Raw genomic sequence first — 144,179 nt, 5'->3', positions numbered from 1 at the left:
TAGTAAAAGAGTGCGGGTACTAGACTGGCCTGCCTGTAGTCCAGACCTGTCTCCCATTGAAAATGTGTGGCGCATTATGAAGCCTAAAATACCACAACGAGACCCCCGGACTGTTGAACAACTTAAGCTGTACATCAGGCAAGAATGGGAAAGAATTCCACCTGAAAAGCTTACAAAATTGGTCTCCTTAGTTCCCAAACGTTTACTGAGTGTTGTTAAAAGGAAAGGCCATGTAACACAGTGGTAAAAATGCCCTTGTGCCAAAGTGTTGCTGCCATGAAATTCTAAGTCAATCATTATTTGCAAAAAAAAATGAAGTTTCCCTGTTCAAACGTTAAGTGTCTTGTCTTTGCAGTCTATTTAATTGAATATAAGTTGAAAAGGATTTGCAAATCATTGTATTCTGTTTTTATTCACCATTTACACAACGTGCCAACTTCACTGGTTTTGGCTTTTGTATTTTGGTGATAGTTATAGTCACAGTAAAGGTGATATAAAAAATTCATATCGTCACATCTCTAATGGCACCTAATTCTTTTTGATGAATGGCGGGTGAGTAAACAGCATAATACTTTGTGTCGTCAAACAAGCCAACATACTTGATGCTGCCAAACATCTTCCTATAGTGTTCATTGGAGTCATGGATGCATCATCTCTTTGTCGCGGCTCCAGATTGGCCAGGCTGCTGCAAAGACATGTCGGGAGCAGCACTTACTGAGGTGAGGGAAGGAGGGGGTTGATTATAGAGGCTGGGAAATCATCTCCTTTCACACATTTTCCCAATTTCTCATCCTCGACGATCCACTTGGTCTCACAATTGACGAGGATGAGCGTGAGTTCGTGTAAAAGAAGGAGATTGATAATCCCTGTCAACTCCGTTGCATTCATCAATGGCTGACTGACGCAATTGGCCTGCAGGACGGTCATCTCTGCCAATCCTGCACCGTCCGCTGCTGGCTCTACACGTAATACAGTGCTTTTCATTTTTCCTGAACCCTGTGTGATTTTCATCAACGCCAATTTTTATGCCACGCTTTCTTCCTGTGGAGATACGAATCAGGGGCAGTGATTGAAGTCGGAACTTTACCACACTTTCATTCGCTCATGACAGCGGGAACTTATCACACCTTCATTTAAAACTAGTAAGCTAAGAAAGCAGAAATGTCCGAAACTTTTGCACTTTAGTTGCATATGTGTTGCCAGGGACGTAGTTTTTCTAAAGGCAGTTTTGGTCCCGTGCAGAGATGTGAAAAAATTCCCGATGGTTAGTATTACAGTTTCAAATTATAACGGTCATAAAAATTGTGATTAAAGGCCTACTGAAAGCCACTACTAGCGACCACGCAGTCTGATAGTTTATATATCAATGATGAAATCTTAACATTGCAACACATGCCAATACGGCTGGGTTAGCTTACTAAAGTGCAATTTTAAATTTCGCGCGAAATATCCTGCTGAAAACGTCTCGGTATGATGACGTCTGCGCGTGACGTCACGGATTGTAGAGGACATTTTGGGACAGCATGGTGGCCAGCTATTAAGTCGTCTGTTTTCATCGCAAAATTCCACAGTATTCTGGACATCTGTGTTGGTGAATCTTTTGCAATTTGTTCAATGAACAATGGAGACAGCAAAGAAGAAAGCTGTAGGTGGGAAGCGGTGTATTGCGGCCGACTGCAGCAACACAAACACAGCCGGTGTTTCATTGTTTACATTCCCGGAAGATGACAGTCAAGCTTTACCATTGGCCTGTGGAGAACTGGGACAACAGAGACTCTTACCAGGAGGACTTTGAGTTGGATGCGCAGACGCGGTACCGTGAGTACGCATGCAGCTGCGGCTTCCAAACATTTGGTCGCTTGCCCGTACGTGCGTGCCGCTATGTGCATGTCACGTACGCAACTTTGGGGAAATATATGTGCTGTATGAACTTTGGGGAGGTGAACGGTACTTTGGGCTGTGGGATTGAGTGTGTTGTGCAGGTGTTTGAGTTGTATTGGCGGGTTATATAGACGGGAGGGGGGAGGTGTTTGTTATGTGGGATCAAGTTGTGGCATATTAAATATAAGCCTGGTTGTATTGTGACTAATAGAGTATATATATGTCTTGTGTTTATTTACTGTTTTAGTCATTCCCAGCTGAATATCAGGTCCCACCCGCCTCTCACAGCATCTTCCCTATCTGAATCGCTCCCACTGCCCTCTAGTCCTTCACTCTCACTTTCCTCATCCACGAATCTTTCATCCTCGCTCAAATTAATGAGGAAATCGTGGCTTTCTCGGTCCGAATGGCTCTCGCTGCTGGTGGCCATGATTGTAAACAATGTTTGGATGTGAGGAGCTCCACAACCTGTGACGTCACGCTACTCGTCTGCTACTTCCGGTACAGGCAAGGCTTTTCTATCAGCGACCAAAAGTTGCGAACTTTATCGTCGATGTTCTCTACTAAATCCTTTCAGCAAAAATATGGCAATATCGCGAAATGATCAAGTATGACATAAAGAATGGACCTGCTATCCCCGTTTAAATAAGAAAATCTCATTTCAGTAGGCCTTTAATTAGCACTCTTTAAAAAACTCAAGGTGATGCTGCTCATTTCCTTTAGAAGCAAGCTAGCGCGCTAGAGGCTGACTAGCGTAAATGCTAACATGAATACTAGACACTAGGGTTGTACGGTATACCGGTATTGGTATAGTACCGCAATACTAATGAATCATATTCGGTACTAAACGGCCTCTAAAAAGTACCTGCAGGACGAGGAATAGCTAAACATGCTTCACTACACACCGTAGGAGGATACAACAGCTCACCGCTAACAAAAGCTAGCGTGCCTGAATGTAAACAAATGCCATTGGTGGATCTACACTTGACATCCACTGTAATGATACCAAGTACAGGAGCGTACAGGATACTACTATGATTACATCGATATTTTTTAGCATCACAAAATCTTCTTTCGTTTTTTTAACATTTATATTATGTTTATAAACTCAGGAAGTATGTCCCTGGACACATGAGGACTTTGAATATGACCAATGTATGATCCTGTAACGACTTGGTATCGGATCGATACCCAAATTTGTGGTATCATCCAAAAAGTATCAAACAACAGAAGAATAAGTGATTATTACATTTTAACAGAAGTGTAGATAGAACATGTTAAACGAGAAAGTAAGCAGATATTAACAGTAAATGAGCAATTACATTAATAATTCACTTTCTACTGCTTGTCCTTAATAATTTTGACAAATAATAGAATGATAAATGACACAGTATGTTACCGCATACGTCCATCCATCCATCCATCCATCTTCTTCCGCTTATCCGAGGTCGGGTCGCGGGGGCAGCAGCCTAAGCAGGGAAGCCCAGACTTCCCTCTCCCCAGCCACTTCGTCCAGCTTTTCCTGTGGGGCCCCGAGGCGTTCCCAGGCCAGCCGGGAGACATAGTCTTCCCAACGTGTCCTGGGTCTTCCCCGCGGCCTCCTACCGGTCGGACGTGCCCTAAACACCTCCCTAGGGAGGCGTTCGGGTGGCATCCTGACCAGATGCCCGAACCACCTCATCTGGCTCCTCTCCATGTGGAGGAGCAGCGGCTTTACTTTGAGCTCCCCCCGGATGACAGAGCTTCTCACCCTATCTCTAAGGGAGAGCCCCGCCACCCGGCGGAGGAAACTCATTTGGGCCGCTTGTACCCGTGATCTTGTCCTTTCGGTCATAACCCAAAGCTCATGACCATAGGTGAGGATGGGAACGTAGATCGACCGGTAAATTGAGAGCTTTGCCTTCCGGCTCAACTCCTTCTTCACCACAATACGCATACGTCAGCAGCTAAATTAGGAGCCTTTGTTTGTTTACTTACTAATAAAAGACAAGTTTCTAGTATGTTCACTATTTTATTTAAGGACAAACTTGCAATAACAAACATATGTTTAATGTACCCTAAGATTTGTTGTTAAAATAAAGCCAATAATGCAATTTTTTGGAATACATTTTGGTACCAGTACCAAAATATTGGTATCAGGACAACACTACTCCACACAGAAATCCCCGATCCTGGGGATCGAACCCAGGACCTTCTTATTGTGAGGCAGACACACTAACTCCTGTTTTCCACCGTGCTGCCCATGATTGGCTTTATTTTAACTATACATCGTATGATAAATTAATGTTTCTTATTGAAATCAAAGAACAATTGTGTCATTAAATAAGATAGTGAACATACTAGACAACTTTTTTTTTGAGTAGTAAGTCAGCTTTGAATATGACCAATGTATGATCCTGTAACTACTTGGTATCTGATCGATACCCAAATGTGTGGTATCATCCAAAACTAATGTTACGCATTCAAACAGAAGAATCAGTGATTATTACATTTTAAAAACAGAAGTGTAGATAGAACATGTTAAAAGAGAAAGTAAGCAGATATTAACAGTCAATGAACAAGTAGATTTATTCATTCATTTCCTACCACTTGTCTTTTATAATTTAAAAAAAATAATAGAATGGAAAATGACACAATATGTTACTGCATATGTCAGCAGACTAAATTAGTTGTTGGTTTGTTGTCTAGTATGTTCACAATTTTTTTTAAGGACAAAATTGCTATAACAAACATATGTTTAATGTAGCGCAAGATGTTTTGTTAAAATAAAGCCAATAATGCAATTTTTTGTGGTCCCCTTTATTTAGAAAATATAATCACTACACGTAGTCGCACACCACACACATTTGGATTAGTTTCACACTCTATTCTATTGTAAATATATAATACATTTGTGGCCAGAAGTCCTTTGTAAATTGTTATCATGTAGGCTGTCAATTAGAGACATTTTTATTTCCATTACCTTTTTAAAATCCGTGTGTGTGTGTGTGTTTGTGTTTGGCTCAGTAATTAGTCTTTGGAGTCCCCACCACTGAAATCAAAATGTCAACCTTATTTGTTGCATTATTAAACCCTCAAATTGTGCATGAAGACTCCAGCAATTACAAAAAATGGCATCAAATGATAACCTTGTCAGGCATATTGGATATTTGTTTTACGTTTCCTTTCCGGCAGCTTCTTTTATTTACCTTATTTTTAACCCAGCAGCTTGTCGGGGGCCTTGTTTGCCAGTAGGGATGACTACATGAAGCGCGGATCGTCACCGAGTGGCTCATATTATACCGGCCAGTGAGTCATTGTCGCTTATCATAAAGGGTTTAGTTTCTTTTTCAGACGCCGGCCCCATCCAGGTGGGATGTTGCAGCGCTCCTCTTGTCTCCTACTTACGGCCGGGAAGTACATGTATGCAGGAAGCCGACCTGATAGCAGCTTGTTTACGGACCTGCTGCATTATTTAACAGGTGGCAGCTCACAGCGGGAATTAAAAGAGCATGTAAACATCTTTGTATGGCATAGGAAGCCATGAATACCATTTGCATGCACAAACAAACCTCCTAAACCTACCGGGAGCTGCCATGCAGCCACTTTTTTCTCCGTTCTGTAGGAAGGAACATCTTTCTAAAGACGTCTTCTATTCAGTTTGTGACGAGTCGTAACCAAGGCAACAGGACATTTCCAAGTAAGGTACAGTCACATTCTTGAAAATGTATTGGATAATAGGACTAAATAAAACCAAAATATCATGGAAATACTCAACCTCCTCACATGACAGTGTGCATGCATTTTTGAGGTGAAAATGTTGCTCTTTTATCTTTTTTGTCCATTGAGTACATTCCCAAGATGGCTCAGCTGGAGACCAGCAAAAAACCTTGGGCAACAATAAGCACATGTTACGACACACAAAAGCTGGAGACGTTCACATCTGCAGCGAAGCGTGGTCTGCCAGGACCGGCCTCGAAGTCAGCGACAGGTGCGTAGATGGCTCAGGTGGGCCTTATTATCTAATCACCTGTCGCTCTGTTTAAGCAGCAGCCGGGAGAAGAGATGCTGGGGCGAGAGCGGGAGAGAGAGACACTTTATGCTGAAAAGCAAAATGATGAAAAATAAACCAGTGTTGTATCCTGAAACCCGGGCTCTCATGTCCATGCTTGTGGCAACCTCCACATCAACATCCCAGGAAAGGGTTTTCAGAGCGTCCTTTGCTGCAATGGTCTCACTGGGGTGTTTGCAGCACAGAGGGAGCGAAATTGTAGATAAGGATTGTTTGGATTAGTGCGAGCAGACACATGGTTTGTCTGCTCTAGTTGTCCGTTCTGGCCCTCGAAATGATCATATTTTCACCTTGTGGAGCGGAAAGCTTCTCCGAGATGTTATCAATTTTGCAATTCAATTCATAAATCGGGCAGCACGGTGGAAAAGGGGTTAGTGCGTCTGCCTCACAATATGAATGTCCTGAGCAGTCCTGGGTTCAATCCCAGGCTCGGGATCTTTCTGTGTGGAGTTTGCATGTTCTCCTCGTGACTGCGTGGGTTCCCTCCGGGTACTCCGGCTTCCTCCCACCTCCAAAGACATGCACCTGGGGATAGGCCCCTCCCACCTCCAAAGACATGCACCTGGGGATAGGCCCCTCCCACCTCCAAAGACATGCACCTGGGGATAGGTTGATTGGCAACACTAAATTGGCCCTAGTGGGTGAATGTGAGTGTGAATGTTGTCTGTCTATCTGTGTTGGCTCTGTGATGAGGTGGCGACTTGTCCAGGGTGTACCTCGTCTTCCGCCCGATTGTAGCTGAGATAGGCTCCAGCGCCCCCCGCGACCCTGAAAGGGACAAAGCGGTAGAAAATGGATGGATGGATGTTTCCAAGATGAACAGGGGAGTGTAAAAATAAGTTAATTACTCCATATCAAATCGTTGGTGGACTTTGAGGCGAGACAAATGTGTGCTAAATACAAAGCCAGTCATTTTTTCCAAGTCCAGTTCAAGTTTGGAGTTTTTTGTGGGGCACTTGTTACGCTGTCGTGGCATTATGATGCCGGAGGTCGTCTTTTCAAGATGCAGAGGGATGTCAGCAAGCGGCTTGCAGGTGAGAAGAAATGATTTATTCTAACTGCAGACAAAAATATGCTGCGTAGTGCCCACGGCACGGAAAACAAGAAGGAGAGGATTATCTTACTGACAGGATGCAGTGCGTCTCCCATAACAATGTGACCTCGGACTATGTTAAGGTAACGTGTGGAGTTCCCCAGGGTTCGGTTCTTGGCCCTGCACTCTTTAGTATTTACATGCTGCCGCTAGGCGACATCATACGCAAATACGGTGTTAGCTTTCATTGTTATGCTGATGACACCCAACTCTACATGCCCCTAAAACTGACCAACACGCCGGATTGTAGTCAGCTGGAGGCGTGTCTTAATGAAATTAAACAATGGATGTCCGCTAACTTCTTGCAACTCAACGCCAAGAAAACGGAAATGCTGATTATCGGTCCTGCTAGACACCGACATTTATTTAATAATACCACCTTAACATTTGACAACCAAACAATTACACAAGGCCAATCAGTAAAGAATCTGGGTATTATCTTCCACCCAACTCTCTCCTTTGAGTCACACATTAAGAGTGTTACTAAAACGGCCTTCTTCCATCTCCGTAATATCGCTAAAATTCGTTCCATTTTGTCCACTAGCGACGCTGAGATCATTATTCATGCGTTCGTTACGTCTCGTCTCGATTACTGTAACGTATTATTTTTGGGTCTCCCTATGTCTAGCATTAAAAGATTACAGTTGGTACAAAATGCGGCTGCTTGACTTTTGAGAAAGAAAGTTTGATCATATTACGCCTATACTGGCTCACCTGCACTGGCTTCCTGTGCACTTAAGATGTGACTTTAAGGTTTTACTACTTACGTATAAAATACTACACGGTCTAGCTCCAGCCTATCTTGCTGATTGCATTGTACCATATGTCCCGGCAAGAAATCTGCGTTCAAAGAACTCCGGCTTATTAGTGATTCCCAGAGCCCAAAAAAAGTCTGCGGGCTATAGAGCGTTTTCTATTCGGGCTCCAGTACTATGGAATGCCCTCCCGGTAACAGTTAGAGATGCTACCTCAGTAGAAGCATTTAAGTCAATCAATCAATCAATGTTTATTTATATAGCCCTAAATCACAAGTGTCTCAAAGGGCTGCACAAGCCACAACGACATCCTCGGTACAAAGCCCACATAAGGGCAAGGAAAAACTCACCCCAGTGGGACGTCGATGTGAATGACTATGAGAAACCTTGGAGAGGACCGCATATGTGGGTAGCCCCCCCCCTCTAGGGGAGACCGAAAGCAATGGATGTCGAGTGGGTCTGACATAATATTGTGAGAGTCCAGTCCATAGTGGATCCAACATAATAGTAAGAGTCCAGTCCATAGTGGGGCCAGCAGGACACCAGCGGAGACGGGTCAGCAGCGCAGAGATGTTCCCAGCCGATGCACAGGCGAGCGGTCCACCCCGGGTCCCGACTCTGGACAGCCAGCACTTCATCCATGGCCACCGGACCTGTGCCCCCCCCTCCACAAGGAAGAGGGGAGCAGAGGAGAAAAGAAAAGAAACGGCAGATCAACTGGTCTAACAGGGGGGCTATTTAAGACCCATCTTAAAACTCATTTGTATACTCTAGCCTTTAAATAGCCCCCCTTTTTTAGACCCGTTGATCTGCCGTTTTTTTCCTATCATAGTCTGTTTGCGGGGGGGGGCACAGGTCCGGTGGCCATAGATGAAGTGCTGGCTGTCGGGACCCGGGGTGGACCGCTCGCCTGTGCATCGGTTGGGAACATCTCTGCGCTGCTGACCCGTCTCTGCTCGGGATGGTTTCCTGCTGGCCCCACTATGGACTGGACTCTTACTATTATGTTGGATCCACTATGGACTGGACTCTCACAATATTATGTCAGACCCACTCGACATCCATTGCATTCGGTCTCCCCTAGAGGGGGGGGGGTTACCCACATATGCGGTCCTCTCCAAGGTTTCTCATAGTCATTCACATCGACGTTCTACTGGTGTGAGTTTTTCCTTGCCCTTATGTGGGCTCTGTACCGAGGATGTCGTTGTGGCTTGTGCAGCCCTTTGAGACACTTGTGATTTAGGGCTATATAAATAAACATTGATTGATTGATTGATTGATAGCCAAAAGATGCTAGTAACAACACAGACTAGGTGCGTAAATGAGAACATAACTTGTTGCATGAGAGCAAACAAAACCACCAGACCTAGAGAGGCCAGGGCATTGACTGAATAGCTCTCTGATTAGTGCCCGGGAAACAGGTGAGCGTCCCGAACACCAACCAGAGGCAGGTGAGAGTAATCTGCCGTCATGGCAACTGAAACACACAAACTTAAAGGTGCTGAAAACACAAGTGAATCGAACACGCAAACAGACTATGATCCGGGCAGCGGATCATAACAGCACTGCCCAATCAAGTCTCCAGTCTTTCTTCCCAAGTCCAAGTCATTCTCCAGTCTCAAATGGCTGAAGCCAATGACGGCAAGTGAAAAGTCAAGTGTCACGAGAGCCTTTGGTCGAGTCTCAGATTGAAGTCCGCCGCATGCTACAGTAGATTGTTTGCACTTTCACCTCCATTAACGGATCAGTAGATACAATTACCACAAACACACTTCAAGGATCTTATAGAAACCTCCATCTCTTGACCAAGCATTTGTAATAGATGCCTTGTTATGCACGGCGTATGCTACGTTATTTGCATACGTTGATGAAACTTCAGATTTTCACCATCTTTCGGCGGCGCGGATGAACTCGGAGTCATGCGTCTTCAGTATCGACCCTACGAGGTCTATCAGACGCACAAGCGTGGGTTGGCTGTTACTCTGTAGGAGTTTCATCATCTTCATTATTGGCTATGTGGGGCAGAGTAAACAACAAAGATGACACACATGGATTTCAACTTACTTTGTCATTTGAGCATGTACATGTGACTCATCAGCGACTCAAAGCCATTACATCCAACAATAGTGACGTCCATGCTGAAATGATACTTGTACTTTGATGTAGTTGCTTTCAAACTCTTCTGTCGAGCACAGCTACTTTGCCACCTTTTCTCTAAAGTATTAAAAATCATAAATGGCTTTTGCCGGTTCTCACATCCTTGCAATATGGAAACATATATCTGCAATTTTTGAATTATGCTAATGAGTGTAACCTGGGGCTCTTCAGTTGAATGATTAATGCCTATATGGAGCATCAAAGACTAGTCAAATATACCATTCATTTAGAGATGTGTTTTTTTTGTTTTTTTGCCAAGCCTTCTTTTAAACCAGGGATTCTCAAACAGTGGTATGTGTGCCACTAGCGGGTCTGCAACTCGCGGCTCTTCCATGCCTCCACCGTGGCTCCCTTTGGCTTTGAAACCAAATGTCGACAAATAATAAAGTTAAAAGTTAAAGTGTCAATGATTGTCACACACACACTAGGTGTGGCGAAATTATTCTCGGCATTTGACCCATCACCAGTGACGTGCAGTCACTAGAGGCGGGGCCTCACCTGCCATCATGGAAAGAAAAAAAATGTAAAAAGAAAAAAAAATGATTAAATTGTTAAATGTATCCAGTGATTATACTATTAAGTTATTTTCCATTTAACTTCACCAGTTTTACATTATTTTTATTCAAAATTGCTGAATTTTCACATTTGCCGTTCAAATACTGAGAAGAGACGGTGCGGTGATCAGCAGCCAGTTGAGGCACGTCACTCAGTTGTGCCTCACCATGGATTGCGGACTCGGCTAACTGCTGGCCTGCTGTGCAGTGAGACTGTATTGCTATATGAATTATATTATACATTTCCATAGTTTAGTTAGCTGAGGTATATAATGTACAGTGTATTTTGTCACGTATTTCTTGTGCTGAGCAATCATAAAACTGCTGCGAAGACACACTGTGTGAGGCTCGCAGTAATCCCGCCTCCTGGTGGTAGAGAATGCACTCCCACCGTAGAATGCACTCCCTGACGGGAGTGTTATATCAACTAAAGCCCACACTTAAACTTTCCACGTGCAAGATTTAATCTATTTAAAAAAGTTATTTAATAAGAAGCCAAAAAGTGCAAAAACAATAATGTTCGTGTTGGAGGAGTTGTGAATGACTGCAGGGCCACAACATTAGCTACACCTGCAGACTGCAGCACGGATTTCATATTTCATTCATTCACAACTCCTCCAACACCAACATTATTGTTTTTGCACTTTTTGGCTTCTTATTGAGCTGCTGCATTTTGTGGTTGGGTTGTTTATTTCTATTGAGTAACTTCTACATTTCTAAAAGGGGAGGAATGTAATAGAGTGATCTATGTTTATCTGTTGCCATCTCCTGGTTAATGTTGGCTATAGCGTACTGTGGTTACTTTTCGGTTGGCCAACGGTTTACGTGGTGTTGCGCACCTGACGTCAAGTGTGTTGAGTCTGTTCTGAAGTCTACAGTAAAGAGACGTACTTCATCACCTCACCTGGTTATTGCCTCCAACCCAATATATTACATAAAGGTAAGACCATAATAACGTTTTTTTTTTTATTAAATGTGCTTTTTTGTGTGCTACAGTTTGTATGTGTAAAGTTAAAGTTAAGTTAAAGTAGCAATGATTGTCACACACACACTAGGTGTGGTGAAATTTGTCCTCTGCATTTGACCCATCCCCTTGATCACCCCCTGGGAGGTGAGGGGAGCAGTGGGCAGCAGCGGCGCCGCGCCTAGGAATAATTTTTGGTGATTTAACCCCCAATTCCAAGCCTTGATGCTGAGTGCCAAGCAGGGAAGAATGCTGGTATGAGCTTTTAAACATAACCCGTTAACTGCTGCCAATCAAATGGTGAATAAGAAAGTCTTTAGGGTTCATATGTTTGTAAATCTGACTGTGATAAAGTCAGTGCCTCACCAGCCATCAACCTCACCGCACGTCACTGCCCATCACCCTTGATCACCCCCTGGGAGGTGAGGGGAGCAGTGGGCAGCAGCGGTGGCCGCGCCCAGGAATCATTTTGGTGATTTAACCCCCAATTCCAACCCTTGATGCTGAGTGCCAATGGCAACTTAATGTATTCAATTTTAGTTAGTTAATACGACCCCGAAGGGAATAAGCGGTAGAAAATGGATGGATCATTTGAATTCAACAGTTGTTATTTCGGACAGTTCTGGGGTCATGTCATATGAAAATAAAACTTATTTTAATTTATTGTCGATCAAATTGTACGTCACAGTGTCATGTCTGTTTTGGTTATGTTCGGTTTGGTTTTTGGACCCTTAGTGCACTCTTGTTTGTTTTGTTTCCATGACAACCCATTAGTTTTCACCTGTTCTCATGTCACGCACCTGTCTCCCGCTTTGCACTCGCGCACCTGTCACTAATCATGTCACTGCTATTTAAACCTGTCTTTTTCTGTTTATCGTCCTGGTGACATTATCCTTACTACCTCTGCTACCTTTCATTCCAAGCCATTGTTCCCTGCACGTTTTTTCAGGCCACAGTAAGTGTTGTATATTTCATGTTTATAGTTTTTGCCTTTGTGCAAGTTTTTGTTTCATTAGCCAAGTTTTTGTACTTCCGCCTTGTGCGCACTTTTCGTTTGTTCTTTTTGTTAGTGTAAAAATAAACATGTCCTTACCTTCACGCCTTGCCTGTGCCAACTTTCCTTTGCATTCCAGGAAAACACAACACCCCAAGGTCCACGTTTTGACACACAGCCCCTATGCGTCATCTCTTGCTACCAAGCAATTGTATTGTTTTTAGCGGTAAACATCCAGATAAAAAAAGAGAATTTTTTTGTTTATGTGCTTCATTGATTACGAGGTTGTTGTTTCCCCTTTTTAGTCAAATTAAATATGCCGCTTGTATGCCTTCAGAATATTGTAGCAAGTTGATGTTTTTTAAATTTATTAATAAAGGAAGGAATGGTGTATTTTTTTTTTATGTCCAAATTACTTTGGAAATTTGCTTTGTTATACCCAGAAATAAAATGTGAGTCGTGTTTTTGTCAAGTGTTTGATTTCATAAAGCACAAGTCTAACAAAACTGTAAGTGGTGTTATCTTCATTTTAGGAACCGAACAGAGTTTGTGGCTCTTGTGGGTTTTATTTGGGGGGAAATGGGCTCAAATGGCTCTTTGCCAACCCCTTATCTAGTGGTATGCCAAAGAATCACTGGATTAAAGTACTGTGGTTTTTTTGCTATATTAAAACACAGTGTTACTGTTCAAACTGTGTGTACCGTATTTCCTCGAACTAGCGCCCGGGCGGTAATTAATTTAAAACCTCTTCTCACTCCGGCGCTTACCAAAGGCATGCGGTAAATTTAGGCATGCGCTTATAAATTTGAGTGTGATGTAAGGATACCATCATGACATCGCTTAATGCCGCAATAAAATTTAAAGCACAAAAAAATGTTCAATGAGGCATGATTACCTGTTCCCAGATAAGAAAAAGTAATTGATGTCACCGCCCGGGCGCACTCCAGTGCGCATTCATTTGTGTGGTGCGCTGCGCGCGCCTGAGCACACCTCTCCAGCTGCAGCAGACGGCTGCATTCAATCGCCAATCAGTCAGCCCTCAACACACCTGCCGCTGATGAGTTCCCTGGGCTTTTTAAACTAGTTCAAACCTGCGTTCCGGGCCAGAACGTAGCAAACTGTTCCAGTACAGTAAGCCGTCTTATCTAGCTCTATGCACACTCTTTCTCTCTGTGTTTTTCCCCCTCCGTGTTCATTTGCCTTGTGTACCTTGTAGTTCCAGCAGCTTTTCCTCCGTTCCCTGATTACGAGCTGTGTGTCTCGTCTCCTCGTATCCCCTTTGGTTCCCTGGCTGCCCCTTTTGGATCTCGACCTCCCGCCTGGACACAGACTTTTGACCACTCGCTATTGCCCCCGACTTCCTGTCTGTCTCTGGACCTTCGAGCTTGCCTTGCCCCTCTTGGACTTCCGCACCTCGCTCAACACTCCTGGTAACACTCAACATTTAATCCCTACACATAGTCGCACGCATACAAATTTTGGATTAGTTTTCATACTGCATATTATATATTAATAAATAGAGCTAACTACGGCCCTGCATTCTGTGCCGTCTTCTTCCCCCCTTGTACCGTAACAACTGAACCAACATTGAGACGTCACTGGGATCAACCTTGATGTCTGTCATTGAAAAGAACATTGAAAGTGCTTTCTATGATCAACATTGAAATAACATTGAATTTTCCAATATGAAATATATTCTATAAGACATACCAGTTTGTTTCACACAGAATGCCACTTTTTTTCACTTTCCCGCCACATCTTGAAGTCACTTCTACTTCTTATTCGAGCTTAATAGCGGGCTTCAAACTCGCTTCCCACGAGATCTTGCTGGTCTCGTCAGCTGCCTGCTCAATATGGCCCCTCCCACTCCTCCGTCAGCATCATTGAAACGATGTCAGTTCAGTGGAGGGCATTTCAACATTGAAAAATCATCATCTATAAAATATTGATTCAACAACACTCTGTGAGGGGCGTGGCCTGCGGACCTGCAGCAAAACGGGATGTGCCAGGAACGGCTTCGATATTAGCAACAGGTGCGTAGATGACACAGCTGAGAGTGTTTGTTTGATCACCTGTCACTCTGTTAAAGGCAGCAGTCGGGAAGGAGAAGGGGGTTGTTGATGGTTGTTGAGGGTAGCGTGTTGGCAGCCGGAGCACGAGCGAGAGACTGAAGAAAAACAATTTGTGTGCTCACTGGCGAGATTGACAGACATTTGCTGAAAAGCATACAGAAACATTTATTGCAAAATAAATCATTTTTCGCAAATATGACCGAAGCTGTCATGTCCGTCTTTGGTGATCCAAGTAACCCTGGGGAGCAAGACCTCCACACACTCTTTCAATCATTTAAATGGTACCTGTAATTAAACATTGAATCAACATAGATTTTTCAAACTCAACCTAAATTAACAAAAAATACCCAATCTGAGCAAATCAAACGCTTCTTTTCTCCTGCCAACGGTAAACATTCCCTGAACTCGTTGTAAGCAAACATGGCGCCAATCGTGCAGGATTTTGTCTCTGTTTCAGTGGAGGACTTTTCGTGTGCTGGTTGCACAAAATATTCTGCAAACATTCCGCGAGGACGGGGGGAAAAAAAACATCAAACGTTATCATTTCTAAAGCCACAAAAAAAGGCCCGGGGGCTTGTCTTATGGCCGCGGCATTTGTAAAGTGCAAAAAGTTTGTCAGAGACGACCGGAGGACTAAAGTGATCAATGATTTCATCATAAAAATCCTGAAAAAGGATAAATAGTCATGTTGAAAACCAACATAGGGACATTTAAATCCCTGAATGAGACCCCTGGAGAACACCCAAACATGCAGCGTTTCCCTGTGGTTCAGTCGCATTTAAAACCAAAGCCTCTCCTGCGGATCCTATCAGTGCTGGTGAGGTTTTGCAGACAACAGATGAAGTGCGGAGCATAATTAAAAAGCAGCTCCACAGGGTGCCAGTCAAAATAACACCTATATTTTAGTGATAAGGCTGCAATTGTGTCATTTCAGGCCGCATTCACATTGTTTTGATTGTCTTTCAGCAGCAGTTCTTCCACATTGAACAGCTCATCTATTATTTTCAAGTGTTGTTTTTTTGGAGTTAGAGTGAGATTTGAGTGCAGGGAGGAATTAATAGAAACAACACAAAGAGAGAAGAGCACTTGACCATTCAGTTCAATCTTTGCTGGCATCACTTTTTTTTGTTGTCCTGTCCAGCCACTCAGGCTTTTCCTTTTGTTGATGTAATTGATTTTATATAAATGATAAATGGGTTGTACGTGTATAGCGCTTTTCTACCTTCAAGGTACTCAAAGCGCTTTGACACTACTTCCACATTTACCCATTCACACACACATTCACACACTGATGGAGGGAGCTGCCATGCAAGGCGCTAACCAGCACCCATCAGGAGCAAGGGTGAAGTGTCTTGCTCAGGACACAACGGACATGACGAGGTTGGTACTAGGTGGGGATTGAACCAGGGACCCTCGGGTTGCCCACTGCGCCACGCCGTCCATATCAGCTGTACAGATTAACTTTACAAAAGAGAAGTGTGTGATACTTCTCTTGTTGCCTTATTTGTATTTGACTTTATTATAAGGATTTATATTCATGTTTGGCACATTAACATAAAGAGCAGGAGGATAGAAAGGGGGAAAAAAGGAAGACAGAGGGAAATTGCAGGGACAAGAGGGGGATAAGACAGACAGGCAACAACAATAATAACATCAGCAGCAGCAATTACGATATGTACAAATATGATAGTAAAGGTGACAGCAAAGAAGCAGTTAGCGAAGTAAATATTAATAACACCAATAGAAATAGCACTATTGATAATGAATATTTAATAATTACCTCTATTATCAACAATACAATTGTTTCAAATGCAACAAAACAAATATGTAATGTTACTTTATTTACAAAAGAAAGCATTTAAATGGATGGGAAGAAAGAGAAGCAAGCGTTTTTAACCTTGTAGATTGTTATAGTAACAATAGGTTGCATCCATCTGTTTTCTACCGCTTGTCCCTTTCGAGGTCGCGGGGGGTGCTGGAACCTATCTCAGCTGCATTCGGGTAGAAGGACAAGTCGCCCCATCATCACAGGGCCAAAATAGATAGACAGACAGCATTCACACTCACATTCACACACTAGTGTTGCCAATCAACCTATCCCCAGGTTTAGCTTTGCAATTTTTACTCGCCGTTTTACACTGCAAAACAGAGCTGACAAAATATGAGATAAAAGATTTTCTGAAAAAAATACTAAAATCTAGTGAAATTATCTGTAGCTCGTTAATTTTACTTGATAAGAAATCCTAAATTAAGATTTGCATATCAAGTAATTAGCAGGACCTTTAAGATAAAAACGGTATATTATTCTGAAAACAAACTTGCAATTCTTAAAGGAGCCTTATGCAATAATTTCATGTCAAGTCATCATTAAATGTCCCAGATATGTCAAAAGGCATTAATAAATCATCCTGTTTCCCAATACCTTTATATCTGATAACAGTAGTTTAGTCGGGATATGCTCATTTCAAAATTAGATTTACAGCCCCGAAATCTTGTTATTGTTTTCATTTCTATGCCCCGCCCTCCACCGTTTGACCAATTAGAAAGTCTGTGAGTGTGTCACATCCAGGTTGCCAGTTACACACCGCCATCTTCGTCTAGCTACTGCCACCGGTGAAGTTACTAAACATGTCAGACCTTAGTAAATCTAAAAGATACCATTCTCAACTTATTCATGACAAAGCCAGGAACAAAACCAGGATTTGTATCAGGGATGCCTGTGAAAGATGGAGACCATTGAAGGTGGAGACACATTTTTTTAATCTGACGCCAAATTTGCTAATTTTCTCCTTGATAGGTAAGTTGGCCATTTACATTTTCTTATTACTTGTAATAAATGGAAATGGACATTTGGTATGTAAACTATATTGTCCAATACAGTTTATGATATTGTCTAACAAAGCTAGTATGTTCCTGCAACAAATGCTTAGGGGCGAAGCACCATCACACTAGTGTAGCTTAGCATGCTCGCCTGGTCAATGACACATCCACATATAGGCCTACGGGGGAAATATCTGCCTGTTAGCCTGTATGTCGATGTGTCATTCAACTGACAGGGCAAAATGTTTTTTGGACAAATAAAACCTACTTGGATATGGGTAGTGTCAGTGCCTATTTCCTTCTCAATATGCTGATACGCTGAGGAAATGTGTTCCAACATTAGCACGGCTATTTGCGCTTTCTGGTACTGTACGTGCATCAGACACATATCGGGTGGTATTTGCTTGGCACAATATAATGCATTAAATGTAATGATTTGTGTATTGACATGGTAGTAGGCTATATGATTTATGCGTAACCTGTTTTTTTTGTGTAAGGTGGGTTGGCTCATAGAATAGCACTCTGCAGTGAAAGATGGTGATGTGCGTACATGGAAGAGAATGCAGTGCGTCAGGTTGGATGCAACATGGAATTATGCTGAACGAAATGTGGCTGTCATTTTATTGTTGGCCTTGGCTTGCCATCAAAGTAGGCCTATGCCATATACTGTATATTATATATCATTATTTGGATGGTGGTCCGTGTGGTCAAACTAGACATTTTAGCAGGGTAATGCCAACAATCTGACGAAAATATTGCTGCGTTACTTTACAAATACATTTGGATAATGGACATCAGTAAAATGTGGCATAATTACTTAGTAAACCATCTTGCAGGAAACATAAACAAGAGAAACCTACAGCGTAGAACTCGTCGATTGCCATTTCAATCCTTAGTGTAGGATTCGGCTATGTATCTGGCAACCTCAGTTATGAAGAGTGGGAGGGGACTACAGAATTTTGACCGTGATTGCAGTACCATTTCGGGCATCCTCAGGATTTTGGAAAATCTTTTGACACAATTTTCTGTGTGTGGTAAACAAAAATATCTTATTTGAATAGTTCTTTTTTTTTTTTTTAAACTAGAAATAGACACCAAAAAAGTGTTCATGCTAAAATTAGGATTATGGTGTGAAGTCATTGAGACAAAAAATAAGTAAATAGCTCTGAAAACTTGGGAAATTTAAGTATGTTTCACCATCATTCATTTACGGGATCCGCGAAAACCCGTAAAAGTCTGCGCTATTTCGCTGCACGACGGAGCCACAACAAAACGGCGGTGGCGATTGCCAAACGGCAGATGGCAGCGATCTCCCGCGGCCGTTCCGCATTCAGTGGAAATTCGGGGTCAGTATTGTACTTAATACGCACCAGCTGTTTGATTGTAACGTGCATATTAGTTGTAGTTTTCATCAACAAATTTAGAGATGTTGAAATCGCCATGTAAAATTGCTAATGCTAGTCAGTAGCATGTCAATAGCAAAGCCAATGTATATTAGCATCAAGCTAGCACATTTTTAGAGACTTAACTTAAGTTTCGTTTTTTTGAGTCAATTTCTTTGTTGGCATTGAAAATTGCAACATTTCCTAGAGGTAATTTGGCTGAGTCTGTCGGGGCTGCCTGTTATGTTTGCGGGGGGAGTGTAGATGGCACAGACCACAAGGGGGCGTGGTTACTCTCTATGTTTTATTTATATATATATATATATATATATATATATATATATATCATATATATAAATAAATAACAAAACAACAATATTAATTAAACAACAAGGGAATGGAGTGTGATGAAATTCAAGAGTGTGTATGGTGTGTGGGTAAGTGTGGAATTAACTGTTGAGTGTTACCGTGAGTGTTGAGCGAATTTTTCGTCAGACCAGAGGGGCAAGGCAAGAAGGCAGTCTGTCGGCAAGCAAGCGGTCGGGGTCTGGAGAGAAGCAATAAGATCCATGTCCTAGCAGGGGTCGAGGATCAAGGGAGGCAGTTCGTAATCCAACAGGAAAGTTGAGGCACACAGCTCGATGACAGGAGACACGGGAAGTACTGCAGGAAACACAAGGGACATAAGACACGGGAACTGGGAAGACATAGAGAGAGAGCAAGTACGTGGGAGGGGAGCCAGAGACGCGATAGCTTACTGAATACAGAGAACTGATGATTATGTTCCGGCGCAGGATCTTCAGGTCCGCTGGTCATTATACTGCTCGCCTTCATCAGTCCCAGGTGCGCTGATTGCTGATCGCCTGCAGCCTTGCCGGCGCGTGGCCACATCCGGCCAGAGCAAGCAGGGGCGTGTCCTGGTGCGCTGTCAGCGGAGGCGCCGGCAGAGCTTGCAGCAGAGGGCATGCGGGATTGCGCATGCGTCGTGTCACTGCCGGAGTGATTACCAAGTGTCAAAGTGTGAATAGGTAACCGGGAGTGACGTCACGGGCAACCCAGGTACCATAACATGGCACCGTTTTATTTTAAGTCAATCGGTGCCTGGTAGGACCGGCGGGATTCGGTCGGTGCCAAAAAAAAGTACTAGATGTTGGTACCTATTCCTAGTTACACCCCTAATAAACACAGACATATTTACTAAGTACAAAGTGCATTTTGGCGCACAATGAAAGCAAACTTGTCCGCTAAGATCAAGATATGAATATTTTTTAAATGATAAAATTGTATTGTTTTTCAACCTTTTATTAGCCAAGGCACATTTTTCTCATAGATAAATCCAGAGGCACACCACCAGCAGAAAGTGTTAAAAATGAAACTCAGTAGCCTATCTTGACAATATAGTCGTTCTCATCAAATACCTGACACAATAGTTCAATATGAATGTAAACTAAAAAATTAACTAATCCTCTTGTCTCAAAATAGGCCCACAAAGCACTTGCTCCCTGCTGCCACCTACTGATGTGGAAGAGTATTACATGGTTACCCGGCTGATCTCTCGACAGCACAGACACTCAACAATGGCAAATGATTTGCATGTTATAACCATTGGTTCACGCAATGTATTTTATAGACTCATTTGGTGAAATTGCATAAATGTCAGACGTGCTGAGTGGTTGAAAAACACTGTTTTACAGTCAAGATACAATCATTTAGCAAATAGAAATGTATCCACTCAATAATTTAGGAATGTTTCGTATTAAAGATCCATCAATCCTTTGTCAACCGCTTAGGGTCGCGGGGGTGCTGGACCCTCTTCCAGCTGCCCCCAAACAAAAGTGCCTCCTTGAAATGTGAACGGCCTGCTACTACAAAGCGTTTGCATGCACCGTTTGAATTCTGAGCCAATTTGTGTTACCCTCAAGCCCTCTTTACTCCGCGTTAAGCTTCCCATTGCAGCGTGTGGTAATCATCGTGACAGGATTCTGCACCACATGTGACACCCCGACAGATGTATCCTTTGAAACACGACAGTTACATCAGCAGCAAGAAGATCACTTACAAGACCAAATCACAGAGTACTACTCAACCAATCGGCGAGGGGAATTCAAGATTCTAAAAATGCAAATCAGAATGTCAAGATCACTGCGTGTTGCAATGGACAGCTTAATACAACACGATACAAATGAACAAACTTAATTTTACTTTTACAAACCCCGTTTCCATATGAGTTGGGAAATTGTGTTAGATGTAAATATAAACGGAATACAATGATTTGCAAATCATTTTCAACCCATATTCAGTTGAATATGCTACAAAGACAACATATTTGATGTTCAAACTGATAAACTTTTTTTATTTTGCAAATAATCATTAACTTTAGAATTTGATGCCAGCAACACGTGACAAAGAAGTTGAGAAAGGTGGCAATAAATACTGATAAAGTTGAGGAATGCTCATCAAACACTTATTTGGAACATCCCACAGGTGAACAGGCAAATTGGGAACAGGTGGGTGCCATGATTGGGTATAAAAGTAGATTCCATGAAATGCTCAGTCATTCACAAACAAGGATGGGGCGAGGGTCACCACTTTGTCAACAAATGTGTGAGCAAATTGTTGAACAGTTTAAGAAAAACCTTTCTCAACGAGCTATTGCAAGGAATTTAGAGATTTCACCATCTACGGTCCGTAATATCATCAAAGGGTTCAGAGAATCTGGAGAAATCACTGCACGTAAGCAGCTAAGCCCGTGACCTTCCATCCCTCAGGCTGTACTGCATTAACGAGCGACATCAGTGTGTAAAGGATATCACCACATGGGCTCAGGAACACTTCAGAAACCCACTGTCAGTAACTACAGCTGGTTGCTACATCTGTAAGTGCAAGTTAAAACTCTCCTATGCAAGGCGAAAACCGTTTATCAACAACACCCAGAAACGCCGTCGGCTTCGCTGGGCCTGAGCTCATCTAAGATGGACTGATACAAAGTGGAAAAGTGTTCTGTGGTCTGACGAGTCCACATTTTAAATTGTTTTTGGAAACTGTGGACGTCGTGTCCTCGGGACCAAAGAGGAAAAGAACCATCCGGATTGTTATAGGCGCAAAGTTGAAAAGCCAGCATGTGTGATGGTATGGGGGTGTATTAGTGCCCAAGACATGGGTAACTTACACATCTGTGAAGGCGCAATTAATGCTGAAAGGTACATACAGGTTTTGGAGCAACATATGTTGCCATTTAAGCAACGTTACCATGGACGCCCCTGCTTATTTCAGCAAGACAATGCCAAGCCACGTGTTCCATCAACGTGGCTTCATAGCAAAAGAGTGCGGGTACTAGACTGGCCTGCCTGTAGTCCAGACCTGTGTGGCGCTTTATGAAGCCTAAAATAGCACAACGGAGACCCCCGGACTGTTGAACAACTTAAGCTGTACATCAAGCAAGAATGGGAAAGAATTCCACCTGAGAAGCTTCAAAAATGTGTCTCCTCAGTTCCCAAACGTTTACTGAGTGTTGTTAAAAGGAAAGGCCATGTAACACAGCGGTGAACATGCCCTTTCCCAACTACTTTGGCATGTGTTGCAGCCATGAAATTCTAAGTTAATTATTATTTGCAAAAAAAAAATTAAGTTTATGAGTTTGAAAATCAAATATCTTGTCTTTGTAGTGCATTCAATTGAATATGGCTTGAAAAGGATTTGCAAATCATTGTATTCCGTTTATATTTACATCTAACACAATTTCCCAACTCATATGGAAACGGGGTTTGTAGTAATGAAGGTAGTGAACATTGGTTTGCATTACTGACTGTTGTAGTGATACTTTGTTTCGTCCCTAGAGGCCACCGTACTCAAGGACTTCAGAGGCTAGGCCAGGGGTCGGCAACCCAACATGTTGAAAGAGACATATTGGACCAAAAATACAAAAAACGAATCTGTCTTGAGCCACAAAAAGTTAAAAGCCTTATATAAGTGTTATAATGAAGGCAACACGTTACGTTCGTGTCTCAGAGGGTTAGATAACTCCTAGAAATGACTGGCTTAAAACTGCCAAAAGTATAGATGTGTGTGTCCAAGTTAAAGGAAAGGACAGGTTGTCTTATTCTAATGGATTTATTACAATATTTGCAAGCTGGGTAACGTTTGCTGTGGTCTGGAACAACATGGTAGCGTTTGCTGTGGTCTGGAACAACTTGGCACACAATTAGAAAGGCAGCCAATATTACGTACAGATAATGTGTCATGAGACATGTAAATATAAATTAAATACACAGAGGACATAAGTAAAAGGAAATTAAATGAACTCAAATATACCTACAAACGAGGCATAATGATGCAATATGTACACACAGCTAGTCTAAATAGCATGTTAGCATGGATTAATAGCACTCCACGCAAGTCAGTAACATCAACGAAGCTCACCTTTGTGCATTCACGCACAGCATAAAATGTTTGGTGGACAAAATGAGACAAAGAAGGAGTGGCATGAAACACATCTTTTTGTGGCAGCGACGGAGGAAGTTGTACATGTAAACCAACTATGGTGAGTTCAAGGACCGCCAAAATTAGTAGGACAAAACAGCGTTGGCCAAATATTGTCATCAGTGAAGCATAAACACAAACATATTAAACAGTGGGATTTCTAACAATTAGGAAGGTCTGTGTTATGTTTGTCCTTCTACAGAAACATTATTAAAACAACAAATATATTTTTCCCCCATCTTTTTCCATTTTTGAAAAAGCTCCAGGGAGCCAGTAGGGCGGTGCTAAAGAGCCGCATGCGGCTCGAGAGCTGTGGGTTGCTAACCCCCGGGCGAGGCTAACCATAAATATAAGCCAATACTAGAGTTTTCCAATTGTGGTTTTAAAACAATTTATATTACAAAAAAAACTTCTTCACAAGCTGTAATGATGTTTTCCTTCACAAACTATTGGGAACCCTGATGATTGAAGTTTGTTCCACAGGCAGTTGTAATGTGTTGCTAGACGGTGCTTAAATATGGAAGTAGAATTGTCTCACATCAATTTATATATATCAATATGATATTAATACATGGGCATATATTAATAAATATACAAATACAAATAAAAATGTGATATACAACTAAATAAATAATTTGTATAAATAAACATGTATTTGTAAATATATTTTTGAGATTTGAAAATATATACAAATACAATTTATAAATATAAAAATGTGACATACATATAAATCAAGAATTTGTATAAATAAATGTGTATTTGTAAATATATTTTTGAGATTTGAATATAAATATGTTTGATTTTGTATTTGTATTTGTATTGAATTTGCATATGTGGATCGCTTTTTTGCTTTTGTGTCAATGAGTAATTCCTCCCACAAACCAGGTGCACAAATAAATGTGACCTACACACTCCCCTGAACAACCAGCAGAGGGCACTGCAGCCAGAGCGGTCTGGGTCACAGAGCATTATATGCATTATATGCAAAATGCCCGGAGTTCTCTGCACAAAAACGGCCCTGAGCTAGCTAATGTTAGCGTTGTATTAACTAATGCTAATTTATCTAGTTAATCTGAAAGACCGTGCTAGCTGCTTATTTTATTGTACCAATGCCGTTTAATGACCTTGTCCCGATGTAGATACTGATCTTTTATCAGTGCAATGTGTGTCAAATCAACCCAAAAGTCATGACGTAATATGACCCTCCCTAGTGTGCCTCTGATTGGCTCACCAGTGTCTGACCATGTCTGTGACCCAGACCGCTCTGGCTGCAGTGCCCTCTGCTAGTTGTTCAGGGGAGTGTGTCAGTCACATTTATTTGTGCATCTGGTTTGTGGGAGAAATGTCTCATCGACACAAAAGCAAAAAAGCGATCCACATATGCAAATTCAATACAAATACAAATACAAAATCAAGCATATTTATATTCAAATCTCAAAAATATATTTACAAATACACGTTTATTTATACAAATTCTTGATTTATATGTGTGGAGAGGGGCGTGGTTCGCGCGTTCCCTGCGGGCGGGGTGTGTGCGGAGGCCGGCCATGAAGCAGCAGACAGGTGAGTGGATGACTCAGCTGGAACGAGTTATCTAATCTCCTGTTCCTTTATTAAGCAGCGTCTGAGACCATGAGGGCAGAGGGGACCTGGAAAGCAGCTGAAAAGCCACGGAAGAGTGCTGAAAAGCCGAAAAGAGAGACATTGTGAGGAGGAGGAGAGCTGAAAAGCCGACAGAGACTTGTGTGAGAATTGAATTAAAAGAATTGTAAAACACCGACCCAAAGTGTTGTGCCCTTTCCTGTGGTCCCAGAAGAACCCGAGACAGAGACGTCTTCACAGTGGCGCCCAACAAGACGGACCACAGAAAATGTCGACAACATCCCCGCTGGAGGCGCTGGGCCAAGTGCTGGCCGAGGTGTCAACGGCAAGCCGGCAGCAGACACAGGTGCTGCAGGCATTAATGGACAGAGCAGAGGCGGCGGGAGGAATGTCCGCCATGAAACGCATGGTGGAGGGGGAGGACCCCCAGACATTCCTCGATGTCTTTGAGGCCACGGCGACATCGTGCAGGTGGCCAGAAGAGGAATGGGGCGCGAAGCTGCTGCCGCTCCTGGTGGGGGAGGCGCAGCGGGCGGCGGTGAGTCTCCCGGCGTCCGCCCGCATGCAGTATACAAACTTGCGCTGTGCCATACTAGATCGGGTCGGCAGCAGCCCCGGAGACCATCGCCGGAAGTTCCGGGCCATGATGTACTGGCATTCCAACTCCGAGACGCAGCAACCCGTTGGCTCCAGCCAAATGGACTGGACCCAAAAATGCTGGAGGCCATCATCCCGGAGCGATTCGTGGAGGCAATCCCGGCCAGGACCTCCGCGTGGGTACGGTACCACAGCCCCCCGGACGTCAAAGCTGCGGTGAAACTGGCGGAGGAACACCTGGCAGTACAGCGGGAGACAACAACCAAAACGGCCAAGGGACCCACCCCAGCACCCCGCCGACGACTCGCCCCGCTCTGGGGGGGGGGTGGAGGGAGAGTCTCCGCAGTGGCAACCAAGCCAGCCTGAGCCACCCGGAGCCAGCGAACAGGTTCACCACACGGACATAAAAAAAGAACACGCACACACACACACCCAGAGACAGACGACAAAGGGGGGGACACGGGGTCATAAAATGTCTATGATTTGTGCATTGCAGGGTACCGACGCTGCGGGGAGAGGGCTTCCCTTGCAGATGGCACCTCAAACCCCAGGGCCGGTGTGCTGGAGGTGCGGACGGCCCGGGCACGTGCGCCGGGAGTGCTCCCTAATGGAGGTGGGGCAGGTGTTGCGGGTTGTCGGGCCTCCAGCACCCGCCCCCGATCGGGGGGGAGACGTACTGTGTCCCGGTAAGGGTACAAGGGGGTACATATCGGGCGATGGTGGATTCGAGCTGCAAACAGTCCATGATCCACCAAAACCTGGTTTGGCCCGGGGCGTTGAGGCAGGCGACACGGGTGAAATTTAGGTGTATTCATGGGGATGTGCACGAGTACCCTATGGTGCCAGTGGAAATTATATATAAGGAACAAAAGCATAAAGTTAAGGTTGTCGTAAGCGCGCAACTTACGCACCCCGTAATTCTAGGGACGAATTGGCCGAGATTTAACCATTTGGTGACACAATGTGTGGGGTTGCGTTCACGGACAGTAGGCGAGGGGAGTATCCGCGCGGTTCTCAGCGGCGACGCGGCTTCATCCGGGGCTGCCGAGTGGGAACCGGTGGGGGCTTCGCGGGAGGCCCCCCCGGTGCCCCGGTGGCAACCTACTGAGGACTTTCCCCTCGAGCAGTCCCGTGATGAAACCTTGCGCGAGGCCTGGGACCAGGTGGATTATATTGACGGTCAGCTGGTGCGCCCGGGGAAGCGCGGGTATTCCCCCATTTTTCAATTATTAGGGATAGATTATACAGAGTGGGCCGTGACACTCAAACCGGGGCGGAACACACCCAGTTGTTGGTGCCAAAACACCGCCGGGAAATGGTTTTCCAGGCGGCACATTTTAATCCCATGTCTGGCCACTTAGGGTATGATAAAACATTTAATCGGGTAATGGTCCGATTCTATTGGCCAGGCCTCCGGGCAGACGTGCGCCGTTGGTGCGCAGCCTGTCCGGACTGCCAGCTGGTGAACCCAGCGGCCACCCCAAAGGCGCCCTTGCGCCCATTACCGCTTATGGAGGTCCCGTTCGAAAGAATTGGGATGGACCTCATCGGACCATTCCACCCGAGCACACGGGGATACCGCTTTGTGTTAGTCCTGGTGGATTATGCAACGCGTTATCCCGAAGCAGTACCTTTGCGCTCCATCTCTGCCAAGAGTGTTGCGCAAGCGCTGTTTCAGGTCACCTCCCGAGTTGGAATCCCGAAAGAGATTCTGACTGACCAAGGCACGTCCTTTATGTCGCGCACGATAAAGGAACTCTACGGGTTACTGGGAATTAAAGCGATCCGCACCAGTGTATACCATCCGCAAACGGATGGGCTGGTGGAGAGATTAAATAAAACGCTGAAAACCATGATCCGTAAGTTTATGCACGAGGACAAACAGAATTGGGATAAATGGTTGGACCCCCTAATGTTTGCGATGCGGGAGGTACCCCAGGCCTCTGTTGGTTTTGCACCTTTTGAGTTGTTGTACGGCCGGAGGCCTCGCGGAGTGCTGGACGTCATTAAAGAAAGCTGGGAGGAGGGTCCAAGCTCCAGCAAGAATGAAATTCAATACGTCATGGACATGCGAGCAAAACTCCACAAGGTGGGGCACTTGTCACGTGAGAATTTGCTCCGTGCCCAAGAACGTCAGCGGCGCACGTATAACAGGGGGACCCAACTACGCAAATTCACACCGGGAGAAAAAGTACTTGTATTGCTTCCAACCTCAAACTCCAAATTACTTGCAAAGTGGCAGGGACCCTTTGAGGTCGCACGGCAAGTGGGTGATGTCGATTATGAGGTTCGGCGCTCGGACCGACGCGGAGACACTCAGATCTATCATTTGAACCTGCTGAAGGCATGGAAAGAGGCGGAGCCTCTTTCCATGGTGACAGTAGTGGAGGAGGAGGAGGAGGAGTTGGGGCCAGAGGTCCCGCGCTCTGGCCCGGCCCCCCAGCTGTCCTGTGACGACCAGCTCACATCAGCGCAGAGTGCGGATGTGGCTGAGTTACAGCGGCGCTTCTCTGACGTGTTCTCCTCGCGGCCCGGTCGCACGGATCTCATCCGACACCATATTGAGACCAGCCCGGGGGTTACGGTGCGGTCTCGGCCATATCGGCTTCCCGAACACAAACGCAAAGTAGTTCGGGAGGAATTAAAAACTATGCTTGAGTTGGGGGTGATAGAAGAATCCCACAGCGCGTGGTGCAGTCCCATTGTTCTGGTTGGGAAGAAGGATGGAACTGTGCGGTTCTGTGTGGATTACCGCAGGGTGAATGAACAATCACGGTTTGACGCGTACCCAATGCCTCGGGTCGACGAGCTCCTAGATTGGCTGGGCACTGCTCGTTTTTTCACGACGCTGGATTTGACCAAGGGCTACTGGCAGATTCCCTTGTCACCAGAGTCCCGAGAAAAAACGGCTTTCTCCACTCCGGAAGGTTTGTACCAATTTGTGACACTTCCGTTTGGCTTGTTCGGTGCGCCCGCCACGTTCCAGCGTCTCATGGACCACGTGCTGCGCCCCCACGCTGCATACGCGGCTGCCTACCTGGATGATGTCATCATCCAGAGTGGCAGCTGGGAAGAACACATGTGGCGGGTGGGGGCGGTGCTCGAGTCCCTGAGGCGGGCGGGGCTCACCGCCAACCCGGCGAAGTGCGCAGTTGGCCGGAGGGAGGTACAGTATCTGGGGTACCACTTGGGAGGGGGACAGGTGCGGCCCCAGGTAGACAAAACAGCGGCAATCGCGGCCTGTCCACCCCCCAAGACAAAAAAAGAGGTGAGGCAGTTTTTGGGACTGGCGGGCTATTACCGGCGGTTCATTCCCCGGTTCGCGGACTTAACCGGCCCACTGACTGACCTCACCCGAAAGGGTGCTCCAGAACTGGTCCAGTGGACGGAGCAGTGCCAGCGGGGGTTTGAGAAGGTAAAAACAGCACTCTGCGAGGAGCCGGTGCTGCACATGCCTAACTTTGACATCCCTTTCTGTCTGCAGGCGGACGCGTCGGGCCGGGGGCTGGGGCCGGTGCTGTCCCAGCGGGTGTGGGACGTCGACCGCCCCGTGCTGTACATCAGCCGTAAACTCTCGGACCGGGAGGCAAGGTACAGCACGGTGGAGATGGAGTGCCTTGCCATCCGGTGGGCGGTCGGGGCCCTCCGCTACTACCTGTTGGGGCGTGCCTTCAGTCTCTGCTCGGACCACAAACCGCTCCAGTGGCTCCACCGCATGAAGGACGCCAACGCGCGGATCACCCGGTGGTATCTGGCATTACAGCCCTGCAACTTCCGGGTGGTCCACAGGCCGGGTGCACAGATGGCCGTAGCCGACTTCCTCTCTCGCCCCGCTATGGGGGGGTGTGGGAGGGAGTGGGCGCGGCCGGACGGCTGCCCGGCCTGAGTCTAGCGGTGGAGGCATGTGGAGAGGGGCGTGGTTCACGCGTTCCCTGCGGGCGGGGTGTGTGCAGGGGCCAGCCATGAAGCGGCAGACAGCGTCGGAGACCATGAGGGGGTGGTGTGGGCTGGAGACGACGAGAGCGACACCACGAGAGAGACGCTGAAAAGCGGAAAGAGACTTTGGGAGAAAGAAAATAAAAGAATTGTAAACGCTGCATCGGATGGTTGTGACAGTTCCTGTGGTCCCAGACGAACCCGTACCTAAACCTTGCTACATACATCATTTGTCTTTTATATTAGATCATTTACTTTTAAAATGTGTGACTTTATGAATCATTTGTTGGGTCTCTATAATCCATTCTATTAATTGTCTTTATTACTCTGTTGTGTAATATGAATATTGTTGTGTTATTGTTTTATATGTATGTCTCCAGACCTTTATGCAATAAACAATGTATGCTTCAACGAAAGTCGGGTACAATAATTGTAGTTAATATTTGTGGGTATGTATTTTATTCTATTTATTATCACAGTCAATCAATCAATCAATCAATCAATCTTTATTTATATAGCCCTAAATCACAAGTGTCTCAAAGGGCTGCACAAGCCACAACGACATCCTCGGTACAAAGCCCACATACGGGTCAATTTTTAAAATGTTTTCTTTCTATGACTTGCATGTAGTTTTCAGCTTACTTCATCATCTAGACTAAGTCAGCCTGGAGGATGTGTGTAATGTTGAGATGTGTTGGAGATGACTTGCTTTGTTTGGATGTTGTCAACCTGTCAATTGTTCTATTTAAACATGTTGTCAGATCTCGCGAGAGAAACAAGCAACCAGCTCTATGACTTCTTCTTCTTACTGGCAGTTTGCAGCCGTGACTTGAAAGGTTTATACTGCCATCTACTGGACTGTAGAATGTAGTGTGGGCCATAGGACAGAAGGAGGAAATCCCGTTAAGAACCTGTGGAGGGCAGCAATACACCTAAGATCTTCTACTAGTCTGCTAGTAGAAGATAGAAAGAAGAAGAAGGAGGGGAAAGCAAGATGACGTTTGGGGGAGAAAGTCTAAACGTGGACATAATAGTTCTGTATCAGTACATACATGTGCACATATATGTCCTTTTATATAGGCTACCTTTTCTTTTGTTTCCCGAGTATCCTGGTTCCTTGATTTGTGTAAGTAAAAATAATCTTCACTGGATCAGTTTGAATGAGTGGATGGATAGTGGGAAAAGGAACAATATGTGACAAGGAAGGCTGTGCATGGTGCGAGTCAGACAAGATGCCAAGTGGAACAAACATTTGAACAAAGGGGTTAAGTCATGGGTGTCAAACTCTGGCCCGCGGGCCAAAATTGGCCCGCCGTGTAATTTCACTTGGCCCTTGAGGCGATATCAAATTAACACTAAAGCTGATTATATTGAGCGGTGGTGTTACCGCCGCATTCGCCGCTAATTCTCATACTTGCCAACCCTCCCGGGAGACTCTCAAATTTCAGTGCCCCTCCCAAAAATCGTCACGTCCGCTTTTCACCCAGTCCAACGAGTGCTGGTCCAGACACATAATATGTGAGGCTTCAACACGCACACACACGTGAATGCAAAGCATACTTGATCAACAGCGATACAGGTTACACTGAGGGTGCCCGTATAAATAACTCTAACACTGTTAGAAATATACGCCACACTGTGAATCCACACCAAACAAAAATGACAAACACATTTCGGGAGAACATCCGCACCGTAACACAACATAAACGCAACAGAACAAATACCCAGAACCCCTTGCAGCACTAACTCTTCCGGGCTGCAATATACACCCCCGCTACCACCAACCCCCCCCCCCCCAACCCCGCCCACCTCAACCGACGCACGGACGAGGGCGGGTTGGTGGTAGCGGGGGTCTAAGGAAGGAAGTCTATGTCTAAGTCTATATTGTGTGTCTGAAACTGTCTTGGTGTCTTGTCCAGGGTGTAGCCCGCCTTCCGCCCGAATGCAGCTGAGATATGCTCCAGCACCCCCTGCCACCCCAAAAGGGAGAAGCGGTAGGAAATGGATGGATGGATGGCTAATCAAAAAAATTAAAATATATATATATTAAAAAAATATATAAAAAATAAATATATATATATATATATCCATCCATCCATCCATCCATTTTCTACCGCTTATTCCCTTTGGGGTCGCGGGGGGCGCTGGAGCCTATCTCAGCTACAATCGGGCGGAAGGCGGGGTACACCCTGGACAAGTCGCTACCTCATCGCAGGGCCAACACAGATAGACAGACAACATTCACACTCACATCCACACACTAGGGCCAATTTAGTGTTGCCAATCAATTTATCCCCAGGTGCATGTCTTTGGAAGTGGGAGGAAGCCGGAGTACCCGGAGGGAACCCACGCAGTCACGGGGAGAACATGCAAACTCCACACAGAAAGATCCCGAGCCCGGGATTGAACCCAAGACTACTCAGGACCTTCGTATTGTGAGGTAGATGCACTAACCCCTCTGCCACCGTGAAGCCTATATATATATATATATATATATATTTGCATATATATATATACATATATAGATATTTGCATAGTGACGTGCGGTGAGGTTGATGGCTGGTGAGGCACTGACTTCATCACAGTCAGATTTACAAACATATGAACCCTAAAGAGTATCTTATTCACCATTTGATTGGCAGCAGTTAACGGGTTATGTTTAAAAGCTCATACCAGCATTCTTCCCTGCTTGGCACTCAGCATCAAGGCTTGGAATTGGGGGTTAAATCACCAAAAATTATTCCCAGGCACGGCGCCGCTGCTGCCCACTGCTCCCCTCACCTCCCAGGGGGTGATCAAGGGGATGGGTCAAATGCAGAGGACTCATTTCACCACACCTAGTGTGTGTGTGACAATCATTGGTACTTTAACTTAACTTTAACTTTACACAAACAAACTGTAGCACACAAAAAAGCACATTTAATAAAAAAAACGTTATTACGGTCTTACCTTTACTTATAAATGAAGTCCATGCGCCGCTGTTGTGCTGGATTAATGCACCCCCGCCGTAGAATGCACCTCCTGACGGGAGTGTTATATCAACTAAAGCCCTCACTTAAACTTTCCACGTGCAAGATTGAATCTATTTAAAAAAGTGTAACCGAGGGTTTATAAATGTGGCCTATACTGTATGAAACTACAAAATAACAAACACGGAGGCTCCAGTTTACACGAGGACCACTTTATTTACTTTCTTTCAAAAACCTCCGCTCCACTCCAACGTGTCATCACTTCCGCTCTTAGCGCCTTCAAAATAAGAGCTCAAGGCATATACTGTATAACAGCGCATAACAGGAACTTAACATCACAAAGAGGAAAGCCCATAAAAATAGGTTACAAAAGTTATTTAATAAGAAGCCAAAAAGTGCAAAAACAATAATGTTCGTGTTGGAGGAGTTGTGAATTAGGTACACCTGCAGTCTGCAGGTGTACCTAATGTTGTGGCCCTGCAGTCATTCACAACTCCTCCAACACGAACATTATTGTTTTTGCACTTTTTGGCTTCTAATGAAATAACTTTTTTTAAATAGATTCAATCTTGCACGTGGAAAGTTTAAGTGTGGGCTTTAGTTGATATAACAATTCTACGGCGGGGGTGCAGGAGGCGGGGCTACTGGAGCCTCAGCCAGTGCGTCTTTTGCAGCCGTTTTATGATCGCTCAGCACAAGAAATACATTACACACATACAGTTGTTGACAAAATACACTGTACATTATATACCTCAGCTAACTAAACTATGGAAATGTATAATATAATTCATATAGCAATACGGTCTCACTGCACAGCAGACCAGCAGTTAGCCGAGTCCGGAATCCATGTTGTGGCACTGAGTGACGTGCCTCAACTGGCTGCTGTTCACCGCACCGTCTCTTCTCAGTATTTGAACGGCAAATGTGAAAATTCAGTGATTTTGAATAAAAATAATCTAAAACTGGTGAATTTAAATGGAAAATAACTTTATAGTATAATCACTGGATACATATAACAATTTAATTTTTTTTCTTTCCATGATGGCAGGTGAGGCGGGGCCTCACCTGCCTCTAGTGACTGCACGTCACTGGTTAGGTCCACTATGGACTGGACTCTCACACCTCATTTATTCTGCAGACGTCCAGCGGGTGTCAGCGGGGAGTCATGAAGAGGAGTGGCACACCAGTGTGGGACAGAAGGAGCTACAGGCCCCCTCCCACATTAAAGAGGAGCAGCTTCATGATGAAGATGAAGCTCAGTCCTTCCAGCTTCATCACAGTCAAAGTGAGGAGAACAGAGGGGCGGAGCTTGTAAGTCAACACATCACAGAAGCTGATGGAGAGCATTGTGAAGATATCAAGTCAGAACCAGACAGCATCTTCATAAGTAGTTTATTTAGTTTAGTCTTTATATGATAGGACAATGCACAGAAACATTAAGTTCAAAGACAGATGTGTTCTGTACGAGATTATAGTTAAATAGCTACTTTCCATCTGCAGTCCCTGGCTATCTAAATTAAAGGGATACAAAAATCATACAATAAAATGATGACAATAAAATATTACTATAGCATGTAATCAAATTAAGAAAAGTCATAAAATGCCCTTTCATGGACACATACTTAATATACAATACAACCACACCTTATTTATAAACCTTGATCCATATGAGTTGGGAAATTGTGTTAGATGTAAATATAAACGGAATACAATGATTTGCAAATCATTTTCAAGCCATATTCAGTTGAATATGCTACAAAGACAACATATTTGATGTTCAAACTGATAAACATTTTTTTGTTGTTGCAAATAATCATTAACTTTAGAATTTGATGCCAGCAACACGTGACAAAGAAGTTGGGAAAGGTGGCAATAAATACTGATAAAGTTGAGGAATGCTCATCAAACACTTATTTGGAACATCCCACAGGTGTGCAGGCTAATTGGGAACAGGTGGGTGCCATGATTGGGTATAAAAGTAGAGTCCATGAAATGCTCAGTCATTCACAAACAAGGATGGGGCGAGGGTCACCACTTTGTCAACAAATGCGTGAGCAAATTGTTGAACAGTTTAAGAAAAACCTTTCTCAACCAGCTATTGCAAGGAATTTAGGGATTTCACCATCTACGCTCCGTAATATCATCAAAGGGTTCAGAGAATCTGGAGAAATCACTGCACGTAAGCAGCTAAGCCCGTGACCTTCCATCCCTCAGGCTGTACTGCATCAACAAGCGACATCAGTGTGTTAAGGATATCACCACATGGGCTCAGGAACACTTCAGAAACCCACTGTCAGTAACTACAGTTGGTCGCTACATCTGTAAGTGCAAGTTAAAACTCTCCTGTGCAAGGCAAAAAATGTTTATCAACAACACCCAGAAACGCCGTCGGCTTCGCTGGGCCTGAGCTCATCTAAGATGGACTGATACAAAGTGGAAAAGTGTTCTGTGGTCTGACGAGTCCACATTTCAAATTGTTTTTGGAAACTGTGGACGTCGTGTCCTCTGGACCAAAGAGGAAAAGAACCATCCGGATTGTTATAGGCGCAAAGTGTAAAAGGCAGCATGTGTGATGGTATGGGGGTGTATTAGTGGCCAAGACATGGGTAACTTACACATCTGTGAAGGCACCATTAATGCTGAAAGGTACATACAGCTTTTGGAGCAACATATGTTGCCATCCAAGCAACGTTACCATGGACGCCCCTGCTTATTTCAGCAAGACAATGCCAAGCCACGTGTTATATCAACGTGGCTTCATAGTAAAAGAGTGCGGGTACTAGACTGGCCTGCCTGTAGTCCAGACCTGTCTCCCATTGGTGCATTATGAAGCCTAAAATAGCACAACGGAGACCCCCGGACTGTTGAACAACTTAAGCTGTACATCAAGCAAGAATGGGAAAGAATTCCACCTGAGAAGCTTCAAAAATGTGTCTCCTCAGTTCCCAAATGTTTACTGAGTGTTGTTAAAAGGAAAGGCCATGTAACACAGAGGTGAACATGCCCTTTCCCAACTACTTTGGCATGTGTTGCAGCCATGAAATTCCAAGTTAAATATTATTTGAAAAAAAAAAAAAAAGTTTGAGTTTGAACATCAAATATGTTGTCTTTGTAGTGCATTCAACTGAATATTGTTACGGCTCAGGCTCCTGCCAACGCCGCTCATCCGTCTGTGCGCACGTCGGGACACGCCCACGGGTGCGCACATCCAGGGACGCGCCGCGTGCGTCCCCGCCCTGCAGCAGCCACCAGCTGCAATCACACCTGGAACTGATGAGGGCGAGCTGGTTAAAAGACCAGTGGACCCTAGGATCGGCGCGGGAACTTAGTTTTCTCATGGTGTACCGTAAGCAACAAGCTTCATGCTCTCTATTCGTGTTTTCTCTCCGTGCCTTGATTTGTCCCTTGTCTTCTCCCGTGTCCCCGCAGTACCCTTCGTCACCTGGAAAGTGAGCTGTGCGTCTCACTTTTCCCTGGATCTCCCTCTGGACTCTGACTGCCTCCTTCGTTCCTCGACCTCTTGCTCGCCCCTGGATTCTGCCGTCTCTCTCTGCCCCCGGATCATCTGCCTGCCCCCTGGACTTCCTCGTATCTCGTTCAACACGTTGGTAACACTCACTTCAGTTAAATTCTACACATAGTCTTACACCATTCCCTTTTGGATATAGTTCACACTCCATTTCCTTAGTTTATTAAATTAGTATTGTTTGTTATTATTATATATATATTGAATTATTATATTTATATAATAAATAATTGTACATACCGCCCCCTGGTGTCTGTTTGCCGTCACCTCCCCTCAGTTAACATAACAAATATGGGTTGAAAAGGATTTGCAAATCATTGTATTCCGTTTATATTTGCATCTAACACAATTTCCCAACTCGTATGGAAACAGGGTTTTTACATCATCACACAAAGACAATACATGCTCTTGTTCACATCTGTCATCATTTGTAAAAACAAGCATGATTTTAACAGCCATACCTCACAACTTACAACAAAAATGCTCTCACGGATAAATATAATACACATTGAGTTGATGTGTCGAACATAATGCCCACCTTAGTGACCGTGTGAGCAGCTTTGATTCATTCTAAGTGCAAGTCAGTCCTAGACTTCCGCATAAGCATTGTAACTTTGTTCCTCAAACTTTTAAAAAATCATACCATCCGTATTTAGACCTGTTTTAATTGCTCGTTTGATAGCTGAGTCCAGATTTTTCATTAGAATCCGAATTGTTTCATTAATCCAAGGTATTTTTATTTTAGCACTTTTCTTTCTGGGTTTTGTTTTGGTGTATTTACAGATGATCTCTTTGATTTTTGTCATCCAAATGTAATTCTAGTAGGGCTGCTTATCATTTGTGTCATGTAGAAGTTGTCTATAATATCTTTAAGTTTATTTCTACGCGACTTATTTAACCAGTCCAGATTAACGTCCCCCATAACGATCAATTCTTTCATACTGTGCTGTTTGAGGATGTCTGAAAATGAATTTGAGAAAACTGTCTTTAGCTGTGGTCGGTCGGTATGCTACAATTACCTTGAAATACATTTCTGAGGACAATGTGATTTAATTCCAACACACTCAAGATGATCTACTGGGAGGGTTATTTGTTCACTTTTAATGTTTTCCCTTACATAAATCATAACTCCTCCCCCCCTTTGTCACTTGATCTGTTTTTTTCTGTAATCTTGTACCCCGGGACATTAATTAGAACAAAAGGTGTTGTGGGTTTTAACCATGTCTCCGATAGACAAAGGTACCCAAGATTAGAGTCTGACAGTAACTGCTGGATTTGTTCAGTATGGTTCCTGTTGTAGAAAGTTTAATGATGCGGACACGTTTGTCACTGAATACTTTCTACAGACTTCTGTCTCTAAGCGACTTTGTGGAAGTAATAAGCAACTATAATTATTTGATATGCTTAAATGTGTTGTTTTAACTCAGCTGTTGTGTAGCTGCTAGCTCCTCGTAGCCTACAGCAGGAGTGTCCACATTGCAGCCCATAGCTATGTTTTGAACAGACAACCCAAACATTTGAAAATGTGGTATTTACGTGTCGGTTCAATCAGCGGCAGCTACGCCCTGTTTCATCATTCCACCTAAGTCTTTGGTTTCGTAGGCGGGACAGAGGGCAAGGGAACAATGTGGGACAGCAATTGTCCATCTTATACCATGCTAGTTGTTGTAAGGATAGTTCACATGAGCGGCCATACCTTGAGTTCCAACATATATAGGAGTCAAAGGGCTCCTATTATGAGTCGTCTAATTGGTGATCATACATTTGGCGGGTCGGGTGGCGGTAGGTACACATGGACGCAGCTCAGTCAGCCAGGGTTTTCACTGATAGGACAGTTGGAGCAGTCGTTGTCCTTCACTCGTTCCTGGGAGGAGGCGTACCCAGTAGATGTCAGCTGATGTCATGCTGTCAGGTAACACCAGGAAGGTTCCTTCTGTGGGATATTGAATGTCAGGGTACAGTTTGTAAAGCAGGTCATTACCAAACAGGCAAGGTGTGTGCAGGTCGACCACAAAGGGATGCTTCAATGAGTGTGTGGCACCATTGTCAATCATGAACTGATAACATTGTCCGTTGACACTTATGTCCAGCAGGGGTCTGTTTGTATCTCCTGCTGGACGTCCTGTTGTGGGCGTCCTTTACCACACCCGTATGATGTTCTGGCTGCAAATCGGAGCTTGTCTTGTTTTAAAGAAGTTGGCACAGTCACATGAGCAGTCACCCGGCTGCAAAACAGTTTCCACCCTGGCCTGACCTAGGATCACCGCGACCACCACCCGAGTCTGACTGTCTGCTTTCACGTTTGTTGAGGATTCTTCCCTCCATATGTTTGAGTTCAAAACACGTTCACCTACTGTTGAATATACTTTGGCTGATTTTTGACCTTTTGGTTATTTTGACATTTAGTTTCAGTGATCTGTAATTTAAGTAGTTGTTTCCTTGCTGCTCTGTCACAGCCTTGTCGTTATCCTCTTGCCTAGTCCGGTTCTGCATATCACGTTTAAAAACACAGCATTAATTGTCCAATTAAATGTTAATCAATACCCCTAATTCAAAGACTACAGTATATGTACTATCCATCCATCCATCCATTTTCTACCGCTTATTCCATTCGGGGTCGCGGGGGGCGCTGGAGCCTATCTCAGCTACAATCGGGCGGAAGGCGGGGTACACCCTGGACAAGTCGCCTCCTCATCGCAGGGCCAACACAGATAGACAGACAACATCCACACACTAGGGACCATTTAGTGTTGCCAATCAACTTATCCCCAGGTGCATGTCTTTGGAGGTGGGAGGAAGCCGGAGTACCCGGAGGGAACCCACGCAGTCACGGGGAGAACATGCAAACTCCACACGGAAAGATCCCGAGCCCGGGATTGAACCCAAGACTACTCAGGACCTTCGTATTGTGAGGCAGACGCACTAACCCCTCTTCCACCGTGCTGCCCTGTATATGTACTACTTCATGTAGTACATATACTACATGAAGTAGTAAATATACTACTTCATATACTATACATGAAGTAGTAAATGTACTACTTCATGTATATTTAAAGGGGAACATTATCATCAGACCTATGTAAGCGTCAATATATACCTTGATGTTGCAGAAAAAAGACCATATATTTTTTTAACCGATTTCCGAACTCTAACTGGGTGAATTTTGGCGAATTAAACGCCTTTCTATTATTCGCTCTCGGAGCGTGTGACGTCACATCGGGAAGCAATCTGCCATTTTCTCACTTTCGTGGGTGTGTTGTCGGAGGGTGTAACAACACCAACAGGGACGGATTCAAGTTGCACCAGTGGCCCAAAGATGCCAAAGTGGCAAGAAATTGGACGAAATTTGTTCAAAATACGAGGCTATGGGGAAAGCCGATGAAATGGTCAGTCGTTTGTTCCGCACACTTTACCCACGAAAGCTATGCTACGACAGAGATGGCAAGAATGTGTGGATATCCTGCGACACTCAAAGCAGATGCATTTCCAACCATAAAGACCCTAGCTTCCCTGGCCTGCTGACATCAACTCCAAAACTGGACAGATCAGCTTTCAGGAAAAGAGAGCGGATGAGGGTATGTCTACAGAATATATTAATTGATGAAAACTTTATTCATTACTCGCGGTTTTTACGTAAATTATCATACATAAACTGTGTTTACCAATAATTTAGCTTAAAAACATTTATTTTTTTCAATCATTCGAGTACATTCGGGTAGTCTTGTGTAATGCAGTATTTTGTGTCTATTTAGGTATGGTTAACCTGAGTGCTGAAATCGTGGAAAAATATATGTTCTTAGTGCGCCTGAAATGGGCTGTCTGCACTCTCAAAGTGCATGTTGTTGCCAAATGTATTTCATATGCTGTAAACCTAGTTCATAGTTGTTAGTTTCCTTTAATGCCAAACAAACACATACCAATCGTTGGTTAGAAGGCGATCGCCGAATTCGTCCTCGCTTTCTCCCGTGTCGCTGGCTGTCGTGTCGTTTTCGTCGGTTTCGCTTGCATACGGTTCAAACCGATATGGCTCAATAGCTTCAGTTTCTTCTTCAATTTGGTTTTCGCTACCTGCCTCCACACTACAACCATCCGTTTCAATACATGCGTAATCTGTTGAATCGCTTAAGCCGCTGAAATCCGAGTCTGAATCCGAGCTAATGTCGCTATAGCTTGCTGTTCTTTCCGCCATGTTTGTTTGTGTTGGCATCACTATGTGACGTCACAGGAAAATGGACGGGTGTTTATAACGATGGTTAAAATCAGGCACTTTGAAGCTTTTTTTAGGGATATTGCGTGATGGGTACAATTTTGAAAAAAACTTTGAAAAATAAAATAAGCCACTGGGAACTGATTTTTAATGGTTTTAACAATTCTGAAATTGTGATAATGTTCCCCTTTAAGTAACTTTTTAAATCAACTGAAGATTATCTATAAACTATCATTTGTGTCTGTCAGTTGGTTGGAGCACGCTGTCATGCTACACTTCACTTGTGCACTCTGACTTCCTGTTGTGCGTGATATTCTACAAAATAAAAGCATGCATTTATTCTCGTTCCTCCACCTGCCCATTCAACCCAGTCACAACACACACACACACACACACACACACACACACTCACACACACACACACACACACACACACACACACACACACACACACACACACACACACACAAGGCCGTGTGCCAAGTGATAAGCCGACCAACACTTGTCTCCTTTATAACACTTTACATATGGACTCTTATTATAGTTATTAATCTAGGCTTTTATTTGTAATTATTATTCAACACTATTCAAAACAAACGGTTGTAAAGGTTATAGTTACTCGCATTTTACTATCAAAAGTCTATAGCTAACTGAACGCTGTTGAGATTTGGTGTGCCTCCTAATTTATTCTATGTTATGCCATTATCCTATCTTAGCTCACCACCCAGATGTTTGGTGTACTGCAATATCTAAATAAAAATAAAATACTCCAACCCAAAAATGTTAGACTACACTTTAAAGTTAAACGACTTAAAACTTACTTTTATTATATTCATTTTCAGACCTCCACTCCCAAATGTACCACACACACACACACACACACACACACACACACACACACACACAAGGTCGTGTGTGTGCGTGAGTGCACATTCTAAATTATATGGCGAACCACAGCAGACATTTTCCTCACATCTTATCTCAATACCCCCATAAATGGTCAAACTATGGCATAAGAGGTGTTTCACAACAGTGGTTAAGTAGTTATTTAAGTAATAGATCTCAATATGTGGAAATGAATCACAGCCAAGAAGAGGAACTTGTGGGGTTCCACAAGGCTCGGTATTGGGACCTAAGTTATTTCTACTTTATTTAAGTGATATTTGTTCAGTATGTCATAAATGTAAATGTATTATGTTTGCAGATGATACAAATGTATATTGTTCAGGAGAAGACTTGAAGGAAGTGTTGAGGTTGAGTTGATTCAGCTAAAAATGGTTTGATATCAATAAGTTATCATTAAATGTTAAGAAAAGTAAATGTATGGTGTTTAGTGGTGCAAGGACAAATTGTGAAGCAAAATTAAAATTGAATCAAGTGGAAATTGATAGAGTATATGAAACTAAATTCTTGGGAATAATAATTGATCATGAATTATGTTGGAAAGCGCATATTGAATATATAAAGTCAAAAATATCCAAATCCATTGCTATTCTGTATAAAGTAAGACACATGCTGAATAAGAAATGTCTACATATGTTATATTATTCTTTTATTGGTCCATATTTAACATATTGTGTTGAAGTTTGGGGAAATGTTTATAGGACAAACATAGAGCCAATAATTCAACTTCAAAAAAGGGTCATTAGAATAATACACAAAGTGTGCTACTATGAACTTACCAATCCATTATTTATAAGTTGTAATGTGTTAAAATGTTCAGATATTGTGTTTTTAAAAACAATGGAAATGATGTTTGGAGTAAAGAACAACAGCCTTCCAGCTTGGATTCTTAGCTTGTTTCCATTATGAGAAAACTCTAATTTACAGGGGATATTGATTTTTGAAATAGGTCAAGTAAGAAGGAATATAAAATACAAATGTATTTCAGTTTTAGGAGTTAAATAGTAGAAGAAGCTCAGTGATGAGCTAAAGACATGTAGTTGTTTTGTTATGGTTTAAGAAAACCTTGAAAGGTGAAATAATTGGACATTATAAAATATAGTAACAATTACTTTCATCCCATTGATTTTTTTTGTTGAACGTTGATGTTCCAGGCAATCTAATGTTCAGTGAATGTATAGGATAGGCAAATATAAGCTTTGGCTTCACTCTATTCCTTTTTCCCTCATTCTTTTTCTTTTTGTGTGTAAATGTGTATGATTGTTAATATGTATCATCTGTACTGTTAAACTGCTCACACAAAATGGTTGATGGTTGATTATATGATGGAAATAAACTTATTTCATTCATTCATTCATTCATTATCTATCGCACTCATAGTTTATTCCATTTTGCATCGAATTATTCCTATTGATTTCTTCCCATTTCACTCAAACAAGCAAACAAACTTGCAGCGAACCACCATCAACAGCCTATGCTGACACACCAATAAGATGTTTTTCCACATGCACCTTCATTTGTCACTTTCTCATCTTTCCTTCAACTTGCTTTTTCCTTTACAAACAACATCCTGTGTCCATCTCTTCCTTTCACTTCAAAACAATGTTTCTATTTCTACTCTCCTCTCCTAGAAACCATTCACGTAAGGTTATAAACATCCATGTTCCATATTTTCACAATCCATTCTCTTCACCTTCCCTTCAAACCTCCCATGCTCTTTCTCTCTCTCTCTCTCTCTCTCTCTCTCTCTCTCTCTCTCTCTCTCTCTCTCTCTCTCTCTCTCTCTCTCTCTCAATATAAACTTACATGTAATACATCCATTTTTCTATGTATCGCCTTAAAAACACATCAATCCAAAATAAATCAGTCTTCTAAAATGCAACAGGGTCAACAACAATCCAAAGCCATATAATGTCATGCGTCTTTCTTTATCTCTTCACAGTTCTTCCTCCTTCATAGCCTGATGCTATTGCTAATCCGAGCACAGTTCATGACGTCTCGTCCTTGTAAACACTGGACAGACTGCTTATCTTACAGACATTTAGTTCCCACTTAGTTTTATTCTCTACGTGTAATTCTACATTCTCCAGTGTCACATAGAAATGTGCTTTCTTTGTTATTTATTTCAATCATTATTTCTGGTTTACTTGCTGTCTGTTTACTTAAGTTCTCATGACTTAGTATGTCCTTATGATTAGAATTTGTTTAACGCTGATCTACGTTTTGTTATTGTTGGAGCGCTGAGTGTGGCGACTTTTGTCTGTACTTCTTCCTCACTATCTTCCCTTCTGGCGTGATTAAAACAACTGCAGAGCAGCTACCTCTCTGTCACCTTTCTGAATGCGTTTAGGTTTTTTATCCTTTGCCTTGTTATTGTTTTTCAAAACTCCCATCTCTCTCTACACTCTCAAAAGTCCCGTCCACCGGCCAGGGTGACAGACAGCTTTGTGTCCGCTTGTTCCATTTCTGTGGAATATCTTTTTATTTCATGGGCTAACAGTGGTTTCAGTTTACTGAAGCCCCAACTGCTGACCAAACCTGCGACTCAGACTCCATGATTCACACAGGTGTGACTATAAACGTTGACAATATATGATTAATACCAGTTAAACAGATAAAAGTTGACCATATTTTAGAATATAAATTTCCATTTTATTTTATTGTGATTATTCTTAAAATAATTAAAATGTCAATACATTCAAATAATCAATTTACCTTTATTAAATTTAAATTCAATTTTATTGAATTTACTTATATAACTTTATTTAATGTATTTGCTATATAAATATGAATTCAAAGCTATCCAAATGTATTTATTGATATTTAAATGTTTATTTATTTATGTATCTTTTATTTGACTTATTATCAAACCCAACCTGTCAGCACTCTCTTCAGACTGAGAAAGCTGTCCACTCACATTTTGTAATGCCAAGCTAAATGCTAACCTAGCCTTACTAGGCTTCAGTAAGCTAATTTTTGCTAACCTAGCTCAAAGCTAAACTAATCCTATGCTAATCTAATTTATGCTATCCTATGCTATGCTAGCAGTGACACACCTCTCCGGCCCACGTCTAACGTGCAGCACATCACAACGACACACCTCTTATCTCAAAATGTCTCCTAACAGAGCCGCCTCTTCTTCTTACTGCGTCACACGTGCACAAAAATATCAACAACGAGCGAGCCTTTTTTGTGTAATCAAAATCTCAGACACAAAACTACAATATCACACAGTCACAATCAGACTCCCACAGACAAAACAACCTCAACAGTCAACTATTTTTCTCACCCAGAAGCACAGCTGTATTATATCAGAACCTAATAATAATAAACAACATTTAGTCTTGGGTTCAATCCCGGGCTCGGGATCTTTCTGTGTGGAGTTTGCATGTTCTCCCCGTGATTGCGTGGGTTCCCTCCGGGTACTCCGGCTTCCTCCCACCTCCAAAGACATGCACCTGGGGATAAGTTGATTGGCAACACTAAATTGGCCCTAGTGTGTGGATGTGAGTGTGAATGTTGTCTGTCTATCTCTGTTGGCCCTGTGATGAGGTGGCGACTTGTCCAGGGTGTACCCCGCCTTCCGCCCGATTGTAGCTGAGATAGGCTCCAGCGCCCCCCGCGACCCCAAAGGGAATAAGCGGTAGAAAATGGATGGATGGATTTATCATTCACTCTGAGCTGGACGAAATGGCTCGGGAGAGAGAAGTCTGGGCTTCCCTGCTTAGGCTGCTGCCCCCGCGACCCCACCTCTGATAAGCGGAAGAAGATAAATGGATGGATGGATTCACTCATATGATTTCTGAACATAAACTTTGTCTATCTTCTCATACACACACACATTTTGGACAATTTCCAAACCTTTACAGATTAGCAGGGATGTGAGGGGATGCGGGTGTGTGTGGGAGTAATGATTAACTCTTTCAAGAGAGGGAAAATGAAAAAGTCAGACCCGCAGGTGCACACACAATTCTTATTAAGTTACGCATATATAAATGTACCAACAATAAAACTGAATCACTCCACATCCAACACTTTTCAACATTCACCAACACACACACACATGAACAAAATACAACCCACCCCAATGTCCGGACAATATAAACAATTATACACGCGTGCTTTTTGTGGAACGGCCGTCTCATAACACGAACGCAGGTCACTTCTTACTCATAAAACGGCGATTAACCCGTCCAGCGGAGCAGACCCTGCGTTACCACCCTGACCAACACGGAAACCAGCCTAAAGGCGCCGTAGAATCACTGGTAATCAGCCAACAATTCTACAGCCATCATGTTTGGTCACTTCCATACAGTTTCACCAACGCCGATCTCCATCTGTTTAAACTGCAGCACACCATTCAGAACGTCGTGACAGCTCAGTCCATCTCCTTTAACGGAGTCCCTGAAAAGTCCCTAAAAATGAGGCCTTTACCGCTGCAGCTTCCACAAAGACAGATACGTCGCACATTCGCAGACTTTCAACATTTTTTTATAGTCAAATGTACCACCCGGCTAGTGAAAATGCCTTTACTTTAGCTGTATCCAAACCGCCAACCGAGTGTACTTGCAGAAGAAGTAGAAAGAGGTTAAAACATGTATTTGCCTCAAATAGTCCGTGCAACACACTCCTGAACCACCACATTTCTATTAACAGTTCCCCTTATCTTCAAACAAAAATCACACATTTTCAAACAAACACAGACAATATAATCACAACCCAATCCAACATACCCCATTCCAGGTTGTTTTTGGAGAAGCTGGCTAGACCTATCTTTTATCAAAAACAGGTTCAGCTATTAGTCTTACCAGTCCCGTTCATCTCCAGACAGACAGCGTTTACACATTAAGCAAAATTGCTTAACTTTAGATGCGCGCATGCAACTCTGTCTGCCTTGAGATTTCGGAAGTCCTGATATCGACCTGCAGCGTTCTAGACCATCCAGTTCGTGACGCCAATTTTATGTAGTGGAAGGTCCGAATCTTAAACAGCAACAAAAGTGAATTTATTACAAAAGTTTTATTTACCCATAATCAACTGGTACAAGGTTGGATTGAATTGCCAATGCAAACAGACAACATCCTCCGGAGACGTTGGATGAATGGAGAATCATGCGAATCACACATAGACTTGGTCTACTTGGCCATTTATGTGTTCCCCTCATGTGTCAAGGTCCCGTTGTTTTGGACCTGTTTATTCTGCAACCTCCTTGAATCCTTCAGCCATAATAAACAATGAAAACATTTTGTAGAATGGTCAGGCCGACCACTCGTTCAACTATAACCTACATATGCTCCTTCAATGGTTCAGAATAGAAAAAAGAAAAACGAGCAGACATTATTTATGCTTTTCGACCTCGCTCTCTTTTCGGACTGTGACAGACACAAAATATGGTACAATAGTTCAGAAATTCCACCACACTGTAACGTATTATTTTCGGGTCTCCCTATGTCTAGCATTAAAAGATTACAGTTGGTACAAAATGCGGCTGCTAGACTTTTGACAAGAACAAGAAAGTTTGATCATATTACGCCTATAATGTACAGTATATACCTTTATATATATATATATATATACAGTATATATATATACCTATACTGGCTCACCTGCACTGGTTTCCTGTGCACTTAAGATGTGACTTTAAGGTTTTACTACTTACGTATAAAATACTACACGGTCTAGCTCCGTCCTATCTTGTCGATTGCATTGTACCATATGTCCCGGCAAGAAATCTGCCTTCAAAAAACTCCGGCTTATTAGTGATTCCCAGAGCCCAAAAAAAGTCTGCGGGCTATAGAGCGTTTTCTATTGGGGCTCCAGTACTATGGAATGTTCTAGCAGTAACAGTTAGAGATGCTACCTCAGTAGACGCATTTAAGTCCCATCTTAAAACTCATTTGTATACTCTAGCCTTTAAATAGACCCCCTTTTTTAGACCAGTTGATCTTCCGTTTCTTTTCTTTTCTCCTCTGCTCCCCTCTTCCTTGTGGAGGTGGGGCACAGGTCCGGTGGCCATGGATGAAGTGCTGGCTGTCCAGAGTCGGGACCCGGGGTGGACCGCTCGCCTGTGCATCGGCTGGGGACATCTCTGTGCTGCTGACCCGTCTCCGCTCGGGATGGTTTCCTGCTGGTCCCACTATGGACTGGACTCTCACTATTATGTTAGATCCACTATGGACTGGACTCTCACTATTATGTTAGATCCACTATGGACTGGACTTTCACAATATTATGCTAGACCCACTCAACGTCCATTGCACCGGTCTCCTCTAGAGGGGGGTTGGGGGGTGGGGGGTCACCCACACTGCGGTCCTCTCTTAGGTTTCTCATTGTCATCCCACTGGGTTGAGTTTTTCCTTGCCCTGATGTGGGATCTGAACCGATGATGTCGTTGTGGCTTGTGCAGCCCTTTGAGACACTTGTGATTTAGGGCTATATAAATAAACATTGATTGATTGATTGATTGATTGATTGATTGATTGACTCTATATTCAAGGGCTGTATATCTAAGAGTATAACAGCTTTATGTAGTGTAATGAAAGATTTAAAAAATGCTCAGTTTTGTAAGTATTAAAAGGACACATTTATTAGAAAACCAAGACTTCTAGCAATATTTGCAGTTGTAGCATTTTGTTAATATGAAGGTGAAAAATGTAACAAAGACAAGCATAAGTTTAATTGAAATGTTTACAAAAGCCTATAATTCAGAAACTATTGAAAGAACTGTTTCATGCTTGTATAAGGTCTGTTGAATCTAAAATCATATTCAACTTCCATCCATCCATCTTCTTCCGCTTATCCGAGGTCGGGACGCGGGGGCAGCAGCCTAAGCAGGGAAGCCCAGAATTCCCTCTCCCCAGCCACTTCGTCCTGCTCCTTCCGGAGGATCCCGAGGCGTTCCCAGGCCAGCCGGGAGAGATAGTCTTCCCAACGTGTCCTGGGTCTTCCCCGCAGCCTCTTACCGGTCGGAAATTCCCGAAACACCTCCATAGGGAGGCGTTCGGGTGGCATCCTGATCCACAACATCCGCAGTCGAGGTCAGCAGTACCCCATCCTCACCATACACGGTATTGATAGTGCACTGCTTCACCTTCCTAAGGCGGCAGATGATGGTCCAGAAACGCTTTAAGCTGTCCGGAAGTCGTTTTCCATGGCTTCTCCAAACTCCTCCCATGTCCGAGTTTTTGCTTCCGCGACCGCTGAAGCCGCACACCGCTTGGCCTGTCGGTACCTTTCCACTGCCTCCGGAGTCCTTTGAGCCAAAAGAACCTGATAGGATTCCTTCTTCAGCTTGACAGCATCCCTCACCGCCGGTGTCCACCAACGGGTTTTGGGATTACTGCCACGACAGGCACTAACCACTTTGCGGCCACAGCTCCAATCAGCCGCCTCGACAATAGAGGCACGGAACATCGTCTACTCGGACTCAATGTCCAGCACCTCCCTCGTGACATGTTCAAAGTTCTTCTGGAGGTGGGAATTGAAACTCTCTCTGACAGGAGACTCTGCTTGACGTTCCTAGCAGACCCTCACAATGCATTTGTGCCTGCCAGGTCTGTCCGGCATCCTCCCCCACCATCGCAGCCAGCTCACCACCAGGTGGTGATCGGTAGAAAGCTCCGCCCCTCTCTTCACCCAAGTGTCCAAAACATTAGGCAGCAAATACGATGACACAACGACAAAGTCGATCATGGAACTGCGGTCTAAGGTGTCCTGGTGCCAAGTGCACATATGGACACTCTTATGTTTGAACATGGTGTTCGTTACGGACAATCTGTGACGAGCACAAAAGTCCAATAACAAAACACCACTCGGGTTCAGATCCGGGCGGCCATTCTTCCCAATCACGCCTCTCCAGGTTTCACTGTCATTGCCAACATGAGCGTTGGAGTCCCCCAGTAGGACAAGGGAATCACCCGGGGGAGCACTCTCCAGTACTCCCTCGAGTGTATCCAAAAAGGGTGGGTACTCTGAACTAACGTTTGGTGCTTAAGCACAAACAACAGTCAAGACCCGTCCCCCCACCCGAAGGCGGAGGAAAGCTGCCCTCTCGTCCACTGGGTTGAACTCCAACGTGCAAGCTTTGAGCCGAGGGGCAACAAGAATTGCTACCCTAGCTCGTCGCCTCTCACTGCGTGCAACGCCAGTGTGGAAGAGAGTCCAACCCCTCTCGAGAGAACTGGTTCCAGAGCCCTTGCTGTGCGTCGAAGTGAGTCTGACTATATCTAGCCGGAACTTCTCCACCTCGGGCACTAGCTCAGGCTCCTTTTCCCCCAGCGAGGTGACATTTTACGTCCCAAGAGCCAGCTTATGTAGCCAAGGATTGGACCGCCAAGTGCCCTGCCTTCGGCTTCCGCCCAGATCACAGCGCACCCGACCTCTATGGCCCCTGCTATGTGTGGTGAGCCCATTGGAGGGGGGGCCCACATCGCCTCTTCGGACTGTGCCCGGCCGGGCCCCATGGGGACAGGCCCGGCCACCATGTGCTCGCCATCGTGCCCTAACTCCGGGCCTGGCTTTAGAGGAGGGTCCCAGGGACCCGCATCCGGGCGAGGGAAATCGGAGTCTCTGTATTTGCATTTCCATAGAAGTCTTCGAGTAATCAAATGTTTTATTAATATCATTAATGTTTTTTATTTATTTATTTGATATTATTAGGGTTAGGGTTAGTCTCATTCGGACTGAGCAGCACTACACACAACATCAAATATACATTCATATTTAACATGCTGTGTTTTTAAACTACATTTAGCACAATCACTGTTTAAATGTTTTTATATCCCTGCAGCTTCCATGACTGTTACACACGTGTGTTTACTGACCTGATTCTTAAACCTAAACATCTTATCACACACAGTGCAACTATACGGTTTCTCTCCAGTGTGTGTTCTCATGTGTGTGGTCATGACTAGCTTGCTGGAGAAACTCTTCTTACAAACAGAGCAAGTAAAAGGTTTCTCTCCAGTGTGTGTTCTCATGTGTGTGATCATGCGTTCCTTTCTGGAGAAACTCTTCTTACAAAAAGAGCAAGTAAAAGGTTTCTCACCTGTGTGTGTTATCATGTGTAATATAATTTCCTTCTTAGTGTTGAATCTTTTAGCACAAGCTGAGCAAGCAAAAGGTTTCTCTCCAGTGTGTGTTCTCATGTGTGTGGTCATTTGTTCCTTTCTGGAGAAACTCTTCTTACAAACAGAACAAGTAAAAGGTTTCTCACCTGTGTGTGTTCTCATGTGTAATATAATTTCCCTCTTAGATTTGAATCTTTTAGCACAAGCTGAGCAAACAAAAGGTTTCTCTCCAGTGTGTGTTCTCATGTGTCTGGTCATGTGTTCCTTTCTGCAAAAACTCTTCTTACAAACAGAGCAAGCAAAAGGTTTCTCACCTGTGTGTGTTCTCATGTGTAATATAATTTCCTTCTTAGTGTTGAATCTTTTAGCACAAGCTGAGCAAGCAAGAGGTCTCTCTCCAGTGTGTGTTCTCATGTGTCTGGTCATGTGTTCCTTTCTGGAGAAACTCTTCTTACAAACGGAGCAAGTAAAAGGTTTCTCACCTGTGTGTGTTCTCACATGTAATATAAGTTCCTTCTTAGTGTTGAATCTTTTAGCACATGCTGAGCAAGCAAAAGGTTTCTCTCCAGTATGTATTCTCATGTGTGTGGTTATGTACTGTTTTGTGGAGAAACTCTTCTTACAAATGGAGCAAGTAAAAGGTTTCTCACCTGTGTGTGTTCTCACGTGTAATATAAGTTCCTTCTTAGTGTTGAATCTTTTAGCACAAGCTGAGCAAGCAAAAGGTTTCTCTCCAGTGTGTGTTCTCATGTGTGTGGTCATGTCACCCTTTCTGGAGTAACTCTTCATACAAACAGAGCAAGTAAAAGGTTTCTCACCTGTGTGTGTTCTCATGTGTGTGGTCATGACTTTCTTAGTGTTGAATCTTTTAGCACAAGCTGAGCAGGCAAAAGGTTTCTCTCCAGTGTGTGTTCTCATGTGTGTGGTCATGCGTTCCTTTCTGGAGAAACTCGTCTTACAAACAGAGCAAGTAAAAGGTTTCTCTCCAGTATGTATTCTCATGTGTTCTGCAAAATGATTCTTCTTTCTAAATGATTTCCCACATTCAGAGCAGTCAAAGTGTTTGTTGTTAGTGTGATGTCTCGTATCACCTTTAGAGTCATTTTTACTCTCCAAAGGTTTTTGGATGTGGTCACTGTGATCAGAAGAGTCTGACATCATGTGGTCCATGTCTGACAGTGGAGCAAAGATGCTGTCTGGTTCTGACTTGATATCTTCACAATGCTCTCCATCAGCTTCTGTGATGTGTTGACTTACAAGCTCCGCCCCTCTGTTCTCCTCACTTTGACTGTGATGAAGCTGTAAGGACTGAGCTTCATCTTCATCATGAAGCTGCTCCTCTTTAATGTGGGAGGGGGCCTGTAGCTCCTTCTGTCCCACACTGGTGTGCCACTCCTCTTCATGACTCCCCGCTGACACCCGCTGGACGTCTGCAGAACAAATGAGGTGTTACTGTATTGAAGTTTGCAGTATTCAAACTATTGACATGTGAGCTAGGCCAAATAGACAGTGATGGGCAAGCTCTTGCTGACCTACTGCCTTCGGTAATGGCACCATTCCCAAATTATGTCGGATCTATTGATAACCTAACTAACAACTTTGACAATGCCCTTGATAGTATAACACCGCTAAAACAAAAAAGGGCCCCTAAAAGGCGCACCCCATGGTTTACAGAAGAAACCAGAGCTCATAAATTATCATGTAGAAAGTTGGAACGCAAATGGCGCGCGACCAAGCTTGAGGTTTTCCATCAAGCATGGAGTGATAGTTTAAAGTTAAAGTTAAAGTACCAATGATTGTCACACACACACTAGGTGTGGCGAGATTATTCTCTGCATTTGACCCATCACCCTTGATCACCCCCTGGGAGGTGAGGGGAGCAGTGGGCAGCAGCGGTGGCCGCGCCCGGGAATCATTTTGGTGATTTAACCCCCAATTCCAACCCTTGATGCTGAGTGCCAAGCAGGGAGGTAATGGGTCCCATTTTTATAGTCTTTGGTATGACTCGGCCGGGGTTTGAACTCACAACCTACCGATCTCAGGGCGGACACTCTAACCACTAGGCCACTGACACTCTAACCACTAGGCCTCTTTAATATCGTATAAATGCATGCTTACCTTAGCTAAAGCTAAATACAACTCAAATCTCATCCGCCTCAACAAAAACGACCCTAAATTTTTGTTTAGTACAGTAGCATCGCTAACCCAACAAGGGACTCCTCCCAATAGCTCCACCCACTCGGCAGATGACTTTATGAATTTCTTTAATAAGAAAATTGAACTCATTAGAAAGGAGATTAAAGACAACGCATCCCAGCTACAACTGGGTTCTATTAACACAGATACAACTGTATCTACGAGGGTACTGCAATACAAAATAGTCCCTCTCTTTTTGATGAAATAACATTAGAGGAACTATTACGGCGTGTAAGTGGGATAAAACAAACAACATGTTTACTTAACCCACTTCCTGGGAAACTTATCAAGGAGCTTTTTGTATTATTAGGTCCATCAGTGCTAAATATTATAATTTTATCACTTTCCTCTGGCACTGTTCCCCTAGCATTCAAGAAAGCGGTTATTCATCCTCTGCTCAAAAGACCTAACCTTGATCCTGACCTCATGGTAAACTACCGACCGGTGTCCCACCTTCCCTTTATTTCGAAAATCCTCGAAAAAATTGTCGCACAGCAGCTAAATGAACACTTAGTGTCTAACAATCTCTGTGAACCTTTTCAATCCGGTTTCAGGGCAAATCACTCTACGGAGACAGCCCTCGCAAAAATGACTAATGATCTACTGCTAACGATGGATTCTGATGCGTCATCTATGTTGCTGCTTCTTGATCTTAGCGCTGCTTTCGATACCGTCGATCATAATATTTTATTAGAGCGTATCAAAACACGTATTGGTATGTCAGACTTAGCTTTGTCGTGGTTTAACTCTTATCTTACTGACAGGATGCAATGCGTCTCCCATAATAATGTGACCTCGGACTATGTTAAGGTAACGTGCGGAGTTCCTCAGGGTTCGGTTCTTGGCCCTGCACTCTTTAGTATTTACATGCTGCCGCTAGGCAACATCATACGCAAATACGGTGTTAGCTTTCATTGTTATGCTGATGACAGCCAACTCTACATGCCCCTAAAGCTGACCAACACGCCGGATTGTAGTCAGCTGGAGGCGTGTCTTAATGAAATTAAACAATGGATGTCCGCTAACTTCTTGCAACTCAACGCCAAGAAAACGGAAATACTGATTATCGGTCCTGCTAAACACCGACATTTATTTAATAATACCACCTTAACATTTGACAACCAAACAATTACACAAGGCGAATCAGTAAAGAATCTGGGTATTATTTTCAACCCAACTCTCTCGTTTGAGTCACACATTAAGAGTGTTACTAAAACGGCCTTCTTTCATCTCCGTAATATCGCTAAAATTCGTTCTATTTTATCCACTAGCGACGCTGAGATCATTATTCATGCGTTCGTTACGTCTCGTCTCGACTACTGTAACGTATAATTTTCGGGTCTCCCTATGTCTAGCATTAAAAGACTACAATTGGTACAAAATGCGGCTGCTAGACTTTTGACAAGAACAAGAAAGTTTGATCATATTACGCCTATACTGGCTCACCTGCACTGGCTTCCTGTGCACTTAAGATGTGACTTTAAGGTTTTACTACTTACGTATGAAATACTACACGGTCTAGCTCCGTCCTATCTTGTCGATTGCATTGTACCATATGTCCCGGCAAGAAATCTAAGTTAAAAAAACTCCGGCTTATTAGTGATTCCCAGAGCCCAAAAAAAGTCTGCGGGCTATAGAGCGTTTTCTATTCGGGCTCCAGTACTATGGAATGCCCTCCCGGTAACAATTAGAGATGCTACCTCAGTAGAAGCATTTAAGTCCCATCTTAAAACTCATTTCAAATCAAATCAAATCAACTTTATTTATAAAGCACATTTAAAATTTACCACAGGGGTAGCCAAAGTGCTGTACAATGAACAGGTTAAAAGATAAAACGAGTACCGAGCAAACACAACACAACACAAACAGAACACGATAAAAAATAAATAATTAAAATAGAATTAATAAAAACATAAAAACAGGATCACAGCAGGTGTATAATGGGGCGCCATTGCAGGATGGATATCACTCAGTGTTAAAAGCCATGGAATAAAAGTATGTTTTTAAGAGAGATTTAAAAACAGGAAGAGAGGAGGCTTGTCTAACACTCAGGGGTAGGTCGTTCCAGAGCTTGGGAGCAGCAACGGCGAAAGCTCTGTCACCTCTAAGCTTCAGCCTTGTGTCAGGGACCGTCAACAGCAGCTGATCGGCTGATCTTAAGGATCGGGTGGGGCAGTAAGGCTGAAGGAGGTCGGAGAGATAGGTTGGCGCGAAGTTGTTTAGACATTTAAAAACAAATAAAAGGAGTTTAAAATTGATTCGGTAACGCACAGGGAGCCAGTGAAGGGACGCTAAAATAGGGGTGATGTGCTCACGTCTGCGGGTCTGTGTTAGCAGACGAGCAGCAGAGTTCTGCACGAGCTGAAGGCGGGCGAGGGAGGCCTGGCTAATGCCTACATGCAGGGCATTACAATAATCAAGACGAGTCGAGATAAAGGCGTGGATTAATTTCTCAAGATCATGTCTTGATAGAAGCGGTTTCACTTTCGCTATTTGGCGTAATTGATAAAAGCTTTTTGAACGACGCTGCTGATTTGTTTTTCGAATTTAAAATCTGAGTCAAACTTTACCCCCAGGTTTGTGACAGAGTCGCTGAGATACGGGGTCAGAGTGCCGAGGTCAACGTTGGGGGAGGGAGAGCGACTTGGACCGAACAACATAACTTCTGTTTTGTCTTCATTTAGGCTCAGGAAGTTAGCTGAAAGCCAGACTTTGATGTCGTGCAGGCAGTCAATAAGACGTTGAACCGTGTTATTTTGTGCCATGGGAAAATAAATCTGGCAATCATCGGCATAAAAATGAAATGCAATACTGTACTTCCTAAAAATAGAACCAAGGGGGAGAAGGTAAAGCGCAAATAAAATTGGGGCAAGGATTGAGCCCTGGGGGACCCCATGTGGTAAAGGAGCTGTGGACGACATAAAACTGTCTACTTTTACACAAAAACTCCTGTCGGTTAGGTACGACCGGAACCAGTTGAGGGCGGCGCCCTTAATGCCCACACAGTTCTCAAGACGAGTGATTAAGGTGGCGTGGTCGACGGTGTGGAACGCAGCAGACAGATCTAAAAGCACCAGGACAACATATTTACCAGAATCAGTGGACAGGAGGATATCGTTAAAAACTTTTAGAAGCGCTGACTCTGTGCTGTGGAGGGCTTTAAAACCGGACTGGAACAGCTCAGTGATACCATTATCCTCTAAGAAGGGCAACAACTGACTGTAGACAACCTTCTCTAATATTTTGGAAATGTATGGAAGATTAGAGATAGGTCTGAAGTTAGAGAGGAGAGAGGGGTCGAGGCTGGGTTTTTTAAGTAAAGTTAAAGTTAAAGTTAGAGTACCAATGATTGTCACACACACACTAGGTGTGGCGAAATTATTCTCTGCATTTGACCCATCACCCTTGATCACCCCCTGGGAGGTGAGGGGAGCAGTGGGCAGCAGCGGTGGCTGCGCCCGGGAATCATTTTGGTGATTTAACCCCCAATTCCAACCCTTGATGCTGAGTGCCAAGCAGGGAGGTAAAGGGTCCCATTTTTATAGTCTTTGGTATGACTCGGCCGGGATTTGAACTCCCAACCTACCGATCTCAGGACGGACACTCTAACCACTAGGCCACTGAGTAGGTAAGTAGAGGTCGTACCACTGCATGTTTAAACTCTACTGGAACTATTCCAGAAGAGAGGCTACTATTGATAATGTTAAGGACACTTGATCCAATAGTAGCAAGTACCTCCTTAAACAGGCGAGGTGGGAGGGCATCTGCAGGAGAACCAGAGGGCTTCATATGACTAACTGTGTCACTTAAAAAAGAAAAGGACACGGGCTCAAACTGATGGAAAACAGAAGAGAAATGCAGGGGAACAGAAGGGTCATATGAAGGCTGAGATAGACTGGCTCTAGTTGACACAATTTTGTCAGTGAAAAAATGGAGACAATTTTCACAGAATTCAAAAGAAGCATCAAAACCAGCAGATTTGGGAGCATCAATGACAGTGTTAATAGTTTTAAACAGAACTCTGGGGTTGTTACAGTTAGAAGATATAATCTGAGATAGATATATATTCATTTCTGCTTTTACAGTCATCTGAAAGGAAAACAGGCTTTCTTTAAAAATGGCAAAGGACACATGCAGCCTGTCTTTTTTCCATTTTCTCTCTGCTCTTCTACATACGCGCCTGGCAGCCCGAGTGACGTCATTCAACCAGGGCTGAGGCGTTGCTTTAGAGCGGCGGCATTTGAAAGGCGCGATCGTGTCCAGTGTTTGTAAACAAATAGAGTTGAACCCAGAAACCAACTCTTCAGTATTCAGACACACAGATGCTGCAGAATTATCATCACAAAGAGTCGAAAAAATAGAGGAGAACCGAGCAGGAGACGAAGAATTAAACATGCGAGAGCGTTGGGGCGGTGCGCACAATTTAACTGGACACTGCGTGGCAATATCAAACAAGATCGGCATGTGATCAGAGAATACAGCGTAGCAAATGTCCAAATTAAAAACACACAAACCATACGAGAGCACTAAATCGAGTGTATGCCCGCGTTCATGTGTAGAACCACACACAGACTGTACAAAGTTAAATGAGTCGATTATATTCAGGAAGCTCCTGGAAAGCGGCTCGTCTGGACAGCAGGTGTGAATATTAAAATCACCCACAATAAGGACACGATCATATTTGGGCAGGATTTCAGCCAGAAATTCAGAAAAGTCAGTTATAAAGTCTTTGTGGTACTTGGGTGGTCGATAGATGACGGCACACAGGACGACATCAGAAAGACCCAGTTCAAACATGCACAGTTCGAAGCTTGAAAAGGAGGACTGTAGGCGGATCTGACGGCATTTAAAGTCATTTTTAAAAACGACTGCTAATCCTCCTCCTTTTCGACCGGACGGCCGTGGGGAATTAAAGTAGGAACACTCCGGAGGCAGAAGTTCATTAAGAGGGGCGGACTCACCGGCTCTCAGCCATGTCTCCGTCATACAGAGGAAGTCCAGTCCGCGGGAAGTGAAGAAATCCTTCAGGATAAAAGTTTTGTTTGTCAAAGATCTTGCGTTCACAAGACCGAACCTGGCGGGGGCCAGCACGTCCAAGGCCGCAATTAATCCGGGTGGGGCCCGACACACAGCCCGCAGGTGGCGGTGATCCACCCCGCGCCTCCGGGGGCGGGGACAGCAGGAGCGACGACGGCAAGCTTCTTCCTCCAAACCAACGATAGGAACCAGCCAGGAGCCGATGGGATCGAGCGAGCGTGGGTGCAGGAGGAGACCGGATACCGCACCATTCCTCCTTCGGGAAGCCACGGGAAGCCGGGCCAGGAGTGCCCTAACTTTCACCAGCTGGCCGCCACGTTTACCGCGGCGCCGGAGACGCTTCCGCCGGGGGAGAGGAGCCAGGGGGCGGGAAAGGAAAGCAGGAATCCGGCCAGGTGAAAAAGCTGACTGGGACGTCGAAAAACCAACGTCGAAGTTGATCATATCAGTGGGAGAGGGGCAAAGATCCAACAGTGTTTGGCGGTCATACACAAGCAGTGAGCTGACAGAGACGAAAATAGACGCAAAAAACACAAAAACGAACAGAGCTGACAGCGAGAGACGGCAGGCCAAAGCACATACTGGCGCCATCTTGCATCGGGGCGTGGTCATTTGTATACTCTAGCCTTTAAATAGCCCCCCTGTTAGACCAGTTGATCTGCCGTTTCCTTTCTTTTCTCCTCTGCTCCCCTTTTCCTTGTGGAGGGGGGGGGGGGCACAGGTCCGGTGGCCATGGATGAAGTGCTGGCTGTCCAGAGTCGGGACCCGGGGTGGACCGCTCGCCTGTGCATCGGCTGGGAACATCTCTGCGCTGCTGACCCGTCTCCGCTCGGGATGGTGTCCTGCTGGCCCCACTATGGACTGGACTCTTACTATTATGTTGGATCCACTATGGACTGGACTCTCACAATATTATGTCAGACCCACTCGACATCCATTGCTTTCGGTGGGGGGGGGGGGGGGGGGGTTACCCACATATGCGGTCCTCTCCAAGGTTTCTCATAGTCATTCACATACGTCCCACTGGGGTGAGTGTTTCCTTGCCCTTATGTGGGCTTTGTACCGAGGATGTCGTTGTGGCTTGTGCAGCCCTTTGAGACACTTGTGATTTAGGGCTATATAAATAAACATTGATTGATTGACATTGAAGCTACCTGGACAATGTAGTAAGCTAAGCTACAAGTTACTCTCAATTAAATGGAGCTAAGCTATCCTCAGAGAAATGTTGCACGCTACACTACAAGCTACACTGCAAAAGTAGCTTGCCATGTCAAAGCTACATTTAACAGAATTTATATATATATATATATATATATATATATATATATATATATATATATATATATATATATATATATATATATATATATATATATATATATATATATATATATATATATATATATATATATATAGGCCCACATGTATAATATCAATGATTATGTTGTCCATGGAAAGAAGTTAGTAAGAAGCAAAAGAAAAACAACCAACCATGGATGACAAAAGGACTGAAAAATGCTTGTCACAAAAAAAAGACATTATATGGAATATTAATGACACAGACATCTATAGAGGCAGAAAATAAGTATAGGAAATATAAAAACAAGCTAATTGGTATACTAGGAACATGTAAGAAGGAATACTACAAGACAATTATTAAAGAAGAACAGAAACAACATGAGAGCAACATGGGGCATCCTAAATAGCATCATTAAAAATGCTGCTAAGAAAGATTACCCCCAGTACTTTCTACATGGAAATACAAAAAATGACAATATGAACCAAATAGTTGAACGTTTTAATGATTACTTTGTTAATATCGAAAAAAATGTGGAACAAAGATTTCCAAATGCAGATGATGGATCAGTTGAGGACTTGAGTGAGCTCATAGACAGAAATCCCAATTCCATGTTTCTTAAGAACGTGACAAAAGAAGAAATAATCAAAATTGTAAAACATTGTAAATCCAAGACCTCAACCGACTGTCATGGAATAGATATGGTAACCATAAAAAAGGTTATAGAAGACATTTCAGAACCTCTGACATATATCAGCAACGTATCATTTCTAACCAGCAAATTCCCTGACAAAATGAAAATTGCGAAAGTCGTACCAATTTATAAGAATGGAGACATACACCAGTTTACTAACTACACACCAGAATTCACAGCAAATATCTCAACATGGATAGCATTAATCCAAATAACAGAGGAAATGAGCAATGCAATAGATGGTAAAGGATGTGCGGCCGCAGTATTCATGGACTTAACTAAAGCATTTGACACAATTAATCATGATATTTTAATAACAAAACTAGAACGATATGGCATCAGAGGTTTGGTCTTGAACTGGGTAAGAAGCTATTTAACCAACAGGAAGCAATATGTGAAGATGGGTGAAAATATGTCAACACGGCTAGATATATCTTGTGGTGTACCCCAGGGATAAATACTGGGACCAAGATTGTTTCATCTCTATATAAACCACATTTGTAAAGTTACAAAGGACTTAAAGTTAGTTTTATTTGCAGACGACACAACTGCTTTCTGTTCAGGAGAAAACACACAGAAGATAATACAAATAATAACAGAAGAAATGAACACATTAAAAAGATGCTTTGACTATCGTTGAATTTCAGTAAAAGTAAAATAATGCTATTTGGTAATAGTAGAAGAGAAAGTCAAACACAAATACAAATAGATGGAATAGACATTGAAAGGGTAAAATAAACCAGATTTTTGGGAGTATTAATAGATGATAAAATTAACTGGAAATCTCATATACAAAATATAAAACATAAGGTGGCGACTTGTCCAGGGTGTACCCCGCCTTCCGCCCGATTGTAGCTGAGATAGGCTCCAGCGCCCCCCGCGACCCCAAAGGGAATAAGCGGTAGAAAATGGATGGATGGAAGGTGGCAAAAACATTTCAATAATGAATAAAGCAAAATATGTCCCGGGCCAAAAATTACTTCATATTCTCTACTGCTCACTAGTGTTACATATCTGACTTATTGTGTAGAAATATGGGAAATAACTACAAAAGTACACTTCATTCATTAACTGTGTTACAAAAAAGATCAGTTATAATAATACATCATGTTGGATATAGACAACATACAAACTATTTATTTATTGAATCCCAAATACTGAAATTCCACCACATAGTGAATTAGCAAACAGCTAAAATGATACACAAAGCAAACTATAACCTGCTAGCCAAGAATGTACAACAATTATCAACAAAAGAGGAGAAATATAATCTTAGAGAAAAATGTAATTTAAAACATTTGTATGCACGTACAACACTTAAGACTTTCAGTATATCAGTATGTGGAATTAAATGATGGAATGGATGAAGCAAAGCAATCAAACAATGTACTAATATGATCCACTTCAAGAAACTCTTCACACATAAAGTGTTTACAAAGTACAAAGAAGAAGATAAACATTCTCAATTTATTTCATCCATCATTCATTTTCTACATCATCTTACTCATCTCACCATATGAAATATAACTTACTTCACTCATTATTATTTATTTATTTTTATTGTGATTACTTATGGAGTATATTGTGAATACATTGAGAACAGGAAGTGAACTAAAGTGTTAGCAACTGTTATGTAAAAGAAAAGGGGTAGAATTAAATAAGCTCTACTTCTTCTTACTCCTTTTCCAACATGTTGAAATGACAAACTGGAAATTGTGAAGTATCATGTTGTATACATGCATGTGTGATGTATCATGTTGTATGCATGCATGTGTGATGTATCATGTTGTATGCATGCATGTGTGATGTATCATGTTGTATGCATGCATGTGTGATGTATCATGTTGTATGCATGCATGTGTGATTTATCATGTTGTATGTATGCATGTGTGATGTATCATGTTGTATGCATGCATGTGTGATGTATCATGTTGTATGCATGCATGTGTGATGTATAATGTATTATGCATGCATGTGTGATGCATCATGTATGCATGCATGTGTGATGTTTCATGTTGTATAAATGCATGTGTGATGTATCATGTTGTATGCATGCATGTGTGATGTATCATGTTGTATGCATGCATGTGTGATGTTTCATGTTGTATGCATGCGTGTGTGATGCATCATGTTGTATGCATGCATATGTGATGCATCATGTTGTATGCATGCATGTTTGATGTATCATGTTGTATGCTTGCATGTTCCAAATAAACTCAACACAACTCAACTCAACTAACACTTGGTGGACATTCAAGCCACAAAATGCAAATGGAGTATTGTTGGTGTATTTTGGATGGTTATAGAGGACCTCCGATTGGCTCCATTGCAAGTGGACTTATTTTTACATTTATGAGTTAGAATTAGGGCTGGGTGATGTATGGAATATACTGGATATATAGTGGGTTTGTCTCTGTGCGATATAGAAAATGACTATATGGTGATATTGGAGTACCGGTATATGTTCTCACAAAGTTGCTTTTAGCTGCAGGCATTACACTACAGGCTCTTCTCACTCTTTCTTGTCTCTCCTTCTCACAGAGACATAAAACAAGCGCACCTTCTTACATACGTCACATACTGTCACGTGTGCAACGTCATACGCTCTCACGGAGCAGACAGGTAGCGGCATGGTAACGTTAGCTGTGGTGCTAGTGGTAATACGAGAGAAAGAAGGTGCCAATCTGGTAACAAATGAAGGAATAATTCATTCCCAAGACAAACAGCAGGGGGTCCATCGTCTGGCGGTGGTTTGGCTTCAAGCGAGTAGATGGTGAACAAGTATGCGGCAAAAGCGTTGCTACAAAAAGTAGCAGCACTGCTAATGTAGCATCATTTGAAAAGTCACCCGCTAGAGAATGAGGAGTGCATGAAACTCTGCATGTCAACATATTCGTTCAGTGCCACACCCACAAAATGCCCAAGCAACCATTTCCACATCAACACCGTATGAAACAAATAGTCAACAACAGAACGAGATAACGTCCGCAGGAACCTACCACATAGTGAAGGACATACACTATTTGATTTCCTATTATGCAGCTCATTTTTATTTGACACTTATTGAAATATCTTGTGTGACATCATGCACAAAATTGTACTTTATTTGTTTTGAACTATTGTAGTGGTGTTCTGTACAGAAAGTGCACTTTATTTTAGTGTTGCTTTGATATGTCATCTTAGTGACATCATGCACAAAAGTGCACTAATAGCTTGTTTTAAAATGTCTCTGACAATCTTGCACTTTCTGTTTTGAAATGACATGAATGTTTGTGCCACTGCTTAATAACTGTTTAATAAATACACTTTTGCTAAATTGACTTAGTTGTGATTTCCCTCTCTGCATGAAAGTTTAAAAGTAGCATATATTAATGCAGTATGAAGAAGAATGTTTTAATGTAGACACATAGAATCATCATACTGCTGTGATTATATGCATCAAGTGTTCATTCAAAGCTTAGGCAAAATATCCACATATATATGGTGTATCGTGACATGGACTAAAAATAGAGATATTAATAAAAGGCCATATCGCCCAGCCCTACTTAAAATGCGATTTTTATTTTTTAATATATATATATATATATCCACCATCATGTCTTTTATAAAGATTGTGAACAATAGAAAAATTCCCAAAAAGTGCAGTTCTCCTCTAAATTCCAATGATTAGATTTAAGACTTGAAGTGTATGAGCATGAAGTGATGAAGCCTACTTGGATGAGTCTTCTAAGACAAAGTGAACAGTCCAGTTGTGATGGATTGAATGCCCTGAGAATAAAATGATATGTGCTTACTTGGACTGTGATGAAGCTGTGAGGACTCAGGTGCTTTGTCTTCATGCTCTTCAGTCTTCACAGAGACAACAGTCAGTGGAAACTTGCTGACATCATCCTCCTCCTGCCCTACAACACACTCTCCCTCCTCTTCCTCTTTCATGTGTGGATCCTCCTCTTCCTCTTTTATGTGGGTGGGCTGTGGATCATCCTCTTCCTCTTTAATGTAGGTGGGCTGTGGATCATCCTCTTCATCTTTAATGTGAAGGGGCTGTTGAACGTCTGTTGGGTAAATAAGTAAATAAGATAAAGAGAGAATATAAATAGTTTTGGACTGACACTGTTAACACAATGACATTATTTGTGTTCTTTCGTGTGTTGTGTTAAAAAAAGTGTAGCAAAACAACCAATAAAAACACGGGAAATGCTTCCTTTTATCCCAGCCACTAAAATTCATTCAAAAGTACAAAAACAGACTTGGAAATTTGATGAGGAGCAAGTTTTTTTATAAGTACAAGGCAGCATTGATTGAGGCATTCTTAACTTTACACTCACTGATATAAAGTGTGTAAATATTGTATTCTGTATACGGTCTATGACACCTAAACTTTATCTCTAAAATTAACCACAATTTGTGGTGTAAAATGACGTCTGGAACTCAAGATAGTTCCACATGTCTGGGAACGCCACCGATGGATAATCCTTGATATTACTCAACAAATCTTTAGGGATCTATTCCGTTTCATAATTAGATTTTTTTCTCGTATCTGCTTTTCGCAGGAAGATCTCGGCCAGGGGTGTTTAAACTAATTTTAGATGGGGGGCCACGTGGAGGAAGATCTACTCCAAGTTGGCCGGACTGGTAAAATCACGGGAAGATAACGTAAAAAATAAAGACAATTGCAGATTTTTTTCTTTGTTTAAAAATAGAACAAACACATTCTGAAAATGTACAAATCATGTTGTTGTTTTTTTTTTTACATACAATAGTATTCTATCTTTAGTTGTCCTTTTTTACACTTTCAGAATCAATTATGTGATATAATCATCAGTCAACTCATTGGTGTTCATTTTCAATCTATCAAGATAAATAAATAATATCAAAATAAAATTACAGGATGTTATTGATGTAGTTTGCTCATTTTCCCCGACTGGTGCACTAACATCATGTGTTTTAGTTGTGTTTTACATATCTAGCATCATCTACAAAGATACAAAGAATTGCTATTGCGACATCTAGGACACATTTAGAACAGCAGTTTCTTTCATTCAAAAATTTCGACTAATTTTTGTACTTAGCCAACTCAGCCTGTCTCATTCACTCATTCACACACTAATGGCGGGATCTGCCATGCAAGGCGCTTACCACGACCCATCAGGAGCAAGGGTGAAGTGTCCTGCTCAAGGACACAACAGACGTGACTAGGTTGGTAGAAGGTGGGGATTGAACCAGGAACCCTCAGGCACGGCCACTCTACCAACCGTGCCACTAGCCTTCCACCATCAACCTGCCTCCTAGCCTTCCACTATCGACCTGCCTGCTAGCCTTCCACCATCAACCTGCCTACCAGCCTTCCACCATCGACCTGCCTCCTAGCCTTCCACCATCGACCTTCCTGCTAGCCTTCCACCATCGGCCTGCCTGCTAGCCTTCCACCGTCGACCTGCTTGCTAGCCTTCCACCGTCGACCTGCCTGCTAGCCTTCCACCGTCGACCTGCCTGCTAGCCTTCCACCATCGGCCTGCCTGCTAGCCTTCCACCATCGACCTGCCTGCTAGCCTTCCACCATCGACCTGCCTACCAGCCTTCCACCATCGACCTGCCTACTAGCCTTCCATCGACCTGCTGTTTGCCTCCAGCCATTGGCTTTGTCTACGGGCTTCCACCCGTCGGCCTTGGTTGCTAGTCTTTAGCCCTGTCTGCTAACATCTTCAAAAGTGGTAAAACGAGTGGAACTTCTCCTCTCACTATGTCACATATTATTACATTGTGTTTTATACTTTTGTGTGGTTTTACTGGTGTCCCAAATGGGTCTGGTCACCCCCACTCACGAGCTATGCTACCGGTACTTCAAGATGAACAGTTTGACATATTTGATAATTTGACAATTCATCATAGTGGTAGCTACAAAAAAACCTCGGCCTTATCTTAGTTGAAGATTTCTGTGACTTTGGACAAAACAAAATGGCTGCATACTATGGTAGAGTCCATTAATTCTTATTGTTTCCTTGTTTTGAGAGATCACGTCAACATTACTGCATCCTCCCCTATTGTGAGCACTTACTTTCACAGATTAAAGACTCAAAAGATGGTAACTTTAAGCGCAAATGTTTAGTTATATTATTGTTATTGCTCTCAGAAAATGTTGAGACTAATCCAGGCCCTGATACACCTACACAATGTTTTACACCTGCGGATTTTAAAACTAGATCTGGTCTTGGGTTTATTCATAGCAACGTTCGGAGTTTACTCCCAAAACTGGATATGATTAAGATCTGGATAAACTCAACAAATGCTGATATTGTAGTCTTATCTGAAACTTGGCTTAAACAATCTGTGCTTGATAAAGATATTTACATTCATGGCTATAATGTCTATCGTACTGACCGACAAAGAAAAGGTGGTGGAGTGGCCATATATATAAAGCAGAGGTTTGATGTTAAATTTGTGCTCTCTGAATCAGTAAGTAAAGAACTTGAACTGTTAGCACTTGAAATCGAATTAGCCAGAAATCACCACATTATGGTAGTGGGGTGTTATAGGCCTCCATCTGCCCCAACTAATTCTCTATCTACTCTTGTTAAGCTTCTGTCTCAACTGAAATACAATGAAATAGTGATTTGAACTGGGACTGGCTCACATCTGTGTCTGACTCTTTGAAAGCACAGTGTGAATCTCTAAATTCAACACAATTAATTAACTCAGCTACAAGACCTAATCCTAAATGCCCTCAAAAAGCTACACTCATTGACTTAATTCTAACAAATATGCCCTTTAAATGTGTTCCATCTGGTGTTTTCCCTAATGATGTGAGTGATCATTGTGTGATTGCAGTAGTGCGAGACACAAGGATTCCTAAAAGCAAGCCTCGTCTTCTTGAAAAACATTATATGAAATTATTTGAGACGCAAGCTTTTTTACATGACTTGCATCTTTTTAATTGGGATAGAATTGCTCTTTTTGATAATGTTGAACTGGCTTGGAAACATTTTCACGAAAACTTCTTGAGTATAGTGAACAAACATGCCCCTTTTAGAAAATGTAGGGTTAAAGGACGTGACAATCAGTGGTTTACATCGGACCTGTCAGATGTATTGCATGAGCGTAATGCTGCTTGGGCCAGGGCACGCAAGTCAAGGTTAGAAGCAGATTGGTTGAATTTTAGACAATTAAGAAATCAATTTACCTCTCTCCTTCGGAAAGTCAAATCAGAATTGTATTTCTCCACAACAACTGAAAACCTCAAACACCCAAAGAAGTTTTGGAAAATCATCAAATCTTTGTCAGCCTGCTGTAATTCAGTCAATCTCCCACCTAGTATACTTGTTGATGGTGTCAGAGTAAGTGACAGAAGAGAAATGGGTAGTCATTATAATAATCATTTTATTTCCTCTGGTTTTCTCTATAATTCTGACAACTCTACTGAAGTTCCGCTAACTCCAGAAAAAAAGAACCGTTGAAAATACCCAGGTTTTTAACTTTACGCCCTTTACCACAACAGAGGTCAAGAGGGCTCTAAAACAACTTAAACCTAGAAAGCCAGCTGGCTCAGATACATTGGAGCAGCTCTTCCTAAAGTTGGCAGCTGAAATTACAGCTGGACCACAGACTCACATTTTTAACCTTACTCTAATTTCAAATGAAATCCCCTTGGATTGGAAATCTTCCCTTGTAATCCCCTTATTAAAAGGAGGTGACCCTAGTAATCTAAATAATTACAGACCAATCTCTAAACTCTCTGTTCTAGCAAAAGTGCTTGAATCCCTTATCAGTGAACAGATAAAAGACTTTTTGGACACCAACTTTATTCTGTCACCATTTCAGTCAGGTTTTGGCAGAAATCCCAGTACTGTTACTGCTGCTATGAAGTTTATAAATGATGTAACTGAAGCTCTTGACAAGAAGCAGTGCTGTCTGTCCCTCTTTATTGACTTTTCAAAGGCATGTTATACTGTTGATCTCATTTTAATCAAACGTCTTTCAGCTATTGTTTTTTCTCAGCAAGCAGTTGGATGGTTTGCAAATGACCTCACAAGTAGAACTCAGGCTGTTCAGATAGAAGGTTCCTTCTCGGACGTACTGCAAGTGAAAAAGGGTGTCCCTCAAGGTTCTGTGTTGGGCCCATTATTAATTAATAATTAATCATCTTGGACAGAATATTCCGAACTCAACTTTCCATTCCTACGCTGATGATACTGTCATATACTGCACAGCACCCACTCCTGCTGAGGCCTTTAAATATCTACAACATGCATTTGACAGAGTACAAGAACAACTTTGCTACCTTTAACTGCTTTTAAATGCAGAGAAAACATGTTCTTTATCACATCAAAAACTGTAAGATCAGCACTGTGTGAGAACATTTGAACAAGAAATGGGCAACAAATTGTGTTAGTATCTGCTTTTAAATATTTAGGATTTTTAATTGATGACCACTTGAGTTTTAAGGAGCACATTCAGTATGTTGTAAAAAAAAACCTGACAGTTTTACTGGGATTTTATTATAGAAACAAGTCTTGCTTTTCTTTTACTGTGAAACAGAAATTGGTGGAGACAACTTTTTTACCTGTTATTGACTATGGAGATGTATTGTACATGAATGCTACTGCTGGTTGTCTCCACAAGCTGGATAGTGTGTACCACGGGGCACTGACATTCATCACCAACTAACTCACCATTGTGTGTTATACTCAATGGTTAACTTACTCACCATTGTGTGTTATACTCAATGGTTAACTTACTCACCATTGTGTGTTATACTCAATGGTAAACTTACTCACCATTGTGTGTTATACTCAACGGTTAACTTACTCACCATTGTGTGTTATACTCAAAGGTTAACTTACTCACCATTGTGTGTTATACTCAATGGTTAACTGGACATCTTTATGTGCTCGACGCCTCAATCATTGGTATGTGTTCATCTACAAAACTATTCTGGGTATCACTCCATCTTATCTGTCTTGTCTTTTAACAAAGAAACAAGGAAGTCACAATCTTCTTTCAATGAATGTTCTGCAATTTGTCGTCCCCAAAGTAAGAACTGAACTGGGCAAGAAAGCATTTAGGTTTTCAGCAGTGAAGGCTTGGAATAACCTACAATCCAATATTCAACTTCAAACCCTTGTTTCATTGAATGAGTTTAAAGCTTCTGTGAAAGGATTGCAGTCTACCTTGTCTGTATGCACATGTGTTATGTCAGCAAGTTTTAATGGTGTACATTTGATGTTTTATGTGTTGTTTACTTTTTTTAATGTAACCTTGTTGCTGCCCTCTTGGCCAGGTCTCCCTTGGAAAAGAGATCTTTGATCTCAATGGGATTTGTACCTGTTTAAATAAATAAATAAATAAAATTAAAAAAAAACACCAGCTGTTTATTTGAAGTCTTAAAGAAGTCAACTATGTGTGCAGTGCAAGGTGAAATGCAGTTATGTCATCTTCTTGTCAATAACACACACATCAACCTTTTGCGTGTTGTTGCTTCCTTATTTGTCATTATTCAAAGCTGATTTTAATGTGTAGCAGCGGCAGCTGAACTCAATGTGACAACGTGTCATAGTTACGTCAGTCATCTGGAATTAAAAATACAAATAGTTGTGTCGTTAGTCCAGAATCTTCACGGTCCTCATGGACGACATAATTAGGAACTAGTACTAAAAAAAATGGTACTTGGTATACATCCCTAATCTTCACCACTAAACCTTTGAAATATGCTGACATATGTGCTGCTAAAGGTAAATAAACAGTAGCCATATTGAATGTTTGCCTTCATTTGACCACGTGAGGTAAGGAGGACGGCCTCTAGGTCACATGGTTACACCCCAGCAATTACACTGTTGATGATTGATGAGCATTCATTTTTAAATGGTGGTGTTAAAAAGCAAGTATATCTCCATCTTTAGTCATAAATGTGGCCCCCGGATGAACATGTGTCACAAACATTGTATTAGATGATATGTGGATGTTGTGCTTACTTGGACTGTGATGAAGCCGTGAGGACTCAGGTGCTTTGTCTTCATGCTCTTCAGTCTTCACAGAGACAACAGTCAGTGGAAACTTGCTGACATCATCCTCCTCCTGCCCTACAGGACACTCTCCTTCCTCTTCCTCTTTAAAATAGGGGGGCTTCGGATCCTTCTCGTCCCCTTTCAAATGTGAGGGCTGTGGATCCTCTAAAGTGAAACTGTCCCCCTGCAGATGAGGGAGACATTCTTCTTGGTGTCCAATCAGCTGATGGATGTCTACAGGACACAAACAAAACACATTTTAACTCCTACATGCTAAATATTAAATTGTACATGAAATATAGGGCTGTGGCTATTGAAAATGTTATTAATCAAGTGTTCTACTGGAAATGTTTTCGATTAATTGAGTAACTGGATAAAACTTAGTGTTGCTTGGTTAAAGACAAATTTAAGCGACTTTAAGACATTTCACTTAATAATGAACGGCCAATTGGTTTGAGATGGTATGAGATCAAGATGTCATCTTTAGATCAGGCTTTGTTTTTTCCACAATCACTGCCACATTAAAAAGTTAAAGTACCAATGATTGTCACACACACACTAGGTGTGGCCAGATTGTTCTCTGCATTTGACCCATTAACCTTGATCACCCGCTGGGAGGTGAGGGGAGCAGTGAGAAGCAGCGGTGGTTGGCTCGGGAATCATTTTTACAGTGATTTAACCCCCAATTCCAACCCTTGATGCTGAGTGCCAAGCAGGGAGGTAATGGGTCCCATTTGTATAGTCTTTAGTATGACACAAGCTACTGATCTCAGGGTGGACACTCTAACCACTAGGCCACTGAGTAGGTGGATGTAGCAGGTGTTGTAGTAGGTTAATGGCTGCACCAATATGAAGGAAATAACAGGTCAGTATAGCTTTTACACACATAAATAACTTGTCAAACCTGCCAGCTAGCAGGCAAGGTTTACAGCGTCGTAACCGACTCTGACTTTGTCTTACCTCTCTTATTTTTGGAGGTCAAACTCTCGAGCTTTAAATACTCAGGAGTTTGCACTTAACCTGCTCTCTGGAATATTCCCCCGGTGACTGTGTGAGTTTTGTGTAAACATGTTGATACACTTTGTTACAAACTGAGAGGAACATCAACCTCTCATAAATATTGTGTGTCTGAACATCCTCACATGACAATTCATCTTCCTATAGACAATCTATTGAAGAAAAGTGTTAATAATAAATATAAAGTTAGTAAAGATGTGAGAGTAAGAAGTAAACAAACCTGTTGTGTGTAACACAACTTGATGTTTTTCATGTTGTCGCTCCTTCTCCTCTTTTGTTGGACAAAGTTCCTCCTCGTACTCTGCTATGGTTCTTTCGCACATTTTCACACAATCACAACACTTTACACTCACACTTGATCTCTGCTTAGCGATGTGTTTTCATCTCTCTTTGTTAGCAGCTAACAAGCTAAGCTAACTAGCAAGCTAAGCTAGCTCTAGAAGTGCGCTCAGACTAATATACAAACAGTTATTATGACTCTATTTAATAGAGTGTAATAAAGGACATATATGTGTACATGGACGCACAGATTAAGAACACTGAACTGTGACGACTGCAATAACGTCTTCACCGTCAGACGCCATCTTGCTTTATCCTCGCCCTGTTTGCTTCGCGCGCAGTCTTGTCAGATCTCGCGAGAGAAACAATTAACCAGCTCTTTTCCAGATCTCGCGAGAGAAACAAGTACAAACCAGCTCTTTTCCAGATCTCGCGAGAGAAACAAGTACAAACCAGCTCTATTTCAGATCTCGCGAGAGAAACAAGTAACAAGCTCTTCCCCCCCACCCCCGGTACAACTATTTCCACATTCTGAAAATAAAAATAAACTTGTACATTTTCAAAACAAAGACATACAACTTATTTTGGTAAATAAACAGTAGCTTATATGACCCCTTTAAATCCTAAGTTGCGTGATCAGAGCGAGACGAGTCGTGGCTCCTCAGCTTCATGCAGGACGGAGTGGTAGGAGGCGTGGGCGAGGTTGACTGACTGCAAAAGACCACACCATTATTTTTAAATCAATCTAAATATTGCTCTAGTTGGTATTTGTGTTTGAAATCCTGTTGTAAAGATTTGTACCTTCAACTGTAGTTGTAAATATTAAGTGGAATTGTATTATAATAACCGAATATATTCCCTTATTTTGGAATAGTTGCAATTAAAGCAATACATGAATCACAACAGCTGTAGTCTCAGCACTTTGTAGCGCCCTCTGGCGTGAGTGTAAAAGATTACAGCACCTGGTATTCCCAGGGGGTCTCCCATCCAAGTACTAACCAGGCCCGACCCTGCTTAGCTTCCGAGATCGGACGAGATCGGGCGTGTTCAGGGTAGTATGGCCGTAAGCCGAAAGACGAGGTAAAAACAACCTTTTTAAATGTAACTCTTACAGACGGGATGGGAGACAATTATTATTTATCTAAGAGCCTGGTGCGCATGCGTACACTAATGTGCTTTTTCTGGCTGTGTGATTGTCTTCCTTTGCTACGGCGGTCAAGTTGCTTTCACGGTGGATATTTGCCTCCGGAGCTCCAGCGGAAGCTCCCCCTCACTGTGCCCACACTGCTCTCTCATGCTGCGGGGAGATTGCAGGAGAGGTGCCGCTCTCAACACTACTTTATGCTTAGGGACCGTCAATAAATTACTATTGTCTTCGAAGATGTATATCTGCTACATCAAAACACTGACTCATCTAAAAGGAGGTCAAATAAATAGTCATACATTTTTAATATCGTTCCTGATTTTATCATTTAAATATATTTTAATGTAAACAATAATTATTTGTTTTAAAAGTCTCCATGTCATCATGCAACTTAGTAACCAAATTCCACTTTATATTAGTCGTGCTAACCTTTTATTTTAAATAGGATCAAAAACATTTTGATATTAAAAATGTGAAGATACACACAATTGTAACTTGTATTGTGATAATGTTCCCCTTTAAAACTTTAAATGTAACAGATTTATGAATGTACAATGCGACTCCTCCTCCTATTTTACTTGTTCTGTTTATGTATCTAATTCATAGTCATTCAGACTAAAATCAATCAATCAATCAATCAATCTTTATTTATATAGCCCTAAATCACAAGTGTCTCAAAGGGCTGCACAAGCCACAACGACATCCTCGGTACAAAGCCTACATACGGGCAAGGAAAAACTCACCCCAGTGGGACGTCGATGTGAATGACTATGAGAAACCTTGGAGAGGACCGCATATGTGGGTAACCCCCCCCCTCTAGGGGAGACCGAAAGCAATGGATGTCGAGTGGGTCTGACATAATATTGTGAGAGTCCAGTCCATAGTGGATCCAACATAATAGTAAGAGTCCAGTCCATAGTGGGGCCAGCAGGACACCATCCCGAGCGGAGAGATGTTCCCAGCCGATGCACAATACCTTTATCATTGTTGAAGCAGGTTTCAGTAATTGCAATAATGGTAAATGGATGACTAAATTCTTTCAAGTAATCCTTGATAGCCTCAAAGTTAGTGTACATGCTTCGACTATTGAAATGTATTATTGACAGACTATCTTCTGATTTTACACTGTTTTCATATTGTTCACAGGTAAAATAATTTTGCATTTATTTATTACATTTTAGTATTTTAGGTGATATATTCTGCACTTCTTTTAAGGTATATTTTACTATTGTATTGTATTCATCCTCCTGTGTTACCATGTTAATGTGACACTATGTGCACCTTATGTCTTATGTCTGTACAGCACTTTGGCCAACTGAGCTTGTTTTAAATGTCACATAGAAATAAATACACTCAACTCAACTCAACACATCATTGAGTGGCATTTACTTTTTACACTGGGGGGGACCAGACAAGCATTTACTTTTTACACTGGGGGGGACCAGACAAGCATTTACTTTTTACACTGGGGGGGACCAGACAAGCTCTGCTTCTTCCACTCATGTTGCAAGACGCTTGATCACTTGAGCAAAAGTTGTGCTTGTAAAGTTTTGACATGTTCCAAATAAATACATTGAAAGTGAACATTAATAATAACATTTTAAAGTAATTTTTGGTTGTATGCCAACTTTGCGGAGCAGCTCTTCACAGCATCACCTCGCTAGTTAGCTTAACGTTAGCATCTTCCATGTTACATCATAACGATGTTGAATAAATGTGTTTGTGTGCCTTACAGGCGGACTTGTTATTGGCTAAAATATATACACATCATTTGTGCTACATGTTTTTACTTTATTAGTACATTAACCTCCAGTCTTCACACAGTGAACGTAGAAACGAGTTTAACATTGGGGGGGACATCAATTTATATCCCAAAATAATGTTAGGACAAATAAATGATTACACAGTATCAGTATCAGTCTATGTTAAGCATTTTATGTAGCATTCCCATTTTAAACTTTTTAGTCAACTCTTGTGAAATATCCACTGTCATGTTACTCTTAATAGTTTATTAATTAGTCAATTAATAAAATATTTACTGAGTCCTGCTGCTGTTTCACTTTTATTGTGGTGTCATTTTTCTAGCTGTTAAGGGAAGTATTTGATCTTAAATATATAAATAATCCGCCATATTGGCAGCCATAGTGATTCATTTATTCAGCAGAGCATTAAAACTTGGATCTGACAAAAAGTAAACACAAATATTGTCTTCCTCGCTGATAAAACATGATAGCAACATGCATCTGCTAGCTCATGATCGCCCCCACTTCTCAGTGTGGCGAGTTGGAGTACTACAAGAAGCACTCTCATACTGTGCTTAAATCTGTATTTTTAGTCTTATTATCAAGGAATAATGAGGTCACACTTATATTAAAACATTAATGCTAACGTTTCGTCCAGTATTGGGCCGGTGATGATGATGATGATGATGATGATGATGATGATGATGATGATGATGATGAAGATGTATCTGTGCAAGTGAACAATTGGATCCACAAGGGACAACAACCCTTTCCACAGACTACACACACACATCAGAAACATAAATGTTAGAAGCCTACAACAATATATGTGAAGAAGACTTTAGGATTAAAAGTGAAGATGTGAGGTGAAATAAGTACAAATGCAGCAATAAAAACAAGCAACTCCACTCACGATGGCTCTAAAGTTCAGTGATGTGTTGCTAACTTCAGCATTTTTCTTCTTTGTTGATGTTTTGCAGTAGTTAACATCCATGATGTAACAATGCTGCTAATCTACCAGAGTCCACATTTTGTTAACCATTTTATTCATTCATACTTTGAATTGGATAATAACAAAAATAAAATGCAATGGAAAAAATGTGTGAAAAAAAACAATGAAAATAATAAGATGTCCTCTCTTCAAAGATGAGAAAATTGAATAAAAGAGTAGCTACATATATAATATTCAATACATGCACACAACTTATAAAGTAAGTACAGGACAACATATAAGACTAGAAGATGAGAAGCACTACATACAACATCAAATATACATTCTTATTAAACATGCTGTGTTTTTAAACTACATTTAGCACAATCACTGTTTAAGTGTTTTTACATCCCTGCAGCTTCCATGACTGTTACACACTTGTGTCTACTGACCTGATACTTAAACCTGAACATCTTATCACACACAGTGCAACTAAACGGTTTCTCTCCGGTGTGTGTTCTCATGTGTGTGGTCATGTGTTCCTTTCTGGAGAAACTCTTCTTACAAACAGAGCAAGTAAAAGGTTTCTCACCTGTGTGTGGTCTCATCCCATCCATCCATTTTCTACCGCTTATTCCCTTCGGGGTCGCGGGGGGCGCTGGAGCCTATCTCAGCTACAATCGGGCGGAAGGCAGGGTACACCCTGGACAAGTCGCCACCTCATCGCAGGGCCAACACAGATAGACAGACAACATTCACACTCACATTTACACACTAGGGCCAGTTTAGTGTTGCCAATCAACCTATCCCCAGGTGCATGTCTTTGGAGGTGGGAGGAAGCCGGAGTACCCGGAGGGAACCCACGCAGTCACGGGGAGAACATGCAAACTCCACACAGAAAGATCCCGAGCCCGGATTGAACTCACGACTACTCAGGACCTTCGTTTTGTGAGGGCGACGCACTAACCCCTCTGGCACCGTGCTGCCCCGTGTGTGTTCTCATGTGCAATATCATTTTCTTCTTAGTGTTGAATCTTTTAGCGCAAGCTGAGCAAGCAAAAGGTTTCTCTCCAGTGTGTGTTCTCATGTGTGTGGTCATGTGTTGCTTTATGGAGAAATTCTTCTTACAAACAGAGCAAGTAAAAGGTTTCTCACCAGTGTGTGTTCTCATGTGCAATACCATGTCATTCTTAGTGTTGAATCTTTTAGCACAAGCTGAGCAAGCAAAAGGTTTCTCTCCAGTGTGTGTTCTCATGTGTGTGGTCATGTTACACTTTTTGGAGAAACTCTTCTTACAAACGGAGCAAGTAAAAGGTTTCTCTCCAATATGTGTTCTTATGTGTCTGGTCATGTTACGCTTTGTGGAGAAACTCTTCTTACAAACAGAGCAAGTAAAAGGTTTCTCTCCAGTATGTATTCTCATGTGTACTGTAAAATGACTCTTCCATCTAAATGATTTCCCACATTCAGAGCAGTCAAAGTGTTTGTTGTTAGTGTGATGTCTCGTATCACCTTTAGAGTCATTTTTACTCTCCAAAGGTTTTTGGATGTGGTCACTGTGATCAGAGGAGTCTGACATCATGTGGTCCATGTCTGACAGTGGAGCAAAGATGCTGTCTGGTTCTGACTTGATATCTTCACAATGCTCTCCATCAGCTTCTGTGATGTGTTGACTTACAAGCTCCGCCCCTCTGTTCTCCTCACTTTGACTGTGATGAAGCTGTAAGGACTGAGCTTCATCTTCATCATGAAGCTGCTCCTCTTTAATGTGGGAGGGGGCCTGTAGCTCCTTCTGTCCCACACTGGTGTGCCACTCCTCTTCATGACTCCCCGCTGACACCCGCTGGACGTCTGCAGAACAAATGAGGTGTTACTGTATTTTACTTTGCAGCTCTTATGCCAACCATCCACATGACGTGAGGTTGGCCTAATCAAATATATGCATAAAAATTATCATATCTAAATCATTTATAGCTCTTATTACACATCTTACTGGAAGTCTTTTATAGTTGTGGACTTTTATTAAACAACAACAGGACAAACATAAAATATGGTGATGATTGAATAATAGTTAGTTAGTTAAATGGATATGCAGTCACGGGTGGCAGATGTGGGGTCCTAGTCCTTGTTTGTTTACATGGACGTCCTCGCAAGACGCAAAGTTGTATGATAAAATCCAACCTTACCTGCATGATTTATCCGTGAGAAAAGGGTAGTCATTATAATAATCATTTTATTTCCTCTGGTTTTCTCTATAATTCTGACAACTCTACTGAAGTTCCGCTAACTCCGGAAAGCACCGTTAAAAATACCCAGGTTTTTAACATTACGCCCTTAACCACAACAGAGGTCATGAGGGCTCTAAAACAACTTAAACCTAGAAAGCCAGCTGGCTCAGATAAGTTGGAGCCGCTCTTCCTAAAGTTGGCAGCTGAAATTATAGCTGGACCACTGACTCACATTTCTAACCTTACTCTAATTTCAAATGAAATCCCCTTGGATTGGAAACCTGCCCTTGTAATCCCCCTATTAAAAGGAGGTGACCCTAGTAATCTAAATGATTACAGACCGATCTCTAAACTCTCTGTTCTGGCAAAAGTGCTTGAATCCCTTATCAGTGAACAGATAAAATACTTTTTGGACACCAACTTTATTCCGTCACCATTTCAGTCAGGTTTTGGCAGAAATCCCAGTACTGTTACTGCTGCTATGAAGTTTATAAATGATGTAACTGAAGCTCTTGACAAGAAGCAGTGCTGTCTGTCCCTCTTTATTGACTTTTCAAAGGCATTTGATACTGTTGATCATGTCATTTTAATCAAACGTCTTTCAGCTATTGTTTTTTTCTCAGCAAGCAGTTGGAATGTTTGCAAATGACCTCACGAGCAGAACTCAGGCTGTTCAGATAGAAGGTTCCTTCTCGGACGTACTGCAAGTGGAAAAGGGTGTCCCTCAAGGTTCTGTGTTGGGCCCATTATTAATTAATAATTAATAATCTTGGACAGAATATTCCGAACTCAACTTTCCATTCCTACGCTGATGATACTGTCATATACTGCACAGCACCCACTCCTGCTGAGGCCTTTAAATATCTACAACATGCATTTGACAGAGTACAAGAACAACTTTGCTATCTTCAACTGCTTTTAAATGCAGAGAAAACAAAGGGTATGTTCTTTACCACACCAACAACTGTAAGATCAGCACTGTGTGAGAACATTTGAACAAGAAATGGGCAACAAATTATGTTAGTATCTTCTTTTAAATATTTAGGATTTTTAATTGATGACCACTTGAGTTTTAAAGAGCAAATTCTGTATGTTGTAAAAAAAAAAAACCTGAAACTTTTACTGGGATTTTATTATAGAAACAAGTCTTGCTTTTCTTTTACTGTGAAACAGAAATAGGTGGAAACAACCTTTTTACCTGTTATTGACTATGGAGATGTGTTGTACATGAATGCTACTGCTGGTTGTCTCCACAAGCTGGATAGTGTGTACCACGGGGCACTGAGATTTATCACCAACTTACTCACCATTGTGTGTTATACTCAATGGTTAACTTACTCACCATTGTGTGTTATACTCAATGGTTAACTTACTCACCATTGTGTGTTATACTCAATGGTTAACTGGACATCTTTATGTGCTCGACGCCTCAATCATTGGTATGTGTTCATCTACAAAACCATTCTGGGTATCACCCCATCGTATCTGTCTTGTATTTTTACAAAGAAACAAGGAAGCCACAATCTTCTTTCAATGAATGTTCTTCAATTTGTCGTCCCCAAAGTAAGAACTGAACTGGGCAAGAAAGCATTTAGGTTTTCAGCAGCGAAGGCTTGGAATAACCTACAATCCAATATTCAACTTCAAACCTTTGTTACATTGAATGAGTTTAAAGCTTCTGTGAAATGATTGCAGTCTACCTTGTCTGTATGCACATGTGTTATGTCAGCAAGTTTTAATGGTGTACATTTGATGTTTTATGTGTTGTTTACTGTTTTTAATGTAACCTTGCTGCTGCTCTCTTGGCCAGGTCTCCCTTGGAAAATAAATATTTGATCTCAATGGGATTTTACCTGTTAACTAAAGACTAAATAAAAAATAAAAAATAAAAATCACTGAATATCAAATCAAATCAAATCAACTTTATTTATAGAGCACATTTAAAATTTACCACAGGGGTAGCCAAAGTGCTGTACAATGAGCAGGTTAAAAGATAAAACGAGTACCGAGCAAACACAACACAACACAAACAGAACACGATAAAAAATAAATAATTAAAATAGAATTAATAAAAACATAAAAACATAAAAACAGGATCACAGCAGGTGTATTATGGGGCGCCATTGCAGGATGGATATCACTCAGTGTTAAAAGCCATGGAATAAAAGTATGTTTTTAAGAGAGATTTAAAAACAGGAAGAGAGGAGGCTTGTCTAACACTCAGGGGTAGGTCGTTCCAGAGCTTGGGAGCAGCAACGGCGAAAGCTCTGTCACCTCTAAGCTTCAGCCTTGTGTCAGGGACCGTCAACAGCAGCTGATCGGCTGATCTTAAGGATCGGGTGGGGCAGTAAGGCTGAAGGAGGTCGGAGAGATAGGTTGGCGCGAGGTTGTTTAGACATTTAAAAACAAATAAAAGGAGTTTAAAATGTATTCGGTAACGCACAGGGAGCCAGTGAAGGGACGCTAAAATAGGGGTGATGTGCTCACGTCTGCGGGTCTGTGTTAGCAGACGAGCAGCAGAGTTCTGCACGAGCTGCAGGCGGGCGAGGGAGGCCTGGCTAATGCCAACATACAGGGCATTACAATAATCAAGACAAGTCGAGATAAAGGCGTGGATTAATTTCTCAAGATCATGTCTTGATAGAAGCGGTTTCACTTTCGCTATTTGGCGTAATTGATAAAAGCTTTTTTGAACGACGCTGCTGATTTGTTTTTCGAATTTAAAATCTGAGTCAAACTTTACCCCCAGGTTTGTGACAGAGTCGCTGAGATACGGGGTCAGAGTGCCGAGGTCAACGTTGGGGGAGGGAGAGCGACTTGGTCCGAACAACATAACTTCTGTTTTATCTTCATTTAGGCTCAGGAAGTTAGCTGAAAGCCAGACTTTGATGTCGTGCAGGCAGTCAATAAGACGTTGAACCGTGTTATTTTGTGCCATGGGAAAATAAATCTGGCAATCATCGGCATAAAAATGAAATGCAATACTGTACTTCCTAAAAATAGAACCAAGGGGGAGAAGGTAAAGCGCAAATAAAATTGGGGCAAGGATTGAGCCCTGGGGGACCCCATGTGGTAAAGAAGCTGTGGACGACATAAAACTGTCTACTTTTACACAAAAACTCCTGTCGGTTAGGTACGACCGGAACCAGTTGAGGGCGGCGCCCTTAATGCCCACACAGTTCTCAAGACGAGTGATTAAGGTGGCGTGGTCGGCGGTGTCGAACGCAGCAGACAGATCTAAAAGCACCAGGACAACATATTTACCAGAATCAGTGGACAGGAGGATATCGTTAAAAACTTTTAGAAGCGCTGACTCTGTGCTGTGGAGGGCTTTAAAACCGGACTGGAACAGCTCAGTGATACCATTATCCTCTAAGAAGGGCAACAACTGACTGTAGACAACCTTCTCTAATATTTTGGAAATGTATGGAAGATTAGAGATAGGTCTGAAGTTAGAGAGGAGAGAGGGGTCGAGGCTGGGTTTTTTAAGTAGAGGTCGTACCACTGCATGTTTAAACTCTACTGGAACTATTCCAGAAGAGAGGCTACTATTGATAATGTTAAGGACACTTGATCCAATAGTAGCAAGTACCTCCTTAAACAGGCGAGGTGGGAGGGCATCTGCAGGAGAACCAGAGGGCTTCATATGACTAACTGTGTCACTTAAAAAAGAAAAGGACACCGGCTCAAACTGATGGAAAACAGAAGAGAAATGCAGGGGAACAGAAGGGTCATATGAAGGCTGAGATAGACTGGCTCTAGTTGACACAATTTTGTCAGTGAAAAAATGGAGACAATTTTCACAGAATTCAAAAGAAGCATCAAAACCAGCAGATTTGGGAGCATCAATGACAGTGTTAATAGTTTTAAACAGAACTCTGGGGTTGTTACAGTTAGAAGATATAATCTGAGATAGATATATATTCATTTCTGCTTTTACAGTCATCTGAAAGGAAAACAGGCTTTCTTTAAAAATGGCAAAGGACACATGCAGCCTGTCTTTTTTCCATTTTCTCTCTGCTCTTCTACATACGCGCCTGGCAGCCCGAGTGACGTCATTCAACCAGGGCTGAGGCGTAGCTTTAGCGCGGCGGAATTTGAAAGGCGCGATCGTGTCCAGTGTTTGTAAACAGATAGAGTTGAACCCAGAAACCAACTCTTCAGTATTCAGACACACAGATGCTGCAGAATTATCATCACAAAGAGTCGAAAAAATAGAGGAGAACCGAGCAGGAGACGAAGAATTAAACATGCGAGAGCGTTGGGGCGGTGCGCGCAATTTAACTGGACACTGCGTGGCAATATCAAACAGGATCGGCATGTGATCAGAGAACACAGCGTCGCAAATGTCCAAATTAAAAACACACAAACCATACGAGAGCACTAAATCGAGTGTATGCCCGCGTTCATGTGTAGAACCACACACAGACTGTACAAAGTTAAATGAGTCGATTATATTCAGGAAGCTCCTGGAAAGCGGCTTATCTGGACAGCAGGTGTGAATATTAAAATCACCCACAATAAGGACACGATCATATTTGGGCAGGATTTCAGCCAGAAATTCAGAAAAGTCAGTTATAAAGTCTTTGTGGTACTTGGGTGGTCGATAGATGACGGCACACAGGACGACATCAGAAAGACCCAGTTCAAACATGCACAGTTCGAAGCTTGAAAAGGAGGACTGTAGGCGGATCTGACGGCATTTAAAGTCATTTTTAAAAACGACTGCTAATCCTCCTCCTTTTCGACCGGACGGCCGTGGGGAATTAAAGTAGGAACACTCCGGAGGCAGAAGTTCATTAAGAGGGGCAGACTCACCGGCTCTCAGCCATGTCTCCGTCACACAGAGGAAGTCCAGTCCGCGGGAAGTGAAGAAATCCTTCAGGATAAAAGTTTTGTTTGTCAAAGATCTTGCGTTCACAAGACCGAACCTGGCGGGGGCCAGCACGTCCAAGGCCGCAATTAATCCGGGTGGGGCCCGACACACAGCCCGCAGGTGGCGGTGATCCACCCCGCGCCTCCGGGGACGGGGACAGCAGGAGCGACGACGGCAAGCTTCTTCCTCCAAACCAACGATAGGAACCAGCCAGGAGCCGATAGGATCGAGCGAGCGTGAGTGCAGGAGGAGACCACCATTCCTCCTTCGGGGAGCCACGGGAAGCCGGACCAGGAGTGCCCTAACTTTCACCAGCTGGCCGCCACGTTTACCGCGGCGCCGGAGACGCTTCCGCCGGGGGAGAGGAGCCAGGGGGCGGGAAAGGAAGGCAGGAATCCGGCCAGGTGAAAAAGCTGACTGGGACGTCGAAAAACCAACGTCGAAGTTGATCATATCAGTGGGAGAGGGGCAAAGATCCAACAGTGTTTGGCGGTCATACACAAGCAGTGAGCTGACAGAGACGAAAATAGACGCAAAAAACACAAAAACGAACAGAGCTGACAGCGAGAGACGGCAGGCCAAAGCACATACTGGCGCCATCTTGCATCGGGGCGTGGTCCAGTCAAGTCCCTTACACACTGCAAACTTCCTGAAAGCCAACAAACGAAATAAAACATCACTTACTGTACAAGGTCTGCTGTCACTATGACGCAGACTGATAGAATGTCGTTATATTTCCGTTTAGATGAAGAATGATTCATAATCGTCGCACGGAAAAGGGGGGTGACGTCAAGTGTCTTTTTGTGTCGTTCGCCATTGCTGGGTCTAAATTGGCTGTCAAACGATACCAACTTGTCAGAGTACGTCCTCATCCTTCTACTATCCAGGTGAGAGGCACGATTCATGATTTGGAATAATCTTTCACCAGCACCGAGGTGAGAAAGGAGCTCACCCACAAAATGCAAATGGAGTATTGTTGGCAGTTTTTGGATGGTAATAGAGCACCTCCCATTGGCTTATTTACATTTATGAGTTAGAATATGATTTTAAAACGATATATATCAACCATCATGTCTTTTGTAATGATTGTGAACGATAGAAAAATTCCCCCCAAAAAGTGCAGTTCCCCTCTAAATTTCAATGATTAGATTTAAGACTTGAAGTGTATGAACATGAAGTGATGAAGCCTACTTGGATGAGTCTTCTAAGACAAAGTGAACAGTCCAGTTGTGATGGATTGAATGCCCTGAGAATAAAATGATATGTGCTTACTTGGACTGTGATGAAGCTGTGAGGACTCAGGTGCTTTGTCTTCATGCTCTTCAGTCTTCACAGAGACAACAGTCAGTGGAAACTTGCTGCCCTACAACACACTCTCCCACCTCTTCCTCTTTCATATGTGGATCCTCCTCTTTCATGTGTGGATCCTCCTCTTCCTCTTTCATGTAGGTGGGCTGTGGATCATCCTCTTCCTCTTTAATATGGGTGGGCTGTGGATCCTCCTCTTCCTCTTTAATGTGAAGGGGCTGCTGGACGTCTGTTGGGTAAATAAGTAAAAAAGATAAAGAGAGAATAGAAATGGTTTTGGACTGACACTATTAACACAATGACATTATTTGTGTTCTTTCGTGTGTTGTGTTAAAAGTGTGTAGCAAAACGACCAATAAAAACTTGGGAAATACTTCCTTCCGTCCCAGCCACTATAATTAATTCAAAAGTGAGTACAAAAACAGACTTGGAAATTTGATGAGGAGCAAGCTTTTTTATAAGTACAAGGCAGCATTGATTGAGGCATTCTTAACTTTACACTAACTGATATAAAGTGTGTGAATATTGTATTCTGTATACAGTCTATGACACCTAAACTTTATCTCTAAACTTAACCATATTTTTTTGATGACATACTTATCACCATATTTTCAATATCATGGAAATAAAAAAAATCTAATTCCAAAATCATTTAAAAAAAACATTCATGGTATGTTTTTGTCATCATGCAGAATACTTTTTTGTAGTCATTTTGTTGCCTAGGCCAAAACGAACTTTTGCCAAAACATGTTTTACTATGTGCTGTTTTATGGAGTGTATCCATCAACAATTCCTCTTTAGGAATTGGAGACCATCTACGACACGCTGACAGAACGCCAGTCACCTTTATGTTCTTTTAATAATTCAAGTGTTGACTACTTTGGTTACTGAAAATAAATGTTTACTTTCACTTTGTGAAGACGTCTCTGTCTCGGGTTCTTCTGGGACCACAGGAAAGGGCACAACACTTTGGGTCGGCGTTTTACAATTCTTTTAATTATCTTCTCACACAAGTCTCTGTCGGCTTTTCAGCTCTCCTCCTCCTCACAATGTCTCTCTTTTCGGCTTTTCAGCACTCTTCCGTGGCTTTTCAGCTGCTTTCCAGGTCCCCTCTGCTCTCATGGTCTCCGACGCTGCTTAATAAAGGAACAGGTGATTAGATAACTCGTTCCAGCTGAGTCATCCACTCACCTGTCTGCTGCTTCATGGCCGGCCTCCGCACACACCCCGCCCGCAGGGAACGCGCGAACCACGCCCCTCTCCACACACTTATTGTTGCATGTAAGTCAGAATCAGGAAGTGAAATTATAACTTTAATTAGATTTGATTACAGTATAACATGTATTTGGTGAGTGTGTGAGTTTTGTGTAAACATGTTGATACAGGTTTACATCTTCTTGGGGACTGGAACAGATATGTCCCGAAAAGATACACCCATTTTTAAAACCTTCACTAAGCTGTGCCACCAACATTGTCTCACTTAGCTCATTAAGCAAACTACCAGGGTGAGTGAGTCCTTTTAAACCTTCATAGTCCTCGTTGTTACTTCTGACCAGTCTAAGATCACCACAAGTGGAACTACTGTATGCGGCTTAAGTGATCATTCCATCATTTTCTATACCCGTAAAAAAACATAGAACAAATGCTGACAGCCACAAAACAAGCGAAGCTACAATCCTTAAGACCTAGACTAGCAAGGCCTTCAATGACAAACTGGCAAATTAAGACTCACCTGGTACTTGCAAGTACACAGGTTTTTGGCTCAATTCCTAACCTCAGAAAAGTAGATAACTTCACAGTCAAAGTGGGTGACAATATTATAACAAACAAAAATGAGATACCTATCTTGGCTGCATCGCAGAGACTAATCTCTCCAGTGAAAAAATGACTACTAAGGTAGTCAAAGAATCAAACGACAAATTATGTTCTTACTAGTGTTGTTCCGATACCAATATTTTGGTACCAAAATACCTTAACATTTGACAACCAAACAATTACACAAGGCGACTCGGTAAAGAATCTGGGTATTATCTTCCACCCAACTCTCTCCTTTGAGTCACACATTAAGAGTGTTACTAAAATGGCCTTCTTTCATCTCCGTAATATCGCTAAAATTTGTTCCATTTTGTCCACTAGCGACGCTGAGATTATTATTCATGCGTTCGTTACGTCTCGTCTCAATTACTGTAACATATTATTTTCGGGTCTCCCTATGTCTAGCATTAAAAGATTACAGTTGGTACAAAATGCGGCTGCTAGACTCTTGACAAGAACAAGAAAGTTTGATCATATTACGCCTATACTGTATATACCTTTATATACATATATATATATACCTATACTGGCTCACCTGCACTGGCTTCCTGTGCACTTAAGATGCAACCTTAAGGTTTTACTACTTACGTATAAAATACTACACGGTCTAGCTCCATCCTATCTTGCCGACTGTATTGTACCATACGTCCCGGCAAGAAACCTGCGTTCAAAGAACTCCGGCTTATTAGTGATTCCCATAGCCCCAAAAAAGTCTGCGGGCTATAGAGCGTTTTCTATTCGGGCTCCAGTACTCTGGAATGCCCTCCCGGTAACAGTTGAAGATGCTACCTCAGTAGAAGCATTTAAGTCCCATCTTAAAACTCATTTGTATACTCTAGCCTTTAAATAGCCCCCCTTTTTTAGACCAGTTGATCTGCCGTTTATTTTATTTTCTCCTCTGCCTCCTCGCCGGGTTATTCCGGTTCCAGTGACCATGGATGAAGTGCTGGCTGTCCAGAGTTGGGACCCGGGGTGGACCGCTCGCTTGTGCATTGGTTGGGGACATCTCTGCGATGCTGACCCGTCTCCGCTCGGGATGGTCTTCTGCTGGTCTCCTGCTGGCCCCACTATGGACTGGACTCTCACTACTATGTTAGATCCACTAAGGACTGTACTTTCACAATATTATGTCACTCGATATCCATTGCTTTCGGTCTCCCCTAGAGAGGGGGGTTAACCACATATGCAGTCCTCTCCAAGGTTTCTCATAGTCATTCACATCGACGTCCCTTATGTGGGCTCTGTACCGAGGATGTTGTTGTGGCTTGTGCAGCCCTTTGAGACTTTTGTGATTTAGGGCTGTATGAATAAACATTGATTGATTGATTGATATTTCAGTCCAGATTGTCAACCAGACAGCGTTGGATCATTGCTTCGCGTATGCGTGTTGCTCGCGGTACAAAAGGAGTTCCGTCTCTTGCGCATTTACTTCTGCACTCGCCTTCTTTTGTTTTCCCCCATTCCTTTTGTGGTTGAGTTTTCTGTTCTTTTATTCCCTTCATGTGAGTGCACCTTTTGTTTGTATTAAACAATATTATTTTACTCAGCGTCTGCCTCCCGTCTCTGCATCCTTGGGGTCTCATCACTAAGCTGCATTCCAGCTCATGACAGAAATAACTGTATTAAATTCCTCTACTTTATTTGCTACATGCTGTGGGTCAGCATAGGTCTTACTTGCACATGTTCCACATCTACCAGCAACTCCCCAAAAAGTATTAAAAAGTATGTCCTTCTAAGATGTCATGTTTTCAAATACTTTTAAAGTTCCAAAGATATGAAGATATGACGGGGTGAGGTTGTGGATATTCAAGAAATACACGACGCACTTACCCATGTAACAAATGTTCCAAGGAGGGGAACCTTAAACGATGGGTTAGTGTGGCTGACACTGGGCTTAAGCTGAATAATTGTTTGTTTAAGGAGTTATCTGACTTAATGTAGACAGGGCATGACTTTGCCTGTGACCTTTGCTAAATTAATTTTGTCAAATCTTTTAAGGAAGTCCTGGTCTCTGACTGTTCAATGGCAGAACATATATATATATATATATATATATATATATATATATATATATATATATATATATATATATATATATATATATGCAGGGCTCAAATTTAACCATGGCAACCGCGGCATTTTCCGTGACCACCCTTGTGACTTGCCGTAATGCCCGAAAAAACGGACCGGCATTTAAGGCAAGAACATGCCGTGACCACCCTTGACTTTTTACTTGTTAATGGACTATGGATGTAACAATAAACGGTATAATGATACACAGCGGTGAAATTCCAGATGTTTAGTAACTCGTTTACATTTTTAATGACCGAAAAACCGTTATTTATCAATGCATTTTACGCAACTGCTTACTTCCTGAATACTGAAGCGCCGCAGCGTCTGCTCATGCTCACTAGAGTCGTACGGCTCGGGAGACATGGCGGTGACTTCATGCACTTTATTTTGAAAATGTTCCTTCCGAGCTAACGGAGCCGATCTCTTCGTTTCACTTCATTTCAATGGCTTCTACTTCCATGGAGTGTCGGTGTGCGATTAAGATTTTTGTCATGCCTCCTCCAAAGAAGAGCGCACAGATGGAGAATGACATAGAGGAAATACACAAGTCGCTAAACTTCATGTCAGGGGACCTGGCTAGCGTCTCCCAACAGCTAAGCAAGCTAACGGAGCTTGTAGATGAAGTGAGGAAACTCAAAGAAACAATCCGACAAAAAGACAAGACAATAACTGATCTTGAAAGGAGAGTTGAAAACTTGGAGCAGTACACAAGGATGGAAGATGTCATCATCACGGGACTAAACATCAGACCGCGCTCATATGCCCGAGCTGCTACTGCGGGCAGGAATGTTGGTGAGGACGCGGAGACAGAGGATCTGCAAACTCTGGAGGACCAAGTCTTGCACTTTTTGAAAGGAAAAGACATACACATGGATGCAAACAATATCTCAGCGTGTCATACACTGCCACGCAGAGACAAAGCAAAGCCTGCAGTCCTTGTGCGCTTTGTAAACCGGAGACACAAAACGGAACTACTGAGACAAGGAAGAAAGTTAAAGGGATCAGCGGTGTATATCAACGAGCATCTGACCAAGAAAATATCGGATATAGCACGGGAAGCACGGATCCTCAGGAAAAACAACAAGATTGGAGCCACATGGACAAGAAACTGCAAGGTTTTCATTCAGCTGAATGGATCTACGCCGGAAAAAGCTAAAGTGATACTGGTAAGAGAACTTGAAGACCTCGAACAATTCAGATAATGTCGATTGTTCCATTTTTTGGACAATCACAATTGCACTCTTGTCCAGCTCATTTTTTTGATCGTTCCTTTTTTGATGAGGACAGCTACAGTGAGATTTTTGATGAGCTTATTTTTGGAATGCTCAGACTATTTTTGTTGTTTTTTACTTTTTCTTACCTTGGATCATAAAGACATATACTCAACACCACGTATAAACACTAACTTAATACCAAATACAAACTTGTTTTCATTTGGACTGTTTTGTGACGCTCATAATAGAGTAAAAGTATTGTCAGTTGTGTGGGTGTGTTTGTGTGTGCGTGGGTGTGTGTGCGTGTTTCAGTGGAGGTGGATACAAATGTGTTATCTGTACAAAGAAAAAGAAAAAACTAAAATATAATGGAGAGTGAATTAAAAAATATCTTTACCAATGTTGGTGATAAGGAATTAGAATGTAGAAATACTGATAATAATCATAGTAGTGAACTGTATAATAATTATAATCACATCCAACTAGACTTCTACAACAATATCAATTTCAACTGCAATTCAAATGAGTTTGGCAGTGACATAGATCCCGATTGTAATCTTTACAATAATATTATCAGAAACTGTGAGTACTACACAGACGAACAATTTAAATGTGTGAATGTGGACAAATCATTTACTGTAATACATTTCGCTCCCCCCCTCACCAGGATCTTCAACCTCTCCCTGGCTCAGGCAGTCATCCCATCCTGCCTGAAGTCATCTACAATAATCCCGGTGCCGAAGAAGTCTCCCATCACCAGCCTGAATGATTACCGACCAGTGGCCCTCACTCCGGTAATCATGAAGTGCTTCGAGCGACTTGTTCTCCAGCACATCAAGGACCATATCCCTCCAGACTTCGACCCCCACCAGTTCGCATACCGGGCGAACAGGTCCACAGAGGACGCCATCGCTGTTGCTCTCCACTCTGCTCTGAACCACCTGGAGCAGCAGCAGAGCTACGTCCGGATGCTCTCTGTGGACTATAGCTCTGCCTTCAATACAATAATCCCGGACAGACTCTGCAATAAACTGGACACTCTTGGCCTCCCCCCTCTCACAAACGCCTGGATAAGGGACTTCCTAACGGACCGACCCCAGAATGTGAGACTTGGCCCGCACCTCTCATCCTCCCGCACGCTTAGCATCGGCTCCCCACAGGGCTGTGTGCTGAGCCCCCTCCTCTACTGCCTTTACACCCATGACTGCAGTCCGGCCCACAGTGACAACCTTACCGTCAAGTTCGCCGACGATACCACAGTGGTCGGGCTCATCTCCAGGGGTGACGAGGCTGCCTACAGAGAGGAGGTCCTGAAGCTGACGGCCTGGTCTTCGGAGAACAACCTCGCTCTCAACACCAGCAAGACCAGAGAGATCATCGTCGACTTCAGGAGGAGCAGCACCGACCCTGCCCCCCTCTACATCAACGGCGAGCGTGTAGAGAGGGTCCACACCTTCAGGTACCTTGGAGTCCACATCTCTAATGACTTCTCCTGGACAGTCAACACCACATCAATCATCAAGAAGGCTCAGCAGCGGCTACACTTCCTTAGAGTCCTCGGGAAGTACAACCTGAAGCCTGACCTGCTGCTGACCTTCTACCGCTCGTCCATCGAGAGCCTGCTGACCTACTGTATTACGGTATGGTACGGCAGCTGCACTGCAGCAGACAGGGAGAGGCTGCAAAGAGTGGTCAAGACGGCTCAGAAGATCATCGGCCGCCCTCTCCCCTCTCTGACGGACATCTACACCTCCCGCTGCCTCAACAGAGCCAGTGCCATCATCAAGGACAGCACCCACCCTGGCTCTGACCTGTTCCACCTGCTGCCCTCTGGGAAGCGCTACAGGTGCATTAAAACCAAAACAAACAGGCTAAAGAACAGCTTCTTCCCCAGGGCCATAACCATCCTGAACGGACTGCCCCATTGTCCCTCATAACTGCCTTCTCTTCGGTGCAATAACCTATTCCACCAACCACCCTGTTTTTTGGGGGTTTTTTTTCATGTATATATTCATTTCACACCATATTCATTGCACTTCTACATTTTTTATATTTTTATATATTTGCACATTGTTTTTCTAGCATCCACACATCGCACTGTATGGAATGGCCTCAATCTCGTTACCTTGCGTAATGACAATAAAGCTGATTCTGATTCTGATTCTGATTCTAATAGCCGAAGCTTGTATAAAAATGTTGACAATATTAGAGAATATCTGAGCCAGTTCAATAAATTTAGTATTGTTGCAGTCTCAGAGACTTGGCTTGATGAGAATAAGTGTTGTGAAATAAGATTGGATGGTTATGAATTATTCACCACAAACAGAGTTGAAAAAAGGGGAGGAGGAGGAGCACTTTTTGTAAATCAAGATTTAAAATGTTGGAAGATTGACAGCAAATCAACTGCTATAGCTGGAGTTTTTGAATGTATAACTGTAGAAATTGAAGTAGAAAAATCAAAAAAAATAAATGTCAGTTGTGTTTATAGAACACCTGGATCATGTCTAGATACATTCAATCAAAAATTGGATTATTTGTTTAGTAAATCAAACAAGATCCATATTGTGTGCGGTGATTTTAATATTAATCTTCTGAACCCCATGGACAGTACCAAAACAACCGATTTTATAACAGGACTGTACAGCAATAATTTCTTTCCCCTTATCACAAAACCAACCAGAATAACAGTAGACTTTGCCACACTGATAGATAACATTTTCACCAATCAACCGGAGAATCAAATAACAGCAGGACTACTACTCAATGACGTAAGTGATCATCTACCTGTATTCAGCATTTTCCACGATTTCTTTGATGAGAGAAGGGCCAAAAAAGCAGTTCAATATTGATTTGTTGGACACCAAACACCAGAAACTATGGCAGCATTCAAGTCTGAGTTATGTGCTCAAGACTGGGGGGAGGTTTATACCTCCACAGACCCGAATGAGGCATATGAAACATTTCTCAACATTTTCATAACACTGTATGATAAGCACTGTCCAATGACAAAACATGACATTAAGGACAGCACTGTCAAGGACAAACCGTGGATCACAAAAGGATTATTGAAGTCCTGCAAAAACAAAAATTATCTTTACAGAAGACATTTAAAGCACAGAACCAAAGAAACTGAACACAAATATAAAACGTACAAAAATAAGTTAACACAAATAATAAAGCACAGCAAAAGAACATATTACTGTAACCTATTAGAACAACATAAAAATACCATCCAGGGTACGTGGAAAGTTTTAAATGGTATCATTAAAAAAAACATGACAAATAAGGAACATCCAAGCTATTTCATAGAAAATAATCAAACTATAAATGACCCTAAGGAAATAACGGATGCTTTTAACACCTTCTTTGTGAATGTTGGACCAAATTTAGCAAATGAAATTGCACAACCTGAAAACAGTGTCAAATTTCATGAACAAACCATTGAAAGGAACTTAGAATCGTTTTTTATTTCCCCCGTTTATGAAAGTGAAATCACAGAAATTGTAAATTCTCAGAAAAACAAGAAGTCAACAGACTGCTGTGACTTGGACTTTTCTCTGATCAAAGAAATTGTTGATTTTATAGCTGTTCCCTTCACTTATATATGTAATATTTCTTTTATAAAAGGAGTTTTCCCAAAGAAAATGAAAACGGCAAAAGTTATTCCCATCTTCAAAAGTGGAGATAAGCATCAGTTCACCAACTATAGGCCTATTTCTCTACTCTCACAATTTTCAAAAGTCCTTGAAAAATTATTTGTGTCAAGATTAGACAGTTTTATTGACAAGCATCACTTGCTAAGTGAACACCAATACGGTTTTCGAGCAAACAGGTCCACTTCCATGGCAGTGATGGAACTAGTTGAGGAGGTAACCACTGCAATTGATAAGAGGGAGTTTGTTGTTGGCGTTTTTATTGACCTGAGCAAGGCCTTTGACACCATCCATCACACATTACTTTTAAACAAAATGCAGAGGTATGGTTTTAGAGGTCTTGCTCATGATTGGTTGAAAAGTTATCTTAGTGGTAGAGAACAGTATGTGCATATGAACAATGTAGATTCAGATAAAAATATTATAACACATGGAGTGCCCCAAGGTTCTGTACTGGGACCAAAATTGTTTTTATTGTATATTAATGATATCTGCAAAATCTTTAAAAAACTCAATTGTATTCTCTTTGCTGACGATACAAGTCTGTACTGTTCTGGGCAAGACCTTGGCCAACTCTTAGAGACTGTAGAGAGCGAACTCCATATACTAAAGCAATGGTTTGATGCCAATAAACTGTCAATCAACCTAAATAAAAAAATATATATAATTTTTGGAAATAGGAAAAATAACATACAATGTCATATAAGAATTGATGATATGGAGATAGAAAGGGTGTATTCAACACAATTTTTGGGAATCTATATAGATGATAAATTAAATTGGAAACTGTACATAAATATACTTAAGACAAAGATGGCAAAAAATATTGCTATGTTACATAAAATCAAAAACTACGTAAATCAAAAGGCTCTTAATATGTTATATAATTCTTTCGTACTCCCTTATCTTAATTATTGTGTTGAAATCTGGGGTAACAATTACAAAACAAACATCAACTCTATATTCTTACTTCAAAAGAAAGCGATTAGAATTGTAAATTATGCAGATTATCATGACCATACCAATGCTCTGTTTATTAAATTAAAAACCTTAAAACTGCATGATCTTGTTGACCTCAACACTGCTATTGTGACGTACAAAGCTCATAACCACATGCTGCCTGGGTGTCTACAGGAGAGGTTCAAACCCAGAGAGAATCCCTATGACCTCAGAGGTTCAGCTGTCTTCCAGAAAGCTAAGATAAGAACAAGCTTAAAAAGTAGATGTGTTTGTGTCAGGGGGGTTCAACTGTGGAACAGCTTGGATGATTCCTTCAAATGTTCCAGGTCCATTCACACATTTAAAAAACACTTTAAGACCAAAGTCTTGGAAAAATATATCACTCTTGAATCAACACAGTAGTTAATACTATGATCAATGTTAATTAAAATACTAAATGTGGGATATAAATAATAATGGAAGTATAATTTTTTGTATATAGTATATAAATTGGTACAAAGGTGTACAAGGATATTTCACATGCCTTTACTGTGTATATAATTGAACAGTGTTCATATTGTGTATAATGTGTATTTATAATATGTTGTACAAAAGACATTTCATAATTTTCGGAAGTTCATCTTGTACTTGACATTGTTTATAGGGTTAGGCGCTATAAGTGTTCAACTTCAGCCTAAACCCTTTCGGTCTGCAACATTTTCATTTTCATTTTCAATCTATGAATGTGCAACTGTTTGTTTATTTTGTTGACCATTGACCGAAGAATAATAAACTATAAGAGCACAATGCTGTTGGAGGAGAACAATATTTGATGTTGCACTTTCATTTTGAACCTGAAGCTAGCGTCCTTCCGTCAGCTGCTGGGACTGAGAGTTAGCATGCAGCAGGTGATGTGTGGGGAACCTTGTCACAACTTCTTTATAAAGTCTGTAGTTTGTTTACTGGGATGCTCACTCCTCCTTTATTTAACTGCTTTCTTTGTTAGTGTTCCAATACTAGCTCAAATGTTTTGTCATCTCATCCAATTGATCGCTGGCTGAGTTGTCGGTGAGGCACAAAGATTGTGTGTTAGATGTGAGACGCATCACTCTTTATTTTTGTTGGCTAAACTGTTGTACTGAAGTACATTGTTGTTGTTGAAGAACAAAGCTTGTTTATTAGACTTAATTTTCATTATTCAAACTGCTTTATGTTTTATACACCATGTTTTTTTTACATTACTTGTGGGGTTTTTTTTCATTTCACAAAGTAATTACTTTAATAACCATTCATGTGACACAGCATTTTGTTCATGTTATATTGTGTATAAATAATTCCTATACAACATATTTCTGCTCAGACTCTCAATGGATCTGTCCTGATACAGCATGTACATGTACACACATTAGTACATGTAAATGTACATAACTTAAGAAATACTTCTCTCTATGAAAATGTAAAACTAGAGATAAAGGCATCATGTAATAAAAAATCTGACGTGCTGATACTATTTATGAACAAAAACACAAATATTTGTCTTTAAATATATAGATCCAGAATCTACTGCATTTTTATGAGATATTACAAATGACATGATGTTCACACCAACACTGTTTTACCAAACAATGAATAATCATGATTAATAATCAAGATATTAAAATTTATAAAAATAATCTTAATTATTATTTTGCCCATAAACGTGCAGTCCTAGGTGTAAGATTAGAGCTTATACATGAACACTACTTGTATCTATATGGACAAAAAGTGCAGTTACATCTTATATCCACAAGGTGCCATCTTACAAATTGTTCACATTTATTTGTATATAGTTATATTATTATTATGTTTCTGCCATATGACTTTGTTTATAATGCTTGTGTTGCTTTCAGATGCATATTCAACTTTCTACTTGAGGTACATATATACATTTTGACACAGTTTGTGTTTAAAAAAAAAACAACTAAACCTTGGTAAAAGGATTTCAGTATAAGTAGTTTTTGAAAATGTTGAGCACATTTAAAATGACCGCGATAATAATGATAACCGTGATAATTGTGGTCACAATAACCGTGATAAATGTTCATACCGTGACATCGTTATAATGGACAATTGTAACGTAATTGTTTCCTCGAATAAATTGATAAAAACACATTTTTTCTTACATTTTCAACTGTTTAAGACATTGCATAATTAACATTAATCAGTATAAACAACATGGCACAGCCATTTTTGAAGCATGTGTCAAAGTTTAACCGACAACGAGAACAGCCGAGTTGTTGTAAGATTTTCCCAGAGATACACTAGTTGCATCAGGGTCTGGAAGGACATCAGGTGTTCCCTGAACTTAGGTCAGGCACATGCACCCTAGACCGGCCAGGTAGGCCGGCGTAATGGGACACTTTGCTCACTTATATATATATATATATATATATATATATATATGGAGCCCCTGCCTTGAAAGAACATAATGTTTGCCTTGGTGCCCTAACATATGAGCCCTCCTTTGCCTTAACCTTAAAAAGTTACAATTGGAGGCCTTTATATGTGTGTATACCAATAGTAACAAACTAGTCATTGATTTTTAGTTTTAGTTTAAGCAAGTTGCAAACAAGACACTTAAATGTTTGCGGTCATTGTGATTATATTATACATTAAATCGTCATTTGCTTGTTATTAGTCAATATAAAGTTAGTAAAGATGTGAGAGTAAGAAGTCAACAAACCTGTTCTGTGTAACACAACTTGATGTTTCTTGAAAACAGCGTCCAGTAGTCGATTGTTCTCCTCCTTTGTTCTAGAAAGTTCCGCCTCGTATTCTGCTATCGTTCTTTCTAACACTACAAATATTTCTTCAACGGCAGCAGTTAGTCGCTGATCCACCAACGCTCTCAACATGTGTAATGTAGACATTTTCACACAATCACAACACTTTACTCTCACACTTGATCTCTACTTAGCGATGTGTTGATAACTTCTGTTAGCAGCTAACAAGCTAAGCTAACTAGCGAGCTAAGCTAACTAACAAGCAAAGATAGCAGGAGATCTAGCAAAGTGCTTCTAGCACATCGAGACGCTGCTATCCTTAAATAAAGACTCAAAGATGTATTTTATACGACGTATATATTACAAACTGGAGAACAAATAATAAGACTGACTTATTAGGGTCCTTCTGGCTTCTTTCTGCGTCAATGTGCTTTCACGACAGTTGGCACGCTTGACGTTACAAGACGGTTCTGCTCTCGTCTATGACTGCTCTGCTCTCGCGAGATGTGTCATGCGCAGAAAACTCAAAGCTTTGCAGTAAATCAGGAGCGTGATCACTTTTTGATTTTCTACATTTATTTTGCATTATTGACTTTGTTAAAACTGTTGTTTGTAATCAAATGTTTAATTTTATTATTTTGTTGTAATTGTTACATGAACTAAAATGATGTATATATTGTTGTATTATTCACGAATAAAACGATACATTTTGGTCCTGTATTTTATTCTGAAGATAATGAAAAATGAGGTAAAAGGCAAAGTGAAAGTGAAACTAAGTTACTGCCTCTCGCCTACACGTCAATATATCGTGCGGTAGCCAAAAGTCACCAGTAGATGGCAGTGCAGTATTGTAAAGTCCTACATATAGTACCATTGAAATGTTGCTGCTCAAAACGCAAAATCCTTTATTTTTGACAAAATACCTCTAGTAGTGATACAAATGTGCTCTGGCAAAATAATCTTATTTCCTTTGTTTGGCTTGAAAGAAGCTATGAAAATAAACATGACAAAAAATGAGTAAATTTCCGCCATTTAAGTTTTTTTTTTTTTAATTCTCAGGAAGAAAAAAAGGTTGTAGATGATGTGAAAGGACCAAATCCTCTGTTTAATAATAATACGAATACAAATAATCAATGTTATTTATAAGGTGCCTTTCTAGAGACGATACAAACATTACAACATTGAACAATATAAAACAGAACATGTCAGTTTAGACAAGAAACTAGAAATAGCTGAAATAAAAGCGAATAAGCATTCTGGAATAAGTGTGTTCTTGATTTTCACAGATTTTGTTAAACATGCACACATCTGAATACGCGCACACAACTCTTACACACACACTAAGTTACACATACACACATCTGAATACGCGCACACAACTCTTACACACACACTAAGTTACACATGCACACATCTGAATACAAACACTCAACTCTTACACACAGATTGTGTTACACATGCACACATCTGAATACGCACACACAACTCTTACACACAGATTGTGTTACACATGCACACATCTGAATACGCACACACAACTCTTACACACAGATTGTGTTACACATGCACACATCTGAATACGCACACACAACTCTTACACACAGATTGTGTTACACATGCACACATCTGAATACGCACACACAACTCTTACACACAGATAATGTTACACATGCACACATCTGAATATGCACACACAACTCTTACACACGGATTGTGTTACACATGCACACATCTGAATACACACACACAACTCTTACACACGGATTGTGTTACACATGCACACATCTGAATACGCACACACAACTCTTACACACAGATTGCGTTACACATGCACACATCTGAATACGCACACACAACTCTTACACACAGATTGTGTTACACATGCACACATCTGAATACGCACACAACTCTTACACACAGATAATGTTACACATGCACACATCTGAATATGCACACACAACTCTTACACACGGATTGTGTTACACATGCACACATCTGAATACACACACACAACTCTTACACACGGATTGTGTTACACATGCACACATCTGAATACGCACACACAACTCTTACACACAGATTGCGTTACACATGCACACATCTGCATACGCACACACAACTCTTACACACAGATTGTGTTACACATGCACACATCTGAATACGCACACACAACTCTTATACACAGATTGTGTTACACATGCACACATCTGAATACGCACACACAACTCTTTCACAGCAGAAACCTAGCAAAATGTCACGTGTACAAAGAAAGCCAATCGAGGAAATACGGACATATTTTTTTCTAATAATAATAATAATAATGGATTAGATTTTATGTAGCGCTTTTCTATTATTAGATACTCAAAGTGCTCACAGGGAAGTGATAAGCCATCATTCATTCACACCTGGTGGTGGTAAGCTACTTTCATCATTCTTTCACACCTGGTGATGGTGGTGGTAAGCTACTTTCATCATTCATTCACACCTGGTGGTGGTGGTAAGCTACTTTCATCATTCTTTCACACCTGGTGGTGGTGGTGGTAAGCTACTTTCATCATTCATTCACACCTGGTGGTGGTGGTAAGCTACTTTCATCATTCATTCACACCTGGTGGTGGTGGTAAGCTACTTTCATCATTCATTCACACCTGGTGGTGGTAATAAGCCAAAAGGTGAACCAGGAAAAAGTGGCGAGAAAGTGATTTTCGTTCCCACGTCAGGGCACTACTCTTTTTTTGCATTTTTGCATAGACAATGTCATTGTGGACATTAGGTTAAAAGTTCTCCGCAAAATATCCTGGCGGTTTTTTTTAGAGGCATAAATGTATAAAAATAGGAATGACAAAAAAACGAAAATCTTATGCAGCTGTTTTTTCTTGTAAATGTATTTACATTCATTCTGGAAACAGAATCTCTCTAACAAATTGACATTAATACATATACCTAACATTTGAGACAAGTATTTTAGCATTGGTATACTTTCATTTGTATTGAAACCATGAAACTTACAAAAAAAATGAAAAAAACGCTTCAAAATAAGTGAATAGCAACCTGTACAATTGAACATACACATGGTACATTTTGCTAAACAATGATGTTTTATACATTCAACATTTCAGTAGATACTGTGTTATAAGAGCAAGTCAAAAATAAAATAAAATAAAGAACACTTTGGCCCACAATGGCTGACATCTATCAAAATATCGAATAATGCCGAAAAATGGAAATAAAACAAAAAAGTGCATTACAGTTTAGAATGTGTACACAATATGATACAAAACAATATTTACATGAACACAACAATGTGTTGATGTCACAGCAGGTCTTGAGGATTTTTTTAAATACATTTTTTTATTATTTTATTTAAGCCATATCTCAAGAATTATTTGATAGATTTTCCTCAAATTTGGCACAAACTCATACTATGATTATTATATTTTTTTTAGGTCAAGTGCACTGTAACCTCACATTATATTTTAAAGTATTTAACTTAAGTAACTAAAAAAAAAGAAATTGTAAAATACTCGGGAATTTTTCTCAAATGGGGCAAAAACTCAAATTGTTATTAGAGAACTAACTGATTAAGTGTGACTTTGTGTATTCGGAAGGAGGGAGACATTGTTCATCTCTTAGCTATCACTATCATCACAGCCATCTTCCCATGTGCTTTTATCCTCTGTTTCCATGGAAATATTGGCACCATTTTGGCAGCGACACAAATGAGTACAGGACAGTCTTGCAGACATACAGGAACATCTTCCTGTCTCACATTTGCTCTGCTTGCAGCTGCAGTGGACTACCTTTAACACACTATCAGGGGCAGGATTTGTAGTCATCCATGTCACTTTGAACTCAATGTGCCATCCATTGCCATTGGGTGAAGGGACAGACATTATACCTTTGAGAGAATGTCTCATGAAGCACAATGTCCTCGTCCACTCAGCAGTGAGGAACCTGTTACATGCCCAATACTTAGACCAAGACATAATGATTTGGGTGTCTGCCTCCGACCTTTAGATGCAAGAAACATAATGTCTTGACAAACAGATATCACTTTTAGGTTGACATCTTGTGGAATATGAACATAACAGGCTAATGTTGGTTCCTCTGTTGCACCTACAATCCAAGCAATAACATTGTACAGTTCAAGTGGCACAACACATTTTGCATTTAAATCATGTGATGTGGGTGGCCAGGGGCACGTCATACCGGGAGAGTCACATAGTAGCTGCTTCAATATCAGCGCTGCACTATAAAGTGTTCTCGGTAGTTTGTGTTGTTCTTGCCATGTGTTCAGTGTCACTTTCACCTTGGCTTACTTCAGTTGACTCAGTTGTGTCTGCACCTGATGGATGAGGTAGCCTGTCTTTCAGCTTATCTGCAGACAATGTCTCAACAAAAACCAGTTGGTAGATGTTGCGCTTGAAACACCAGTTGGGGAAAGTCCAGAGTCAGCCGTCTCTTTAATTGATCCTGCCTGCAACATAAGAACACAGGGAAAGAGGAGCACAAGGGTGTAAATAAAGATATATTCATAAGTATTAGTAGTTTAAATATACGATCAAAGCCTTTTTTTTAATTATGTATTATTATTTTGATATTTTCCAGCATAAAAGTGTTTTACATCGCTGCCAAAAAAGCTTCTGTTTTTACGGCGTGGCAAAGTTGGGAGAGTGGCCGTGCCAGCAATCTGAGGGTTACTGGTTCAATCTCCACTTTCTACCATCCTCGTCACGTCCGTTGTGTCCTTGAGCAAGACACTTCACCCTTGCTCCTGATGGGCCTGGTTAGCGCCGTGCATGGCAGCTCCCGCCATCAGTGTGTGAATGTGTGTGTGTGAATGGGTGAATGTGGAAATTGTCACGGCCAGGACGCATTGGAATGCACCCTCATCCTTGCTCTCTGATTGTCTCACCTCGGGACACGCCCACGGCCGCGCACATCCAGGGACGCGCCGCGCGCATCTCTGCCCTGCAGCAGCCACCAGCTGCAATCATTCACCGGCAATCAGTGCACCTGCGTGTGATGATCAAGCTGCCTTCATAAGCCTGCACAACCTGGCAGGCTGGGGCCGGAATATAGTCTTCTGTTGGCGTACAGTAAGCCACGATCCTGCTTGATGCAATCCTGCTCTCTCTGTGTTTTGCCCCTCCATGTTTTCAGTGTGTTTTCTTGTGTCGTCCCCGCAGTACCCTCCGTCGTCTTGAAAGTGAGCTGTGCGTCTCACTTTTCCCCAGATTACCCTCTGGACTCTGACTGCCTCCCTCGATCCCTGACTTCCCTGGCTTTGGACTCTGACCTGTAGACTTCTCTCTCCCCTGGACTTATTTGGTAACACACACCTCAGCTAAATACTTCACATAGTCTGTCACCCATTCCCTTTTGGATCTAGTTCACACTCCATTTCCTTAGTTATATTACTATTGTTTGATTATTATATACATAGTTAAATATATAATAAATACATAGAGCTAAATAGTCCTCTAGTGTCTGTTGCCGTCACCTTCCCCTGCAAACCATAACAGAAATAGTGTCAAAGCGCTTTGAGTTCCTTAAAAAAAAAAAGGTAGAAAAGCCCTATACAAGTACAACCCATTTACCATTTACCTGTAGTTTGAAGCATCACAATCTTCATGTTTTTGCACCGTATTTAAAACATTTGTCGTAGCTGCTTCATTCTCAGCACCTCCTGATTAACAATTATCCTTTGGCGGATCATCCTCTCGCAGAATATGTTGTAGCTGCCATAAAAGGTTGCTTCACTTCTGAAAAGAAACACACACACACACACACACGCACACGCACTCACACACACACACACACACACACACACACACACACACACACACACACACACACACACACACACACACACACACACACACACACACACACACACACACACATTTAATATGTGCCAAAAAGTATGCAGTCAAGATTGTAGCTACATACAAACAGCCTTTACAAGTGCATCTAAAACAAATGTAATATCATGGAAAAGTCCATTCAAAAAGTGATTTATTCTATATTCATTTCATAATTATTGACATTGTATCTGTCATGCATCTATAATATGAATTGTAATGTATAGTGTGTATATAATTGATAATGCAAGTTAATAACTCACACTTCTTCATCTGTGGTTCCAGTAAGTGTTACATCAGACTTTGTCCTGAAGCTGGTCTACTGTCTGGAACAGGACTTGTGGTAGCGCACCTCCATGGCCACACAGTCTCTGTCTTCAATATGCTGCCTTGCTTTATCCTGGCAGCGTTCATCAACTGGCCTAAAAATAAAAGATGATGAAATGGTTTGTACAAACCCCGTTTCCATATAAGTTGGGAAATTGTGTTAGATGTAAATATAAACGGAATACAATGATTTGCAAATCATTTTCAACCCAAATTCAGTTGAATATGCTACAAAGACAACATATTTGATGTTCAAACTGATAAAAAAATTATTTTTTTTGCAAATAATCATTAACTTTAGAATTTGATGCCAGCAACACGTGACAAAGAAGTTGGGAAAGGTGACAATAAATACTGATAAAGTTGAGGAATGCTCATCAAACACTTATTTGGAACATCCCACAGGTGTGCAGGCTAATTGGGAACAGGTGGGTGCCATGATTGGGTATAAAAGTAGATTCCATGAAATGCTCAGTCATTCACAAACAAGGATGGGGCGAGGGTCACCACTTTGACAACAAATGCGTGAGCAAATTGTTGAACAGTTTAAGAAAAAACTTTCTCAACCAGCTATTGGAAGGAATTTAGGGATTTCAACATCTATGGTCCGTAATATCATCAAAGGGTTCAGAGAATGTGGAGAAATCACTGCACGTAAGCAGCTAAGCCTGTGACCTTCCATCCCTCAGGCTGTACTGCATCAACAAGTGACATCAGTGTGTAAAGGATATCACCACATGGACTCAGGAAGACTTCAGAAACCTACTGTCAGTAACTACAGTTGGTCGCTACATCTGTAAGTGCAAGTTAAAACTCTACTATGCAAGGCGAAAACCGTTTATCAACAACACCCAGAAACGCCGTCGGCTTCGCTGGGCCTGAGCTCATCTAAGATGGACTGATACAAAGTGGAAAAGTGTTCTGTGGTCTGACGAGTCCACATTTCAAATTGTTTTTGGAAACTGTGGACGTCGTGTTCTCCGGACCAAAGAGGAAAAGAACCACTCGGATTGTTATTGGCGCAAAAGACTATGCCAAGAAACGTTACCATGGACGCCCCTGCTTATTTCAGCAAGACAATGCCAAGCCACGTGTTACATCAACATGGCTTCATAGTAAAAGAGTGCGGGTACTAGACTGGCCTGCCTGTAGTCCAGACCTGTCTCCCATTGAAAATGTGTGGCGCATTATGAAGCCTAAAATAACACAACAGAGACCCCCGGACTGTTGAACAACTTAAGCTGTACATCAAGCAAGAATGGGAAAGAATTCCACCTGAGAAGCTTCAAAAATGTGTCTCCTCAGTTCCCAAACGTTTACTGAGTGTTGTTAAAAGGAAAGGCCATGTAATATAGTGGTGAACATGCCCTTTCCCAACTACTTTGGCACGTGTTGCAGCCATGAAATTCTAAGTTAATGATTATTCGCAAAAAAAAATAAAGTTTATGAGTTTGAACATCAAATATGTTGTCTTTGTAGCATATTCAACTGAATATGGCTTGAAAAGGATTTGCAAATAATTGTATTCCCTTTATATTTACATCTAACACATGTTCCCAACTCATATGGAAACGGGGTTTGTATATAGCCCTAAATCACAAGTGTCTCAAAGGGCTGCACAAGCCACAACGACATCCTCGGTTCAAATCCCACATCAGGGCAAGGAAAAACTCAACCCAGTGGGAAGACAATGAGAACCCCCCTCCTCTAGGGCGACCGGTGCAATGGACATCGAGTGGGTCTAACATAATACTGTGAGAGTCCAGTCCATAGTAGATCTAACATAATAGTGTGAGAGTCCAGTCCATAGTGGATCTAACATAATAGTGAGAGTCCAGTCCATAGTGGATCTAACATAATAGTGAGAGTCCAGTCCATAGTGGATCTAACATAATAGTGAGAGTCCAGTCCATAGTGGATCTAACATAATAGTGTGAGAGACCAGTCCATAGTGGATCTAACATAATAGTGTGAGAGTCCAGTCCATAGTGGACCTAACATAATAGTGAGAGTCCAGTCCATAGTGGATCTAACATAATAGTGAGAGTCCAGTCCATAGTGGATCTAACATAATAGTGAGAGTCCAGTCCATAGTAGATCTAACATAATAGTGTGAGAGTCCAGTCCATGGTGGATCTAACATAATAATGAGAGTCCAGTCTATAGTGGATCTAACATAATAGTGAGAGTCCAGTCCATAGTGGATCTAACATAATAGTGAGAGTCCAGTCCATAGTGGATCTAACATAATAGTGTGAGAGTCCAGTCCATAGTGGATCTAACATAATAGTGTGAGAGTCCAGTCCATAGTGGACCTAACATAATAGTGAGAGTCCAGTCCATAGTGGATCTAACATAATAGTGAGAGGCCAGTCCATAGTGGATCTAACATAATAGTGAGAGGCCAGTCCATAGTGGATCTAACATAATAGTAAGAGTCCAGTCCATAGTGGGGCCAGCAGGAGACCATCCCAAGTGGAGACGGGTCAGCAGCGCAGAGATGTCCTCAGCCGATGCACAGGCGAGCGGTCCACCCCGGGTCCCGACTCTGGACAGCCAGCACTTGATCCATGGCCACCGGAACTGTGCCCCCCCCGCCCTCCACAAGGAAGAGGGGAGCAGAGGAGAAAAGAAAAGAAACGGCAGATCAACTGGTCTAAAGGGGGGGTCTATTTAAAGGCTAGAGTATACAAATGAGTTTTAAGATGGGACTTAAATGCTTCTACTGAGGTAGCATCTCTAATTGTTACCGGGAGGGCATTCCATAGTACTGGAGCCCCAATAGAAAACGCTCTATAGCCCGCAGACTTTTTTTGGGCTCTGGGAATCACTAATAAGCCAGAGTTCTTTGAAGGCAGATTTCTTGCCGGGACATATGGTACAATACAATCGACAAGATAGGATGGAGCTAGACCGTGTAGTATTTTATACGTAAGTAGTAAAACCTTAAAGTCACATCTTAAGTGCACAGGAAGCCAGTGCAGGTGAGCCAGTATAGATATAGATATATATATAGGTATATATGTATATATGTACATAGGTATATATGTATATGGGTATATGTATATAAGGTATATACAGTATAGGCGTAATATGATCAAACTTTCTTGTTCTTGTCAAAAGGCTAGCAGCCACATTTAGACTTAGACTTAGACTTAGACAAACTTTAATGATCCACAAGGGAAATTGTTCCACACGGTAGCTCAGTTACAATGATGGAAAGTGTAAGGATGGAAAGGACAATGCAGGTATAAATAGACTAATATAGCGATAAAAAATCTAACATATATACATAATATGTGTATAGAATAATATATATACAGATATATTATGTCAATAACATATATACAATATATACCAATGACCATGTAGAATATTACAGTATATGTGACAGCAGCAGCATAAAATAGAGAGTAGATCCAGCAGAAAATAGACATTATAAAGAAAGAGAAGAAGCTAACATGTCAGGTGTCAGGTAATAGACAGATGTCATCTATTGCTGTATGGCCAGTGATTATACAGCTGGATGGAGTGTGGAATGAAGGAGTTGTTGAATGGCACAGTGCGGGAAGGAAGTTGAAGGAGCCTGTTGGAGTATGAACTCCGCTGTCCCTTCCATAGTAACTATACACGATGCTAGCTTTGATCATGACAGTCTTTTGAAAGTCATACACTACAGTGGTTTTTTAAATGTCCCTTGCCCGGATGTGGGATCAGGTCCGAGGAGGTCGTTATGGTTTGAGAAGCCCTTTGAGGCATTTGTGATTGAAGATGTGTATAAATACAGTATGATAGTAGGAAAGGTGGGGTCGTATAGTTCACTTCACAATTGCTCCATGTTTTGACAATTGTAGGCTACTATTTATTAAGCACAATTCATACACAAGGTCATTCAAATTGCTTTGCAGAAAATGACAAGACAAACTATTCATAAAAACAAAGGAATCATCATAATTAATGTACATCATGAAATGATAAATCATTATTAATCACAAACATTGTGGTGTAATCATCCATGCCTTTTGTCTCCAACAGGTTAGACTACTGTCTTGGTCTTCTCACTGGGCTCTCTAAACCAGCTGTGAAGCAGCTGCAGTACATCCACAATGCTGCTGCTTGAATCCTGACTAGAAGCAGGAAATACGGCCATATTAGTCATAAAAATGGACTTAAAGGCCTACTGAAAGCCACTACTACCGACCACGCAGTCTGATAGTTTATATATCAATGATGACATCTTAACATTGCAACACATGCCAATACGGCCGGGTTAACTTATAAAGTGCAATTTTAAATTTCCCGAGAAACTTCCGGCTGAAAACGTCTCGGTATGATGACGTTTGCGCGTGACGTCACGGGTTGAAGCAGACATTTTGGAATAGCACGGTGGCCAGCTTAAGTCATCTGTTTTCCCCACATAATTCCACAGTATTCTGGACATCTGTGTTGGTGAATCTTTTGCAATTTGTTCAATGAACAATGGAGACTGCAAAGAAGAAAGCTGTAGGTGGGATCGTGTATTAGCGGTTGGCTACAGCAACACAACCAGGAGGACTTTGACTTGGATAGCAGACGCGCTACCGTCAGTACAGCTTTGGCTTCCAAACATTTGATCGCTTGCCCGTACGTGCATGCCGCTATGTGCATGTCACGTACGTAACTTTGGGGAAATATATGTTTTTTGCCGACTCTGATGTCGTTAAAAGCTACAACGCCGTCCGCCGCCGCACCGCTGTCCTCACCTGTCTGGGTTGACTTCCTCCGTCTCCGGGCCGCCGACCGCACCGATGATCGGGTGAAGTCCTTCGTCGCGCCGTCAATCGCTGGAACGCAGGTGAGCACGGGTGTTGATGAGCAGATGAGGGATGGTGTAGTTGGAGAGCTAATGTTTTTACCATAGCTCTGTCGAGGTCCCGTAGCTAAGTTAGCTTCAATGGCGTCGTTAGCAACAGCATTGCTAGGCTTCGACAGGCGGCACAGCATTAACCGTGTGGTTACAGGTCCAGAGTTTGGTAGTACTGTTGATATTCTGTCTATCCTTCCAGTCAGGGGCTTATTTCTTCTGTTTCTATCGGCAGTTAAAGGGGAACATTATCACCATACCTATGTAAGCGTCAATAATAACTGGGATTTATATAGCGCTTTTCTAAGTACCCAAAGTCGCTTTACATGTAGAACCCATCATTCATTCACACCTGGTGGTGGTAAGCTACTTTCATAGCCACAGCTGCCCTGGGGTAGACTGACGGAAGCGTGGCTGCAATTTTGCACCAACGGCCCCTCCGACCACCACCTGTCATTCATCATTCAATTCACCGGTGTGAGTGGCACCGGGGGCAAAGGGTGAAGTGTCCCGCCCAAGGACACAACGGCAGCGATTTTTTTTTTTTTTTTTTGGATGGTAAGAGGCGGGGAGCGAACCTGCAACCCTCAGGTTTCTGGCACGGTTGCTCTACCCACTACGCCATGCCGCCCCAATATATACCTTGATGTTGCAGAAAAAAGACCACATATTTTTTTAACCGATTTCCGAACTCTAAATGGGTGAATTTTGGTGAATTAAACGCTTTTCTATTATTCGCTCTCAGAGCGAATAATACAACGTGACGTCACATCGGGAAGCAATCCGCCATTTTCTCAAACACATTACAAACACCGAGTCAAAACAGCTCTGTTATTTTCCGTTTTTTCGACTGTTTTCCGTACCTTGGAGACATCATGCCTCGTCGGTGTGTTGTCGGAGGGTGTAACAACACCAACAGGGACGGATTCAAGTTGCACCAGTGGCCCAAAGATGCGAAAGTGGCAAGAAATTGGACGTTTGTTCCGCACACTTTACCGACGAAAGCTATGCTACGACAGAGATGGCAAGAATGTGTGGATATCCTGCGACACTCAAAGCAGATGCATTTCCAACCATAAAGTCAAAGAAATCTGCCGCCAGACCCCCATTGAATCTGCCGGAGTGTGTGAGCAATTCAGGTACAAAGGACCTCGCTAGCACGGCAAGCAATGGCGGCAGTTTGTTCCCGCAGACGAGCGAGCTAAACCCCTGGATGTCTTGGCTCACACCGTCCCTTATGCCACCGAAGATGATCAAGAGAAGAATATCGACCCTAGCTTCCCTGGCCTGCTGACATGAGGATATGTCTACAGAATATATTAATTGATGAAAGTTGGGCTGTCTGCACTCTCAAAGTGCATGTTGTTGCCAAATGTATTTCATATGCTGTAAACCTAGTTCATAGTTGTTAGTTTCCTTTAATGCCAAACAAACACATACCAATCGTTGGTTAGAAGGCGATCGCCGAATTCGTCCTCGCTTTCTCCCGTGTCGCTGGCTGTCGTGTCGTTTTCGTCGGTTTCGCTTGCATACGGTTCAAACCGATATGGCTCAATAGCTTCAGTTTCTTCTTCAATTTGGTTTTCGCTACCTGCCTCCACACTACAACCATCCGTTTCAATACATGCGTAATCTGTTGAATTGCTTAAACCGCTGAAATCCGAGTCTGAATCCGAGCTAATGTCGCTATAGCTTGCTGTTCTATCCGCCATGTTTGTTTGTGTTGGCATCACTATGTGACGTCACAGGAAAATGGACGGGTGTATATAACGATGGTTAAAATCAGGCACTTTGAAGCTTTTTTTTAGGGATATTGCGTGATGGGTAACATTTTGAAAAAAACTTCGAAAAATAAAATAAGCCACTGCGATCTGATTTTTAATGGTTTTAACCCTTCTGAAATTGTGATAATGTTCCCCTTTAAACATGTCTAAACCATTTTTCAATACAAACAAAATGAATACAGCTCCATTATTCACAACACATTTTAAAAACTAATAGTCAAAATTGCCCATAAAGAAACATGATGGGGGTGATTTATTTGAATATACAATAATACATTTAGCATTTCCAAATGATCAAATGGAAAGACTTCCAAAACATGCTGGTGTAATAGTATATTGTATTTCTTCTTTTTATATTTCACCATTTTTTAAAGATGTCATCAAAAATGTAGTGTAGCAATTCTTTACAGTTAAACTATGATGTCATTAACCTTGATCTCATTTGAAATAATGTGTAGTTGTGATTAGTCATCAGATAATATCATCCATATTACATCTTCTGTTATTCCCAACACTAACGCTGGTGGAAGACGTCATTCTTGAAATGGTAGAAGTCAGTCCTGACAGCATTTCAGAGCAAGGCATGTTTTCATTCAATCTCTTCTCAGCCTTTTTCTGCTTTATAATGAAGGTGAGACAGATTCAAACTTCAACTTCTAAATGACTCAGTTTTATATTTGTCTGACTACACTGTGACAACTAAATGAACACACATATTGGAAAATAACTCCATAAGTTGACTTATGGTAGTAGTACAGGTTGAGTTATGGTAGTAGTTAAGTTGACCTATGGTAGTAGTACAGGTTGAGTTATGGTAGTAGTTAAGTTGACTTATGGTAGTAGTACAGGTTGAGTTATGGTAGTAGTTAAGTTGACTTATGGTAGTAGTACAGGTTGAGTTATGGCAGTAGTTAAGTTGACTTATGGTAGTAGTACAGGTTGACTTGTGGTAGTAGTTAAGTTGACTTATGGTAGTAGTACAGGTTGACTTATGGTAGTAGTTAAGTTGACTTATGGTAGTAGTACAGGTTGAGTTATGGTAGTAGTTAAGTTGACTTATGGTAGTAGTACAGGTTGAGTTATGGTAGTTGTACAGCCTTTACCTTTAAGCTGATAGTGAGGGCGACTGTGTTGACTAGTTTGAGGCGTGCAAATGATTGAATGTGTTAATATGTTTGGATATGACAATCTCTTTATGTGAAGCTATGAAAAGGAAATGAAATGTAGGCTATAGAACATCATGTATGAATGGAACATTGTCACCACACGCACGGCCAAAAACTGTTTGTGTCCTCCATGCAATCGCCCCGAGTGCTCCCACCTGAACCCAATTAAATGACGTTACCATGGCAACCGCACCATAGCAACGGTCCCATCCCTGTCAACACTTCCTGTTTCTCAAGAGGAAGTGGGCGGAGCAATCTGCCGAAAAGGAATTTCCGCATGAACAGAGGCCAGCAATCAATTAGAGAAAACAAAATAAAAACAATATAAACAAATGAGGAAATTTGTCTCCTACAGTATGCAAAGTAAATGTCTGTGGGATGATGTACAATACTGGCTTTTGCCTGACACTCCAAACTTTGATTGATATTGATATTGTTTTGGGGATGTTTGAAAAGAAAACATACATTAAAAATGTTTAAAACCCAATAATGGGAATTTCTGTTTTATCCACGAATGTAAGTTTGTAAAAATACAAAATAAACATCCTTCCACAAACAATTCAGCCTTTTTCTCTCACTTTTATATTGCATAAAGGTCTGGGGACATACATATAAAACAATCATCATATTACAAAAGAGAGTAATAAAGATCATTAATAAAATGGATTATAGAGACCCAACAAATAATTCATAAAGTCACACATTTTAAAAAGGTATAAAAGACAAGTGTTCAAATGATGTATAAAGTAAATAATAATATGCTTCCTGAAGTGGTCCAGAAGATGTTTCACATGTGAACCAGTACATATGTACATCATATAAAGGTGATCATCTATGGGATCATTAACAATTACAAATACAAATATGGAATACTTCCATATTTCAAACTATCTAATCTATTAATGTAGAAGCATACTAAAAAGATAGTTACACAAACAATAATGTCACACATGTTATATGTGCTGATGTTGTTAGAAAGTCAACATTAAAGTCTTGACAGTTTATTTCAAATCCTGCAGTTTCATTTGCTGCTGCTGTTCTCACCAGCACACTTGTGTTTCTTACACTGGTACTTAGAAGACAATCTTTCACCACACACACTGCAACTCAACACTTCCTCTCCTGGGTGTCTTCTCATGTGACTTTTTAAAGAATGACTATGTGTAAAACCTTTACCACAGATTGAACAAGAAAAAGGTTTTTCACCAGTGTGTGTTCTCATGTGCATTTTCACACTCTGACTTCGTGTAAACTCTTTACCACAAGTTGAACAGGAACAAGGTTTTTCACCAGTGTGTGTTCTCATGTGTACTTTCAAATATTGACTTTGTGTAAAACCTTTACTGCAGATTGAACAGATAAAAGGTTTTTCACTAGTGTGTGCTCTCATGTGTACTTTCAAATATTGATTATGTGTAAAACCTTTACCACAGGTTAAACAGGAAAAGGGTTTTTCACCAGTGTGTGTTCTCATGTGTATTTTCAAAGATCGCCTTTGTGTAAAACCTTTACCACAGATTGAACAAGAAAAAGGTTTTTCACCAGTGTGTGTTCTTATGTGTACTTTCAAATATTGACTTTGTGTAAAACCTTTACTACAGATTGAACAGATAAAAGGTTTTTCACTAGTGTGTGCTCTCATGTGTACTTTCAAATATTGTTTATGTGTAAAACCTTTACCACAGGTTAAACAGGAAAAGGGTTTTTCACCAGTGTGTGTTCTCATGTGTATTTTCAAAGATCGCCTTTGTGTCAAACCTTTACCACAGATTGAACAAGAAAAAGGTTTTTCACCAGTGTGTGTTCTCATGTGTCTTTTCATATTTCTACGATCATTAAAAGTTTTGTGACAGTGAGAACATGTGAAGTGAGTGTTGTCAGTGTGACATGTTGCATCATCTTTAGAGTGTTCATCATCAGTGTCAGGAGAGTGTGACGTTGTGTCCTCACTATCTGATAGTGGAGCTAAGATCTTGTCTGCTTGTGATCCTCCACAGTGGTCTCCATCAGCTTCTGTTGTCATGTGTTGTGTTGAGCTGCTGCTTGGAGGCTCCGCCTCTCTCTTCTCCTCACTTTCACCTTTGACCTCATCATCTTCACTCTTCACAGGGACACCAGTCACTGGGAACTCCACCAGTCCTTCAATATGATCTCCTTCCTGACTAACGCTGTGTTCCTCCTCTTCCTCTTTAATGTGGGGGGTCAGTGAGTCTTCCTCTTCCTTTTTACAGGGCAGGGTCTGTGTCAAAGAGGAAAAGGAGAAGCCAGAGGGTCCGTGGTGCCTGGTCTTCCTCTTTGGTGGATCCTCCTTCAACATCCTGGAGCTACTCTCCTGTTTTTCAGGCAGAAGTTGTTCTTCACAGACGTCTGCAGGACACAAAATGACAAACATGCTTGAGAAATGTCCAGATTTGCTCAGTCACATGAGGCATTCAGTAAGTTTACATGTACTTAAAATAACAAGTTAATGTATGAACGGCCTGAAAACAAACACACTGCTGTTTACAACATCATTCACAGGAAGAGAAGACCACTTTTTACGAGGGGTGGGCAAAATGGCCTAAAATCTGTATTGCCATAAATTCCCTTCTGCCTGAGATATGATGTATAAAGTTGGAGAAAAGATTAGGTCGTTTACATTGTAAATCTGTATTCCGTATTGTTGTCTCTGCTATGGCGCTATCTTGTGGTCGAGTTCGCTCACTGCGAGTGCAGTGGGTTGAAAGTGCATTTCCTTTTGCTACGTGCCATAAACCCCAAGTATGGTTTCTTCATTCATCTCGCCAAGCAACGTTTGTAAGTGTAACCGGGGATTTCAACTAGATGTGGAACGGCGTCGCCACGGCGACAGACTCGTTCCGTTTTTTGTTTTCAAGTCAATGTGTCAGTTTCCACCGCCTGGCTTCTATATTTAGTGGTCGCCACAACAAGGCGGTTCAATTGAGCTAAAATCTGCTCGTGTGGGACAAGAAGTCATGCATACACACAAAATAAATGATCCAGTTTACTTTCAAAGTAGAATATTCTGTTTAAGGCGGATGGTATTCTACACTTTGAAAAGACCTAATGGACATGAAGTCCACTTGTCAAAGGTTTTCAGACCTAATTTCACCTCCTTGACACAAATAGACGAAGACATGCTGATTCTAAAAGGCCCAAAATTAAAGAATCATATAACAGGCATATCCCGGTCAGCTATATGGGGGTCTGTACTTCAGCATTATATTAAAATGACCATCTCTAACATTAAAGTGAGTGTCGCCAACACGAGGAAAATGTGTAGAGGAGAATTGCAAGTAGCCGAACCAAAGGTTGTGAATAACTTACTTTGTTCATGTAAGTCTGCTGTGGAATTAACATGCTCAGGTGCTGAGAGCCATGCACAGAGTGAGACCTCTTAGTCCAGTTTAAAATCCAGAGACCAAGAAGGAAACACACGGACAAAGCAATGTATTGATGACGGCAACAATGAAGTTATTAGGTTCATTTTCATTTATATCGGTCCCGGCCTATGATTACATGAATATTTTAATGCCTCTGGACATCGTATTTAATGCTTTTTAATACCATTTAAGGCCTTAATTTATGCAAAGTCCATTCAATGCCTTTAATGCTTTTTAATGACCCACAGAAACCCTCTTAAATTTAAAAAAAAATGTGGTCCGATCGATACAAAAATTGACAGTAACAATACCAAGTATAATATCAGTATAAGGTCGATACAGTGGTTTGATCGATCTTTTGTATTATATATAGTTTGATGATTTTGTGATTGTTTACAGGAAATAAGTCTTTGGACACAGGAAGACTTTAAGGGCATAAACCAAATTATTTTATTCAGAGCCATCCTGTTTTTTTTTCTTATTCGGGTTCAAGTCATGCAACCACATGCTACTTGGATATCTTGCACTTCCGCCCACTATAGTCTCTATAGCTTAGGCGCCGATCTACATTTCTGCCAGTGGGTGCTCGGACGGGCGGTAAATCTGACGCTACTTTTCTGAGCATGCGCGGTTTTTGCTTGGTGGTGACTCACCACTAGTTTCACATTTCAAATGCAGTATTAAAGGCACTACCAAATCCACTTTTTATTTTTGATATAATGAAAACTGTTCTTATTGTTTTAGATAGATAGATAATACTTTATTGATTCCTTCAGGAGAGTTCCCTCAGGAAAATTTTAATTTTAATTTATTTAAATAAATAAATAAATTTAAATTTTATTTATGATGCTAATAATATAGTTTTGTTCTAACTTTCTCAGGTTAATTTTGAAATAATTATATATATATATATATATATATATATATATATATATATATGTGTGTGTGTGTGTGTGTGTGTGTGTGTGTGTGTGTGTGTGTGTGTGTGTGTGTGTGTTTTCATCTCAAACATGTTATGATGGCAAAATGAACATTGATTATTATTATGCATGCAAAGAATGCAATGAACTGTATTGCATTTTTAAAATGTAAAAGTGTTGTCGTCATTATTAAGTGGTTTGTCTTTTTATATTATTTATGTATTGTTGGCAGGTTGAAAATAGCTCAGCGGATTTGCGTGGAGAAACCACCATTTAAACAGCACCTTATAATAATCATCAAAAACGCACAAGAGACAATTACTTTTTTATGTGATCACACCACACAGCACATAGGGCTGTGAGCGCACCTGTTTTTTATTAGCACACACAAATTGGCATGCATTTCAGCTGTGCATGTCAGCCTTCAATAATTAAAACAGGTGTTTAGGAAATAAGACAATCAGGACAAACGCAATAATAGAGGGCACATCTTAACATGTGTAATTAAACCTTGATTAAGCAAAAATATTGCTCCGGCCCAGCTGCACCAAATGATAATATAAATCCATTTAATCAAGTCAAAATACAAATAAGGCAACAAGAGAAGTATCCCACACTTCTCTTTTGTAAAGTAAATTTGTACAGCCGATATCGGCATCTACATCAACAATATGATTTGCCTGAGAAGCTGGACCGGACAAAATATATATATTTTTTTTAAGCAAAAATATCCATCCATCCGGCGGCGAAAACTCATTTCGGCCGCTTGTACCCGTGATCTTGTCCTTTCGGCCATAACCCAAAGCTCATGACCATCGGTGAGGATTGGAACGTAGATTGACCGGTAAATTGAGAGCTTTGCCTTCCGGCTCAGCTCCTTCTTTACCATAACGGATCGATACAGCGTCCGCATTACTGAAGACGCTGCACCGATCCACCTGTCGATCTCACGATCCACTCTTCTCCCACTCGAGAGCAACACTCCTAGGTACTTGAACTCCTCCACTTGGGGCAAGATCTCCTCCCCAAACTGGAGATGGAACTCCACTCTTTCCCGGGCGAGAACCATGAACTCGGACTTGGAGGTGCTGATTCTCATCCCAGTCGCTTCACACTCAGCTGCGAACCGATCCAGTGAGGGCTGAAGATCCTGGCCAGATGAAGCCATCAGGACCACATCATCTGCAAAAAGCAGAGACCTAATCCTGCAGCCGCCAAACTGGATCCCCTCAACGCCCTGACTGCGCCTAGAAATTCTGCCCATAAAAGTTATGAACAGAATGGGTGACAAAGGGCAGCCTTGGCGGAGTCCAACCCTCACTGGAAACGTGTCCGACTTACTGCCGGCAATGCGGACCAAGCTCTGACACTGATCATACAGGGAGCGGACTGCCACAATCAGACAGTCCGATACCCCATACTCTCTGAGCACTCCCCACAGGACTTCCCGGGGGACATGGGACACAGCCGAATGCCTTCTCCAAGTCCACAAAGCACATGTAGACTGGTTGGGCAAACTCCCATGCACCCTCAAGGACCCTGCCAAGAGTATAGAGCTGGTCTACCGTTCCACAACCAAGACGAAAACCACACTGTTCCTCCGGAATCCGAGGTTCAATTATTCGGAGTAGCCTCCTCTCCAGTACACCTGAATAGACCTTACCGGGAAGGCTGAGGAGTGTGATCCCACGATAGTTGGAACACACCCTCCGGTTCCCCTTCTTAAGGAGAGGAACCACCACCCCGGTCTGCCAATTCAGAGGTACCTCCCCCGATGTCCATGCGATGTTGCAGAGTCTTGTCTATTAAGACAGCCCCACAGCATCCAGAGCCTTAAGGAACTCTGGGCGGATCTCATCCACCCCCGGGGCCTTGCCACCGAGGAGCTTTTTAACTACCTCGGCAACCTCAGCCCCAGAAATAGGAGAGCCCACCACAGATTCCCCAGGCACTACTTAGGAAGATGTGTTGGTGGGATTGAGGAGGTCTTCAAAGTGTTCCCTCCACCGATCCACAACAGCCGCATTAGAGGTCAGAAGCACACCATCCTCACCATACCCGGTGTTGACAGTGCACTGCTTCACCCCCCCCCCCCCCCCCCCCCCCCTGAGGCGGCGGATGGTGGACCAGAATCGCTTCGAAGCCGTCCGGAAGTCGTTTTCCATGGCTTCCCCAAACTCCTCCCATGTCCGAGTTTTTGCCTCCGCGACTGCTGAAGCCGCACTTTGCTTGGCCTGTCGGTACCTGTCCGCTGCCTCCGGAGTCCTATGAGCCAAAAGGACCCGATAGGACACTTTCTTCAGCTTGACGGCATCCCTCACTGCTGGTGTCCACCAGCGGGTTCTAGGATTACCGCCACAACAGGCACAAACCACCTTAAGGCCACAGCTCCAATCAGCCGCCTCGACAATAGAGGCACGGAACATGGTCCACTCGGACTCAATATCCAGTGCCTCCCTCGTGACATGTTCAAAGTTCTTCCGGAGGTGGGAATTGAAACTCACTCTGACAGGAGATTCTGCTGGACGTTCCCAGCAGACCCTCACAATGCGTTTGGGCCTGCCAGGTCCGTCTGGCATCCTCCCCCTCCATCGGAGCCAGCTCACCATCAGGTGGTGATCGGTAGAAAGCTCCGCCCCTCTCTTCACCCGAGTGTCCAAAACATGAAGCCGCAAATCCGATGACACAACTACTAAGTCAATAATGGAACTGCGGCTGCACCAAATAATAAGATAAATCCATTTAATAAAGTCAAAATACAAATAAGGCAACAAGAGAAGTATCCCACACTTCTCTTTTATAAAGTAAATTTGTACAGCCGATATGGGCATCTACAAACCCCGTTTCCATATGAGTTGGGAAATTGTATTAGATGTAAATATAAACGGAATACAATGATTTGCAAATCATTTTCAACCCATGTGAAGTGAAGTGAATTACATTTATATAGCGTTTTCTTTAAGTGACTCAAAGCGCTTTACATTGTAAAACCCAATATCTAAGTTACATTTAAACCAGTGTGGGTAGCACTGGGAGCAGGTGGGTAAAGTGTTTTGCCCAAGGACACAACAGCAGTGACTAGGATGGCGGAAGCGGGGATCGAACTTTCAACCCTCAAGTTGCTGGCACGGCCGCTCTACCAACCGAGCTATACCGCCCGCAGTGATTTCTCCAGATTTTCTGAACCCTTTGATGATATTACGGACCGTAGATGGTGAAATCCCTAAATTCCTTGCAATAACTGGTTGAGAAAGGTTTTTCTTAAACTGTTCAACAATTTGCTGACACATTTGTTGACAAAGTGGTGACCCTCGCCCCATCCTTGTTTGCATTTCATGGAATCTACTTTTATACCCAATCATGGCACCCACCTGTTACCAATTTGCCTGTTCACCTGTGGGATGTTCCAAATAAGTGTTTGATAAGCATTCCTCAACTTTATCAGTATTTATTGCCACCTTTCCCAACTTCTTTGTCATCTGTTGCTGGCATCAAATTCTAAAGTTAATGATTATTTGCAAAAAAAAAACGCTTATCAGTTTGAACATCAAATATGTTGTCTTTGTAGCATATTCAACTGAATATGGGTTGAAAATGATTTGCAAATCATTGTATTCCGTTTACATCTAACACCATTTCCCAACTCATATGGAAACGGGGTTTGTACACTATTTGATTTCCTATTATGCAGCTCATTTTTATTTGACAGATATTGAAATATCTTGTGTGACATCATGCACAAAAGTGCACTTTAATTGTTTTAAACTATTGTATTGGCGTTCTGTACAAAAAGTGCACTTTAATTTAGTGTTGTTTTGATATGTCATCTCAGTGACATCATGCACAAAAGTGCACTAATAGCGTGCTTTAAAATGTCTCTGACAATCTTGCACTTTCTGTTTTGGAAATGACATGAATGTTTGTGCCACTGCTTAATAACTGTTTAATAAATACACTTTTGCTAAATTGACTTAGTTGTAATTTCCTTCTCTGCATGAAAGTTTAAAAGTAGCATATATTAATGCAGTATGAAGAAGAATGTTTTAATGTAGACACATAGAATCATCATACTGCTGTCATTATATGCATCAAGTGTTCATTCAAGGCTAAGGCAAAATATCCACATATATATATGGTGTATCGTGACATGGCCTAAACATATCCACATATATATGGTGTATCGTGACATGGCCTAAACATATCCACATATATATGGTGTATCGTGACATGGCCTAAACATATCCACATATATATGGTGTATCGTGACATGGCCTAAACATATCCACATATACATGGTGTATCGTGACTTGGCCTAAACATATCCACATATATATGGTGTAGGGTGACATGGACTAAACATATCCACATATATATGGTGTATGGTGACATGGACTAAACATATCCACATATATATGGTGTATGGTGACATGGACTAAACATATCCACATATATATGGTGTATGGTGACATGGACTAAACATATCCACATATATATGGTGTATGGTGATATGGACTAAACATATCCACATATATATGGTGTATGGTGACATGGACTAAACATATCCACATATATATGGTGTATGGTGATATGGACTAAACATATCCACATATATATGGTGTATCGTGACATGGCCTAAACATATCCACATATATATGGTGTATCGTGACATGGCCTAAACATATCCACATATATATGGTGTATCGTGACATGGCCTAAACATATCCACATATATATGGTGTATCGTGACATGGCCTAAACATATCCACATATACATGGTGTATCGTGACTTGGCCTAAACATATCCACATATATATGGTGTAGGGTGACATGGACTAAACATATCCACATATATATGGTGTATGGTGACATGGACTAAACATATCCACATATATATGGTGTATGGTGACATGGACTAAACATATCCACATATATATGGTGTATGGTGACATGGACTAAACATATCCACATATATATGGTGTATGGTGATATGGACTAAACATATCCACATATATATGGTGTATCGTGACATGGCCTAAACATATCCACATATATATGATGTATCGTGACATGGCCTAAACATATCCACATATACATGGTGTATCGTGACTTGGCCTAAACATATCCACATATTAATAAAAGGCCATATCGCCCAGCCCTAGTTAGAATACGAATTTTATTTTATTTTTTTAATTTATCCACCATCATGTCTTTTATAATGATTGTGAACGATAGAAAAATTCCCCCAAAAAGTGCAGTTCCCCTCTAAATTCCAAGGATTAGATTTAAGACTTGAAGTGTATGAGCATGAAGTGATGAAGCCTACTTGGATGAGTCTTCTAAGACAAAGTGAACAGTCCAGTTGTGATGGATTGAATGCCCTTAGAATAAAATGATATGTGCTTACTTGGACTGTGATGAAGCTGTGAGGACTCAGGTGCTTTGTCTTCATGCTCTTCAGTCTTCACAGAGACAACAGTCAGTGGAAACTTGCTGACATCATCCTCCTCCTGCCCTACAACACACTCTCCCTCCTCTTCCTCTTTCATGTGGGTGGGCTGTAGATCATCCTTTTCCTCTTTAATGTAGGTGGGCTGTGGATAATCCTCTTCCTCTTTAATGTGAAGGGGCTGTTGAACATCTGTTGGGTAAATAAGCAATTAAGATAAAGAGAGAATAGAAATAGTTTTGGACTGACACTGTTAACACAATGACATTATTTGTGTTCTTTCATGTGTTGTGTTAAAAGAGTGTAACAAAACAACCAATAAAAACACGGGAAATACTTCCTTTTGTCCCAGCCACTAAAATTCATTCAAAAGTGAGTACAAAAACAGACTTGGAAATTTGATGAGGAGCAAGTTTTTTTTATAAGTACAAGGCAGCATTGATTGAGGCATTCTTAACTTTACACTCACTGATATAAAGTGTGTAAATATTTTATTCTGTATACGGTCTATGACACCTAAACTTTATCTCTAAACTTAACCATAATTTGTGGTGTAGAATGACGTCTGGAACTCAAGATAGTTCCACATGTCTGGGAACGCCACCGACGAATAATCCTTGATATTACTCAACAAATTTTTAGGGATCTATTCCGTTTCATAATTAGAGTTTTTTCTTGTATCTGCTTTTCGCAGGAACAACTCGGCCAGTGGTGTTTAAAATAATTTTAGATGGGGGGCCACATGGAGGAAGATCTACTCCAAGTTGGCCGGACTGGTAAAATTAGGGCGAGATAACGTAAAAATAAAGACAACTGCAGATTGTTTTCTTTGTTTAAAAATAGAACAAACACATTCTGAAAATGTAGAAATCATGTTTTTTTTTTTACATACAATAGTATTCTATCTTTAGTTGTCCTTTTTTACACTTTCAGAATCAATTATGGGATAATGTTCATCAGTCAACTCATTGGTGTTCATTTTCAATCTATCAAGATAAATAAATAATATCAAAATCAAATTACAGGATGTTATTGAAGTAGTTTGCTCATTTTCCCCGACTGGTGCGCTAACATCGTGTGTTTTAGTTGTGTTTTACATATGTAGCATCATCTACAAAGATACAAAGAATTGCTATTGCAACATCTAGAGGACACATTTAGGACAGCAGTTTCTTTCATTCAAAAATTTCGACTCATTTTTGTACTTAGCAAATTCATCCCGTCTCATTCACTCATTCACACACTAATGGCGGGATCTGCCATGCAAGGCGCTTACCACGACCCATCAGGAGCAAGGGTGAAGTGTCCTGCTCAAGGACACAACAGACGTGACTAGGTTGGTAGAAGGTGGGGATTGAACCAGGAACCCTCAGGCACGGCCACTCTAGCAACCGCGCCACTAGCCTTCCACCATCGACCTGCCTACTAGCCTTCCACCATCGACCTGCCTGCTAGCCTTCCACCATCGACCTGCCTGCTAGCCTTCCACCATCGACCTGCCTACCTACTTACTTTCACAGATTAAAGACCGACTCAAAAGATGGTTACTTTAAGCGCAAATGTTTAGTCATATTATTGTAATTGCTCTCAGGAAATGTTGAGACTAATCCAGGCCCTGATACACCTACACAATGTTTTACACCTGCGGATTTTAAAATTAGATCTGGTCTTGGGATTATTCATATCAATGTTCGGAGTTTACTCCCTAAACTGGATATGATAAAGATCTGGATAAACTCAACAAATGTTGATATTGTAGTCTTATCTGAAACTTGGCTTATACAATCTGTGCTTGATAAAGATATTTACATTCATGGCTATAATGTCTATCGTACTGACCGACAAAGAAAAGGTGGTGGAGTGGCCATATATATTACGCAGAGGTTTGATGTTAAATTAGTGCTCTCTGAATCAGTAAGTAAAGAACATGAACTGTTAGCACTTGAAATTGAATTAGCTAGAAATCACCACATTATGGTAGTGGGTTGTTATAGGCCTCCATCTGCCCCTAATAATTACCTATCTACTTTTGTGAAGCTTCTGTCTCAACTGAAATACAAGGAAATAGTGATTTGAACTGGGACTGGCTCACATCTGTGTCTGACTCTTTGAAAGCACAGTGTGAATCTCTAAATTTAACACAATTAATTAACTCAGCTACAAGACCTAATCCTAAATGCCCTCAAAAAGCTACACTCATTGACTTAATTTTAACAAATATGCCCTTCAAATGTGTTGCATCTGGTGTTTTCCCTAATGATGTGAGTGATCATTGTGTGATTGCAGTAGTGCGAGACACAAGGATTCCTAAAAGCAAGCCTCGTCTTCTTGAAAAACGTAATATGAAATTATTTGAGACGCAAGCTTTTTTACATGCCTTGCATCTTTTTAATTGGGATAGAATTGCTCTTTTTGATCATGTTGAACTGGCTTGGAAATATTTTCACGAAAACTTCTTGAGTATAGTGAACAAACATGCCCCTTTTAGACGTGACAATCAGTGGTTTACATCAGACCTGTCAGATGTATTGCATGAGCGTAATGCTGCTTGGGCCAGGGCACGCAAGTCAGGGTTAGAAGCAGATTGGTTGAATTTTAGACAATTAAGAAAACCATTTACCTCTCTCCTTCGGAAAGTCAAAATTAGAATTGCATTTCTCCACAACAACTGAAAACCTCAAACACCCAAAGAAGTTTTGGAAAATCATCAAATCTTTGTCCGCCTGCTGTAATTCAGTCAATCTCCCACCTAGTATACTTGTTGATGGTGTCAGAGTAAGTGACAGAAGAGAAATGGGTAGTCATTATAATAATCATTTTATTAACTCTGATTTTCTCTATAATTCTGACAACTTTACTGAAGTTCCGCTAACTCCGGAAAGAACCGTTAAAAATACCCAGGTTTTTAACATTACGCCCTTAACCACAACAGAGGTCATGAGGGCTCTAAAACAACTTAAACCTAGAAAGCCAGCTGGCTCAGATAAGTTGGAGCCACTCTTTTTAAAGTTGGCAGGTGAAATTATAGCTGGACCACTGACTCACATTTTTAACTTTACTCGAATTTCAAATGAAATCCCCTTGGATTGGAAATATTCCCTTGTAATCCGCCTATTAAAAGGAGGTGACCCTTGTAATCTAAATGATTACAGACCGATCTCTAAACTCTCTGTTCTGGCAAAAGTGCTTGAATCCCTTATCAGTGAACAGATAAAATACATTTTGGACACCAACTTTATTCTGTCACCATTTCAGTCAGGTTTTGGCAGAAATAACAGTACTGTTACTGCTGCTATGAAGTTTATAAATGATGTAACTGAAGCTCTTGACAAGAAGCAGTGCTGTCTGTCCCTCTTTATTGACTTTTCAAAGGCATTTGATACTGTTGATCATGTCATTTTAATCAAACATCTTTTCTATTGGTTTTTCTTAGCAAGCAGTTAGATGGTTTGCAAATGACCTCACAAGTAGAACTCAGGCTGTTCAGATAGAAGGTTCCTTCTCGGACGTACTGCAAGTGGAAAAGGGTGTCCCTCAAGGTTATGTGTTGGGCCCATTATTAATTAATAATCTTGGGACAGAATATTCTGAACTCAACTTTCCATTCCTACGCTGATGATACTGTCATATACTGCACAGCATCCACTCCTGCTGAGGCCTTTAAATATCTACAACTGTGTGAGAACATTTGAACAAGAAATGGGCAACAAATTGTGATAGTATCTGCTTTTAAATATTTAGGATTTTAATTGATGACCATTCACATTCAGTATGTTGCAAAAATGCAAATGTTGCTTTTCTTTTACTGTGAAACAGAAATTGGTGGAAACAACCTTTTTACCTGTTATTGACTATGGAGATGTGTTGTACATGAATGCTACTGCTGGTTGTCTCCACAAGCTGGATAGTGTGTACCACGGGGCACTGACATTCATCACCAATTTACTCACCAATGTGTGTTATACTCAATGGTTAACTTACTCACCATTGTGTGTTATACTCAATGGTTAACTTACTCACCATTGTGTGTTATACTCAATGGTTAACCTACTTACCATTGTGTGTTATACTCAATGGTTAACTTACTCACCATTGTGTGTTATACTCAATAATTAACTGGACATCTTTATGTGCTCGACGCCTCAATCATTGGTATGTGTTCATCTACAAAACCATTCTGGGTATCACCCCATCTTATCTGTCTTGTGTTTTTACAAAGAAACAAGGAAGTCACAATCTTCTTTCAATGAATGTTCTGCAATTTGTCGTCCCCAAAGTGAGAACTGAACTGGGCAAGAAAGCATTTAGGTTTTCAGCAGTGAAGGCTTGGAATAACCTACAATCCAATATTCAACTTCAAACCCTTGTTACATTGAATGAGTTTAAAGCTTCTGTGAAAGGATTGCAGTCTACCTTGTCTGTATGCACATGTGTTATGTCAGCAAGTTTTAATGTTGTACATTTAATGTTTTAAGTGTTGTTTACTGTTTTAATGTAACCTTGCTGCTGCCCTCTTGGCCAGGTCTCCCTTAGAAAAGAGATCTTTGATCTCAATGGGATTTTTACCTGGTTAAATAAAGAAAAAAAAACAAGAAAAAAAACCCCAGCTGTTTATTTGAAGTCTTAAAGAAGTCAACTATGTGTGCAGTGCAAGGTGAAATGCAGTTATGTCATCTTCTTGTCAATAACACACACATCAAACGTGTGCGTGTTGTTGCTTCCTTATTTGTCATTATTCAAAGATGATTTTAATGTGTAGCAGCGGCAGCTGAACTCAATGTGACAACGTGTCATAGTTACGTCAGTCAGCTGGAATTAAAAATACAAATAGTTGTGTCGTTAGTCCAGAATCTTCACGGTCCTCATGGACGACATAATTAGGAACCAGTACTAAAAAAATGGTACTTGGTAAACATCCCTAATCTTCACCACTAAACCTTTGAAATATGCTGACATGTGTGCTGCTAAAGGTAAATAAACAGTAGCCATATTGAATGTTTGCCTTCATTTGACCACGTGAGGTAAGGAGGACGGCCTCTAGGTCACATGGTTACACCCCAGCAATTACACTGTTGATGATTGATGAGCATTCATTTTTAAATGGTGGTGTTAAAAAGCAAGTATATCTCCATCTTTAGTCATAAATGTGGCCCCCGGATGAACATGTGTCACAAACATTGTATTAGATGATATGTGGATGTTGTGCTTACTTGGACTGTGATGAAGCTGTGAGGACTCAGGTGCTTTGTCTTCATGCTCTTCAGTCTTCACAGAGACAACAGTCAGTGGAAACTTGCTGACATCATCCTCCTCCTGCCCTACAGGACACTCTCCCTCCTCTTCCTCTTTCATGTGTGAGGGCTGTGGATCCTCTGAAGTGAAACTGTCCCCCTGCAGATGAGGGAGACATTCTTCTTGGTGTCCAATCAGCTGATGGATGTCTACAGGACACAAACAAAACACATTTTAACTCCTACATGCTAAATATTAAATAATACATGAAATATAGGGTTATGGCTATTGAAAATGTTATTAATCAAGTGTTCTACTGGAAATGTTTTCGATTAATCGAGTAACTGGATAAAACTTAGTGTTGCTTGGTTAAAGACAAATTGAAGCGACTTTAAGACATTTCACTTAATAATGAACGGCCAATTGGTTTGAGATGGTATGAGATCAAGATGTCATCTTTAGATCAGGCTTTGTTTTTTCCACAATCACTGCCACATTAAAAAGTTAAAGTACCAATGATTGTCGCACACACACTAGGTGTGGCCAGATTGTTCTCTGCATTTGACCCATTAACCTTGATCACCCCCTGGGAGGTGAAGGGAGCAGTGAGCAGCAGCGGTGGCCGCGCTCAGGAATCACTTTTTATGGTGATTTAACCCCCAATTCCAACCCTTGATGCTGAGTGCCAAGCAGGGAAGTAATGGGTCCCATTTTTATAGTCTTTGGTGTGACTCAGTCGGGGTTTGAACTCTCAACCTACCGATCTCAGGGCGGACACTCTAACCACTAGGCCACTGAGTAGGTGGATGTAGCAGGTGTTGTAGTAGGTTAATGGCTGCACCAATATGAAGGAAATAACAGGTCAGTATAGCTTTTACACACATAAATAACTTGTCAAACCTGCCAGCTAGCAGGCTAGGTTTACAGCGTCAGTTACCATGGTAACTGACTCTGACTTTGTCTTACCTCTCTTATTTTTGGAGGTCAAACTCTGGAGCTTTACATACTCAGGAGTTTGCACTTAGCCTGCTCTCTGGAATATTCCCCCGGTGACTGTGTGAGTTTTGTGTAAACATGTTGATACACTTTGTTACAAACTGAGAGGAACATCAACCTCTCATAAATATTGTGTGTCTGAACATCCTCACATGACAATTCATCTTCCTATAGACAATCTATTGAAGAAAAGTGTTAATAATAAATATAAAGTTAGTAAAGATGTGAGAGTAAGAAGTAAACAAACCTGTTGTGTGTAACACAACTTGATGTTTTTCATGTTGTCGCTCCTTCTCCTCTTTTGTTGGACAAAGTTCCTCCTCGTACTCTGCTATGGTTCTTTCGCACATTTTCACACAATCACAACACTTTACACTCACACTTGATCTCTGCTTAGCGATGTGTTTTCATCTCTCTTTGTTAGCAGCTAACAAGCTAAGCTAACTAGCAAGCTAAGCTAGCTGGAGAAGTGCGCTCAGACTAATATACAAACAGTTATTATGACTCTATTTAATAGAGTGTAATAAAGGACATATATGTGTACATGGACGCACAGATTAAGAACACTGAACTGTGACGACTGCAATAACGTCTTCACCGTCAGACGCCATCTTGCTTTATTCTCGCCGTGTTTGGTTCGCGCGCAGTCTTGTCAGATCTCGCGAGAGAAACAAGTAACCAGCTCTTTTCCAGATCTCGCGAGAGAAACAAGTAACCAGCTCTTCCCCCCACTTCCGGTACAACTATTTCAACATTCTGAAAATAAAAATAAACTTTTTCATTTTACATTTTCAAAACAAAGACATACAACTTATTTTTGTAAAAATATTCAAATATTTAACAATGTATTGAAACAACAGTAGCATAAGGAAAGAAACAAAAGAAACAAAATAAATATTGTCTTTGATGCTAATCGTTTTTATAATGTATTTTAGATTGTGGAAGGTTTTCATGTTCTTTTTAAATTTCCCTTTGCATTATATATATATATATATATATATATATATATATATATATATATATATATATATATATATATATATATATATATTTATTTTTTTTTATTTTTTTTTTAAAGTATTTTTTATTTTTATTTTATTTATTTATTTTTCTTTGATTAGCCATCAATCCATCCCTTTCCTACCGCTTGTCCCTTTTGGGGTCGCGAGGGGTGCTGGACCCTATCTCAGCTGCATTCGGGCGGAAGGCCGCGTACACCCTGGACAAGACGCCAAGACAGTTTCAGACACACAATATTTATGAGAGGTTGATGTTCCTCTCAGTTTGTAACAAAGTGTATCAACATGTTTACACAAAACTCACACAGTCACCGGGGGAATATTCCAGAGAGCAGGTTAAGTGCAAACTCCTGAGTATGTAAAATGAAGTGTATTAATGAAGTCATATCATGTTCTACACTTGGTGAATGTTCATATTCATCTGGGAGAAAGCAAACCATCAGGTTTGAGTAAACAGTGCTATTTCAGTTTGAGCACATGAGAAGATAAGGTCCCTTAGTTTGATATTCACAGGTGAATCCAGCAGACTAGTAGAAGATCTTAGGTGTATTTCTGCCCTCCACAGGTTCTTAACGGGATTTCCTCCTTCTGTCCTATGGCCCACACTACATTCTACAGTCCAGTAGGTGGCAGTATAAACCTTTCAAGTCATGGCTGCAAACTGCCAGTAAGAAGAAGAAGTCATAGAGCTGGTTGCTTGTTTCTCTCGCGAGATCTGACAACATGTTTAAATAGAACAATTGACAGGTTGACAACATCCAAACAAAGCAAGTCATCTCCAACACATCTCAACATTACACACATCCTCCAGGCTGACTTAGTCTAGATGATGAAGTAAGATGGAAACTACATGCAAGTCATAGAAAGAAAACATTAAAAAAATTGACTGCGATAATAAATAGAATAAAATACATTCCCACAGATATTAACTACATTTATTGTATCCAACGTCAGTTGAAGTATACATTGTTTATTGCATAAAGGTCTGGAGACATACATATAAAACAATCACACAACACTATTCATATTACACAAGACAGTAATACAACTATCCATCCATTTTCTACCGCTTATTCCCTTTGGGGTCGCGGGGGGCGCTGGAGCCTATCTCAGCTACAATCGGGCGGAAGGCGGGGTACACCCTGGACAAGTCGCCACCTCATCGCAGGGCCAACACAGATAGACAGACAACATTCACACTCACATCCACACACTAGGGCCAATTTAGTGTTGCCAATCAACTTATCCCCAGGTGCATGTCTTTGGAGGTGGGAGGAAGCCGGAGTACCCGGAGGGAACCCACGCAGTCACGGGGAGAACATGCAAACTCCACACAGAAAGTTCCCGAGCCCGGGATTGAACCCAAGACTACTCAGGACCTTCGTATTGTGAGGCAGATGCACTAACCCCTCTTCCACCGTGAAGCCCCGTAATACAACTAAGAGAGATATATGTGTACTCAAAAGCAAAGGTATGAACACATGTAAAACAAATATGTATATCATATAAAGGAGTTCATCTATGGAATCATCTCGAATTACACTTCATTATTTCAAAAAACATATATAAAACACAATTATGATTAAGTATGTAAATGAATTATGAATATCTACACAAAAAAAGGTTTATTGTATGTAACATATTTTATGTACTGTTTATTCTCACCTTTTCAGTCCAATTGTTCTGTTCATTTTAAAGTACACAAATGTGTATATTAACTCATGTACTTGACTGAAATAAAAGCACTAATCTGAAGTGTCTAATCTATAAATGTTAGAATCATATTAACAAGATTGTGTTACACACACAACAACCATGTCACACATGTTATATGTGCTGATGTTGCTAGAAAGTCAAAGTTAAAGTTTAGACAGTTTATTTCAAATCCTGCATCTTCATTTGCTGCTGCTGTTCTCACCAGCACACTTGTGTTTCTTACACTGGTACTTAGAAGAGAATCCTTCACCACACACACTGCAACTACACACTTTCACAGGTTTTTCTCCAGTGTGTGTTCTCATGTGTGCTTTTAAACGTCGATTTTTTGCAAAACTTTTACCACATTCTGAGCAGGAATAAGGTTTTTCTCCAGTGTGTGTTCTCATGTGTGCTTTTAAACTTCGATTTGTTACAAAACTTTTCCCACATTCTGAGCAGGAAAAAGGTTGTTCTCCAGTGTGTATTGTCATGTGTGCTTTGAAATGGTGCTGTCGAGTAAAATCTTTACCACAGATTGAACATGAAAAAGGTTTTTCTCCAGTGTGTTTTCTCATGTGTACTTTTAAATGTTCATTCATTACAAAACTTTTACCACATTCTGAGCAGGCAAAAGGTTGTTCTCGAGTGTGTATTCTCATGTGTTCTTTTAAACTTTGACTTGCTGCAAAACGTTTACCACATTCTGAGCAGGAAAAAGGTTTTTCTGCAGTGTGTGTTCTCATGTGTACTGTCATATTGCGACGAACATTAAAAGTTTTGTCACAGTGAGAACATTTGAAGTGAGTGTTGTCAGTGTGACATGTTGCATCATCTTTAGAGTGTTCATCATCAGTGTGAGGAGAGTGTGACGTTGTGTCCTCACTATCTGATAGTGGAGCTAAGATCTTGTCTGCTTGTGATCCTCCACAGTGGTCTCCATCAGCTTCTGTTGTCATGTGTTGTGTTGAGCTGCTGCTTGGAGGCTCCGCCTCTCTCTTCTCCTCGCCTCCTCTGACGTCTGCAGGACACAAGAAGACAAACACGCTCGAGAAGAGTAAATCTTTGTTCAGTCACATGTTAGGAGCGATATTGAAAAGATTTTACCAATTCAGATTTCATTTTGTGGACTCACTTTTGCTTTGAAATTTGGTACAAAGGAGAAGAAACAGGTGGATTAGCACCAACAGTGAAGTCTTAAGAGGCCCAGACCTTACGGTTAACCCGTGGGATGCCAGAGGGCCCTAAGGACAATATTCTGCTCTGAAAATATCTATAAAATGAAAATATTTTTGGCTATAAATTAATAAGATACTATACGTTATTTTGTGGTATAACACAGAACTTTCCTCCAGAAGGTCTTATCTTTGTCCATGTGATGTCAGATGACACAAAAATGGAGCTGTTTGGCCCAGTACCCAGCAATGTTTGGAGGAGAAAAGGTGAGGCCTTTAATCCCAGGAACACCATACCTACCGTCAAGCATGGTGGTGGTAGTATTATGCTCTGGGCCTGTTTTGCTGCCATTGGAACTGCTGCTTTAAATGGGACAATGAAAAAGGAGGATTAGCTCCAAATTGTTCAGGACAAGCTAAAATCATCAGCCCGGAGGTTGGGTCTTGGGCGCAGTTGGGTGTTCCACCAGGACAATGACCCCAAACACACCTCAAAAGTGGTAAAGGAATGGCTAAATCAGGTTAGAATGAAAGTTTCAGAATGGCCTTCCCAAAGTCCTGACTTAAAGGTGTGGACAATGCTGAAGAAACAAGTCCATGTCAGAAAAGCAACACATTTAGCTGAACTGCAGCAATGTTGTGGTCAAAAAATCAAGAAGAAGCTTGCAGATGGCTACCAAAAGCGCCTTATTGCAGGTAAACTTGCCAAGGGACATGTAAGCAAATATTAACATTGCTGTATGTATACTTTTGACCCAGCACATTTGCTCACATTTTCAGTAGAGCCATAATACATTCATAAAAGAAGCAAACTTCATGAATGTTTTAGTGAGCAACAAGTATGTGCTCCAATCACTACATCACAAAAAAATAAGAGTTATAGAAATGATTGACAGCCATGACATGATGTTCTTTACAAGTGTATGTACTTTTTTGATCGCGACTGTATTCGTATATGTATATATATATATATATATATATATATATATATATATATATATACGGGCTGGGGTGGCAATTCTTGTTGCCCCCCGGCTCAAAGCCTGCACGTTGGAGTTCAACCCGGTGGACGAGAGGGTAGCCTCCCTCCGCCTTCGGGTGGGGGGACGGGTCCTGACTGTTGTTTGCGCTTACGCGCCAAACGGCAGCTCAGATTACCCACCCTTTTTGGATTCAATCGAGGGAGTACTGGAGAGTGCTCCCCCAGGTGATTCCCTCGTTGTACTGGGGGACTTCAACGCTCATGTTGGCAACGACAGTGAAACCTGGAGAGGCGTGATTGGGAAGAATGGCCGCCCGGATCTGAATCCGAGTGGTGTTTTGTTATTGGACTTTTGTGCCCGTCACAGATTGTCAATAACAAACACCATGTTCAAACATAAGGGTGTCCATATGTGCACTTGGCACCAGGACACCCTAGGCCGCAGTTCCATGATCGACTTTGAAGTTGTGTCATCGGATTTGCTGTCTCATGTTTTGGACACTCGGGTGAAGAGAGGGGCGGAGCTTTCTACCGATCACCACCTGGTGGTGAGTTGGCTGCGATGGTGGGGGAGGATGCCGGACAGACCTGGCAGGCCCAAACGCATTGTGAGGGTTTGCAGGGAACGCCTGGCAGAGTCTCCTGTCAGAGAGAGTTTCAATTCCCACCTCCGGAAGAACTTTGAACATGTCACGAGGGAGGCACTAGACATTGAGTCCGAGTGGACGATGTTCCGTGCCTCTATTGTTGAGGCGGCCGATTGGAGCTGTGGCCGCAAGGTGGTTGGTGCCTGTTGTGGCGGTAATCCTAGAACCCGCTGGTGGACACCAGCGATAAGGGATGCCGTCAAGCTGAAGAAAGAGTCGTATCGGGCTTTTTTGGCTCATAGGACTCCGGAGGCAGCAGACAGGTACCGACAGGCCAAGCGATGTGCGGCTTCAGCGGTCGCGGAGGCAAAAACTCAGACATGGGAGGAGTTCGGGGAAGCCATGGAAAACGACTTCCGGACGGCTTCGAAGCGATTCTGGACCACCATCCGCCGCCTCAGGAAGGGGAAGCAGTGCAATGTCAACACCGTGTATGGTGAGGATGGTGTTCTGCTGACCTCGACTGCAGATGTTGTGGATCGGTGGAGGGAATACTTCGAAGACCTCCTCAATCCCACCAGCACGTCTTCCTATGAGGAAGCAGGGCCTGGGGAATCTGTGGTGGGCTCTCCTATTTCTGGGGCTGAGGTTGCCGAGGTAGTTAAAAAGCTCCTCGATGAGATCCGCCCGGAGTTCCTTAAGGCTCTGGATGTTGTGGGGCTGTCTTGGTTGACAAGACTCTGCAACATCGCGTGGACATCGGGGGCGGTACCTCTGGATTGGCAGACCGGGGTGGTGGTTCCTCTCTTTAAGAAGGGGAACCGGAGGGTGTGTTCGAACTATCGTGGGATCACACTCTTCAGCCTTCCCGGTAAGGTCTATTCAGGTGTACTGGAGAGGAGGCTACGCCGCATAGTCGAACCTCGGATTCAGGAGGAACAGTGTGGTTTTCGTCCTGGTCGTGGAACTGTGGACCAGCTCTATAATCTCGGCAGGGTCCTTGAGGGTACATGGGAGTTTGCTCAACCAGTCTACATGTGCTTTGTGGACTTGGAGAAGGCATTCAACAGTGTACCCCGGGAAGTCCTGTGGGGAGTGCTCAGAGAGTATGGGGTAACGGACTGTCTTATTGTGGCGGTTCGCTCCCTGTATAATCAGTGTCAGAGCTTGGTCCGCATTGCCGGCAGTAAGTCAGACCCGTTTCCAGTGAGGGTTGGACTCCGCCAGGGCTGCCCTTTGTCACCGATTCTGTTCATAACCTTTATGGACAGAATTTCTAGGCGCAGTCAAGGCGTTGAGAGTATCTGGTTTGGTGGCTGCAGGATTAGGTCTCTGCTTTTTGCAGATGATGTGGTCCTGATGGCTTCATCTGGCCAAGATCTTCAGCTCTCACTGGATCGATTCGCAGCCGAGTGTGAAGCGACTGGGATGGGAATCAGCACCTCCAAATCCGAGTCCATGGTTCTCGCCCGGAAAAGGGTGGAGTGCCATCTCCGGGTTGGGGAGGAGATCTTGCCCCAAGTGGAAGAGTTCAAGTACCTCGGAGTCTTGTTCACGAGTGAGGGAAGAGTGGATCGTGAGATCGACAGGCGGATCGGTGCGGCGTCTTCAGTAATGCGGACACTGTATCGATCCGTTGTGGTGAAGAAGGAGCTGAGCCAGAAGGCAAAGCTCTCGATTTACTGGTCGATCTACGTTCCCATCCTCACCTATGGTCATGAGCTTTGGGTTATGACCGAAAGGACAAGATCATGGGTAAAAGCGGCCGAAATGAGGTTCCTCCGCCGGGTGGCGGGTCTCTCCCTTAGAGATAGGGTGAGAAGCTCTGTCATCCGGGGGGAGCTCAAAGTAAAGCCGCTGCTCCTCCACATCGAGAGGAGCCAGATAAAGTGGTTCGGGCATCTGGTCAGGATGCCACCCGAACGCCTCCCTCGGGAGGTGTTTCGGGCACGTCCAACCGGTAGGAGGCCACGGGGAAGACCCAGGACACGTTGGGAAGACTATGTCTCCCGGCTGGCTTGGGAACGCCTCGGGATCCCCCGGGAGGAGCTGGACCAAGTGGCTGGGGAGAGGGAAGTCTGGGCTATATATATATATATATGTGTATATATATATATGTGTGTATATATATATATATATATATATATATATATATGTGTATGTATATATATATATATATATATATATATATATATATATATATATATATATATATATATATATATGTGTATGTGTATATATATATATATATATATATATATATATATATATATATATATATATGTGTGTATATATATATATATATATATCCATCCATCCATTTTCTACCGCTTATTCCCTTTGGGGTCGCGGGGGGCGCTGGAGCCTATCTCAGCTACAATCGAGCGGAAGGCGTGGTACACCCTGGACAAGTCGCCACCTCATCGCAGGGCCAACACAGATAGACAGACAACATTCACACTCACATATATATATATATATATATATACATATATATATATATATATATATACATACACACATACATATATATATACATACATATATATATACATACATACATATATATACATACATACATATATACACATATATATATACATATATATATATATATATATATATATATATATATATATATATATATATATATATACATACATACATACATACATACATACACATAAAACTGTGGTAAGTGTACCACTAGTGGTACACCAAATATTATTTAAGTAAAATGTTTTATTTTCATATATTCAAACACAATGTTACTGTTCAAACTGTGTGTAATATTACAGTGGCTAAAATATTAAATATACTTGTTAAATAAAGTGTCCTCCTTGTTTTTAATTAATAATTAAGGCCTACTATGCGACTGTATTTTAATTGTTGGTTAGAAAGTTCCACAACTGTTGACGTTATCCTACGCTTGTGCTACAGCACTCATCTCATTGTGCAACATGTGAATGTTTGAAGTGGAACTAAACGTGATCTCTGAAAGGGGTACACATTATTTCCAAAGCAGGGCCCCCATCCACATATACAATACTAGAACATATCTGATGAAAAACAACATTATTTTGTTAGTTTAATTATAAGTGGGCCATACCACCTATTAGGGTTGTACGGTATACCGGTATTAGTATAGTACTGCGATACTAATGAATCATTTTCGGTACTAAACCGTCTCTGAAACGTACCGGTCCCGCACCCCCCCGCTCCCGCGTCGAAGTCATGTGGTGACATTGCTGGTTTACGAGCAGACGGGCATGTTCGGCGGCACACACACACAGAGTACTTACAAGCAGACACAGTGTGTAGACAGAAAAGGGAGAGCAGACTCATTTTGGTGTAAAAACTAACGATAAAGGTGAAGTTATAACGCTGAAACACCCTCAGGAAGAGGTGCTTTAGGACATGGCTAGCTAGCTAGCGGCTAACGTCCATCCACAGTGTTTTAGCTACTTCTAAATCACTAATCCTCGCCTCCATGGCGACAAATAATGTAAGTTTCTTACACGTATCATTATCACTGCAGGACGAGGAACAGCAAAACATGCTTCACTACACACTGTAGCTCACCGGCATCAAAATGTAAACAAACGACACATATCTAGTCGATACTACTATGATTACGTCGATATCTTTTGGCATCACATCTTCTTTCGTTTAAAAAAAATTGATATTATGTTTATAAAGTCAGTAACTATGTCCCTGGACACATGAGGACTTTGAATATGACCAATGTATGATCCTGTAACTACTTGGTATCGGATTGATACCCAAATTTGTGGTATCATCCAAAAACTAATGTAAAGTATCAAAGAAGAGAAGAATAAGTGATTATTACATTTTAACACAAGTGAAGATAAAACATGTCAAAAGAGAAAGTAAGCAGATATTAACAGTAAATGAACAAGTAGATTAATAATTCATTTTCTACCACTTGTCTTTAATAAAGTGTACAAAATAATAGGTGTATAAATGACACAATATGTTACTGCATACGTCAGCAGACTAATTGGGAGTCTTTGTTTGTTTACTTACTACTAAAAGACAAGTTGTCTAGTATGTTCAACATTTTATCAAAGGACTTAACTGCAATAATAAACATATGTTTCATGTACCCTAAGTTGTTTTGTTCAAATAAAGCCAATAATGCCATTTTTTGTGGTACCCTTTATTTAGAAAAGTACCAACATAATTTTAGTAGCGGTAGCAAAATATTGGTATGGTTCCAACACTACCACCTATATTTGAATATTGTGTAATGGAAATGACTGCTGTGTGATAATCACATTAATAACCAGTGTTGGCGTTAACACACTTTTTATGTCTCTTTATGTCAGTGTCGCCACTTGGAGAAGATAAACGGGTCAAGTTTCCGTCCCCAAGATGGCGCCGCTGTAGTGGCTGCTGGTGGCAGGAGCTCTGTGCTCTTGTGTCATCCTTTTGTGTTCCGGATGTTTCCTTCTTGTTTTCATGTGGGGTTTTTTTGCCTTTTGGTTGGGGACCCTTTGGGACTGTGTGACAAGGGCTGGCACTTTGGTGACTTCTGCTGAGCTTTTTTTGTGAACTTCTGGATCTGCCTCCCGGGAGCCTTTTGGCCATGGAGACCAGCTGCTGGGTCTCTGCCACACCAGAGTCCGTTTGGAGAGACTGGAGGAGATGCGGATGAAGAGACAGGACTGCGGAGCTGGCGCTGAGAGCCGGGACGGACAAGCTTCACAGTGTCTTGGCTGAATGAGCAGGTATCGGACACCTCGGTCTCTTTGGACGTATCCTCGCTCATCCATGCGGACTGGACACTGGCTGAGAGTTGGTGGGCGGCCGAGGGTGGAGTCAGGTCTCTTGGTTGCTTTGTTGGGTCTGCTCCTGTCTCTGGCCATGCTCTGCCCACCCCAGCAGACGATGGCGTGGAACACCGCAGAGATCACCACAGTGTATATGTTTTTGTTGTTGTTGTTGTTTGACTTTTGTGGCTGTGTGTAGAAGTAGCTGGTTGCATCAGCGCTGCTGTTTTAATGTCTTTAATGTCCTTTGTGTTCTTTGATGTTTCCCTCTTACACACATGTTTCTGTGGGCTATGGCTATGAGTTTGTTTTTCTCTTTGGTCTCAGTCTGGACCCCCTCTTCAGGGGCCCAGGCTGAGACTGAATTTTTTTTCTCCCCCCTCCTTAGCATTTACCTGTTTCTCACCTTTGTTGTAAGGGGCGCCGGAAGTCGGCAGACCCGTCAGCAATCCTGTTCTGTCTCCCTGTAATGTTTGTCTGCTCTTGAATGGGATTGTGCGGAAAATCTTAATTTCCCATCTGGGATTATTAAAGTAATTCTGATTCTGATTGCGTTTTTATTGGCTGTCTTCAATGTAATGAAATTTCCGGAACAATTTCTTAAATTTTGATTCGCTGAAAGTTTTATCAGTCACAAATACTGCCTCAGTTTGTCAAAGGAAAGACTGTAGAAAGACAAGAAAACTTTGCTAATTAGTACTAATAAACTAGATTGATTGAGACATTGCTGGACAGCAGAGAAGTAACTCAATCTAAATAAACATTGAATATATTTTTTTGTGCTCGTCAAAGATTGTCAATAACAAACACCATGTTCAAACATAAAAGTGTCCATATGTGCACTTGGCACCAGGACAATCTAGGCCGCAGTTCCATGATCGACTTTGTAGTTTTGTCATCGGATTTGCGGTCTCATGTTTTCATCGCAAAATTCCACAGTATTCTGGACATCTGGGTTGGTGAATCTTTTGCAATTTGTTCAATGAACAATGGAGACAGCAAAGAAGAAAACTGTAGGTGGGAAGCGGTGTATTGCGTCAGGTGTTGTGCTGGATAACGCACCCCCGCCGTAAAATGCATCCCTTGACTGGTGTGCCGGATAACACAGCCGGTGTTTCATTGTTTACATTCCCGGAAGATGACAGCCAAGCTTTACCATTGGCCTGTGAAGAACTGGGACAACAGAGACTCTTACCGGGAAGACTTTGAGTTGGATACACAGACGCGGTACCGTGAGTACGCATGCAGCTGCGGCTTCCAAACATTTGATCGCTTGCCCGTAGAAGCGTGCCGCTATGTGCATGTCACGTACGTAACTTTGGGGACTTTGGGGAAATATATGTGCTGTATGAACTTTGGGGAGGTGAACGGTACTTTGGGCTGTGGGATTGAGTGTGTTGTGCAGGTGTTTGAGTTGTATTGGCGGGTTATATGGACGGGAGGGGGGAGGTGTTTGTTATACGGGATTAATTTGTGGCATATTAAATATAAGCCTGGTTGTGTTGTGGCTAATAGAGTATATATATGTTTTGTGTTTATTTACTGTTTTAGTCATTCCCAGCTGAATATCAGGTCTCACAGCATCTTCCCTATCTGAATCGCTCCCACTGCCCTCTAGTCCTTCACTCTCACTTTCCTCATCCACGAATCTTTCATCATGGCTCAAATTAATGGGGAAATCGTCGCTTTCTCGGTCCGAATGGCTCTCGCTGCTGGTGGCCATGATTGTAAACAATGTGCGGATGTGAGGAGCTCCACAACCTGTGACGTCACGCTACTCGTCTGCTACTTCCGGTACAGGCAAGGCTTTTTTATCAGCGACAAAAAGTTGCCTACTTTATCGTCTATGTTCTCTACTAAATCCTTTCAGCAAAAATATGGCAATATCGCGAAATGATCAAGTATGACACATAGAATGGACCTGCTATCCCCGTTTAAATAAGAAAATCGTATTTAAGTAGGCCTTTATCTTCACCACTAAACCTTTGAAATATGCTGACATGTGTGCTGCTAAAGGTAAATAAACAGTAGCCATATTGAATGTTTGCCTTCATTTGACCACGTGAGGTAAGGAGGACGGCCTCTAGGTCACATGGTTACACCCCAGCAATTACACTGTTGATGATTGATGAGCATTCATTTTTAAATGGTGGTGTAAAAAGCAAGTATATCTCCATCTTTAGTCATAAATGTGGCCCCCGGATGAACATGTGTCACAAACATTGTATGAGATGATATGTGGATGTTGTGCTTACTTGGACTGTGATGAAGCTGTGAGGACTCAGGTGCTTTGTCTTCATGCTCTTCAGTCTTCACAGAGACAACAGTCAGTGGAAACTTGCTGACATCATCCTCCTCCTGCCCTACAGGACACTCTCCCTCCTCTTCCTCTTTCATGTGTGAGGGCTGTGGATCCTCTGAAGTGAAACTGTCCCCCTGCAGATGAGGGAGACATTCTTCTTGGTGTCCAATCAGCTGATGGATGTCTACAGGACACAAACAAAACACATTTTAACTCCTACATGCTAAATATTAAATCATAAATGAAATATAGGTGAAGTGAATTATATTTATATAGTGCTTTTCTCTAGTGACTCAAAGCGCTTTACAATGTGAAACCCAATATCTAAGTTACATTTATACCAGTGTGGGTGGCACTGGGAGCAGGTGGGTAAAGTGTCTTGCCCAAGGACACAACGGCGGTGACTAGGTTTGCAGAAGCGGGGATTGAACCTGGAACCCTCAAGTTGCTGGCACGGCCACTCTACCAACCGAGCTATACCGCCCCAGGTATAGGGCTGTGGGCTGTGGCTATTGAACATTTTATTAATCAAGTGTTCTACTGGAAATGTTTTCGATTAATCGAGTAACTGGATAAAACTTAGTGTTGCTTGGTTAAAGACAAATTGAAGCGACTTTAAGACATTTCACTTAATAATGAACGGCCAATTGGTTTGAGATGGTATGAGATCAAGATGTCATCTTTAGATCAGGCTTTGTTTTTTCCACAATCACTGCCACATTAAAAAGTTAAAGTACCAATGATTGTCACACACACACTAGGTGTGGCCAGATTGTTCTCTGCATTTGACCCATTAACCTTGATCACCCCCCGGGAGGTGAGGGGAGCAGTGAGCAGCAGCGGTGGCCGCGCCCGGGAATCATTTTTTACGGTGATTTAACCCCCAATTCTAACCCTTGATGCTGAGTGCCAAGCAGGGAGGTAATGGGTTTCATTTTTATAGGACGGCGTGGCGCAGTGGGAGAGTGGCCGTGCGCAACCCAAGGGTCCCTGGTTCAATCCCCACCTAGTACCAACCTCGTCATGTCCGTTGTGTCCTGAGCAAGACACTTCACCCTTGCTCCTGATGGGTGCTGGTTAGCGCCTTGCATGGCAGCTCCCTCCATCAGTGTGTGAATGTGTGTGTGAATGGGTAAATGTGGAAGTAGTGTCAAAGCGCTTTGAGTACCTTGAAGGTAGAAAAGCGCTATACAAGTACAACCCATTTATCATTTATCATTTATCTTTGGTATGACTGGGTCGGGGTTTGAACTCTCAACCTATCGATCTCAGGGCGGACACTCTAACCACTAGGCCACTGAGTAGGTGGATGTAGCAGGTGTTGTAGTAGGTTAATGGCTGCACCAATATGAAGGAAATAACAGGTCAGTATAGCTTTTACACACATAAATAACTTGTCAAACCTGCCAGCTAGCAGGCTAGGTTTACAGCATCAGTTACCATGGTAACTGACTCTGACTTTGTCTTAGTTTTGTGCAAACATGTTGATACACTTTGTTACAAACTGCGAGGAACATCAACCTCTCATAAATGTTGTGTGTCTGAACATCCTCACATGACAATTCATCTTCCTATAGACAATCTATTGAAGAAAAGTGTTAATAATAAATATAAAGTTAGTAAAGATGTGAGAGTAAGAAGTAAACAAACCTGTTGTGTGTAACACAACTTGATGTTTTTCATGTTGTCGCTCCTTCTCCTCTTTTGTTGGACAAAGTTCCTCCTCGTACTCTGCTATGGTTCTTTCGCACATTTTCACACAATCACAACACTTTACACTCACACTTGATCTCTGCTTAGCGATGTGTTTTCATCTCTCTTTGTTAGCAGCTAACAAGCTAAGCTAACTAGCACGCTAAGCTAGCTCGAGAAGCATCAAAGTGCGCTCAGACTAATATAACCGGATGCAAACAGTTATTAACGATGTTTACTCTATTTAATAGAGTGTAATAAAGGACATATATGTGTACATGGACGCACAGATTAAGAACACTGAACTGTGACGACTGCAATAACGTCTTCACCGTCAGACGCCATCTTGCTTTATCCTCGCCCTGCTTGGTTCGCGCGCAGTCTTGTCAGATCTCGCGAGAGAAACGAGTAAAACGAGCTCTCGCCCCCATAGACATCTTATAAGTAGACGCAGCATTGGCTGCTGGGACGCGAGAAATTTGGCCGCCATCTTGAAGTGGTGATGAGGAGCCGGCGAGCAGCCTAAACTGACAGTTGACAGGTAGAAAACAAAGATGGTGTTCAGCGTTTTCCTGCTCAAATGAGCGGACTGTTGAAAATAGGAATCGGGGGATTACTTTTCACAAGTAAGATTTAACATTAACGTATAATTGGTTTTATTTTATGAAAATAATATTACCACAGAGTTGAGAAGGAGCAAAGATCTTCAATATTTGTATGTGAAAATCACAAAGAAATCTTCTGGGGGAGGATGACCCCCCTACAGGGGTTTGCTTTACAAACTTTCAGCCCCACTTAAAACAGAATTCACCAGCCGCCACTGATTATGATGCATTCTCTTTTTAGGCAAAGTATATAAGACAATTCTTAACAGTATAATTGTAACCAGGAATAAGCCTTCAAGTAACAATATTCAAATACTAACATTGTTGGGTAAGACAGAAGTTGGTTTTATTCTGAATCCAGTGAAACAGATTGGTGATTTTAGCTGATATAAAGACTTTCAGGTGTTTATATATGTTTAAGTATTTGGCAGACGCTTTTATCCAAAGCGACTTACATAAAATAATACATATAAAACAATGACTGTAAACATGATCATTTAAGGGAAGAATATAATAGAAAATATCAATACAAAGTGTCAAGACAGAATAAACTCTCTGCTGCTGCAGCAACAGAGATACAGTCTATAAGATATATAGATATCTAACGTATTCATACATTGTTTATGTAGCATGTATATATAACCTCATCATATTGTTTCTTCAACTTCAAAATAGCTGACCCTTCTCTGGGATTATATTCCCAGTTTTGATCTGGCAGGTCTGCTCACTTATAGCATATAAGAATATTCTATTACTGTTAAGCAAACTATGAATAATAAACATGTGTCCTTTATCATAGCTACACGTATGACAAAAAGGGGGTGAAAATCAGTGGTATTCAGTGAGGTAAGATGAATTAAATGCGCTGACAGTTCATTGCTCCTGCCAAATGAATTGCACTGAGTGGAGCGGATCACCACTCCAAGATGGCGGCCCCGCGTCTCGTCTGCGCCAGTAGGCAGTAGCGCTCGATGCTGCGTCTACTTATAAGATGTCTATGGTTATAACGTTAGCAGTGAGTTTACAGCCTCACTCATTTAACTACACAGGAAATACAAGTCACGTTACTTAGCCAATAAACGTTAGCTTACATTCAAAACTTACCCTTCTTTGTGCAACTTCAAATGTCGAACAAAGTTGGAAGTTGTTGCGTCTCCGTCTGTAATCTTCGAACCACATGTTTTGCATACTGCAATTCGGGGGCGTGGTTAAGAGGGGAGGAGTATATTGACAGCTAGAATTTACCAAGTCAAGTATTTCATATATATATATAAGTATACATATATATATATATATATATATATATATATATATATATATATATATATATATATATATATCAACATCCTGAAAATATGCAAACAAGCTGTGTTTAGATAATTGATACTTCAAACTTGCATAAATAAATATTAAGGAATAAAACATAACTTGGCTTCTGAGAGTTTCAAAATGTAATGAATAAAATGCTAAAGTTGTTGATAAACAAGCAATTATTTTAATAATTAAATATGGTCATTTTAAATTAATTATTATGATAATTTAAAATCAATTATTTCAAATATGTTTATTTTAATGTATAATTCTATGGCTGGATGTAATAAGGAGTCACGAAAAATTACAAATAAAAATACAATTAATTTTTATGTTTTTAGCAAAATATAGTAAAAATGTATTTAGTTTTTTTTTTTTTTAATTAATAAATATATTTATTTTTAGGTAAGATAAACATAATAATACAATTTATCTCTAGTCTGGATGATTTAGTTCTTGTCACCCTGTTGTCCTCCCGTCATGAAAAAGGGCTGTCCTCACTCAGGTCCGCATGGAGCTGGAGGGGGCGTGGCTTCCAGCTCCGGCTGAAAATCGGGAGATTTTCGGGAGAATATTTGTCCCGGGAGGTTTTCGGGAGAGGCGTTGAATTTCGGGAGTCCCCCGGAAAATTCGGGAGGGTTGGCAAGTATGAGATAGAGGCAAAACAATGTCACCAAAAAGGACATATCCTTCAGGTGCAGAAAAAAGGAAGAAGAAGAAAGTGGAAGAGGAGAAAAAATGCCATGATAAAGGTATATTTGCATGACTTGGTAATAAAAAGTTTATCAAAAAGATTTGTAGCTGTAATTAGCTTTAGCTAGGTGACGTTAGCTAGCTAGCGCGGTGCTAGCAATATGTTTTTAGCATCAGGTTACTGGTGAGATATGTTGTTTGCACAAATTGTTTGCAGCAGAGCACGGTAATTTATGTGAGTAAAATAAACATAATTTTTTACATCAACTCATAAGTTATGTGAAACTTCCCCAGGAGCATTGTTCAAATACTTTGGAGGCACAGAATCAGTCCAGAGCCAGTCCACATCCTCAGGCTCAACTGTGAGTGATGAATCAGGTGAGGAAAAGACTGTCACCATACAGTATACATTTAATTTCTTAGTATAAACATTACACCTGAAGGGAAATTAATGTAGTCAAAGTATCTCATTAATATGTGTGCCTATATGTATGTATTTCATCTTAGGTCCATCTCCATCCTCTACAGTGCTCTCTCACACACCTCCATCTTCTGTGCCCACTGTCCCCTCCATGTCTGAAACCACAGCTGATTTATCTAGTAAGTTAACTGCAAAACAGCCTTTATAATTTCTCATTGTACTGCAGAACATTCTGAGATGAATAATTATGTCCAACAGTGCAATTTAATGACCTTATAGGTCCTTCTTTTTTAGTCATTGTCTTTCTTTGGTCACTTCCTCAGCAACTTCCACCACAACGTCCCCTTCACACCATGGACCATCATCAGCTCCGCCAGTTGACCCAGCTGAGTGGCCTTCTTTCCTCTCAGATTCAGACAGGACTGAGCAGGTGATCAGAGGACCACTGTCTATTAAGGAGAACTTTTCATTCCCCAAACGGCATGATGGCCCAAGTTTTCATTATCATTATACCTACAGACAGCTAGTCAATGGAGAAAAAGTCAAGCGTAGCTGGCTGACTTATTCAAGAAGTAAAGATGCAGTCTATTGCTTTTGCTGCAAATTATTTTCCAAAAAGTCCTTAAAAGTGTCAGCCGAGGGACAGCGGGATTGGGTCAACATAGGTGCACTGCTGAAACAGCATGAAAACAGTGAAGATCATTGTAGCAACATGGTGAAATGGAAGGAATTTGCCTTGCGTCTTTCAAAGGGGAAAACTATTGATGAATTTAACTTCAGTAGACTGCGCTCTCTTTGTACAAAGTAAACATTAAATATGAACAATTAACTACAAATGTAAACTAGTAATTAAAGACTAATATGTACAAGACTGATGAGACAAGATGACACTTTTACTGTAAATACAAAGCTTTATCACTTGGACTGTTCAACCCCAGGCCACTCTTGTAGCTGAATGTTTTCTACATTTTAAGATTAGGAACCATATGTGGCACTCTGGACATCATTCGTTCATTCATTGGTATTATTTATGTTCTTAACTGGGCCACCCCCATATCTTTATAAATGACATGTCATTTGTAAAGACATGCCAGGCTGACAATAGGATCATGTAAACAACACTGCCAGAGCCACAATGAGTTTATAGTAGGTGTGTGAATGATCAACAATCAATATTATTGGCAGAAATAGAGGGCCCCAAAATCAAATTTTGCTTAGGGCCCCATGGAGGCTTGGGCCGGCACTGGCAGTAACAGCCAAACTGCTGTTGAACATATTGACGGACTATCCGTGACTGGTGAATTTATAAAATGACATGTGTTTTTGTAAAACTGAATGTGAAATAAAAACCATTGTTTTGTTTTTTTTGCAAGAAGTGAGAAACAGCGCCCTCTGGCGTGAGTGTAAAAGCTTACAGCACCTGGTATTCCCAGGCGGTCTCCCATCCAAGTACTAACCAGGCCCGACCCTGCTTAGCTTCCGAGATCGGACGAGATCGGGCGTGTTCAGGGTAGTATGGCCGTAAGCCGAAAGACGAGGTAAAACCAACCTTTTTAAATGGAACTCTTACAGACGGGATGGGACAAAATGACTAATTATCTAAGAGCCTGGTGCGCATGCGTACACTAATGTGCTTTTTCTGGCTGTGTGATTGTCTTCCTTTGCTACGGCGGTCAAGTTGCTTTCACGGTGGATATTTGCCTCCGGAGCTCCAGCGGAAGCTCCCC

The 144,179-nt window shown here is 41.7% G+C and overlaps 2 protein-coding genes and 2 non-coding genes across 8 annotated transcripts; all 4 read right to left on the bottom strand.

Moving 5' to 3' along the window:
* Positions 1-48,759: 48,759 nt before the first annotated feature.
* LOC133572329 (uncharacterized) lies at positions 48,760-139,787 on the bottom strand. Of its 5 annotated transcripts, none has more exons than XM_061925244.2 (6): positions 139,381-139,787; positions 137,684-137,914; positions 124,160-124,390; positions 118,908-119,141; positions 63,029-63,289; positions 48,760-51,440 (listed from the first exon to the last, which is right to left on the bottom strand). In XM_061925244.2, exons 1-6 carry the CDS (start codon positions 139,481-139,483, stop codon positions 49,717-49,719), a joined length of 2,784 nt encoding a protein of 927 aa, XP_061781228.1. In that variant the 5' UTR covers positions 139,484-139,787; the 3' UTR covers positions 48,760-49,716. The 5 variants fall into 5 exon arrangements, with proteins under 5 accessions (XP_061781228.1, XP_072767993.1, XP_072767992.1 ...); XM_072911892.1 differs by lacking the exons at positions 137,684-137,914; positions 139,381-139,787 and adding exons at positions 124,942-125,016; positions 125,148-125,235 and having other exon boundaries at positions 118,908-119,130; XM_072911891.1 differs by lacking the exons at positions 137,684-137,914; positions 139,381-139,787 and adding exons at positions 124,942-125,016; positions 125,148-125,234.
* On the bottom strand, positions 71,482-71,600 carry LOC133572401 (5S ribosomal RNA). Its single transcript, XR_009810543.1, has one exon. It is a non-coding gene; the product is annotated as a 5S ribosomal RNA (ribosomal RNA).
* On the bottom strand, positions 73,489-95,642 carry LOC140676615 (uncharacterized). The gene is made up of 2 exons (XM_061925256.2): positions 95,177-95,642; positions 73,489-76,199 (listed from the first exon to the last, which is right to left on the bottom strand). Exons 1-2 carry the CDS (start codon positions 95,361-95,363, stop codon positions 75,277-75,279), a joined length of 1,110 nt encoding a protein of 369 aa, XP_061781240.1. The 5' UTR covers positions 95,364-95,642; the 3' UTR covers positions 73,489-75,276.
* A 4,073-nt stretch (positions 139,788-143,860) lies between the features above and the next one.
* LOC133572382 (5S ribosomal RNA) lies at positions 143,861-143,979 on the bottom strand. Its single transcript, XR_009810525.1, has one exon. It is a non-coding gene; the product is annotated as a 5S ribosomal RNA (ribosomal RNA).
* Positions 143,980-144,179: the final 200 nt, after the last annotated feature.

Source organism: Nerophis lumbriciformis, linkage group LG29 (assembly GCF_033978685.3).
Source record: "Nerophis lumbriciformis linkage group LG29, RoL_Nlum_v2.1, whole genome shotgun sequence".
Taxonomy (NCBI): Eukaryota; Metazoa; Chordata; class Actinopteri; order Syngnathiformes; family Syngnathidae; genus Nerophis; species Nerophis lumbriciformis.
Note: the sequence above shows the minus strand (reverse complement) of the source record. Positions and strands in the feature narration are given on the sequence as shown.

Coding starts and splice junctions, on each gene's coding strand:
- LOC140676615 (XM_061925256.2), bottom strand. CDS start 95,363: ATGTCTACATTACACATGTTGAGAGCGTTGGTGGATCAGCGACTAACT. Junction 76,200..95,176: donor AGTTGTGTTACACAGAACAG/GTTTGTTGACTT, acceptor TTTGTTCTGCAG/ACGTCCAGCGGGTGTCAGCG.
- LOC133572329 (XM_061925244.2), bottom strand. CDS start 139,483: ATGTGCGAAAGAACCATAGCAGAGTACGAGGAGGAACTTTGTCCAACA. Junction 124,391..137,683: donor ACAGCTTCATCACAGTCCAA/GTAAGCACAACA, acceptor TGTGTCCTGTAG/ACATCCATCAGCTGATTGGA. Junction 119,142..124,159: donor ACAGCTTCATCACAGTCCAA/GTAAGCACAACA, acceptor TTTACCCAACAG/ATGTTCAACAGCCCCTTCAC.